At 45.5% G+C, this 135,216-nt stretch overlaps 2 protein-coding genes across 4 annotated transcripts; one reads left to right on the forward strand and one right to left on the reverse strand.

Annotated features, from left to right (window-relative positions):
* Positions 1-591: 591 nt before the first annotated feature.
* On the reverse strand, positions 592-112,946 carry LOC147888267 (uncharacterized). 3 transcript variants are annotated; one of them, XR_015543108.1, is made up of 13 exons: positions 112,732-112,946; positions 100,216-100,315; positions 58,137-58,245; positions 56,092-56,180; positions 54,034-54,090; positions 53,818-53,926; positions 53,631-53,732; positions 53,429-53,493; positions 44,747-44,850; positions 44,558-44,622; positions 25,509-25,563; positions 1,150-1,365; positions 592-919 (listed from the first exon to the last, which is right to left on the reverse strand). XR_015543108.1 is itself a non-coding variant. In XM_087393500.1 (12 exons), exons 1-12 carry the CDS (start codon positions 112,799-112,801, stop codon positions 1,230-1,232), a joined length of 933 nt encoding a protein of 310 aa, XP_087249626.1. In that variant the 5' UTR covers positions 112,802-112,946; the 3' UTR covers positions 975-1,229. The 3 variants fall into 3 exon arrangements, 2 of the variants coding, with proteins under 2 accessions (XP_087249626.1, XP_087249625.1); XM_087393500.1 differs by lacking the exon at positions 592-919 and having other exon boundaries at positions 975-1,237; XM_087393499.1 differs by lacking the exon at positions 592-919 and having other exon boundaries at positions 975-1,365.
* Positions 112,947-127,551: 14,605 nt separating this feature from the next.
* Positions 127,552-129,339, forward strand: LOC147888268 (putative GPI-anchored protein At3g06035). Its single transcript, XM_087393458.1, has 2 exons — positions 127,552-127,707; positions 128,606-129,339. Exons 1-2 carry the CDS (start codon positions 127,620-127,622, stop codon positions 129,115-129,117), a joined length of 600 nt encoding a protein of 199 aa, XP_087249584.1. The 5' UTR covers positions 127,552-127,619; the 3' UTR covers positions 129,118-129,339.
* The last annotated feature ends 5,877 nt before the right edge of the window (positions 129,340-135,216 follow it).

Raw genomic sequence — 135,216 nt, forward strand, 5'->3', positions numbered from 1 at the left:
GGTAGAAGAATTGTTCAAATAGATGTAGCTATCCCTTCGAATTGGGCCATAGGAGATGGAGGATACCATAGACCTATCAGATGGATCGAGGCTTTCTCAATATAGGTGTCCCACTAGAGGTCATAGGTCTCATGTGGCATAGAGGGGGGGGGTATGGTTTTCATAGTGTAGTCCAAGTGGCAGATTGGTTAGATCTCTTGAAGAGGATGTTGTTTTGGATGCATGCCTCCAGAGTATGCGGAGCAACGTTGTTATGCTTCCGGCTGGTAGATGGACCATTGTTCGGAGGATGTCCCCCTTTGTATTTGGAGGATGTCCCCCGGTATTTGGAGGTGTCCCGATAAAGCATCTTTATGGGACCCAGTTGAGTGGGAGTGTATTGTTACAGGCAATCATTCCAAGAGCCTTCTAGTCTTTGACTTTATAGTCAGCAATGCAGTGAATTTTTGTATTAGAGCCCAAGGATGGAGAGCCTCCAGATCTCATCATCGGGAGATCTTTCAAATCATTCTAGATGTACAGAGATCATTTTGGAGGAGGCTCTGGAAAACCCTCACAAACAAGAAGGATTTCTAGCCCCTGCATGTGTGAGTGTATGTATAAAATCATTTGAACAAACTTTGCAAACCATAAGAGGCTTGTGTTGGATCAATTAGAGAATGACAACGTGGCAACAATGAAAAAAACAAAAAATCAGATACATCTTCCCATAAGCTGGCTTGGAAAACTAGGTTTGACTCTTTTTAAGTCGTTTGAAAAAGAATAGAGCTATAGCACTAAGAAGACCAGGCTTTGTCTGCATTGCTCAAGGTATCAATGACATTCCAGCAGATAACATTTTTCTAAGAATGAACGTATGGTATCCCTTTCTTCACCATCATCCAAGCAACTAAATTGCCTTTAAAAGCTTAATTCAAATCTGAAAAATGACAACAAAACTATGAAAGAAAGGCCATAGATCCTAATAGCCTTTTTATTGAATCTATATTGAAGCCAAAACCGCATTGAATTTTTCATACTAGGACTTGTAACACTCATCTTCAAATTGGTCAGAATTCCCAATCTCTTGGAATTACAGTTTTACTTAAATCAATCGGCAAGAATGTCTATTGCATGGTCTCTATAGAGCAAAAGTACAAGGTGACGTACCCTTCAAAGTGGGAAAAACTTCTGCAGTTGGATGAAGATTTTACAATCTCCCTCATTATGGACATGGATTGGGATATTTCTCATGCACCTGATCAATTTCAGAGATAATAAGTGGAGATAAATCCAATCCTGAGGCATCAAGTATCTCTTGTAGCTGTGATGTCTTGGTTGCTCCAATAATGGCACTTTTGACAAGAGGATGTCTTAAGACAAAACCTGGAAGCAATGAAAGATACATCACTCACACATTCTGACATTTACACCTTATTTCAGTAAACCCTGCCTGTAGTATACCCAAACCTAAGCTTGACAAAATCATAATACTTTTTGCAGAAAGAATTATCAGAACAATTCATAGTAGATAATAACTCTTTTGTACACCCTCAAGTGGTTGATCACAAGCTTCTAAAGAAAGTGTAATAGCAGGAATAATTTAGAAGTGTATTCATTAAATTTTATATTTCTAAATATGTTTGTTCAACCCAAGCCCTTGTGTATGTCGTTGCAGTTCAAAATCATAAAAAATAGCTCACCAGCTGTCTAAGATCAGATAAGCAAACAGACTAATAATTGCCTCAGTTACCAATTTGACTGTGACTGGCAAGTATGCATAATCACACTAGTTGTCAAGTGGAAGTTGCACTAAAAAAAGTAAATGACAGGGCTTAAATCCAGCGTTTATTTAGGCACCTTCTCTTTCTGTGGATGGAGACTGGACAAGAGGGCAACTCCCCTGTAAGTTCTTAATTTATATGGAAGCACACTAAGTATCCCATGGTCATCTACACAAGCTCTAGAGGCAATGCCGACATGCCGACCATTATGAGTGAAACAGCTAAAAGATAAAAATGGTAGTCATCTAGAAGCCTTGGAATAGGGAATCTCCAGCATATGAAGCTCTGAAGGGACTTCGTTCTAACCCCATAAGATGGTAATTTACATAGTTTCCTCGCATTAGTCTTATTCTATGATGTAGATTGCAAGCAATCTTTGAATCAAGCTAGTGCAAGGAAGCCCTGTAAAGCACTAACGGAGGGCCGACCCAAGAATGACAGTGGAGGCCCAATCAAAGAATGATGGTTTCTGGAGTTGATTAACGGAGGTCCAACCCAAGAGCCACCATGGTTAGGTGGCCTGTTCTGGTTAGGCAGGCTCAAACTTACTGAGTCAGGACCTAAGGTGCAATCTAGAGGGTTGCCTGTACCACTAGTACACATCTCTGCCTATACGTCTCTCTGAGCACCAAAACATAGAGGTCACACCCAAACTCTGGTATAGGTTTTGGGGTGTGTGCCAATATCTTGGAATTGCCGGATAAATACCAACACAATCCATAAGGTTGCAAGACTCGATGTTATAAGTCCTCTTAAGTGCAACCTTGACAATATTGTGCACTACTTTGCACATTTAATGACACCTCCCAATGCACATGGAGTAATAACGTCAGGTCATGCCTTTATAGGAGGATGAAGTCTACCTAAACCTAACCCATTTTGATAGCTTTGCATCCCTAGGTCCCTGCATAAATTGTAAAGGATTTATTTTGACTACAATTTGATGCACTTGGCATTTTTCTCCAACAGAGTAATGAAGGTGTGATTCATAGGATGCTTTGGGCGAAACAACTCCAAGGGATGCCCAAAGAAGGTGAACAGATCCACCCTTGAAATAAGAAGTCAAATTGACCCTGGAATGGCCACTTACTATTTTTAGCCAGTGATAAATTTCTCATCAGAAAGTCTGTTTCAATAAAACAAAGGACTTAGTGGAAGTTCTTGAGAAGCACAACCGACCAACTATTCTAGCCATTGGCCATTAAATGAGCTAGCCGAGATTTTTGCACTAACAGGTCTTTCCTCTAGGACATATGAAGAGACATTTAGGCTACTCATGACTTGGGTGATGCATCAGATCTCAATTGTACCATTAATTTACTCTATTACTATTTTTAGTAAATAGAGTAATGTCAAGTCGGGGCATTTTAAAGATGAGGCTACCACTCGAGACATTTAGGCTTTTCATGACTTGGGTGATGCATTAGACCTCAATTGTACCATTAATTTACTCTATTATTATTTTTAGTAAATAGAGTAATGACCACAAGGCCCATGGGGCATGGAAAGAACCTTATGAATGAGGTCCTTGGGTGAACTGCAAGACTTACCCCACATTCACATACATGTGGGACAAGTGTATGGGGCCCTAGCTCCACCTCCTCTCCTATAAAAGAACCCCCCCTACAGCTCACTTCTCATCTTAGCTCCTACGTTGGAATTTGGCCTTCTCCCTGCTGCAGCGTTGCTGCCCCCTCTACTCCCACACAGCCACCTATGGTCACCTTTGTCAACTACCTCTCTCTTTATCTGCCATGTGACAAGCTAAGATTCCAACGTGGGGATACGTTTGTCTGTCTTCTAGGTTTTGCCTGAAGCTTTTTCTGAAGAGTTGTTGATTTTTGTAATTCAGCAAGGCATCAAGAGGTCTTCACCTACTCCAATTTGGTGGCACATTAATGGAGGAGTGCCAAAAACCAAGAATATGAAAGACTGACATAAGAGTTTCTTCATCTTTATTTTTAATTAAGTACAAGTTGTTTTGTGGTCATTTGTTTCAAATTCAAATAGAAGGTGGCCGTTCTCTTTTGACCCCAATTTAAAGTGCACTTGTTTGGATCATCATCTTTACAAATGTTGGTGCAGCACAATTAGCAGCAAGATGCATGCTAATTAACCTGTTGATCGTGCTCATGACATGAGTGCTTGGGATTCTACTTAAGAATGATGTTCACACATCATTAGAATGCAACTCTTCTATATTGCCACAATATCCAGCTCACAAATTATGCCACTCCCCGTGAGCTGCTGCCCCCCCCCCCTCTCCCTCTCTCAGCCAGCGCCCTCTCCCTCTCTCTCCCTCCCCCTCACCCTCGCTGCCCGCCCTCTCCCTTCCCTTGCTTCTCCTCCTCTCCGTCCCCTTCGCCAGCCCCCTCTCCCTCCTCCCTCCCTTCCTCCTCCCCGCTCTCCCTCTCCCCCCCTGCCAGCCCATCCGCCCCCTCCCTCTCCCTCCTCGCCCTCCCTCTCCCCACCCGCTGCCCTCCCTCCCCCACCCCCTCTCCCCCACCCGCTGCCCCCTCCCTCCACTGCCCCCTTTCTCCCCCATCCTCCCTCTCCCGCTGCCCCCCCGCCCCCTTCTCCTCCCCCGCCCCCCCCCTTTCCCCCCTGCCCCCTCTTTCCCCCTTCTCCTCCCTCCCCTCCCGCGCCCCGTCCCTCCCCCGCCCCTTCCCCCGCCCTTCCTCTAACCCCCCCGCCCCCTCCCTTCCTCTCCCCCGCCCACCTTCTCCCTCCCCGCCTTCAGCCCCCTTCCTCCCTCCTAACCCGCCCCCTCCCTCCCTCCTAACCCCCCCTCTTTTCCTCTCTGTCACCTACCCTCTCCTTCCCTGTCAGCCCTCTCCCTTCTATCCTATCTCAACTCCCCTCCGCTTCTCCTCTCCGTCCCTTCCCCTCTCTCCTACCCTCTCCTTTTCTCCTCCTTCCTACGCCCGTTTCAGGGCGTCCTGGGCAATAGTTTCTCAGACGGAGCTTTAACAGTGTTGGAATCGGCCTTTTCACTTCGATTGGCGCATGGATCCCCATTCAGCCAATCTTCGTCCACTTCCACCGGCCGCGAGAACCGTCATTTTTTCAGAAGACGAGTTGCAGCAACTCAAGAAAGATGTGGAATTAGAGGGAGCTCCATATCACTTTTCGCCCGCATCTTTGAGTCACATCCTTCCAGATCACATGCTAGAGACTGGATGTTGGCAGCGTTACTAGGAGATCTCGCCCCACACCTCAAGGATATTCGACTTCTGGGACGTGGATTCTTCCAAGTGATTTTCGACTCCCATGAGTCTACAACCCTTGTTCTCAAAGCTAATCCCTTGGCTTTGGGTTCGAGGAGGATTTTTCTTTTGCCCTACACCTTGGGCATCAATCCGATCGAGGAGGACAGTCAGGTCACATCACTGTTCATCAAGTTTCCTAGCCTTCCTCGGATTTACCATCGACTTCTTGCTACTATCGGAGCCACTTTCAGAGTGGTCACTGAGATCCCCTCCCTTCCTGGTATGCCTTCTTCCTCGGCAGAGGCAGTCAAAGCGGACGGGGTGCCTCGAGTTGGGGTCATTGTCTCTGACCCTAACATCTCAGATGACCACATCATGATTCAGCGTCAATATGGCTCTCTATTTCGTTAGAAAATCGAGATTGCAAGTAGAAAGGATCAGTGTAGGATTTGCAGGACCCTTGGGCAGTTTACTAGAGATTGCCCAAGGAAGAAAAAAAGGCCCAAGTCTTTTGGTGCGGCTCCTTCACGTACTACCTCGTCTGCACCTCCCCTGCGGCTTGTACCACGCACTCCAGGACTACCAGGAGCAGCAGGGTGCCCTGCTTCGCGCACCCCAGGATCACCAGGGGCAGTAGGGCGCCCAAATCCTACAGCACTCCCAGTACCACGTTGGAGAGCGGTCAGAGTGGCTCCTTTACCTCAAGAGAAGACCCTTGATCCGGTTCATATAGATGCCATCCAAACTCCAGAGGTGGATGCTGTTGCAGCCCCAGATACTACAGTTCCACATCAGGAGGGGACTTCAGATGCACCAGCCCCAGTCATTTTCGTTTCTGATCATGAGGGGGCTACCGATACTTCTCCCCCTCAAACTGTTCATGCCACAGCTAAGGGAGTGTTTGCACAGATGAGGACTACAGATCCTTCTTCAGCCAGCCACAGGCCTCCTCAGCTCCCAACTCCAGATCTGCTGATAGAGGCCTGGCAGGTCCTTCTCCTCCTTCCTCCACAAGTGCAGGTCTTCTTCGCACTCCTTGGCCAGACTTGCTTCTCAAGAACTCTTTTTCGACACTGGCTGATTTGGCGACTTTCATGGATGATGAGGAGTTTGTGCCCTCCACCTTAGGGGTCCTGGTCATTGGGATTCCTTTTGACAGGGCCTCCCCCTCAATAGGTGTAGGGATCCTTTCACCTGTTGAGTTTCCTGCCCTCAGCAGGAGTGTTTCGGCCAAGGGGAAGCTAGTCTCCTCTACTAGGTCGGGTAAGCCTTTCCACCCAGCATCCTCCTATCGATGAGGATAGTTAGCTGGAACATACAGGGCCTAAACGGAGTTCTACACTGTCGCCGTAGGCAGCTAATCCGGAATCAGCTTCATCCAGGTGTCATTGGAGGTGCTATTGATATCCTTTTTATCCAGGAACACAAGTTGGATGCCAGTGATTGCTCTAAGTCTGGCAAACTGCTTTCTGGTCATACTTTTTGGTCGCCTGCCTTGGGCACCAGGGAAGGCACTTCTATTTCAGTTTCGCAGTCGGTTCTCCCCTTGGTTGTTGGACATGGAGTCATTATTCCCTCTAGAGCTCAGTGGATCATTTTCTTGATTAGAGGGTGTAAGGTTGGTTTCCTTAACCTGTATGCCTCCAACATTAGAGGAGAACGTGTCTTTATGTGGAAGGATTTGCCCTCCTAGGCCCCCATTGTGGATTCATGGGTGATTGGAGGTGACTTTAACATGGTTGAGTTACCGTCAGACAAAAAAGGGGGGTAGAGAAGGAGGACTTCACTCTTTGGAGAGAGCAGCTTGGGATGCCTTCCTTTTTCACTACTGTGGCAGAGATACTTGGTTGGACAATGCCTTTCTTATTCAGCCACAGTCCCTCCTGTTCTCTTGGTCGAACAGGAGGCAGCAGATGCCTATTCATGCACGTATTGACAGATTCTATGTAGATGATTGGGCACTTGACAGAGGTGGATCGGTATGCATTGCTGCTAGGATTTTCACTTCAGACCACTTTCCTGTTGTGCTGGCTATCTCAGAGCCTCACTTGAGAGGCCGATCTGCTAGCATCAGGATTCCAGATGCCTTGTACACAGAGGAGGACCTTACAGAGGCAGCCCTGCAGATATGGGTTTGTCATGTCCAGGGTGGTCCAGCCATTGCCATCATAGGTAGCTGCCGCCCTTTCTGGTATTAGCGATTTCTACCTCTCAGTTGCTCGTACCAAGAGACGAGATATTCTCAGACGCAAGATTAGTGTTCGCCAACAGTTGGCAGCTTTGTAGAGGGAAGAACAGAAACGGCCTTCAGATGCTTGGATTCAAGAGCGCCTTGCTGCAACAAGGGCTCATCAGCAGGTATTGCTTGATTAGAGAGCAGAGTATGCCTTTCATGCACAGGAGTCCTTCTGGATTCAGATGGGTGGTAGAGTCAATAAACACTTTTTCTCTACTCTTGGCCCTAGACATAGTAGAGAGAGTGTATCCCAACTTATTGACTCACATGGGGTTTTACAGACAGCAGATCCTGATGATGTCTTGCACATAGCTTCAGATTTTTAATCCTGAGACACGGGATAGAGAGGATGCTAGACAGGTTATTTGGCAGAGCATCCCTTTGTTGGTGAAACCGGATATGCATGTTTTGCTTGATGCACCTTTCACCAACACAGAGTTCAGGACTGGACTTTCAGCCCTTCACAAGGGCAAGTGCCCAGGTTTGGATGGCCTTACCCCCTCTTTTTTCATTGCATTCTGGGATATGATTGGAGACTACATTACTTCAGCCTTGCAGGGTATTTGGGACTCTAGTGAGATGCCCGGGTCGCTTACAGAAGATCTCATCCACCTTATCCCGAAAGGAGGTTGCAGAAATCTAGTGTCCCAGTGGAGGCCCATCACACTTCTACGGACTTGTTACAAAATTCTGGCCAAGGCAATCAGCGTCCGATTGCAGCCCCTTCTCCCAGATCCTATTCATGACACTCAGACGGGATTTGTGCATGGCAGAAGCATTTTTTATAACATTTTCTCTTTCTGGGAAGCCTCAGAGTGGGCCATGCAGAGCGGCCAGAATCTAGCCATTCTACTTTTGGATTTTGAGAAAGCTTATGACAGAGTAGATTGGTGTTTTTTGGAGGGCACCTTTCCATGTTTTGGCTTTACTGATGCTTGGATCAGAGGTGTTTCCTCCTTGTACAGATCAGCAGCCCACAGCCACGTACTTATTGGTGGGGTAAGGTGTGAGAGATTTTAGATTTCCAGATTAGTCCGTCAGGGATGCCCCCTTGCTCCTTTCCTTTTTTTGTTCATGGCCGAAGCTATAGGTATCTATGTTAGATCTCAAGCTGACATCATTGGGCTGAGACTTCCCATTAGAAGGAAAGGAGAATTACTGGACAGTGAGTTGATAGATGACACAGCAGTTTACTTGGATGCCACTCCACAGACGCTCACTTCTTTCAGGATGGCATCGGATTTATTTTGCTTGGCGGCAGGGGCGCAGATAAAGTGGCATAAATCCAATGGCTTTTGAATCAGTGATGAGGACACTCCAGTTTGGGGGCTTGACATAGGATTCACTTGGGTTCAGAGGGGTGTGCTTGTCAGATAATTGGGCTGCCAGGTCGGCTTGGATATTTCTTCCACGCAGCAGTTTGCTCCTGTGTTGGAGAGCATCATGAGGAAGCTCCTTTTTTGGAGCTCAGCCAAGCTGGATCTTGCCTCTAGAGTTGTGGTGTGGTCAACTAGGTCCTCTTGGCCACGGCCTGGTTTGTTTGTTCTTGCTAGTGCTATTCTAGGGACTGCATCACTCAGCTCAGGAGACCGATCAGAAATTTTCTTTGGAGTGGGCTTGATGGCACAAGAGATACCTTAGCCAGGGTGGGTTGGGAGACCCTCATCCTCCCTACACAGGAAGGGAGTCTCAATATTATTGATCCAGATTTACAGTGCAGAGCTTTACTATGCAAGATGGTGGTGCGGGAACTTATGCCAGGGCAGGAACCGTGGAAGGCCTTTCTTATTAGCAACATACAGAGGTGCACACCTTATTCAGGAGGAGAGGATGAGCAGTATTAGGTGGATCTTCACCACACCACACCTCAGATCACCTTCATCCCCTCTCATGGTTGCCATTCTGAAAGCATGGGCCAGTTTCAGGAGCACTCTTCGGAGGATTCCTCCTTCCTCTCGTGAAGAGATTGATAGGCAACCCATCATGTGGAATGACAGTATTTTAGATGATCATGGCAGACCACTTGGTGCCTCATTCTACATGCAGTGGTCCAGGTGGGAGAGGGGACCTGCATCATCTTTGGGGTCTTGGAAAGCTTTCCGTAGGCTTCCAGAGGAGACCAAATCTTAGTTGACAGGACATCTCAGAGGGAGTGCAGGGAGGATCTTGCAGATTGAGGCAGCCCTTCCAGAGAAGTGGGTAGACACAGATGATATGCCACTCACTTGCTCCACTTGGGCAGGTACTTTTACAAGAGGCGGTGTTCCGCTTCAGGTTTTGGCCTTTCGAGATGCACAGGAGGATGCTTTAGTTTTTACTGTGCAAGATGGTGGCAGATTGCTCAGACCCACAGAGGACATCTTACTTGAGTCTGCTTTTTAGCCTATCAGGGTTGTAGGTCTTTTGGTGCAGGGATCAGATTCAGAGTGGTTCCTCGACCCAGACCCCCGGCTACTCTCCACCGGGTCTTGGAGGCTTTGGCTCCATGGGGGAGTTTCTCATTAGGTATTTGTAGTGGGACCCTGGAGAGTGGGAGTGGATTGACGCAGGGCACTGAGAGAAGAGCATCCCCTTCTTTCATTACAGGGTGAGTAATGCCAGGAGATTTCAGCTCAGTAGTAGAGGTTGGAGACGTTCTAGAGTTCCTCATTGGGAGGTGCTTCTAGAGGAGACTCTAGAAATCCCACAGGAATAGAAAGATCACTCTCTTCTTTACGCAATATGACCTGGTGTGTCACAATAGAAGCACTTCTTCGTCTACTTCCTCTTGGAAGTGTCCTCGTCATCATAGTCATCCTTCTTGGACTTGCCACCGTTAGGCTTTCCCTTTCCTTTGCGAGTGTAATCCGAGCCTAATCCTTTGCCAGCAACGCCTTGTCATCTTTCTCATTGTTATAGAGCTTCTCCCTAGCTTCTTCCTATAGCAGTAATGGATCCCAACTCCTCAAAAGTCAGAGGTTTGGTCCTCTATTTTGATGCCATAGTTGTAACAAAATTTTTAAAACTCCAAGGTAGCCTCTTTAGTACCATCAAGGCCAAATGGCATGAGTCCACCTTCTGACCAACCAATGCTAGTTGATCCCTCACCACCTTGACCTTTGTCAAGTGGTCATGTACCGAATCTCCCTCATCCATATCCAGGTTATAGAGCTGATGTTGAAGAAGCAAGATCTGAGATGTGTTGTCTGTCTTGTACCGATCCTTCAGAATGGTCCACGCCTCTATTGACGTGTCGGCCATCTAGATGTGAGGAAGCACAGAGTCTGTCGTAGTCTCTACGATGAATGCTGCCATCGTTGCCTCTCTGCTTCGGAGACTATTCAGCATTGGTTATGGGATTGCAGACAGGCGAGGATGATTTGGATGGGGGTAGCCAGGATTTTCAGTCACTTTGCCCACTCCCCATTCTTTATGACATGGGGCTCAGTGGCTTGGCTTTCTCTTACAGGGCCTCGGGTATTCTATGAGAGACTTGACTCCTCTCGGGCCATTTTGGTTTGACGTCATCAGATAAAGTCCTGTTCGTTGGATGTGGTACCATACCTTCCTTTTATAGATGTACATGCCTTTGTGGATACTTCTTGGGAGATTTTAGCGAGCATAGCATCTTGGCATATCTAGAGAGCCAGATGCACAGAGGCTATGGAGGGTACTCAGGTTCATCCCTCGCACACTTTGGGTAGTACAGACTCTGGACAGACACCGTACATACTTTGATGGCAATCTGGATGAGTATACAGGGAGACTCCCGTGCAGCCTCAGCTAGGAGGGCTTCTTTCTTCAGGGAATGGAAGGATTCTCCTTTCTTCTCTGAGACTCCTACAGGGTTGAGGTGGCACTTTCAGCCTCAGCCTTGGTTGTTTTCCACCTCACTTTGAGGGGGTTTTATTTATCCTCACGATTACATGATGTTGTATTTCCGCTCAGAGCTTGCTCTAGCGAGTTTCTTTCTTACTTAATAGAAGTCTCTTTTCTGCCCCCCCAAAAAAAAAAAAAGAAAAAAAAAGAAAAAGCCAGACTTCTGACTTTGCATATTATATTTACTACACCAAAACCAATTTGTTTCTGTCTCTTGGTTTGGGTATGGGAGCAATCTTACTATCATTCTATTTCAGGAACCCACCTACAACACCATGATTTATGCAAGTCCACGGAGAAATTACAACCTGAATCATGTGTTGATACCAAAATTTTGCTTCTCATATTGAAGGCTACAAAAAGTATAGCCAGCACACCTTTTTTTTCTTTCTCCATTGAGTTTGGATTTTCATGTGGTTTTTGCTCTAGGGAAAGGAAATCCCCAAGCCTAGCCAAATTACCATAGAAAGCTTGAATGTAATTATTAGGACAATACATTGAAGTTCTTCAGAGCTGGCTTATTAATTCTTTTGGTGAATAGATAGAACATACACTTTTGAAGGACCACTCATGTGTTAAATAAAATGTTTGCTCAAAGACATCTTTATGGCACCATTTCACTTTGACTGAGCAAAGAACCAACACAAGGTTCCAGAGGTACATTATATTTTACTCTCACATCCCCATGATGATCAGCTTGATATTCATGATGAAGGAAATGGCCACCTCAGCTGGGCCCAATAATCCCCCCTCCCGCCGCCTCATTCAAGGGGAAATCTACTAGGGTCCACATCAAAGTTTTGAAGGAAGCTATAGGATGGCTGGTCTTATCTTCTCACACTCACACACTCATGGATGATGTCACACAAGAAGGAATCAAATCTAGTCTAGACCCTTTTCTAGAATCAAAGGGTCAATTGACCTCACACACACTCAAAACACACAATCTTTTAAAATCGCATGCATCTGAGCCAGTTCCCACAATTTAGCTATGAAATAAACCAACATTTGTATGGTGGGACATGCACATTTTTCTTTTCTTTTTTTTTTTTCAAAAAAGAGACTCCTCCTATTAAGTAAAAGAAAAAACCCGCGAGAGCAAGCTCAAAGCAGAATACATCATGAAAACCCCCTCAAAATGAGGTGGAAAATTGTTGGAATATGAAGCCAAAGTGAGTCTAAAATGAGTATTCTAGGTGGTCTAGGTGTGGTTTTATAGTCTAGTGAGTCCTAGACATGCCACGTGTCATATTGGGAGATATCCCATAGACATTGTGACTTTCTAGAGTCTAGTGGCACACTATATAGTGTTGTACTTGTCTATTATCTATCATATCAGTCAACATCAAGCTCTTTGGTATCATGTGAGTACTTGTCCATAGCTTTCATTTTCTTTCCATTTCATTTCCATTATGCTTGTTATCTTTCCTTTCCATCCCAATGTTAGCTTGCTTCTCTCCCTACCACTATGATCTTTCATGTGGTATCAGAGCCATGTTCCTAGCCCTACACTCTCTTTCCCTTTCTCTTCCAAGAGGTTGAGATGAGAGAGGCCAATGAAGCTACGCTACCTCCTCCTCCTTGGAAGGCTGCCCTCTTCTCTCCTTCCTTGAGCTCTCTTCTCCACGCCATGATCTACCACCTCTTCTCCTTCCTTCAGCTACATCTTTCTGTGACCTGCGGACGATGTGACGCTTCTATCCGGATCTAGAAGCAAAATCACGGCTTTGTGTCTTCAGCAAAGTTGTAGATGACATTGAGTATTACAAATTTCTTTTTACATAATTGCAATCCGAGTTTTCTGTGAAAAGTTACAGCCCTTGCAAGAAGTGACGAAATTTGTTTCTACGCGCGAATTTTGTTCTGGAGCTCAATGATTTGACAGCCCAAGAATGATGCAGCCAGCTCAACGTGGAGCTGTCCATCCTCTTCATCATTGACCTCTGCTCCAGCTTGCCATTTGCTCCTACCCGACATTCTCTTGGAGCTGCTGCCCGCAAGTTGGTGCCCGTATTCTGCCCGTCATTCTCTTGGAGCTCCTGTCCACGCTGTCTCTATCTTCTCTGCCCATCACTTGATGTAAGCTCTTGACATTACATTGCGATGACTCCTTCACGTGACTACTCCAAACTTTGAAGACTTCCCGAGCTAGATGTGAGTTCTCCGATACTCCTCTGACACACTCCACTACACTGATCTCTCTGATTAGTGCATTACATCGAGCTATGTGGAATAAGATAGCTTTCCAAGGTTGTAACTACATTATAGCTGAGCTAACCAAATTGAATTATGGTGGATCGATGAGAGATTTGTAACTTTTGATACCCTTTGAGGCTCTATGTTAGTGTTGTCACCAAGATGTGTGGTAGCCCAAGTAGGTTGGATTTCCTTTGTTTTGGGTGGTTGCTTGCCTATTTCATTAATTTGGTCTTGTTTTCTAAATTGTTAAAAAAAATTCTTGTCTTGGCTACCCTTGATAGAAGTTAAACCAGGGTAGGTAGCCTGCACAATTAAATCTCCATTGGTGTGTTAGTTATTGGGAGAGTGAGTGGGGGAGGGAGAAAAACAACCCAAAGAAGAGAATCAAGTACTCACAGGCAAGGTCCAGCTTGCCTGAGCTCCAAAAAAGGAGCTTCCTCCTGATGCTCTCCAACACGGGAGCAAACTGCTGCATGGAGGAAATATCCAAGCCAACCTGGCAGCCCAAATATCTGACTGGCACACCCCTCTGAACCCAAGTGAAACCTATGTCAAGCCCCCAATCTGGAGTGTCCTCGTCACTGATCCAAAAGCCATTGGATTTATGCCAATTTATCTGCGCTCCCGCCGCCAAGAAAAATAAATCCAATGCTGTCCTGAAAGAAATGAGCGTCTGTGGTGTGGCATCCAAGTAAACTGCCGTGTCATCTGCCAACTCACTGTCAAGTAGCTCCTCTTTCCGTCTTATGGGAAGTCTCCGCCCAAAGATGTCAGCTTGAGATCTAATATAGATACTCATAGCTTCAGCCACGAACAAAAAAAGAAAAGGAGTGAGGGGGCATCCCTGACGAACTGATCTGGAAATTTGAAATCTCTCACCCCTTACCCCACCAATAAATACATGGCTGTGAGCTGATCTGTACAAAGAGGAAACACCTCTGATCCAAGCATCTGTAAAGCCAAAACGTAGAAGGGTGCCCTCCCAAAAACCCCAATCTACTATATCATAACCTTTCTCAAAATCCAAGAGTAGAATGGCTAGATTCTGGCCGCTCTGCATGGCCCACTCTGAAGCTTCCCAAAAGGAGAAAATGCTATAAAAATGTTTTTGCCATGTACAAATCTCGTCTGAGTGTCATGAATAAGATCTGGGAGAAGGGGCTGCAATCGGAGGCTGATTGCCTTGGCCAGAATCTTGTAACATGCCCCCAAAAGTGTGATAGGCCTCCACTAGGACACTAAATTTCTGCAACCTCCTTTCGGGATAAGGTGGATGAGACCCTCTGTAAGCAACCCGGGCATCTCGCCAGAATCCCAAATGCCCTGCAGGGCTGATGTAATGTAGTCTCCAATCATATCCCAAAATGCAATGAAGAAAGAAGGGGTGAGGCCATCCGAACCTGCGCACTTGCCCTTGTGCAGTGTTGAAAGTCCACACCTGAACTCTGTGTTGGTGAAAGGTGCATCAAGCAAAACATGCATATCCGGTTTCACCAACATAGGGATGCTCTCCAAATAACCTGTCTAGCATCCTCTCTATCTTGTGTGTCAGGATTTGCAGTAAGAAGGGCGGCCTAAAAATTTGAAGCTATGCACATGACGTCATCTGGATCTGTCTGTAAAACCCCATGTGAGTCAATAAGCTGGGATACACTTTCTCTACTATGTCTAGGGCCAAGAGTAGGGGCCAAGAGTAGAGAAAAAGTGTTTATTGACTCTGCCATTCATCTGAATCCTTAAGGACTCCCGTGCATGCAAGGCATACTCTGCTCTCTGATCAAGCCTCTGATCAAGCAATGTCTGCTGATGAGCCCTTGCTGCAGCAAGGCGCTCCTGAATCCAAGCATTTGAAGACCGTTTCTGCTCTTCCCTCTGCTAAGCTACCAACTACTGGCGAATACCAATCTCAAGTCTGAGAATATCTCGTCTCCTAGTACTAGCAACTGAGTGGTAAAAGTCGCTAATACCAGAAAGGGTAGCAGCTACATGTGATGGAGATGGCTGCCCACCCTGGACATGAGAAACCCATATCTGCAAGGCTGCCTCAGTAAGGTCCTCCTCTGTATACAAGGCATCTGGAATCCTGATGCTGCCAGACCGGCCTCTCATGTGAGGCTCTGAGATAGCCAGCACAACAAGAAAGTGGTCTGCAGTGGAAACCCCAGCAACAATGCATACCGATCCACCTCTGTCTAGTGCCCAATCATCTACATATAATCTGTCAATGTGTGCATGAATAGGCATCTGCTGCCTCCTGTTCGACCAAGAGAATGGGAGGGACTGTGGCTGAATAAGAAAGGCATCGTCCAACCAAGTTCTCTGCAACAGTAGTGAAAAGGAAGGCATCCCAAGCTGCTCTCTCCAAAGAGTGAAGTCCTCCTTCTCTACCCACTTTTTTGTCTGACAAGAGCTCAACCATGTTAAAGTCACCTCCAATCACCCATGAATCCGCAATGGGGGCCTAGGAGAGCAAATCCTTCCACATAATGACATGTTCCCTTCTAATGTTGGAGGCATACAGGTTAAGGAAACCAACCTCACCCCCTCCAATCAAGAGGATCATCCACTAAGCCCTAGAGGAGATCATGACTTCGTGTCCAACAACTAAGGGGAGAACCGACTGTGAAACTGAAATAGAAGTGCCTCCCCTATTGCCCAAGGCAGGCGACCAAAACGTATGGCCAGAAAGCAACTTGCCTGACTTGGCATAATCCCTAGAATCCAGTTTGTGCTCCTGAATAAATAAGACATCGATGGAATCCCCAGTAACACCTAGATGAAGCTGATCCCAGATCAGTTGTCTGCGGTGGCGATGTGGGATGCTACCTAGGCCCTGTATGTTCCAGCTAATAATCCTCATCAACGGAAGGATGTAGAATGAAACACCTTACCCGACCTAGTGGCGGAAATAAACCCCTCAACAGGGGAAGGCCTCCTGCTCAAGGAGCGAGGAATGGAACCAAGTGGCAGAAAATCAATAGGGGAAAGAACCTTGCCACTTGACGAAGAAGCTCACCAAAAGTAGAGGGCACAAACTCTTCCTCTGGGAAATCTGAAGCATCTGCCAAAGCTGAAAATGAGTTCCTCTGAATCAGGTCAAACACCGGAGTACGAAGGATCCCTTCTGAGGGAAGAGGATCAATAGTGTAAACCATCTCCTTCCCCCTATCCAAGGGAGGAAGTGAGGACTGCTCAAGATGACCCTGTGTCTGCATGGCTGCGGAGACCTCTCCTGCCTCAGGGAGAGTATCTGGCACCGAACCAGATAAAGGTGGACCCGCTGGGTCTAGGGGAGAAGCTGCAACCGAGGAGGAGGTCGAAGCTGAAGCGTCTCGGGCTGTGTGAGATGAGACTGGAGGGACAGCCTGAGCTAAAGTAGAGTCAACTAATGCATCCTCGTGAACTGAAGGTGGAATCTGCACATGAACCAGAACCCAATGGTATGCAGCAGGTGCCCCTGAAGGTTGTGAGGCACCAGAGGCAAAAGGCAGCAGTACCAAAGGAGCGCTCAGTCGAAGAGAAGCACTCTGGCGAGTAGGAGCTGTACCACCACCCTGAGGAGGACCACCCTATCGAGGCGAGGAGCAAGTACTAGACCTATACCACCCCCCTGTCGAGGCCGAGGAGCAGGTGTTGGACCTATACCGCCCCCCTGTTGAGGCCGTGGGACGGTAGCTGTACCACAGGGCTTCTTGGGACTTTTCTTCTTCCTGGGGCAATCCCTGGCAAAGTGTCCAATGGTCCTGCATATCCTGCACTGGTCCTGCCTGCCTACAATCTCTACTCTCTGGCGAAAAAAAGAACCATCCGGGCGCTGAAGCATAACATGGTCCATCGTGAGGTTAGGATCCTTACGGAGGACCCTAACTCTAGGTACCCCATCAGCCTTGGTTGCCTCTGCTGCAGTCAACGACAACCTAGGGAGGGGTGGGATCTCAGCAACCACGCTGAAATGCTCCCCAATAACAGAAAGAAGTCGATGGTAAACCTAGGGAAGCCCGGGAAATCTGATGAAGAGCGAAAAATTTCCTTGTCTGCCTCCACTAAGTCGAAACCAATATTGAAGGCGTCAAAGAAAATATTCATGTGTCCCAGGTGTAAAAACTCAGCTTTGAGCACGGTGCTCGCAACCTATGGAGTATCAAAGACAACCTCGAAAAAACCTCGTCCCAGAAGACGAACATCTAAAAGTCGTGGAGTGAGGTCTATGGGAAGAGCTGCAAGCATCCAGTCTCTAGCTTGGGATCTGGAAGGGTGAGACCCAAAGATGCTTGCGATAAACGTGGTACATCATTCAATCTCTACGTCCTTCTTGAGCTACTGCAAATCATCTTCTGAAAATGTAATAGTTTTCGCTGCCGGGGGAGGTGGAATAGGATTGACTGATGGAATATCCATTGCCAATCGAGGTGAGGAGGCCGATTCAAACACTTTTGAGGTTCCGTCCGCTCTAAAAAGCGCTACGGGAGAAGGAAAGAGGGGGGAGACAGGAAGCTAGGAAGGGGATGGGAAGAGGAAAGGGGTAGAGTAGAGGGCTAAGCCGGGGGGATAGGGAGCGGGGGAGAGGAGAGCGGGGTAGAGGAGAGGGCTGAGGTGGAGGGTAGGGAGCGGGGGAGAGGAGAGGGGGGTAGATGAGAGGGCTGAGGCGGAGGGTAGGGAGTGGGGGATAGGAGAGGGATGAGGCGGGGGGTAGGGAGCGGGGTAGAAGAGAGGGGGGTAGAGAAGAGCAAGGTAGAGGAGAGAGAGGAAGACACGGGGGGGGGGGGGGAGGGGGTGGGTAGGGAGCGGGGAAGAGAGGGCGCTGAGGCGTAGGGAAGGGAGCGGGGTAGAGGGCGGGGTAGAAGCGGAGGGAAGGGAGCGGGGTAGAGGGTGAGGTAGGGAGTGGGGTAGAAGGCGGGGGTAGGAAGTGGGGTAGAGGGTGAGGTAGGGAGCGGGGGTAGAGGGCGGGGGTAGGAAGCGGCTGAGAGGCAGGGAAGGGGAGCGGGCTGAGAGGGAGAGGAGAGAAGGGGGAGCGGGCTGAGAGGGGAGGGGGCAGGCTGAGAGGGAGAGGAGGAGCAGGGAGGGAGGGGCTGAGGGAGGGGTAGGGGCTGAGGGCGAGGGAGAGGGAGGGAGGGAGGGGCTGAGGGAGAGGGGGCAGCAAGGGAGCGGGGAGGAGCAGCTGTTTGTCAAGTTCACATTTTTGGTAACACAGTGTGCATAATTGTCAAGACATTGTGAATTGGAATGCTTATATCATATATGTATGTATGGCATGGTCGTGAAACTTTGCAAAGATCTTTCAATTACTAATTTCCTTATAATCACCCCTTGTTGAAGTTGGAACGAGGCATTGTTGCAGCCCAACTTTATAACATTCAAATGGATAGCTCTAAACATATTAGTGCTATGCATCTGCTTTACAGTTTTCCTCTTCCCAAAGAAGCAATAAAGATGTGAGAATATTTTACATGGACATACTATTAAGGAAATGCCAGGACTTCACTTGTCAAAATTATATACTCTATGCCTTTCCAGTGAAACAAGGGCCTTAAGCAGGCAGGTGCTTTGGGTATTCGAGCAAGTTCAACTTTCTCTCTCTTCTTCTTCTTCTTCTCTCTCTCCCCGCTCAGTCCCCCCTCCCTCACCCGCTCAGCCCCCTCTCCCTCCCGCTCAGCCCCCTCTCCCCTCACCGCTCAGCCCCCTCTCCCCTCACCCGCTCAGCCCCCTCTCCCCTCACCCGCTCAGCCCCCCCTCTCCCTCACCCGCTCAGCCCCCTCTCCCTCACCCGCCCAGCCCCCTCTCCCCTCACCGCTCAGCCCCCCCCCCCCTCCCTCACCCGCTCAGCCCCCTCCCTCACCCGCTCAGCCCCCCCTCTCCCCTCACCGCTCAGCCCCCTCTCCCTGCTCAGTCCCCCCTCCCTCACCCGCTCAGCCTCCCCCTCCCTCACCCGCTCAGCCTCTCCGCCTCAGCCCGCCCCTCACCCGCTCAGCCCCTCCCCCTCCGCCTCAGCCTCTCTCTCTCTCTCCGCCCCTCTGTCTCAGCGGGAAGGGGGTTTAAGGAAAGTCTTAAACTCTTCTTCCACCCCCCCCGTGTGAATAGACCTACAGCAAGTGTCCTTAAAGTGCAGGAAACAGAAAACAGAGCAGAAAAAGGAGCAAAAAGAGGCAGTTTTGAGAGCAGAGAATTCAGCAGCTCCACCATGGCCCTCAGAGGCAGTTTTGAGCAGAGAATTCAGCACTTCCAGGAGTAAGGAGATGCCACAAACAAGGAGCTCCACCATGGCCCTCCAAGGAGCAAAAGTAGAGAAAGATAAAAGCATAGGCAGCAGTACAAGAGCCGAAGAGGCAAGTTCTTCTTTACCCTTAACATCTCCTTCCCCACCACCTCCAACGACCTCCCTTGCCTCCACCCCAACCCTTTCCTACCCACCTACTTTACTCAATCCTCCTGTGGCTCCGACCCCATCTCCTTTACTTCCATCTCCCCCATCACTTCCGGTTACCTCCCTTGCCTCAATCCCAACCCTTTCCTACCCACCTCCTCTACTCAATCCTCCCCCTCCCCCTCCTTCAGCTTCACCTCCTCCTCTTGCTCCTGTTCATTCCTCCCTAGCCCTTTCCCTTGCTTATTCCTCCCCTCTCCTAGTCCCTACCCATCCTCTTCCTTCCTCTTCCTCCCCTCCCCTAGTCCCTACCCATCCTCTTCCTTCCTCTTCCTCCCCTTCCCTATTCCCTACCCAGCCTCTTCCCTCCTCTTCTTCCCCTCCCCTAGTCCCTACCCAGCTTCTTCCCACCTCTCCCCACCGACCCTCCCTTTCAGCCCCTTCCTCCCCTAGTGTAGGCTCTTCTTCCGTCCCTGACTCCCTACTTCCTTCTACCAGATCTCTCTCTTCAGGACCTCCATTTTCTGCACCCCTCCTTTACTCACCTTCTTACCCTCTTACCCCCTCATCCTTGCACCCCCTCTCCCCTTCACCCTCCACAGCGGAAGCAGTCCTGGCAGATAATCTGCGCTTGAGAGATTTAGTTATGCAGTGCATGGAGACTTGCAGACTTCAGGGCGCTGCGATTCAGTCTCTCACAGCACAGATACACACACTGACTGATCAGCTATCGACAGTTGAGAGTCATAGATCTGATCAGGACTCCCATATTCGCCAGCTTCATACCAGAGATATTGATCGGGACATCCAGTTACGGACACATGCTGAGCGCATAGTGCAGCTGGAGGCACGCATTCAGGAGCATGTTGTGGCATGCGATGATCGCCTCCAGCAGCTGCATGTAGCTCCTCCAGCTAGTGCAGCAGTTGAGGAGAGGTTGGCCACACTGCAGACAGAGGTACAGAAGACCTCAGAGTGGGTGGACGTTGTGCGTAGAGCCCCACAGGCCCAGCAGACCACAGTCTCTGAGACTATTGCCGAGAGTCAGCGGCGAGCTCAGAAGGCCCTCAACATCCGCATCCGCGGAGTTGAGCGATCAGATACGAGATCAGCCATGGATCAGGCGACAGACTTCATATCTGGGACACTCGGAGTTCAGGATCATGGCATAGTAGCTGCATATCGAGTGGGCCGGGATCCAGCACAGCACCAGCCACTTATCATCAGATTCAGAGATGCTGAGGCCCGTCTCGCAGTATTACAAAGGAGATCCAGATTGAGGGACCATCCACAGATTCACATGGATGAGGACCTTACAGCTCTTCAGTGGGAGGAGCATAGACGTCTCATTGCACAGAGGGATGTTGCCCGTCGTGAGGGCAAGTGGGCCGTGATCAGAGAGGGCAGACTTTTGATAGGAGCTATGCGATCTAGACCGGCTGGAGCCCACAGTTGACGACACGAGGCCTATGGGACACGTAGCCTGCCAGATAGCTTGAGTTTCGCAGTTTGGAACTGTAATGGTTCCCTCACAGCTCAGCCTGGCAACTTACGAGAGGCCTTTTTTGATCAGGACATCGTCTTCTTTACAGAGACCCATGAGAGCCCAGAGAGAGGCTTGCCACAGGTGACAGGGTATGCCTGGGAGTCTGTCTTTCGACAGCAGACTAGACGATCAGGAGGAGTCAGAGGATCTGGCGGTGTGGCAGTTCTTTATAGAGAGCATCTCAGATCGATACTCACAGTCATGAGGAGAGACCATCGGGCCAGATATCTTTGGGTACGGATCAGGAGACCCCCCTTGAGAGACTTGTTTATTGCAGTATGCTACTTTCCCCCGAGACAGTCTCGTTATGCCTCAGATGGACCAGGACAGTCACCTTTTGAGGATTTGTCAGCCGATGTATTGGAGTACTCACGCCGCGGAGAGGTCATCCTTTTAGGAGACTTCAACGCGAGGACATCAGACAGACAGGCAGAGATTTTGGACTTTGCTGAGGATCCAGTCTTAGTTCCAGCTGCCCCAGATGAGAGTTTTCCACGCTTATCTTCAGATAGAGGGGTAGAGGCGACAGATCAGGGACATCGCCTATTGGAGCTTCTCTCATCGCACGGCATGGTCATTTATAATGGACTTCGACAGTGGCCGCATTCATCCACAGCCACATGTTTTCCCTTCGCGGGTGGTGGTACGAGCGTCATTGATTACGTCTTGGGTCCCCCGACTTTAATCCCTTTTGTACATAACCTCACAGTCGACCCTTTTATGCCTTCAGCCGATCATGCACGTCTGCACTTTTTTCTTACCCAGATTCCTCATGCCCCCCCTTCTAGACATCATGAGCGTCAGCCATACTATGAGGTTCATTTTGACCACCAGTTTGATGATATTTATAGCCAGCACCTGAGTGGTCTTCTCCGTCCGCACCTTCTTGATGCCCTACCCTCCACATAGGATCGGTGGGACCTTGTACATACCTCCATCATCTCGGCAGCCCACAAGTCCTTCCCCGTCACTTGCCACACATCCAGTCCTCCACCAGTCGGTCTTGTGCCTTGTAATGGATGGTATGATGAGGAGTGTAAAGAACTCCGCAGGAAGCTTCGCCTTGAGACACAGGAGAAGTCTCCCCTCCTCATTGAGACCAAGAAGAGTTACAAGCGTTTGGTGCGACGCAAAAAGTGCCAATTTCTAGCCCGGAATGAGGAGGAGCTGAGAAGTTTACTTTTCAGCTGTGATTCCAAGGAATTCTGGAAGAAATTCCTTCGCTTGAAATCTCAAACTCCTCTTATAGACCCGCAGGTTTGGCTTGCCTATACTTCCACTTTATATGATATTCCAGACCAGCCACAGATCGACTTATCCCATGTGCCTAGACCCACCTCCTCTGCCTTATTCTCATCCAATAGTGTCCGAGCAGCAGCTCATCGTTTGAAGACTGGGAGAGCTAAGGACCATGATGGATTGCAAGCGGAGTATGTAATCCATGGGATTGATGCCTTAGCTACAGTCCTCTCCCGTCTTTTTAACGAGTCCATTTGTACAGGTCTTCCACCTAGTTGGCTAGAAAATACTATAGTACCCATACACAAGTCGGGGGATCCTTTGGAGGCGTCAAACTACAGGACCATTATGATTGGCCATGTCATGGCCAAGATTTATGCGACCATTCTAGAAAGACATATAAATGACCATGCCGAGGCGACAGGCATGAGAGCTAGAGGGCAGGCGCAGGATTTCATGCAGAGCACTCGACTCTAGATCATATCTTCACACTCAGGGCTTTGATTGAGGAGGCAAAGTCACGTAAGCAACGGCTCTATTGTTGCTTCGTGGACTTCAGAAAGGCATTTGACACTGTGCCGCGTTTCAGACTCTTCCAGCGACTTCGTGACTTGGGATTCAATGGGGAGATTCAATGGGCGATCATGGCCTTGTATGAGAGAGTCACAGGTAGAGTCAGGACACGGGCGGGGCTGTCGGGGGAAGTACGCAGTACGATAGGGGTGAAGCAGGGGTGTCCTTTGTCTCCGACACTCTTTGGTCTCTATATCGATGAGTTAGAGATGTACATACAGACGATGGGTGGTACAGGTTCTTTACTGGCAGGATCCACGATACCGATTCTCCTCTATGCAGATGACGTGGTTCTTATTTCTTCCTCCCAGCAGGGTTTACAGGCACATCTCCATGCACTCCACAGCTTTTGTCAGGACAGAGGGTTGTCTGTAAACCTTGGGAAGACCAAAGTCATGGTCTTCAACACGTCATACCAGGTTTATAGGAGAGGCGAGTTCTCTTTCACATTTGATGGGCAGGAGGTGGAGCTAGTCAGGGAGTATACATATTTGGGTGCCACATTTAGAGGTCCAGTCTTCACCATGACGCATGCAGCACGAGATAGGATCAGTAGAGGGTATGCCGCCTTGGCTCTTCTCGAGAGGCAGTGTGCACAGTCACATTTTCAGCATCCCGACACGAAGTCCTTACTTTTCGATACGCTGGTGAGACCTGCAGTCATGTATGCTAGCCCCTTTTGGGCAGGAGATCTCAGTGTTGCAGATTGGAGACGAGTAGAGAGGTTACAGATCATCATGTTCTCCAGATTGATCAGAGCGAAGCCCACGGTACCGCATCAGATTACGTTCGCAGAGTTCGGAGCTACACCCCTAGCGCTAGATGCAGCATTTCAGTCAGTTACATACTTGCATAGGATCAGGGCGCTCGGAGACTCAGCAGCAGGCAGAGCACGATTACCGTGGCTAGCACTGACATCCTCGCAGATGTTAGCGGAGAGAGGTCATACTTTTTGTTGGTACCACACACTCTCCACATGGCTCACCTCGCTGGGCTTGGATATGGATAGGCTGCCACCATTTCGATACAGCATAGATGCCCCTCGCCTCCCTCTCACTCGACATGAGCTCAGCCAGGTTATCAGGGCAGATTTGTTGCAGCTACACACGTTTCGCACTTGGGTTCATCCCACGGAGCTTCCTACGAAGATGGCCACATATCGTGACCATTTTCTCAGGATTTCAGAGGATGGCTTCATCATATCCCCAGGATATATTGGCGTTCATATGTCGCACTCACTTAGGATTGCCTTGGGCCAACTCAGGGTATCTTCCCACAGATTAGACGTTGAGGCCGGCAGGATGCGTCGTACAGCTACCGGACATAGACCCAGGCGAGAGACTAGGATATGCCCTTGTTGCACTATGGGGGAGGTGGAGACTGAGGAGCACTTTGTTTGCAGATGCCCTTTATATTATGAGATCCGTGGCAGATTTCACTGTTTATTTGGGCACGGATTTGGACCTCTCTCTCGGATTATGGAGTATGAGGATCAGTATTGCTTAGCGTTGTTCATCAGGGAGATCACCAGATACAGAGAGAGATTCCTCAGAGAGCACCGTCGCATCCCTGCCAGAGACCTGGTTATTCATGAGGAGCAGGACGAGGCGCAGGACCATGAGCACAGAGATAGCCCATCTTGCCAGAGAGCACCGATGGTTCCACCCCGAGGATGTACATATGACATGATCCGGCAGCACCGCAGGATGATCTTACACAGAGGCCGTACCCATCGCTTTATTTCTAGACGACGGAGGATGATGGCAGATTTTCGGAGGAGATTGCTCCATGGAGACTTGGCACCGCCAGCAGCCCATTTGACACTTGCCCAGATCTTCACACTCATGGCAGGAGGCATGGTCGATGGCCATGACTTCCATCATTTCTTTGGATCACAGACCCCTTAGGGAAGACGATGTTCCTCATATTTCATATTTTACATTTTGTATCTAGGCATTTTTGGTACTCTATTTCATTTCATTTTGTATCTAGGATTTTTGTAGCCATTTTTGGCATCTTAGCGGTATTATGATGAGGCCACCTAGTTGGCGCATCGTTGATGATGTATTTTCCTTTCGGATGATTTTGTGTCCCATAGGCCATGTATGGCCTTCCGTGGACCTTTAATAAAATTTCTTTCTTTCTTTCTCTCTCTCTCTCTCTCTCTCTCTCTCTCTCTCTCTCCTTCTTCTTCTTCTTCTTCTCTCTCATCTTCTTCTTCTTTCCTCTGGGCAGGCCACATGTATGAAATTCATTTGTCTCACATGATCGTCATTGCTATTTGATTCACCTCACTGGCTACGTTTCTTTCATTTTCAGCCGTATCATTTGTAATTATCCTTGGGATGTTTTGTTGATCACAGGAGCTCTTCCTATCTTTGCTTTATTGGTTGTACTTAATAGAAGTCTCTTTCTAAAAAAGAAAGAAGGATAACATTTACATGTGAATAAGTTTCATGAGGAAAGATACTGTGCACAACCTAGCATCCAACAACGTATGCCAGTGAGTTTGAATTGTGCATACCAATGGCAAGTGCCACAGGACTTATGTTGTGCTGCATAGCAATTTCTACATAAGCCTGCATCAAGTAACCAAAAAGAAAAATATTAAATAGCAGATGATCTGCTGCACATCCGCATACATCACTATAAAATCCATATTTAAAGCTATTATCCAACCAAAAACAAAAACAACATGAAAGTTAAATGATATGCAATCTCCTGATGATAGTCCAGTACAAAACATCATCCTAAATTGCTTTTTCCTTTGCCTCGATGACAAAAAAGATTATGGAAATGATGCTCATGCGGAGGCAATGATCAACATAAATTCAATGGAAAAGAATTAGGCATGCAAGCTTGAAGTTTGGATCTCCTAAATTGGTGGAAAGATTGGGCCACAGTGGAAAACTGCTACCAACAAATGGAAAGGACATTGGTGGAAGCAGAAGTAACCCAGGCATAATTGGCTAGAGGGAAATTAAGGCACCATGGTCTACGTGCTTGGAAGATTCCCCCTCAAGCAAGGAATTAGATGTGTCCAGGATTTGGATCACTCAGGGATCTTGGAACCATAGGAGGGTGAAGTAGAGATAAGAGCAAGATGAAGATATAAAGTGAACGGTGAGGAAAGGAGACTACCAGAGCCATAAAATCATTGAGAATAGGGAGCCATTAAGGAGGAAGTTGACCCATGAAGCAGAAAAGGCCAAGATCCTTGAATAGGATTTTTCCCATCGCACCACAAGAGAGGGGCCACAAGATCCATCCAGGAAGAAACCAGCCAGCCTAGAGATTACTAGGAGCTAGACCCCACGATGGCTAGCAGCTGGCTTTGCAGGCAAGGAAGGAGAACACTTTCCACCATGTGGGGAAATAGGAGAGACAAGGATGGGAAGCATCCCAAGACAACTAGACTCATGACTCTTCTTCGGCTCTTTCAGTTCAATAACATTTGGTTAGTCTAGCTCTTAGGATGATGTTCCAGGTTCTCCTTACAGACCTGCACATGCCTAGGTGAACACTTCTTGGGAGATTCTAGCGAGCACTTCAGCCTAGCATATTTGGAGATCCACATGTACAAAGGCATTGGATGGTCAACCCTTCACACACATTGGCCGGTATTTGGACAAATATTGTATACCCCTTGACGGCCATTTAGCTGAGCATGCAGGGGCAGGGTCTTCTCACTCGGTTTCTCCCAAGAAGACTATTTTCCTTAGGGAGTGGGGTGGCTCCTCGTTTTTCTCGGAGTCCTCCGTAGGGTTGAGATGGTACTTTCAGCCGCAAACTTCTAGCTCTCTTACATGAGCGTGATTTTGCCCTCTTAGGGTGTTTCATTTCTCATACTTTGCATGATGTATTTCTCCCATGAGCTTTGCTCTTGGAGTTTCTTTCCTACTTAAGAGAAGTATTTTATTTTATTTTTAAAGAATCTCTTCTCCTCCGTGCTTGCTAGACTCCCCGCCCCTCCTTCAACTTCATGTCCTCTACTCAGTCCCCAATCCTTCCACCTAAGCCTTCCTTATCCCATTCTACTGTCTATGTTGAGCTATTGGCTTCCCTTCCTTTCCAAGAACTGGCCAAATCAAATAATGAAATTCTTTTTTTTTAACAAGAAAGTGATATATTCCATTCAAAACGAATCATACAATAGGTGGGAGAGAAAGTACTCTATCCCTAGCCTCAACAATGTGGCAAAAAAGCCATGGTGGTGGTCTAAAATGCCACGACATCCCAAAAGGGGTCAAATGAAAAAATAATGAGCAGTCCCATGTCCTCATGAAGGATAAAAGTCTCCCACGAGCTGCCAAAGAGGTGCCTGTACACCGCTCCCACTGACTCCTAAGAGTGAAGATAATCTCCGCCCAAATGGAAGCAAGAATGTCAGCCTCCGTGCATAAATGACCCCCAAGGACAAAAGAACATCGCGAACACCATATCCGCCATAGGGTAATGCTAGAAATCACCTCCCAAGCTGAACCTGCAGGTGAAGTAGGCCTGGAATCCTGAGCTGATACTGGTACCAAAAGTAAGTCCTGCAGCTCCATGATGCTAACATCTGTGGGACCCCGTCTCTGGCGACACTGCATGAAGAAACCGTGGTCTCCTGGCTCTGACTCATAGAGGGCAAAGGCTCCAGATCCTCTCCCCCAAAGGGCAGCGCCCCATGTCATCAGAAAGGACTCGGATGTAACATATGAGAACAACCTGAAGATACCTGTCCATACCACTCTAGAGCTGGGGCAGCTCCATAAACAATGCTTACTAGATTCCTCTGCAAGCTGACAACGCATACACAAGGAGGGTCTACCCATCTCCTGAAGCCAAGTACCCACAGGTATACCCCTATGAATAGTGAGCCAAAGAAAGTAGGAGACTTTCCTGGCTCTATTGATGCCCCAAAAGTGAGTCCAGTAGCTCTGCAAGAGCTCTCCAGTAAGTCCCTGTGCGTGCCAATGCTGTGAGGCAGATGGTAGGTGATGAGAGTCTCTCTGCTGAAGCCTGTAACCTGCCCTCGTCGAGTACTAGAAAAAAGGAAGAGGACGAGCGTCTGCCACCGGAGCAGGCCACGCCCACTCACCTGGGTCCCAGTCGAGCTCCGCAAGAGGTCGACCCTAAAAAATCCAAAGTCTCCATCTAGGATCCTCTGCAATGGTCAACCTGGATGGATCTGTGGCCCATTCCTTACCCAGGCAGCCAATGACCCTGACTCTCTGCCAAAGGAGCTCCTGTCGATCCAGGGGCTGAGTGGGATACAATCTGTGAGAGGAATCCGTCTCAAAATAAGTAAATGGTGCCGGTCCTAAACGAACTCCAATGCATAGCCCAGACTCAGTAAAACAACCTGACCAAGTAGAGATGGGATGAACATAGTCTGGATCTATAAGCATATCCCTCCACCTCTGAGGAATAGCTCTCATGATCAGTAATCTGGTGGCAGCAATCTGTCCAAGTGGCCCGTGTCTATCTCTGATCACCTCCTCTGACATCTCCACACCTCCCCTAAACCAATCTCCGACTGTCACAACCCCCTGAGCATGCCATCTGGCCAAAGGAGTCCTAAGTTCTATACCAGGGGAAGATCCCTGATACCGAACCAGGGGGTTATGATATAGTGGCTGTCGGGCAATTTCCTCTCTGGAGGAGGGAACTGCTCTGATGAGGTGCTGTCGAAAATGATTCCATATCTGAATAAGCCTCTTCACTAGTGGTGAGGAAGGCTGAGAATGCTGGTCCGTCAGGAAGATCCAACTGACTCTACCTGCCCACTGGCCTGCTGCTCTGGGGATGCACTGGTGAATCCCATGCAGTAGGAATTGCTTCCACGGCTGATCTCCTGGAGTCAAACCTCTAACAAGAAGTTTGACTAAAAGGGCTCATCTCTGCATCTCAGGATCAAGAACTCCAAGTCCTCCCTGCAAGGCAGGTAAAATGATAGTATCCCATGAAACCCTGGCCCTAGTGTCCTCAGAACCATCACCACCACTCCACACGAAGTTCCGGAGCAATCTCCTCACCTGACGGATCGAGTCAGCATGAAAGCACCAACATGACGCAACGTACCACATAGTCGCTAGTAGAACCTAGTTGAGTACCAGCGCTCTTCCGGCCAAAGAGAGTCTAGCCGTTGGATGGACAAAAGTAGTAGAGCCTAACCCGCCTTCACAGCCACACTCATCCACGTTCAAAACACCCGAACAACACAATCACAAGACAAGAGGCATTCATTCAACATCCTTATCTCTACACTTCCGGACACAACTCAGACTCTGGTTACATTTCTTCGGGAAGCCACACAACTCTTTAAAAAAAACCAGAGGAATACACAGCCCAACACAAACTCCTACTGATTGAGTTCAAGCTCACAAAGCATACAAAGACATAATGCATCCAATCCCACAACTCATCGGACAACCATCCACAAGTTCCTTATGGACTAAAGGAAATCTGACATGCACTACGCTCCCGTATCATAGCTCGCCACCCTTGGAGATCTTGATATACTGCCTGGCAATGCCTCTCTGCCTTCAACCCACAACTAATGCAAGCCCATGCTCTCTTTACAACTCTCCTGGCACCTTCTTCATGCAATTCCATCAAGAAAAAGACGACCTCTTCCAAAATCCTACTAAGGTGTTCCTATAGTAGTCCTCTTCTTCTCTCAAAATTCAAAATCATGATCGAGGCTATGGCTTCTCTTGCTCTGACTGGTCCTTTTGCTTCTCAGAAACCCAAAGAGCTCATGCGTAGCTTCCTCCATTTAGAAACTTCATGGTACGCAATAGACACACCGGCTGAGTAACTCCCTGCCCATATACTTTGCATGCGCCATCACCTTGCCACCGATAGTTGGCTCCTCCATCAGCTCACGGTTCTCCACTTCAAACCCAAGCTTGTGTGCTCGTCCTCTCTCCCTCTTAGCGTATCGTTCTCTTAGTTATGTGTGTTCCCCAGCCAAGTCCGGAAACTCCACGTCAATGCAATCGTCAACCTCTTAATCCACCAAGATACTCTGTCTTTCGTAGTTGAGACGCCCATCTACAACCAGCAACTCACGGTCTCCTTGCGCCATCCTTCCCATGTTCTCAGCCAGCCAAGAAGCTTATGTGCCCACCATCGTCTTCTTCCTTCCAGCAGCTTTCTCTATCAATCAAGGTACTCCAGCGCCTTCTTCTGAGCTCGCAAAGTCCTCCTGCTTATACATGACCTCCGCTATCCTCCATGAATCACTAGACCTGCGTAGTCGTCAAGCTCCTTCGATTCCAAAAGCTCCCAGCCTGCGCTATCAACTACTCTTCCCGTAGGATCGACGAGCCATTGATGCTGCTCTTCTACACACAGAACACACAGAGCTCATGACCTCTCGTCGTTTTAGATTCCCTCAGCAAGAGCCACGGCCCCCTTAGCCAAAACACTTCCCGATCCATGCAGTTGCTATTCCCCCGCTTCCATTGTAGAGACCCCCCCTATCTCAGAAGCTCCCTGCTTCTCCTGTTCTCCAGCTTGTATATTGGCGACGCTTCTCCTCCAAGAGTCTCCCACCTTGCAATTGCGACCCCCTCGACGCTACGAGCCCCCCTCTCCTTGTAGCCTGCTACTTGCAGTCGCCACCTCGCCATCTAGAACCTCCTCGCCTCGTCCTCACGTAGCCACCTGCATGGATACTTTTTTGATTATAGCCACGTCAGCTTTTACTTTTTCACCACTCTCCCACTCTTTCCTTCAAATTATACCAAGGCAATTAGTGCCTATACTCCAACCTTAGGCACTCCACATATCCTGCTAACCAGCATGTAATACTCAGTTCCCCACAGACTATCACACAACTATGAAGAGTACATGTCATCCCACAACAAAACCCCGTCACACTGCTTTGGATTGCCTGTTGCAACCACACTGCACTTCATTATCTCCCAGAGTCCCTGTAGAAGTGTCTTCCATCTCAAGACAATATGTCATCAGTGTGGAGTCCATCATGAGGCTACCCAGAGCTCATTTCCACAACCAACTAGCTATATACATAGCTATGCACTCACCCAACAACATGCAACAAGTGAAAAATATTTTTCCATTTTTATCCACACATCTCTAGCAACCCCTTCTCTTCTGCTGTGACATTCATGTCCAGCAGCTAAAGAAAAAAACATCAGCAAACCACCTGGATCAAAAACAAAGCAAACTTGTGCTCTATGCCTCTGTCTTTTCTCCTCCCGGATCAAAAGGATAACTTTGAACCCTCCACTGCCAGATATGCATAATCCACCATCCTCCTGGATCAAATGGAATCAACAATACAGCAATTTGATGTAGCCACCAGCTCCTTCCATATAAGCCTCCAGGATCCCATATCTTATCTTGCCAAGATATTACACAACTCCACTGGCTATCAGCCGTCACACTTGTATCATGAGTCTTTCTCAGCTTTACATCAGCCACATCTTTTGAGGTTACAACCTCACACACAGATCTTACAGGCATTCTGTCCTCACTAACATCTGACTCATTCTCTTGGGCATGATAAGAAACACACATCTTATCATCAGCAACCACACATGCAAAATCCACAAGGGTATCATCAAGCAAAGCATCCAGCTGATCATCAATCACACTATCACTGCCATCTAGCTCAACATGCATACTGGTGTTTTCATTCTCTTTTGAAGAGATCAATGCTAACATATCATCCAGTGCATCATCAAGAACACAATCCATCTCATCCTCTGAATCACCATCATCTTGTAAACACTGAATCTTAACCTCATCATACTCATCACAATTTGCATGCACACAATCAACACTTGCTGTTTGTAGGTCTTTTACTTTATCAGTGATAGCCACATCAGTTTCATCACTGTCACACATGATTGAGCTCTCATCTTCACTACTAATTTCACACCTCTCTTCCTCATTTGCTGAACCTGAAATCTCAGCTTCTTCAGTATGCACAATCACAGTGTCAACCACAAACTGATTGCATTCAGCCATCATATGCACATCATCACCACACAACACTGGAGCATGATCATCATCTACACACACAGACTTAGCCTTAGCTGCCTTTAATGGGCTCTCAACCTCTCCGCCATCTATGGTAGCAACCCCTACTCTTGGGCTCTCTTCTACCACCTCACACAGAACTAGCTGAGCAACACCCTCCTCCATAGCAACTGACAAGCCTCCACTCATAAGTGTAATGATATCCAGCTCCCTTACATCATCAACTCTATATGCATCAGGTTCCTTCAACAGTGAAGACAACTGACTCTCTTCCTCTGATGAGATGCTCTCTTCCTCTGTCTCACTCAAAAAATCTATCTCTTCATCTGTGACTGTCTCCTCAAGTTCCTCTTCCAATTCCAGTCGACAGCTCATCACATAATTCGGTACTCTCCTTGCATCAGCTGAACTTCCTTCTCCTCCATCCATAGCATCTCCGCTGTTATTTTGACCTCTGCTTCTTCCTGCAATCTCCACCCAATTTAGGCTGAATGTTTTCATCAGTTCCACAGCTTCATGCAATTCCTTTCTCAGGGAATCATCCTGCATAGGAATAGACACCGGCTCTCTCTCTACATATGCCTTGATCATTTCTGGCCTACTGACCAGGTTTTTAGGCTCCTCTTGCATACCAAGTTGCCTCAGTCTCTTGACCTTCCACTCTTTCTCTCTAGCCACTCTGACTGCATCCTCAAAACTATCAATATTCTTCAGCTCCACCTTTAGACGGAGTGAAGGTTCTAGACCAGCCACAAACCGGTCTCTCTTTATCATCTGCGGGGGTATTTCAGGAATCAAAGCCTCACACCATAGACTCCACAGTCTACCAAACTCTATCAGATACTGATCTACATCCTGACTATCCTTTTGCTGAATTTTGCACAACTCCTTCCATACTTCATTAGGGCTCCTGGATTGTGCAAACCGTGCAAGAAAAGCTGCTCTCACCACTGTATACTCCGGATTTTGCTGTTGAGGATGAGTAGTCCTGAAGGTAGCCATCTGAGTCTGCAACCATGCCTTTGCATCTCCCTGCAAACAATAATTCAAGATCTGAAACAAAATCTGAGGGGTTGCCCTATCCTTCATCAGTGCTGTAAATTCCATCTTTTCCAAGAATTTCACTGCATTCTCATATGGCATCCCCCAAAACTCTGGAAAGTCCTCTGCCATCCTCACAATCTTTCAACTGTCACACACCCTCGCTTTCTCAACCGCAACAAAACTCGAAGGCAACAAAACAAACACACTACTGAAGAAGCTCACTTTGCATCCGAAGAGCATTCTTTTTCCTGCGGGCAAGCACTTTCAAAGCTCTCTGCACTCTGGCTCGGAGTCGGATCACACGTAGCTGGACTTCAATACATCTGTCCTTCCTGTGACCACATTTTCCACACCACTCACACTGTATCACTCTCATGTGTGGATTTCTCCCCATTGCTTGCAACACATCTCAGAATACCTGCTCCTCCAATCTTGTAAACTGAAGTGAACTCCTCCGTGGAGGCACCAAAACGTGGATGGACAAAAGTAGTAGAGCCTAACCCGCCTTCACAGCCACACTCATCCACGTTCAAAACACCCGAACAACACAATCACAAGACAAGAGGCATTCATTCAACATCCTTATCTCTACACTTCCGGACACAACTCAGACTCTGGTTACATTTCTTCGGGAAGCCACACAACTCTTTAAAAAAAACCAGAGGAATACACAGCCCAACACAAACTCCTACTGATTGAGTTCAAGCTCACAAAGCATACAAAGACATAATGCATCCAATCCCACAACTCATCGGACAACCATCCACAAGTTCCTTATGGACTAAAGGAAATCTGACATGCACTACGCTCCCGTATCATAGCTCGCCACCCTTGGAGATCTTGATATACTGCCTGGCAATGCCTCTCTGCCTTCAACCCACAACTAATGCAAGCCCATGCTCTCTTTACAACTCTCCTGGCACCTTCTTCATGCAATTCCATCAAGAAAAAGACGACCTCTTCCAAAATCCTACTAAGGTGTTCCTATAGTAGTCCTCTTCTTCTCTCAAAATTCAAAATCATGATCGAGGCTATGGCTTCTCTTGCTCTGACTGGTCCTTTTGCTTCTCAGAAACCCAAAGAGCTCATGCGTAGCTTCCTCCATTTAGAAACTTCATGGTACGCAATAGACACACCGGCTGAGTAACTCCCTGCCCATATACTTTGCATGCGCCATCACCTTGCCACCGATAGTTGGCTCCTCCATCAGCTCACGGTTCTCCACTTCAAACCCAAGCTTGTGTGCTCGTCCTCTCTCCCTCTTAGCGTATCGTTCTCTTAGTTATGTGTGTTCCCCAGCCAAGTCCGGAAACTCCACGTCAATGCAATCGTCAACCTCTTAATCCACCAAGATACTCTGTCTTTCGTAGTTGAGACGCCCATCTACAACCAGCAACTCACGGTCTCCTTGCGCCATCCTTCCCATGTTCTCAGCCAGCCAAGAAGCTTATGTGCCCACCATCGTCTTCTTCCTTCCAGCAGCTTTCTCTATCAATCAAGGTACTCCAGCGCCTTCTTCTGAGCTCGCAAAGTCCTCCTGCTTATACATGACCTCCGCTATCCTCCATGAATCACTAGACCTGCGTAGTCGTCAAGCTCCTTCGATTCCAAAAGCTCCCAGCCTGCGCTATCAACTACTCTTCCCGTAGGATCGACGAGCCATTGATGCTGCTCTTCTACACACAGAACACACAGAGCTCATGACCTCTCGTCGTTTTAGATTCCCTCAGCAAGAGCCACGGCCCCCTTAGCCAAAACACTTCCCGATCCATGCAGTTGCTATTCCCCCGCTTCCATTGTAGAGACCCCCCCTATCTCAGAAGCTCCCTGCTTCTCCTGTTCTCCAGCTTGTATATTGGCGACGCTTCTCCTCCAAGAGTCTCCCACCTTGCAATTGCGACCCCCTCGACGCTACGAGCCCCCCTCTCCTTGTAGCCTGCTACTTGCAGTCGCCACCTCGCCATCTAGAACCTCCTCGCCTCGTCCTCACGTAGCCACCTGCATGGATACTTTTTTGATTATAGCCACGTCAGCTTTTACTTTTTCACCACTCTCCCACTCTTTCCTTCAAATTATACCAAGGCAATTAGTGCCTATACTCCAACCTTAGGCACTCCACATATCCTGCTAACCAGCATGTAATACTCAGTTCCCCACAGACTATCACACAACTATGAAGAGTACATGTCATCCCACAACAAAACCCCGTCACACTGCTTTGGATTGCCTGTTGCAACCACACTGCACTTCATTATCTCCCAGAGTCCCTGTAGAAGTGTCTTCCATCTCAAGACAATATGTCATCAGTGTGGAGTCCATCATGAGGCTACCCAGAGCTCATTTCCACAACCAACTAGCTATATACATAGCTATGCACTCACCCAACAACATGCAACAAGTGAAAAATATTTTTCCATTTTTATCCACACACCGTACTCCAGTAGGCTAGCTTTCTCCAGATACTCTCAAGAACTAGGGCAAACTGTTGCGTCGGGGACACCTCAATGCCAACCTGGAAGCCTAGATATCTCGTGGAGGTGCCTCTGGGTTTCCATACAAAGCCTCTGTCTCCTCCCCATGCTGGTGTATCCTGCTGAGCTCCAGTCCAGATGCCTTTTCATTTGTTCCAATTGACAAGTCCCCCTGAGGCCAGGCAGAACTTGTCAATTGCATCCGCAGCAGTAGCAAGACTATATGCATCTCCTCTGACTGTCAGTGCCGTATCATTAGCAAACTCAGTGTCCAGAAGCTCCTGCTCCTACCGGATAGGTAGATGAAGGCCCAAAGTGCCATGACTGGTAGCCTGCATAAAGTATCCCATGCCTCCGCTACGAAAAGGAAAAGGTAAGGTGCAAGCGGGCATCCCTGTCGTACCGATCTGGATAGCTGAAAAGCCGGTCCTCTGCCTCCACAGACCACCATCCTGCTAGAAGAGTGAGAGTAAAGTGAGGAGACCCATAAAATCCATCTATCACTAAAGCCTAGCCTCCTCATAGTGCCCTCCAAGAAACCCCAGTCCACCCTGTCATAGGCCTTCTCAAAATCGAGAAGGAGAACTGCAATCTCCTGCTGACTCTCCTTCGCCCAGTGAGTGGCCTCCCAAAAAGTGAAGATATTGTCCAAGATACTCCTATCTTGGACAAATATTGTCTGAGTAGCTCTGATGATATCTGGCAGTATAGGCTTTAAACGAAGGGCCAAGGTCTTTGCTAGGATCTTATAGGCTGTCCCTAAAAGTGCAATGGGTCTCCAATTACGTAGGACTGTCTTGTCTCCCCCTTTCAGGATGAGACAAATCATACCTGTGCATAAAGTCTCGCCCAAAGATCCTGTATTAAGAGCCTCTGAAAAGGCAGAAAGTAGATGAGGCCCAATCGTATCCCAGAGAGCTCTAAAAAGAAGAGGCGACAGACCATCCTCCCCCGGGCATGTGTCTCTCGGCAGCTCATGTAACGCATCTGTGATCCCCATGAGTGATAGCGGGCTATCCAAAACATGACTCATCCTGTCTGAGACCATCTGGGGGACATGACTCCAAATCTCCTCTCTGGCTCTGATCATCTCCTCGGTGACTGGATCGGCAGTGCAAAGAGTGGAATAGAAATCAGAAGTGATCTCAACAAGATGATGAGGATCCGTTTGAAGATACCCGGCCTCATCCACAAGTCTGCGAAGGCTGTCCGAAGAGTATCTCTGACCCACTGCCCTAAAGAACTCTCTAGAGCATCTATCCCCCTTATGGATCCAGAAGGTCTGCTGGGAGTAAAACCTGAACTGGGCCCTCCTGCCCTGAATCTCCTCTAGTGTCTCCTGAGCCTCTGAAAGCTGTCCTCTGATGAAAAGAGAATGAGGAAAGCTCTGAATCAATCTCTGAAACCTGGATACCTCCGCTCTAGCGTTCCGATCTCTAATTCTGAGCTTTTCCTTCTCCTCTTTTGCCCTCAACTGGCAGGTCATGCTGACTCTAGCCAAAGCCCCTTCTACCCACATCAACCAGCCCTGATCCTCAGGAGTGTCCTTTGTCAACCAAGCCTCTCTCAACTGTTCCACGAACTCTGTGTCCTGAAAAACAAAGTCCGGAACTCTCACAAAGCCTGTGCTCTCCAATCGAGAGGTAGGTAGAATCTGTAATAGGACTGGAGCATGGTCAGATAAAACATAACCCGGGCGGATCCCAATCTATCCTCCTCTAGCCTGGCCCCAATGGCCAATATAAAACCTGTCAAGCCTAGCCAAAGAGAAGGAACCATGGCAAACCCCAGACCAAGAGAACTGAAGACTATCACCCAAGTGACGAAAGTCGTCCAATCGAGCTGCATCATGAAGTCCAACATGCAAAACAAAACTATCCCACTCCACTCTCTCCCTATCAGAAAGTCCACTCTCTGTCTGGCCCGACTTGTCTTCAGAGAATTCAACCATGTTGAAATCTCCTCCGACAATCCGGGTGTCTGCCTGAGGAAGGGACTCTCTGAGCTGTCTCCAAAATGCACGTCTACGGGCTGGATCCGTGGGAGTGTACACATTGAGAACACCAACTGTTGTGCTCTCAATCTGAAGAATAACATAGCAGGCCCTGCTCTCCACTAGTGTACCCTCTTGGGTGATCTCTGGGGCCCACCTGGCTGAAACTGAAATGCAGCCTCCACCCCTCGTACCATCCGCTGGGCTCCAATAAGTCCGGCTCTATCCTCTGAGTAAGGATCTGCATCTGTCAATCCTGTCCTGGGAGAGCTTATGCTCTTGGATAAGTACAATGTCTGGAGGGGACCCTGAGGAAATAAATCGAAGGGAGTCCCTAAGCAACTGCAATCTAGGAACTCCAGATCTACGACCATCTGCATCTTAAATAAATCTGCGGCCGTTCAGTCCTCTCACATTCCAAGAAATGATGGATAGCCTAGACATCGGATGGAAGTGATGGGATGCCAGTGGCAGCAGCACAAATGACGCTCTCTGACGGCACTATCCAAAGTCGATCTCTGATCAAGCTCCAAATCTGCCCCAACTCATGTAAAATGGCTCCATCCAATGGAATAATACTATGTCGCGAACTGAGGAGCTGAAAGTCAAACCAACCGGCACTCCTAGGCAAATCGAAGTCTCCCTGAACCTCAAAGAACAGAAACAGAAAGGCCCTGCCACCAAAGCCAGGTCGAAGAGTCCTAGGGCAAGAATGAATCTGCGAGCCGACAAAACGGTGAACCGATGAGAAATGAGTCATGCTCAAAAGCTATCTATCAATCTCGCTGTCGAGTAACTCAGCTAACCAGCTTTCGCTCCCCCGAGAACGAAAGCTGCCTGCGGAGAAACGAAGAATGTGCCCCTCTCTGGATAGAGTAACAAATCCCAAGTATTCCTCTACCTCCTCTGACCGTCGATAAAATACCAGGAGAAGTTCCAATCTAGTGAGGGAGTCTGTGGAGACCCCTCGAGCCAAAAAGGACCAAAACTCAACGGGCGGATCTCTATCAACCATCCTGGGGTCAGGTCTAGGAGTCAGAAGAGCTGAAAAAGGCTGAGCCGTCCTAACTCTACACCTGGAATAGGTGAGAGGGAGAGGAAGAATCTGCGACGAGGTGCCTGTACGCAAGGGTGACTGAAAATCTCGCTCAATCTCATCTGCTAGGATCTCCCAACCCTCACGCCTGTATGGGTACTGAGCGAAATCTGTGACCGTACTCGCAAAAGATCTAGATAAGCCAAGAGTGAAAAGCTGTGAGGACGAGGCTGTACTGGGAGGGGTGTCTGAGAGGACACTCCGCATAGCAACAAAAGGAGGTACTGTGCGACAGGAAAGAGAGAGAGGTCTCGAGGGAACCTCATACAGGCGCATGAGATCCTGGGACGGGCTCTGGCTCTGACCTGTGTCATGAAATACCTCTCTCTCACTGGACTGCTGTGAAGAGGCATCCATCACCGTGTCCGCAGCCTGAGCAGCCTCCTTCAGTTGGATAACTGTCTCAGAAACCAATATATGAACCTCCGGGGTAGAAGTGTCAAGAGTCATCAAATCTTGAGCTATTGTCTCCTGCACAGTGAGGCCCTGCCTGCAGATGGTCCTCTGCATCTCCCCTTTCCGGGGTCTCCTGCACGTGTGTCTCAACTCCCCGAGCTACCATCTCCTGCACAATGTCAAGACCTCTGCGGATGGTCCTCCGTATCTCCCCTTTCCGGGGTCTCCTGCACGTGTCTCAACTCCCTGAGCTACCATCTCCTGCACAGTGTCAAGACCTGCCTGCGGATGGTCCTCTGTATCTCCCCTTTCCGGGGTCTCCTGCACATGTGTCTGAACTCTCTGCCAACTGTGAGCTCGTACCTGGGGCTGCTCGTACTGCTGACTCTCCCTCTGTCTCCGTCTTCTCCGAGCTCTCTGTGCTGGAGGCATCTCCAAGTCCTCTGAGTTCAGTGGAGGCTCCCCCAAAAAAGTCTCCTCTCGCTTTGCTGAATGAGTTGAAGTAGGCTCAGAGACCCCTGGAGGCTGCACGTACTGCTGACTCTCCCTCTGTCTCCGTCTCCTCCGAGCTCTCCTTGAAATCTGTTCCACTGGAGGCACCTCCAAAACCTCTGAGTTCACTGGAGGCTCCCCCAAAGGAATCTCCTCTCGCTCTGCTGAATGAGTCGGAGCAGGCTCAGAGACCCCTAGAGGCTGAGCTGTAGGTTTTGGGTTACTCGGAGGATGAGATGTATCCGGAGTCTCTGATCGATGCCGACGACTAGGGCAATCCCTAATAAAGTGACCTCTCTTCCGACAGAAAAGACACTGATCAAGAAGACCCTCGTACAAAACCCTCTGCTGCATCTGGACCCCATCTCCAGTGGAGTACGAAATCAAAGTAGGCAAAGGTCGAGGAGGGGGGAAATCTGAAATGAGTCTGACCCTCGTAACACCTGTGCCAGTAAGTGACTGAGCATAGGAAAGTCTAGCACCTGAAGAGATGATTGTACCTGCCACACTAGCCATATGCTCCACAGCTCTGCGACAAGAGATGACCTCATCAGGAAGTCCAGGGAAAAGGATTCAAAAGGAGACCTGTCGCGATCCAGGAGAAGTAGAACTGAAGTGCTTCCGCCAAGGCCACAAATGGATGACTCTTCTCTGAAACTGAATCGGTGAGCTCATAAGTAATCTTTGAGCCTGCTCTGCAGACTGAAGGCCAAAAGAAAAGTACCCTCTGCCAAGCAAACTGAAAACCGTAACTGAGACACCCAAAGAAGCCATGCTTGTGTACACCCAGTCACGTAACCGTTGGCCTCTACCGGGTAGAAAGCCAATGACGTGTGTCGAACGAAAACCCTCCTCTGCTACCTCAATCATCTGCACAATGTCGGGAGGAAAAGAAACTGTGACTTCAATCTCCTCAGGTTCGGCGACGGGAGTGGCATTAGTGTCCTCCATTGTCTCAGCTTACGCTGTCCTGAAGGGAGGAGCTATCTCTGCTGAAAATACCCACCAAGAACTCGCAACCAACCACAAGTAAAACCCCAAAGAAACCTGTAAAAAGAATGCTTCGATCTTCAGCCTGCGTGAGATGCAAACAGGTCGCTCAGTGCTGAAGCAGACAGCTCCGCCAATGCGTGGAAACAGCCCAGGATCTCAGCTCCCTGGAACACGAGTCGAACAGTCCCGGAGAGGGCCCTGAAACTGCCTAACCTGAAGCAAGGGAGAGCGGGCAATCAGCAAGGGAGAGGGCCTGAAAGGTGGCCTGGCACTGCCAGGACAGCAGGCTGAAGATGGAGCGCGACCGAGGCAGCAGGGCGCAGGGCCAAGAGGTCTACACAGCCAAGGCAACAGGGCGCAAGGCTACCTCTGGCCTGTGCGCTGCCAAGAGGCCTGCGCAGCCTGGCAGCAAGAGAGCGAGAGGCTGCCAGGGGGCCTGCGCGACCAGACTGATTGGGAGCGAGGCTGCCAGGGAGCCTGCGCGGCCAGGCAGGTAGGGAGCGGGGCTGCCTGGGGGGTCTGCGCGACTAGTATGCTAGGGAGCGGCCAAGGGGGGGCCTGAGGGGCCAGGCGCTAGGGAACAAGGGCTGGGCGATGGCAATGGCAGGCAGCAGCAGCTAGGGAGCTCCTCCAACGATGTCGAATATATAATGAAATTCTTAAGCCATCTCCATTGGTTTGGGAACTCCATGCTTCTCCGAATCATTGTAACACACTTCTCTCTCTCGACTGCCTCCCTTCCGATACAGCATAGATGCCCCTCATCTCGAGTTGACTCGCCACGAGCTTAGCCAGGTCACGAGAGCAGACTTGCTGCAGCTTCATACGTATCGCACTTGGATTTATCCCACGCGGCTTCCGACGAAGATGGCCACATATCGTGACCACTTCCTTCGGATCTCAGATGATGGATTTGTCATTCCACCAGGCTATACAGGTATTCACATGTCCCACTCACTGAGGATTGCCCTTGGCCAACTTAGAGTCTCTTCGCATCAGCTCGAGATAGAGGCTGGTAGGATGCGACGCATGGAGGATGGACGGCGACCAGGCCGAGAGACCAGGATCTGCCCTTGTTGCACCATGGGAGAGGTGGAGTCAGAGGAGCACTTCATTTGCAGATGCCCGCTATATTATGAGCTCAGAGGTAGATTCCACTGTCTCTTCACGGATGGCTTTGGACCTCTCTCACGAGTGATGGACTACGAGGATCAGCATTGCCTAGCTCTTTATGTCAGGGAGGCCACTATGCTTCGACGAGACTACCTCACAGACCATCAGCACAGACCGGAGCGTGATAGAGCCCAGCCTGATAGAGATCAGGCACACGCTATACCAGAGGACAGAGACCAGGAGGAGCACGAGGAGGTTAGAGCTCACACAGGACACGAGGAGGTCAGAGCTCACACAGGACACATGCCTCCACCCTGTGGATGTACATATGAGATGGTTTGTAGACGCCGCAGGATCTTGTTACATAGGGGACGTACTCGTCGCTTCATCTCCAGACGATCCAGGATGATGGCAGCTTTTCGGAGGAGACTTACTCATGGAGATCTCACCCCACCAGCCGCTCACCTCACCTTTGCTCAGATTTGTACTCTCATAGCAGGAGGTAGAGTCGATGGACAGGATTTCCAGTATTATTTTGGTTCTCAGACTCCGTGACACCTGGACTTGTATCTTTGCATTGGCATATTGTACTCATCCCCCCATTTTGCACCCAGGGGCGGTTTCCTTGCATCTAGTTTACTTTGTATTTAGGCTCAGATTTGACATTATGTACTTTCACTTGCATTGTATTGCGTAGCACTTAGATGATATTCGACGATGCCTCTTCTTTGTGGCACGTTGATTTTGTGCTATCTTGTATGCAGAGTTCTTGATGTCCCATGGGCCCATTTTGGCCTTTAGTGGACAATAATACACTTTCTTTCTTTCTTTCTTTCTCTCTCTCTCTCTCTCTCTCTCTCTCTCTCTCTCTCCTATGTAGCTGCCCGGTTTACTATGAGATACGAGGGCAATATCACTGCCTTTATGAGGAGAGGACTGCCGCTCTCTCGGTTGATACACTTCCAGGACCAGGTCTGTGTAGGGTTGTACTTGATGGAGATGCACCAACACCGAGAGGCACTACTGAGACAGGCCAGAGCACTATCAGCACCGGACAGACTACAAGATACAGAGCCGGACCCAGCTCAAAGACAGGTTACAAACTTCTATGCCTTCGAGACGGCTCCTGGACACAGTGGAGTTGAGGATGAGGAGATTGTCGACATAAGAGCAGCCTGGATCAGCAGTCGGTCACACCAGACTCTTCGGACTGCTAGAGTGCACACCATTGAGGTTCGTCCCATCACAGCACTACTTGTAGGGGACCGCCAGAGCCAGAGACGCGAGGGATCACGATCGACATAGCCCGGCGGGTACTGAGATCGAGGCGACCACGGCCACCACCTAGACGCGAGATAGCCCGACAGTTACAGATACGCGACATCTTCATGGCCTAGTGGAAAGACCTGACCTGACTTGATCTGGACACTTGATCTGGAGCTGATATATCAAAAAAGAAATCAAACCTTTTGGCTAGGACTCCTATGATTGATGGGCTCATACTATAAAAATAGGTAGGGTAGAAAACAACAAATGGATTTTGATTTAAAAAGTAGCTTAATCATTGGGCTGTTAACTGTGTTTGTGGACGCAGGCTGCGCTTGAGGAACCAAGACTCTCATTTGTCTTATCAAAGAGAGAGAATTGGATTAGAAGGATAGGTTGTCCACACAAAGAAAGGGGCATCATGATGCAGGAGGTAACAAATCCAACGTTTCCTTTGGGTTGGATTAGAGGAAAAGAATACCCATGGCTATGTTGATCAGGGAACGTAAAGGGATGGACGACTTTGTACTTAGTGATATTCGGTTTATGATGTCATCCACGAGCTCGCAGAATTTAAGAACCCAGAGCCCTCAGGTGACTTCGGGGGGTTACTTACGATGATCAAGATGGTGAACTATACCAGCCCCTCCACAAGGGATGGCTGCTTTCGAATGTTGTCGTGGGCTTAAATAGCAGAAATTAAGGCCTTCAGACACATTTGACGGCAAAGTGATGAAGAAATGTATGCATGTTCCTTATCAGGACAGCTCACTATTGCTAAGAGACAGCTTCGTGATGAAGATAAAAGGGGACAAAAATGGGGGTGAATTAATGCATGCACAGGGTCAAATACCACCCACCAAGAAGTGCACCATAGGGCATGGCTTGAGTCTCCCTGCCAATACCATGTCCATGTTATTCATGTATGTAAAAACTGCCAGCATCTTTCTTTGATGTATCAAGTGAACCAGTGTGTAATCAGACTTCCCTACATTTGGTCATTCGGGTCCTAAGCTCACCACCTTTTGAGATCTGATTTTCTTTTATTTGTTAGGAACATCTAGCGTTGGAATGATTTAGTGAATTCCAGGCATAATTGCAAAGCCTTAATATATCTTAGGTCTTCAGAAGATAGTCACATCACGTTTCAAAGTTATGGTGATGTTCACATCAAAATGGTCAGTATGTCTCCACTTATAAATTGTGTTTGTTGAAAATCATAATTTTCAAAGCAGCTTGCCTGACCCCTTTTCTGAAATCCAGGTATATATTCTTTTCTCTCTTTTTCTCAGTAAGAAGTAATTTATTCCATTCAAAACAAATCATGCAGGAAGTGGGCAAGTGAGAACTCTATCCCTGCCCTCTACAATATAAATAAACATCCATGAGGGTGATCTATAATGCCATATCATACCAAGGGGAGTAAGAGTAACATGAAAAAACAAGGAATCCCAGGTCCTCATGAATGCTCTCAATCTCTCTTGAGGGCTAAAGAGGTCCCAGTGCATCTCTCTTATTAAATGAGATCAGACCAAATGGAAGCCAGTATATCAGCAGCGGTGGTGTGCCCACCAATGACCTGAGAACATATATTCTCATGCAAAACTGGATGTGTGCAGATTTCTAATCTTTTCAACAACCTTGTTGAATTCCAAACGATTATGATAATGCAGGAATAGCAGTTTAATTTGCCTATGCATGTCTATGACCTGAACGGCAGGTATGACATTAGCCTTTTTGAGATTATAGCGGCATTCTGCCTCTGCATATCGACCTGCAAAGAACAGCAGTACAAATGAAATAGCTGAAATGTAACCTGTACCGTGCATAAAATTATATATTGAGACTTGATGGAAAACCAATTACCCACAATTTTCCCATAATGCATTGCACTGTACCTCTGTAAAAGTTTAACCTTGCATTGCAGGGTCCTCCATCCATTGCAAGGTACTTTCCAGACAAAAGCCCCATGGCTAAAGGACTATATGCTAGTAAGGCCACGCTGCAGTCGTCCAAGATTTGAGTTCTGTTATTTACTCTTTTTCCAAATGTCTCTTCAAAAAATTAGCCTGATAAAAGAAGGAACTTTTCTTATCACTTCAAATGTCTCTTCAAACAATTAGCCTGATAAAAGAAGGAACTTGTCTTATCACTCTTAGAAGAACACTCTCTCTCAAATAAAATCGCAATAAAATGTGTTTCAGCGTGTCTGAAACTTTGAAATGTTTCATGCTTGGAACGTTTCATTGAAATATGTGAAACACGCTTTAAAAATCACCCCAATAACTATTCTTTTTCATCATTTCTGCTCACATCTGCCATGTGCTTGTCCCCCTCCCCGAATGAAAACACTTCTATTAAGTATGAAAGAAACCCCAAGAGCAAAGCTCATGGCAGAAATACATCATGCAAAGCATGAGAAACAAGAGGCCCTAAATTGGCAAATAGCGTGCTCATCAAATAGAGCTAGAAAAACACCAAGCTTGAGCCTAAAAGTGCCACCTCAACCCTGTTGTGGACTTTGAGAAAAACGAGGAGCCACTCCTTTCCCTGAGGAAAACTGTCCTCCTAGTAGGAAACTGACTCCTGCAAGCTCACCCAAATGGCCATCAAGGTATGTCAAAATACCAGCCAATGTGTGTGAAGGGTGGTCTGGGTGCCATCCAAAGCCTCTTTGCATGTAGATCTTCCAATATGCCAAGCTGAAATTGCTTGCCAACATCTCCCAAAAAATATCCACATTAAGGCATGTGAGGTCTATGAGGAGAGTGGGGAATATCATCTCGAGAGAATGACTCAGCTAAATGTCATCAAACTGAAAGAGCCAAAGAATTATCATAAATAAAAAACCCGAGGCCCCAAGGAGAGAGCCAAGCTACCGAGCCCCAAGTCATGAAGAAAGGAGAAGGAACGAAGGTGCTCAAGAGGTACAATCATATATAGGATAGTAGACACACACTAGAATACCAAAGTGTATATGGGATATCTCTCATTTTGACACATGCACTCACACATAAGACTCTACTAGAACTCCTCGTAGAACACACTAAAACACACTCAACTTCATGTTCTACCACCCCTCCATGAAGGAAAGGTGAGCGACTACTGGAATGGAACCAAGAACAGAACATGACAATGATGGACTACTAATCTGTGCACCCCAAGTAACTCAGAGGCTAAAGTTAAGCATCTTCAGAGGTTGATCCAAGCACTCTCATGGCTTGAGACTTAACATGACTCAAAGGCTCATGTCTTAGCATGGCTACATGACCAGTTCATAGGTCTAGAAATACACCAACATCTTGGAACTCGGTCAGGCCTGATAATAAAGAGACCCTATCAAAGACAATGCATGGCTCCCACAATACATGTACAGTGTTATTACACACTGACTTCTAACTACCTACAGGCAGATCACGGGAATAGCACCATATCTTTCCTCCCAGCCAACCTTGCTGAAGAACGAGAGCTGACAGAGAATTCGAGTCAGACAAAAATGCGTGAACAATTCATTCTCTTCTCTCTCTAGCTTCAACAAGCCCCATCTCCCTAGATGGATCTAGATGCCACATGTCATCATCACAGGGCCTTCCTAATGCAACATTTCACCCCTCTCTTGGGATGCTTTAATATCCTTTGCCCCTAGGCACATTCCTCGCATTAGGCCCTTAGCCTTAGATCCACCTAGTCTGGTGCTATCAACCCTCACCTAGGACCTTGACATTAATTCCCTCCCGATCATTTACATGAAGCGCAAACAAATAATTACAAACATAGATCCTTTAAGGGAAATGTCGACTGATTCTTCTGAGGTCATGCTACCTCGGCTAGAGCGTAACATTCCTTCCCTCTTCAGACATCAGCATCCTCGATGATAAAGTCTGGGAACACTCTCCGCAACTGGTATACGGATTCCCAGGTAGCTTCGGATAGAGGCTGACCATGCCATGCAACCAACACCGTGGGTATCTTCCGATTTCGTATTTGCATTGTTCCTCGGTCCAGGATTCTTGTTGGTTTGCACCTCGCATTATCCTCTATCTCCTGAAACAAAACCACACCTTCGATTAGTGAGTCACCTGTATGTAAAAATTTCTTTAAGCGCGAAACATGAAAAACCGGGTGCACCTTACACCCCTGTGGCAATTCTAATTTATAGGCTACCTTGCCTATTCTCTTTAGAATTAACCACGGCCCACAGTATCGAGGTGATAACTTAGCACACTCTCCTGAAGTTAACGACTTCGAGTGCGAAGGAATTCTGACTTTTTCTCCCTCCTTAAATACTCTTATAGACCGGTTTTCATCCGCATACACCTTGGCTCTATCCATATTAGCTCTTGCAAGTGCTAGCATCTCCCGCATCTGAACCACAAAGTTCGCAGCACTAGGCACTTTCTGAGGTACTCCAACTATAGTTGGATTTGCTGGTCTATAACCATAGTTCAGCTCAAATGGACTGAACCCGGTAGAGGAATGTTTTCTATCATTGTAGGCAAACTCTAACAATGGCAACCACTTGTCCCATGTATGTTGCCTCAATGATACATATGCCCTCAGCATATTCTCTAAAGTCTGGTTGACTCTTTCCGTCTGACCATCCGTCTCAGGATGATCCCCACTACTCATTCCCAACTCAATCCTTAGTGTCTCAAATATTGCTGTCCAAAATCGACCGGTAAATCTGACATCTCTATCTGACACTATGGATCTAGGCAATCCATGCAGACAAAATATATGTCTAATGAACAAATCCGCTACTTGCGGGGCACTAACAGACTCTCTAGTCGGAATGAAGTGAGCCATCTTGGTTAGACGATCAACCACCACAAGGATAGAATCATACCCTCCTTGTGTCGTAGGCAGCCCTACAATAAAGTCCATGGAAATGCTCTCCCACTTACTCAGTGGTATTTCCAAGGGCTGTAAAAGTCCGGGTGGCTTCACCCGCTCGGCCTTACTTACCTGACACGAGAAACACCGTGTCACATATTCATGAATATGCTTTTTCATCTTTGGCCAAAAGAAATCTCGCTTCACGAGATCATATGTCTTCTCGACCCCTGGATGTCCCGCACACGGGCTATCATGGCACTGTCGAATGACTCTCTGCCTAAGATCATTCTGACTAGGTACTACAACCTTGCCATTTCTTTCCAGCATACCATCCCTTATGGTATATCTTGCATAAGTTTGGCCTTTTCTGGATGCCAAGTCATCCTTTTCATTTTCCCCGGGTTTTAACACATGAGCTTTAGGCCATTAACTCTGGACAAACTCGTCCACCTTTTGAGTTTCTCTAATTTCGGTCATTAGAGCACTCTCTAATACCGTGAAACTCAGGTTGTGCATAATGCGAGACAACGCATCAGCAACCTTATTATCTTTTCCTCTTCGGTACCGAATCGTTAAATTAAACTCCTGCATGAGCTCTGCCTACCTAGCTTGGCGGCCCCTCGAGTCAGGCCGTTTACAAAAATGTTTCAAAGTATCATGATCCACATCTACATAAAACTTTGAACCATACAAATAATGCCTCCATGTTTTCAAAGCATGGATAACACAATACAACTCCAATTCATGAGTTGGCCAATTCCTTTGAGAGGGAGAAAGCTTCTTGCTTTCAAAGGCTACTGGCCTTCCCTCTTGAAGGAGAACTGCTCCCATCGCAATGCCACTTGCAACGGTTTCCAGGAACAACGGTTTCTGGGGATCAACTATTTTTAACACCGGTCCTGTGACCACAGCTCATTTTATGGTGTTAAAACTTTCTTGTTGATTCTGTCCCCATATAAAAGGTACTTTATCTGAGGTCAGATCAGTTAATGGCGATACTATTTCGGAATATCCTTTGATATGCCTTCTATAAAATTGGACAAACCCTAAGAATGATCGCAACGCGGTCAGACTCTGAGGGATTGGCCAAGTCAGTATTGCAGCCACTTTCTTCGGATCCATTTTTACCCCCTCTCGAGTAATTATGAATCCTAAATATTCAAGCCTAACCATACACAGTATAGTTTTCTTTTTATTTACATAAAGACTGGCTTTCCTCAAAGTATTGAACACTACTCTTAAGTGTTCACGATGCTCAGTAATACTTTTACTGAACACTAAAATATCGTTAATAAAATGTACTACAAACTTTCCGATATACGAACGTAGTAAATCGTTCATGAGCATGACGAATGTAGCCGGAGCATTGGTAGGTCCGAAGGGCATTACCAAAAACTCATAATGACCAAACCTGCTTCTGAAAGCGGTTTTATGCACATCCTCGGCTCTAATCCGGATCTGATGGTAGCCACACTTAAGATCTATCTTGCTGAAATCACGGCTCCATGTAATGCATCTAGCAAATCATCAATCCGAGCCATCAGATACCTATGCTTAACAGTGATATTATTCAATGCTCTGTAATCTATACAGAGAATCTATACAGAGGCGAAACGTATCATCCTTTTTCTTCTTTAATATCACTGGCGAAGCAAAAGGTGAGAAACTTGGTTGAATCTGCCCCAACTTGAGGTATTCTTCCAGTTGTCTACGCACCTTCGCCTCTTCAGTAAAACTCATTCTATAGGTTCCTCACATTAGGCCCTTAGCCTTAGATCCAAGTCTGGTGCTATCAATCCACACCTAGGACCTTGACATTAATTCCCTCCCGATCATTTACATGAAGCGCAAACAAATAATTACAAACATAGATCCTTTAAGGGAAATGTCGACTGATTCTTCTGAGGTCATGCTACCTCGGCTAGAGCGTAACAAGTGTCATCAAAATCCAAGTGATGAATATCGTCATCAGACAAACCCAAACCAATGATAGAAAGACCTTTGTCATTGAGAGTTTCCCACACTAGAATTTTCTTTTTATCAGATTCAGGTTTCTTGTCTTTGCCACTAACCACCTTCCACACACCTTTCTTCACAACAAGCAGAAGCCTTAGCTTGGTTTGCCAAGTTGGAAAGTTCTTACCTGAAAACTTTTCAATGACGATTCCTGCTTTGGAATACTCTCTGTCTGCTTCAAATGTTGCAGCAATACGGGCTGACGTGTGAGCTCGGAGCAAAGGCTAGAATAGTATGGGCTGTAGCAGCAGCTCAACTTGCAGTTGGGGCAGAAAATGGCCAGGAAAAGACATCGGACCAGCTGGAATAGCTTAGGCAGAAGCTCATGTTGCAGTCGAAGCAGATGGCGGCATTTTTTGAGGCGTGAATAGCAGCAGCAACAACACTCTTCAAGTAGGTCGTTTTTTCAAAAACAGGCTCCAAATGAGGTCGTTTTTAGGGCAACCAGTAGTAGAAATGTCTCCACAACAGTAAGCAACTATTTCCTTCACAAAAATGCCCCCAAAACAGCAAAAACGAGCTGTCTTTGAGCAAAAAGACGGGCTGCTTTTGAGCAAAAAACGAGCTATCTTTTCCTCTACAAAGACGCCCACTAATGCTCACAAGAATGGTGACCAAGTTGCTCCAAATCTAAGCACAAATCTGAAGCAAAATCGAGGCTGATGGCGCAACAAAATCCACAGCAGCTCCAACTCCATGAATCAGGTCCAATGTCCGGAAAAATCCGCAGCTCATGGAGACGCTAAGAGTGAAGAAAGAAGGGCTTCCTTTTAAGGGAAAAGAGGGAGAGGACCACATGAAGGAACATGGTGGAGAGGGAGAGGGGGAGAGAGAGGGTAGGCTAGGAAAGAAAGAAAGAAAGAAAGTGTATTATTGTCCACTAGAGGCCAAAATGGGCCCATGGGACATCAAGAACTCTGCATACAAGATAGCACAAAATCAACGTGCCCCAAAGAAGAGGCATCGTCGAATATCATCTAAGTGCTACGCAATATAGGGAGAGAGAAGATAATACTCAAAGTCACTAAGCCACTTCGGGCCCACTTCATCATGAAGGAGGCTTCTACCCCGAACAGCTCCGCACACTTCTGGAGGGGCCAGAAGTGTGCCTACTCCACCTTTGCCTCCAGCGGCAATCTGATAACTCCTGTCGCCAAGCCAAACACCGGCTCCTTGCGCATGAAGCTTAGCTGAAAGTTCACCTTCGCGCCATGGGCGTACCAAAGGTCAAGTCCCTGTGGCCCCATCTACTCGTCCATCATGAGTGTAATCTGATTTCCCAAAATAGCATCAAACACCTCCGAGGACCATTTCTCCAACCCTGTGGAGGCAAACGGAAATCTCCAAACGAGGTGTGTCCGAGATCCCACTGCACTGATCAAACCCCCCTTCCGGGGCTGAAGGACCATGAGCGTTACCTCCAATGGTAGAGGATCAGAGTCCGGAATCTCCAGATAGTTCCAGGGTCCTAACCTCCAGAAGTCCCGTGGTAAGGGACGCCCACGCTGGAGGTTGGGAGATGCTGACCAGGAGGACAAGCCTCGTCCCTCAGGTACCCTCCCTAGACAGACCTGCTGCTGCGATGAGGAAGCAGAAGGGGGCATCATTGTTCCCTTGCCTTCTGGCAGGGGTGTCGAAGCATAAGAACCTCCTGCTGAAGTGGAGGGGGGGGCGGCAATAGAGGGAGGGATAAGGACCGGGGGGGCAGGGGGAGGGGGACGGGTGGTGAGAGTAACCATAGAAGGGGGGGCTGAGGGGGGGGGGAGGGGGCCGGGGGAACCCTGGAGGGGGAGGGGGAAGTGAAGAGGAGGAGGGGGCTGGGGGGGGAGGGGGAGGGGGAGGAGGAGGAGGGATAAGGACGACATCAGGCCCCCCCTACTGATCGGGCTCGCCGGGGCTCTGGATCGGCTCCTCCGCGGTCCTCATCGAAATAGCGTCTGCGGCTTCTGCCATTGCCGCATTTGGAGCCCCTGGGGCTCGCTGCTGTTGCAAGGGTGGGTGCGGAGGATGAACCTCGGAAGCTGGAGGATTGGCTGAGTGGGTGGTGGCCCCTCCCGTCGGAGGAGGTGGCTCCTGCTGATCCAGGCCTCTCGGTCAATCCCATCCCTCTGTCTGCGATTGGCCCTCTGCCTACGGCACTTGCGGGCCTGCTTGCTTGGTTTCTTTTTCTTTTTTACCTGTGTCCAATCCCCTGCTGAGGGGGTAACCCATAGGGTCTAAGACTCTTGCTGCTCCTGCCTGAGAGGGCATTGAACTCGGGCCTGCTGACTCTGCCTACTCTGCAGAAGAGGGGGGGGAGGCGCACGAGGGAGGCCACGGGGGCAATCTCTGGCGAGGTGACCCATTTGTCTGCACCAAAGACACTAGCCTGGTAACCCGGAGATCTCCACCCTCTGGCAAAGCGTGCCCCCTTCTAGGGTCTCGAGAAGGATCAACTCTGGGAGGGACTCCAGGCTCTCAACCACCAGTCCGGATCCTGAGGACTCCATCATCTGCTAGAACGGAGGCGGCCGTCTCTTGCGGGGACTCAAGCACTGTGCCAACTGCCCGACCAATGGAAGGGAGGATGGCTCGATACTCCTTGGGGAGCCTTGGGAAGCAGAGTGTACTCGAAAACCGTGGAACATGGTGTGTCGTATCCATGTCCTCCACTATGAATCCATCATACCAAGGAAAAAGGTAGACAAGGTGCAGGCCAAGGAGTACGGGGCTCTGCTCCACAAGTGTTGAGGCGATGTTGGGGGAGCTCAGCTGGATGAGGAAAACGCCTCATCCATAGATGGTGACCTCCTGAATGTCGTCTCCCTCTAATGCCAAGCTCGCTTGGTCCACTCCCTCACCTGTCTCCATGTAGGCGTGAGGCCCACAATTCTGCCCACAAGTGCCTTGTCCTGGTGGGACTGAACTACCTGTTGTACCTGTTGCTTGTCAGCTGAGGAAAGAAGAACCTTAACGGCTGTGGGATTCGAGGGTGCTGCCATAGAGCCCCTCTGGCTAGACCAAGGGGCGCCACCAAGGTTTTTCTTTCGCCTTCACAAGCACAAGTGCTCCTGCTGCAGGGAGGGAAAAGAAAAAAGGGAAAAAGATTGTCAGAGGGAGAGGCAGAGACGAGGTGGGGCGAAAGAGGGGGCAAGGACAGAAGAGGAAGGAGGAGGGCAAGGAGGGCGGAAGAGGAAGGAGGGCGAGAAGGCGAGGGGGGAGAGGAGGGGAGGAGAGGCAAGAGGGCGGAGAGGGGGCGGAGAGGGGAGCATCTTCTTTTTTCCAGAGTGTTGTATGAGGTGGTAGGGTACTCAGACATACAGCTCAGGACAGGGACTGCCTGAGTGGTTCTCCTACTAATTCCAGTTTATTTTTTTAGTTTCGCGAATGGGACTGGCCCAAGTTGGGTCCCCATCCAGCCTTGTTTCACATCTGTTTTTTGCAATTGGTGCATATCTACATTTATGTTTTTCACTGAAAGAGTAATTAGGAATCATTTGAAAAGTGTTGCCTCTTGACACAGTTTGACAAAAATTCGAAGGACATGTTCTGCTATGCAATAATAAATTGAAAAAACCCATAATAAATTACCAAGAAAGTCGATCTCCTTGGCCAATAGTTAAACTGATGTCCAGTTGTACTCAAGTTTGCAGTTCCAGTTTCAAGAAGTAAAAGTTATTGTTATCCAAGAACAAGACTTGCATATGGCCTAAAAGATAACTAGATAAATCTAGATAGAGGTCACAAACCTCTTCTCATGGCAGCATTCGGCCAAGCCTGCATCAAATGTGCGGCACAAAAGATTGTATGCATTCTGTTTTCAAAAAAAAAAAAACTAGAATCTCAAATACACACATCTGCTTTTCAGAAAAGAGACAACGAGAGTTTCAGCAGAATTCATGTTCAAGGTTTACAAGGCTTTCAACCACAAAATGTAGACAAGTTCTTCACCTGTATAGAGATGACACGAGCAGATCCAGGAATTGTGTCAGCTAGGCGACAAAATTCCATCACACCGAATGGTGTTTCATTGCTAAGGCCAATATGCCTTATCTGCAAATATTACTGAGCATGTTCATAATGAGGCTACAAATTCCTTGATACATATGTGACCATTTTGACAAACAGCTTGACCAACCTTGCCAGAAGCAACGGCTGAACTTAAAGTCTCCAGTTGTTCCTCAATAGACACAGATGTATATTTGTGACAAGGGTTATAGTCGACCTCCCCAAACATAGGAACATAGCTATAAGACAGCACATTATAATAGTGAAAAGCAGATCACAATTTATCTTCGCCATGAATTGTCACAGGAAATTGCAAGAAACTCAAAAGCTGTGAAAATGAATATACCGGTCAGGCCAATGAATTTGATAAAGATCGATATAATCTGTCTGTAATCGCTGCAAGCTGCATTGAATAATGACTAGTTACCCTCAACCTTTCTTGAAGAATGTACAAGGATTCCAAGGTAGAAGAGTAAGACCTAAATATAACATATCACGAAGTTAGAATATAGCTCTTAAGTACAACCATGGCTGCAGTGCACATTATTGTATCAAATGTTTACCATACTTTTGTTGGGTCAGATATGTTACCCATGGCTCGTTAGTGAGTGAAACATGTTCAAGAAAATCCTTCCATTGGCTGCTTGTAGACGTGCAAACTTGTTGCCTTTGTTTATGCACAAATGTAAGCCTTGGTTTCTTTATCAGTACATCAAATATTTTGTCGACCAGCAAGATATTTGGATTGTAACAACATGTGTCAGACCTATCAAAAGATATACTTTGACAATGCTTTAAGGATCCAACATTAAGCACTCTTGATTATGATCTGAAGTTCTTACATCCACTGGCAATTGCAACCTACGAATAGAGATCATACAGCAAGGGTAATATTAGATGATCCTTTTTTATCCACAAAGAAGACTCCTATTAAGTATGCAAAAAGTCCCAAGAGCAGACTACCCAAGGCAAGAGTCCACATTGCAAAGCATAGAAATATCCAGAGAGGGTCAAGCCATAACCAAAAAGCCCGGTCAACATCCAAGGATGAGGCTGAAAAGTGCCATCTAAAACCTGCAGTGACATCCTGGAAGAAGGGATAGCCTCTCGACTCCTCGAGGAAAATAATCCCCCTGGAAAAAACAGCCCTGGAGGGCCCTTGCATACTTGACCAAACACCATCAAGTGTGTACAATGCCTGTCCAAATACTCACCATGGTGTGAGATGGGTGGACTTGGGAACCATAATTTTGTGCATTTGGATATCTAAATATGCCAGGATAAAATGCTCGCTATGATCTCCAAACAGGTGACCATTGGGGCATGTGCAAGTTTGTAGGTAGAGGAGGGAACACGTCCACAAAGCACAGCTCAACCAAATGACATCAAAATAAAAAAGACCAAGAGGAGCTATACATCTCATAAAACATCCGAGACCCACACAGAGAGAGCCATGCCATTAAGTCTCCATGAGAAGAGCCTCCCATTCTTCCACTACACTCTTAGCTAGGAGGTTCCAACTCAACGTTAGGGACTGGAAGCCCTCAAGCTTCTCACTGGGAGGAGTTTCATATCTCTACAAATTTGAAAAAAAAAAATTGGATAAGGCTTTGAAGGTCTCTCAGGAATAGAAAAATCACTATCTTCTTTTGGCTTCTATTCATGGAGGGATTATAGTAGATCAGTTGGAGGTCCAGGTTTCAGACTCCTTTTCTTGCTTGTGTTGCCTCTCTGTTGAGGATTCCATTTAACATTGCGGGATTGCAAGACTTTTGATTTTATTAGATTCATTCCTTCCCCTTTCTTCATCTGTCTATCAATCCACTCCCACTCCCCTGGGGCCCCAATGCAAGTATTTTTTGGGACACTCCAATAAAGCCAAACCCTCTAGGAGCCCAGAGGGATGGGATCTAGATAATCTTTTTTGCTTTGAGGGGGTACAATATCTGCAACTCTGGCCTAAATGATGTTCTAACGTCCAAGCCTTATTTATGCCATTGAGAAAATAATTAAAAGGAAAATTTTTATTCTTTTTCCATGCAATAAGTTGTATTTTCATTACTTCATGCAAATTGATTGCCACAAAACACATACAAGTCACTTTCCAACAGTGCCACAACCTGAAGTCATAAGAGTAAAGCAAATAATCATATTATTAGTGATATTAAAGATTCATTTCAAGTAGATAGGTGCCTTCACCTCTAAGCAATGAATCAAGCACAATGATTGAGACAAAAGCCACTCTTGTTTTGATCAAGATATGCAAGGTGGAAAATCTACAAAATGAATCAAGCACAAGTACTGCACCAAAATTAATGCTTTTATAATCAAGGTTTGGCATATGTTTGCATGTCAAAAAATCTATTTATTTTAAACAAAATTGTGGGAAGCTTCAGAAGTGTACCTTCCATCTAAGGCATTCATGATATTTTTGGCATCAACATAGAGTGGGCCACCTCGAATCCAAGTCATTTGCCCTGATGGTCCTGTCACCTTGATATAAGAAACACATATTCTTTAAGAACATGAACACAGTTCAACCACCTAAATACATTGATAACGTTAAAAGTATGTTGTGTAAATGAATGGAAAACTTTTGACATTCATTCCAAAACATGGTAAATTTTGTTTGACATAGCCAAAAAAGGGATATTTTATGTCCTGAGATAAGTCGAACTAAAATTTGAAGGTGTCTTCCCAATGTAGAGTATGTATGCCTTGCAGCTAGAACTATGACATGATCTTGATTAGTGTATAGTAATAAATAATGCATGTCCTACAAAAATAAGATAGAATATCCCATAATAAACCTTTTATAGAGGAAAGCGTGGTTTGTAGATGGATAGAGGGTATGCAAAATGACACAAAGCGGGCATGCAAAATGACACAAAAAAACTTTGGTACGCCTAATGCCAGAGTTATGGTCATGTCCTGTGAACAATCTTTCCCCATATAAAATCAGCATTACGCAAGGTTGAAGGAAAAAGGCTCCTCTCCAACATGATGTCGATACAGTGCTTGATAGATGCTAGAGAGAACATACAAACCCGCTCATGTTGTCCTTCAGTAATTGCAAGCCAATAGACTATCGTCTCACCTTTTTCCCAAAGAAAACATTAGTTTCTTGACTCTAAACTCAATACGTACAACAACCCCCAGGTCTTGGGAGAGCCAAAATAAGTGTGAAAATCTAGCCACTTTTCCAATATTTCACCTATTGTTCTTTGTGTCAAGGAACGCCTTGGTAAATCCAAGGCAGATCAGTTCTAGAACAAGGGCAACAAGCCGAATTAACAATCTGATCTTACCATATTGCAACTTTAAAATTTATGCAAGTTTAGCTACGCTAAAGCAAAAATTCTAGTTGACTATAATGGGTATCAAAAAACTAGGCACAAGAAGCTGCCCTTGACTAGTAAAGCCTATCAAATGCCAACATAGTCAATGACCAATTACCAAAAACGATTTACTATTTACAGCTTTCCTAAGCAACTAATAATTTGTTGAATCTTTCAACCAATCTTAAAACATCGATTCTTGAATTTAAAACCCTAATTCATTGAAATTAAACTATGAGAAAACAATCAAGAAATGGAATACTACCTTAATAAGAGATTTGAATGTGTTCTTCTTCTATAGTAGGCTATTGTAAGCACAATAGAATGTCATGTACACAGCAACAATAAGATATATGTATACATGACTTTGTAAATTACTAAAGCAAGATTCCTTACGCATGCATATTATAGTCCTCACTGTTGAAATCCAATTTTGGTATGTCATATATGCAGGCAACGCTCTAGAAGAACGATATAGGTAGAGTATTAGAGAATGCATATTTTTGTCTTGAATGTTATCGGGAAACTTTTGTAGACACATGTTGTATGCGTAAGTTATGATATAGAAGTGAATTATGGATATAATGTTGCCTTGCTTGCTATAGTATAGGCCTAAATTTTGGTTTCCTGGTAAAAGCTCTTTTGTAGAGATTTTCAGTTGCAGAAATCAGGGATTTAGAAAAGTTCTTTTCTTCTTGAAAAAGACTTCTATTAAGTATGAAAGAAACGGTTGAGAAGAAACTCAAAGCATAGATACACCATGCGGTATTGTGCACAAAGACCTTAATGCTAAAAGGTTTTTAGAATTAAAGCTTTCAATTGAAAGACAATCTTATGCTTTCACAATGATAATCCAAGAGCTAATAGTTTAATGACATTTAGATAGATAAAACCACATTACAGTTCATCATCAAACTAAGATGACATTTACAAGATGCTATTTTTTGGGGAGGGGGGCAAAAAAGAAGATGACAGAGATTTCAAAGAATAGCTTTTGGGTAATTTCTAAAATATAAGTTTCCAAGCTATGATGGTTTCCTTATTAAAAAAAGTCAAACTTCTCCATAATATTATCTTTTATGCCACAGATTTTATTGAAACAACATCCAACCTTTGTTGCTAAAACCACTTTATCCCGTGAGGTTCTTGATTCTTTGAGCCACCGGCCGACATACTCTTCAGATTTTCCCTGAGTTATCGTATGCTGTGGAACTGGATACCTGAATGGAAAATACCGTTGTGAGTCTTCACCGTGCTCAATGACTTGTAACATCTCCAACGATCAAACCAAAACAGAGAAACTCTAAGGATTTTAAAAAGAGATAGAAAGCTACCATTATGAACAACTTTGAGGGTTCGAAAGCCAAGACTGTAAGCAAAAAATCTGAATTCTCATTATGGACAACAAGCTCAAAGGAGAAAGGAAAGAATGAAATACATTTTTGTACACAAAAGACCAAGGGTCTATGATGACACAATTACAAACCAGCGACAAGGTTACATCACAAGGGTCTACCTAAAGTAAGGACTAAGCAAGCATATCAAAAACCAATCATATGAAGGCATGCAAGACCTAGAGTCAGTTTCTCTGTGATAGTAAACAATACCCTTATCTCAAGGTGAGCAAGTTATTTTTCCAAAACATTTATCCAAACATGGGCATCCTGTAGCATTCCACCCACTCAGATTGTTCGTCATCTTGGTTACCCTTTGGGGTGGGGTCTCACTCATCGTACCAAACTAATTGGGTGATGGTCAAGTTTTGCAAAAAGCTAGAATATTGGAAATTAGCAACCTGGCCTTTGCATGTTCGGCTTCGGATAGTACAGTCCATCCTTGTGGCAGATATTCAATTTTACTTGCCTTTGATCATGTTCACCAAGGCACATCTTGCTTCTTTCATGTCTGCCATTATGGAAATCTTTTGGCGTTCCAAACATGGCAGAAAAAGTATCAGACTGCTTTCAGTGCATCAACTTTGTTCTCCTAAGATGCATGGTGGTTTGAACATCATGAATATCCAGGTGCACATCCTTGCTTACAAGGGAAAAATGTTGCTGCAATTTCTGCAAGGTGATCAGCCTTGGGCTCTTATAATTAGATCTCTAGTTACACATATCAGTATTGCTGCCTTTGGCCACTAGTAAAACAATTACCGGGATTTCTTATTTGGTCGCATTGATGGCACTTTGCCTGGCTGCCCTTTGGTCTCCAGTTTGCTTCTTGATTGGAAGCACGCCCTCTCTCATCTGGAATGGAATGGTCGACAATCTTTGCTGGGGAATTCTTTGCGAGCTGAAAGCAATCACTAGTCAATAGTTTTTTAGTCTCCACTGGCTTTACAGGAACCTCGTCGTTCCTATTTTGTTTCTTTTAAGGACATCACTTGTATTGCTGATGTTATTCAGGATGATGGCTCTATACTACCTTTTTCTCTGGCAGCTACACGGTATGGCTTGGGCTCTCATTATCGTGCTTTGTGGCAACAAATTGCTTATATACTTTCGCCTTCCTCTGGAACTTCAGGACAGGTTAGAGGATTGGACTTTGACTTCACCAGGGTCCTCTTCTCGCCCTTTGAGGCTATCTCATATTATGGTGCATGCATTGTATAAAATCCTTTTGCCTCAACCTTGGGTTTCAGAGAAAGGTAATTCTATTTGGTGAATGCATCGCACAGCCAAGTGGTGGAGAAAGAGATTAAAGCAGCTTTGGGCTTACAAAACTCCTCTTTGGCAACAGGTTTTCTTCTGGCGAGTGCTTCTAGGCATTTTGCCATCTGGACAAATGTTGGCCCATAGACACATTGCTCCTACTCATTGCCACAGATGCTTGAGTCCTCAGGAGACTGTGCCTCATTTATTCTGGTTTTGTTCATGTTCTCATGAGTTCATTGATCATCTTCACCAGCGCCTGCGAGCCACATTACCGACTACTTTTTTTGGGAAGTTTTTCTGGCTCTTTGGTTTTCATCCACCCAGACCAGAGTTTCATCTTTTCTTTGTTTGGGTTCGCTATTGGGCACTCTGGACTTTATGGACAGACAGGACTGTAAAGTCTTTGGTGATCCCATATTTTCCTTGTTTGGATTTTTTAAGCGTTCTCTGCATTGATTGCTTGCAGATGCACTGCATAGATCATGATGTATATTTAGCATACACTGAGATTTTCAGTTGATGTACTTTTCGCTGCCTCGTTTTCAGGTTGCTACTCTTATAATATAATCAATCAAAAGTTTTCACTATAAAAATTAAAGTGTGTGCCCGCACTCATGATTGGGAGAGTTGTGGAAGAAATAGAGTTGGGAGACGTCCATAGGCTGTGTGCTCTCTCTCGGTTGCTACGTGTTTGGAAATTGTGATTCCCTGAGAAGGGCAGGCATTGAGAAGACTTGATGCTTTCAGCAAGAGATATGAGGATGGGTTGTTTCTAACCTATAACTTCCCACGCTTGGGTTGTTGATGTGATTGGCTGTGTGGGGAAGAGTGGGCTGGTTAGGGAAAGAATTCGCTCTAGGATCTCAAGGATGAGATTCCTACCCTAGAGACCTAGATGTGCTGCAGTTGAGAAGTAGAGGAAAGAGAGGGTGTTCATAAGCCTAGAGCAAGGCTTGTCTAGGAGATTCGGGCATCAAAGATAGGGGCGTTATGATTGGGGCAGGCGCTTGGCTTTGGGAAGGAGTGTATGGCCTGATTTTAGAGTGTTTTGGCTATTTTTGGCTGGCTGGAGAAAAGCGGGATCAGATCTATTAAAAGCGAGACTGTTTTTGGTCAAAAAAGAAGGTCGCTTTTTTGTTTTTCTCTAGCGAGGAAAGCACTTGCTCTAAATCAAGCACCCACCCTAAATTCGCCTAGCTTTTGATGGCCCTTCCTGGCTATTTTTATACCCGGGATTCCTCTCTCATTCACTTTAGCACTTCAGCGCATGAAGGCAAATTTCCCACCCTCTTTCCGTCTGAGATCAGCCTATCCGATTCCGTCATCTTTCTTGCTGTCCTCTACCCACCTGCTTCCTTGATTCCACGCAGCACAAGATTCTCTTTTGCTAGTGTGAAGAGCACGTGTTTGGACGCAGCGGTTTTTCTTCTAGTCCCTTGCGAGATATTTTCCAGCCATGGAAGGATATCAAAGTAACGAGACACCTACGTTGGATTATTGTTTTATCGAGATGGAGGACGAGGCTACATCGGAGATTATTCCTCGTAGACCTCATGACCTACTACAAGAGATGGATTCCTTGATGGATGAACTCTCGGCAGCTCTTCACTACTATAAAACCCCTCAGTACCAAAAATATATTGAAGAAGGCTTGTGTTGTTCTAAATATAGACAGCTTGTTTTAGAGTCGTTATACCGCTTCCAAGTTATTGAGAAGCGATGAAGAGGTTGAAATCCTTAGTTTTGACCGACACCCAATTATTTTTGGCTCGACTAGATCTTTTGAACCACTTTGGTTATACAAAGTGGTGCACCCATCCCATAAGTACTTGTTCGGATAAGGTGGTTCTGAGTGCTCAGGCCTAGGTGCACCTAAATGTGTAAGAATGCCAAGGGCCAAATGTTTTAATTGTGCCCCAAGAGAGGGGTAAATGGTGTACCAAGCTAAAGGGCTAAAATGATGACATGTGGCAAGAGGGAAGCATCTAGGGATTTGTGGGCTTGTGGATAGGCATGAAGAGAATGAATTATGTATTGTGTGTGCATGCAATCCATGAGATAGGCTGGGAGGATAATCTGGATGCCATCGCCTGTGATTGTGAGCTTGAATCAACGGGAAGAAGTTTCTTGAGTTTTTCTGCCCGTGCCCGTGATACAAGAAAAGAAGGCAGAGATTTGTATGTAATGTGTCATTTGGTATCAGAGCGCTCAGGCTGGACGATGGGATTCATACGAGTTGCGTATGAAGGGAGCGCAGTGTGTATTGGGCGTGTGACGGCGAGCGACGCATGCTATTAGGTGGTCACGGGTTTAGCTGTCTCGTCCATTGGCATCATGCAAGGATTACGGGTGGTTACCTTTAGGACGACGATACAGCCAAGTTGCTGGTTATCTGGGTAGTGTGGATGAACGGCGCAGCTGTTGGACGTCATCGTAGGTTCATACCTGGTATCACGCAAAGGAATTCGGGACCAAGACTCCAGGATATTGCAGGGACGTACGGTTCACGTAGGAATCTCGGAAGACAGGCATGAAGCAGTCTTGAACACTCGTTGATCTGCAACTAGTTTAGAAGGATATTCCGAAATAGTGTCGCCATTGATTGATCTGACCTCAGATAAAGTACCTTTTATATGGGGACAGAATCAACAGGAAAGTTTTAACACCATAAAACAAGCTGTGGTCTCAGGACCGGTGTTAAAAATAGTTGATCCCCAGAAACCGTTGTTCCTACCTAAATGTGTAAGAATGCCAAGGGGCAAATGTTTTAATTGTGCCCCAAGAGAGGGGTAAATGGTGTACCAAGCTAAAGGTCTAAAATGATGACATGTGGCAGGAGGGAACCATCTAGGGATTTGTGGGCTTGTGGATAGGCATGAAGAGAATGAATTACGTATTGTGTGTGCATGCAATCCATGAGATAGGCTGGGAGGATAATCTGGATGCCATCGCCTGTGATTGTGAGCTTGAATCGACGGGAAGAAGTTTCTTGAGTTTTTTCTGCCCGTGCCCGTGATACGAGAAAAGAAGGCAGAGATTTGTATGTAATGTGTCATGCCCCCTCCCCCGCTCCCTCTCAGCCCTGCTCCCCTGCTCCCTCTCTGCCTGCCCCCTCACTTCTCAGCCCTGCTCCCCCTCCCCCACTCCCTCTCAGCCCGCTCCCTCTCAGCCCGCCCCCTCCCCCACTCCCTCTCAGCCCGCCCCCTCACCTTCAGCCCTGCTCCCCCTCCCCCGCTTCCTCTCAGCCCTGCTCCCCCTCCCCCACTCCCTCTCAGCCCGCCCCCTCACCTCTCAGCCCACTCCCCTCTCCCCCGCCTCTACCCTTCCCCCCGCCTCCTCCCTCCCTCTACCCTTCTTTTGCCTATACCCCCTCCCCCCACCTCTACCCCTTCCCCTCACCTCTACCCCTCCCTCACCTCTACCCTTCCCCTCTACCCGCTCCCTGCCCCCGCCTCTACCCCCCATCTCTACTTCCCTCTCCTCTACCTCCTTCTTCCCTCTCCCGTCAGCTGCCCCCTCCCCTCTCAGCTCGCTTCCCCTTCCTCTCTTCCCCACTCACTCTACCCTGCTCCCTCCCCCAGCTTCTGCCTCAATCCTCCTTCTACCCCGCTTCCTACCCCTGCCTTTTTTCCTTCTTCCTGTCTTCTCCCTCTTCCTTCTCCCGCAGCATTTTTTTGGAGCGGAAGGAGCCCCAAAAATGTTAGAGTTGGCCTCCTCACCTCGATTGGCGATGGATATTCCGTCAGCCAATCCTACTCCACCTCCACCGGCCGTGAAAACTATTTCTTTTTCTAAAAACGAGTTGCAGCAGCTCAAGAAGGACGTAGAGATTGAATGCTCTACCACGTTGCTAGCATGCATCTTTGGATCTCACCCTTCTAGATCCCAAGCCAGAGATTGGATGCTTGTGGCTCTCCCCCCAGACCTCACTCCACGATTGTTAGATGTTCGTCTTCTGGGACGAGGTTTTTTCCAGGTTGTTTTTGACACTCCAGAGGCTGCAAGCACTGTGCGTTTTTACACCTGGGACACAAGAAGATCTTCTTTGATGCCTTTGATATTGGTTTCGACTCAGTGGAGGCTAATAAGGAAATCTTTTCTCTCTTCATCAGATTTCTCGGGCTTCCTTAGGTTTACCATCGACTTCTTTCTGTTATTGGGGAGCATTTTGGTGCGGTTGCTGAGATCCCACCCCTCCCTGGGTTGCCATTGACTGCAGCAGAGGCAACCAAGGCTGATGGGGTACCTAGAGTTAGGGTCCTCTGTAAGGATCCTAACCTCACGTTGGACCATGTTATGATCCAGCGCCCGGATGGTTCCTTTTTTCGCCAGAGAGTAGAGATTACACGCAGGCAGGACCAGTGCAGGATATGCAAGACCATTGGACACTTTGCCAGGGATTGCCCCAGGAAGAAGAAAAGGACCAAGAAGCCCTCTGGTACAACTACCGCCCCACGGTCTCAACAGGGGGGTGGTACAAGTCCAGCACTTGCTCCTCGGCCTCGACAGGGGGGTGGTACAGGTCCTGCACCTGCTCCTCGACCTCCGCATGGTGGTCCTCCTAAGGATGGTGGTGGTACAGGTCCAGCACCTGCTCCTCGGCCTCGAGGGGGGGGTGGTACACCTGCTCCTCGACCTCCACATGGCGGTCCTCCTCAGGATGGTGGTTTAGCTCCTACTCGCCAGAGTGCTCCTCCACGGAGCACTCCTTTGATACCGCCACCTTCTACCTCAGTTGCCTCGCGACCTTCTACCTCAGGTGCACCCGACGCATTCTAGTGGGTTCCGGTTCGTGTGCAGATTCCTCCTTCTGTTCACGAGGGTACACTTGTGGACTTTGCTTCACCTCGGGCGGTCCCTCCAGTCTCACCTCGCACAGTCCGAGACGCTAAAGCTTCGACCTCCTCCCCGGTTGCAGATTCTCCTCTAGAACCAGCGGTGCCAGACACTCTCCTTGAGGCAGTAGAGGTCTCCGTGGCTGGGCAGACACAGGATCGAGAGCAGTCCTCACTTCCTCCCTTGGATAGGGGGAAGGGGATGGTTTACACTATTGATCCTCTTCCCTCAGAAGGGATCCTTCGCACTCCGGTGTTTGGCTTGCTTCATAGTAACTCATTTTCAGCCCTAGCAGACACTTCAAATTTCCCAGAGGAGGAGTTTGTGCCCTCTACTTTTGGTGAGCCAGTGATTGGGTTTCTTGTTGACAGGACTTCTTCTTCAGGCGGCAGGGTTCTTTCCCCTATTGATGTTCCGCCACTTGGTTCCGTTCCTCACTCCTCGAGCAAGAGGTCTTCCCCTGTTGAGGGGTTTGTTTCCGCCACTAAGGTGTTGCACTCTACATCCTCCCATCGATGAGGATTATTAGTTGGAACATACGGGGCCTAGGTGGCATCCCACATCGCCGCCGTAGACAGCTGATCCGGGATCAGCTTCATCCAGGTGTTATTGGGGGTTCCATTGATATCTTATTTATTCAGGAGCACAACCTGGATTCTAGAGATTGTGCCAAGTCATGCAAGTTGCTTTCTGGCCATACTTTTTGGTCGCCTGCCTTGGGCACCAGGGGGGGCACTTCTATTTCAGTTTCACAGTCGGTTCTCCCCTTGGTTGTTGGACACGGAGTCATTATTTCCTCTAGAGCTCAATGGATTATTCTCTTGATTGGAGGGCGTAAGGTTGGCTTCCTTAACCTATATGCCTCCAACATTAGAGGGGAACGTGTCATTATGTGGAAGGATTTGCTCTCCTGGGCCCCCATTGCAGATTCATGGGTGATTGGAGGTGACTTTAACATGGTTAAGTTACCGTCAGACAAAAAAGGGGGTAGAGAAGGAGGACTTAACTCTTTGGAGAGAGCATCTTGGGAAGCCTTCCTTTTTCACTACTGTGGCAGAGATACTTGGTTGGATGATACCTTTATTATTCAGCCACAATTCCTCATGTTCTCTTGGTCGAACAGGAGGCAACAGATGCCTAGTCATGCACGCATTGACAGATTCTATGTAGATGATTGGGCACTAGACAGAGGTGGATCGGTATGCATTGCTGTTGGAGTTTCCACTTCAGACCACTTTCCTGTTGTGCTGGCTATCTCAGAGCCTCACTTGAGAGGCTGGTCTGCCAACATCAGGATTCCAGATTCCTTGTACACGGAGGAGGACCTTACAGAGGCAGCCCTGCAGATATGGGTTTCTCATGTCTAGGGTGGGCAGCCATTGCCATCACAGGTAGTTGCTGCCCTTTCTGGTATTAGCGACTTCTACCTCTCAATTGCTTGTACTAGGAGACGAGATATTCTCAGACCTGAGATTGGTGTTCGCCAGCAGTTGGCAGCTTTGTAGAGGGAAGAGCAGAAACGGCCTTCAGATGCTTGGATTCAGGAGCGCCTTGCTGCAGCAAGGGCTCATCAGCAGGTATTGCTTGATCAGAGAGGAGAGTATGCCTTTCATGCACGGTAGTCCTTCTGGATTCAGATGGGTGGCAGAGTGAATAAACACTTTTTCTCTACTCTTGGCCCTAGACATAGTAGAGAGAGTGTATCCCAGCTTATTGACTCACATGGGGTTTTACAGACAGATCCTTCTTACTGCTGATTTTTATGCCACCCTTCTTACTGCTGATCCTGAGACACGGGATAGAAAGGATGCTAGACAGGTTATTTGGCAGAGCATCCCTTTGTTGGTGAAACTGGATATGCATGTTTTGCTTGATGCACCTTTCACCAACACAGAGTTCAAGACTGCACTTTCAGCCCTTCACAAGGGCAAGTGCCCATGTTCGGATGGCCTTACCCCATCTTTTTTCATTGCATTTTGGGATATGATTGGAGACTACATTACTTCAGCCTTGCAGGGCATTTGGGACTCTGGTGAGATGCCCGAGTCGCTTACAGACGGTCTCATCCACCTTATCCCGAAAGGAGGTTGCAGAAATCTAGTGTCCCAGTGGAGGCCTATCACACTTCTGGGGACTTGTTACAAGATTCTGGCCAAGGCAATCAGCCTCCGATTGCAGCCCCTTCTCCCAGATCTTATTCATGACACTCAGACGGGATTTGTGCATGGCAGAAGCATTTTTGATAACATTTTCTCTTTCTGGGAAGCATCAGAGTGGACCATGCAGAGCGGCCAGGGTCTAGCCATTCTACTTTTGGATTTTGAGAAAGCTTATGACAGAGTAGATTGGGGTTTTTTGGAGGGCACCCTTCTACGTTTTGGCTTTACTGATGCTTGGATCAAAGGTGTTTCCTCTTTGTACAGATCAGCCCACAGCCACGTACTTATTGGTGGGATAAGGGGTGAGAGATTTCAGATTTCCAGATCAGTCCGTCAGGGATGCCCCCTTGCTCCTTTTCTTTTTTTGTTCGTGGCCCAAGCTATGAGTATCTATGTTAGATCTCAAGCTGACATCTTTGAGCTGAGACTTCCCATTAGAAGGGAAGAGGAGTTACTTGACAGCGAGTTGGCAAATGACACAGCAGTTTACTTGCATGCCACTCCACAGACGCTCTCTTCTTTCAGGACAGCATTGGATTTATTTTGCTTGGCGGCGGGGGCGCAGAGAAATTGGCACAAATCCAATGGCTTTTGGATCAGTGATGAGGACACTCCAGTTTGGGGGCTTGACATAGGATTCACTTGGGTTCAGAGGGGTGTGCCTGTCAGGTATTTGGGCTGCCAGGTCGGCTTGGATATTTCTTCCACGCAGCAGTTTGCTCCCGTTTTGGAGAGCATTAGGAGGAAGCTCCTTTTTTGGAGTTCAGCCAAGCTGGATCTTGCCTCTAGAGTTGTGGTGGTCAACCAGGTTCTCTTGGCCACAGCCTGGTTTGTTTGTTCTTGCTGGTGCCGTTCTAGGGACTGCATCTCTCGGCTCAAGAGACCGATCAGAAATTTTCTTTGGAGTGGGCTTGATGGCACAGCAGATGCATTAGCCAGGGTGGCTTGGGAGACCCTCATCCTCCCTACATAAGAAGGGGGTCTCACTATTATTGATCCATATTTACAGTGCAGAGCTTTACTATGCAAGATGGTGGTGCAAGGACTTATGCCAGGGCAGGATCCGTGGAAGGCCTTTCTTATTAGTAGCATACAGAGGTGCACACCTTCTTTAGGAGGAGACTGGATGAGCAGTATTAGGTGGATCTCACCACAGCACACCTTAGATCACCTTCGTCCCCTCTCATGGTTGCCATTCTGAAAGCATGGGCCAGTTTCAGGAGCACTCTTCGAAGGATTCCTCCTTGCTCTCGTGAAGAGATTGATAGGCAACCCATCGTGTGGAATGACAGTATTTTAGATGATCATGGCAAACCACTTGGTGCCTCATTCTACATGCAGTGGTCCAGGTGGGAGAGGGGACCTGCATCATCTTTGGGGTCTTGGAAAGCTTTCCGCAGGCTTCCAGAGGAGACCAAATCTCAATTGACAGAACATCTCAGAGGGAGTGCAGGGAGGATCTTGCAGATTGAGGCAGCCCTTCCAAAGGATTGGGTAGACACAGATGATATGCCACTCACTTGCTCCACTTGGGCAGGTACTTTTACGAGAGGCGGTGTTCCGCTTGAGGTTTTGGCCTTTCGAGATGTACAGGAGGATGCTTTAGTTTTTAGTGTACAGGATGGTGGCAGATTGCTCACGTCCACAGAGGACATCTTGCTGGAGTCTGCTTTCAGCCTATCAGGGTTGTAGGTCTTTTGGTGCAGGGATCAAATTCAGAGTGGTTCCTCGACCCATACCCCCGGCTACTCTCCACCGGGTCTTGGAGGCTTTGGCTCTACGGGGGAGTTCCCATTAGGTATTTGCAGTGGGACCCTGGAGAGTGGGAGTGGATTGACGTAGGGCATTGAGAGAAGAGCATCCCCTTCTTTCGTTACACGGTCAATAATGCCAGGAGATTCCAACTCAGTAGTAGAGGTTGAAGACCTTCCAGAGTTCCTCTTTGGGAGACATTTGATATCATTGCAGATCTGCAGAGGTGCTTCTAGAGGAGACTCTGGAAATCCCACAGGAATAGAAAGATCACTCTCTTCTTTTGGCTCTCTATCCATGGTGGGATTGCAGTGAACCTTTGGAGATCCAGGTTCGGAGCCGACCCTACTTGCCCTCGTTGCCTCTCTGCTTTGGAGACTATTCAGCATGGTTTATGGGATTGCAGACATGCGAGGTTTATTTGGATGGGGGTAGCTAGGATTTTCAGTCACTTTGCCCACTCCCCATTCTTTATGACATGGGGCTCAGTGGCTTGGCTTTCTCTTACAGGGCCTCAGGTATTCTATGAGAGACTTGACTCCTCTCGGACCATTTTGGTTCGACGTCATCAGATTGAGTCCTGTTCGTTGGATGTGGTACCACACCTTCCTTTCACAGCTGTACATGCATCTGTGGATACTTCTTGGGAGATTCTAGCGAACATAGCATCCTGGCATATCTGTAGGGCCAGATGCACAGAGGCTTTGGAGAATACTCACGTTCATCCCTCGCACACTCTGGCTAGTATCTGGACAGACATCGTACATACTTTGATGGCCGTATCAATGAGTATGCAAGGAGACTCTTGTGTAGACTCAGCTAGGAGGGCTTCTTTCTTCAGGGAATGGAAAGATTCTCCTTTCTTCTCTGAGACTCCTACAGGGTTGAGGTGGCACTTTCAGCCTCAACCTTGGTTGTTTTGCACCTCACTTTGAGGGGGTTTTATTTATCCTCATGATTTCATGATGTATTCCACTTTGAGCTTGCTCTCACGGGTTTTTTCTCTTACTTAATAGAAGTCTCTTTCTTGAAAAAAAAAAAAAAAAAAGACCAGGTTTTGCTTAATTTGGTTTTGATTTGTAACTAGTGGCATCTATTATTTGATGGCTTTATACTTTTCTTACATATATCTTAAAGTTTTTTAGATATATGGTACATTGATGGTGCCTGAGTATTTGTTACATGTTAGACTGGATTTAACAAAGGCAATTGGATTTCCCTTTCTCGAATCTTGGTGCATAGATTCCTGTTTGGTTTCTATTTGAAATTTTGATCTCGATGTGATTGTGAGTTATGACGTTTCTTCGAGTTATCGTTTGGACATTTGAAGGTTCTTATTGATTAGACTAAGATGAGTCTTGTTGGATACCTTCTTTGAATCATGTCCAAAGATGGGGTCATTCTGATTCTCACTCTTTTAGCCTGAGGTCATGGATAGTCAGGATTCAAGAGTTGTTAGGGATGCTACCTACTGGGTTTACTTCTTTGGCCTATTGGTTGGGGTGTTGTAACACAAGGAGGTAATATAATCACATTACGAAAAAAATTGAGAACAAATTTGCCACCCTGACTCAATCTGGGATCATCTGAGTTGAAGAGGGATTGGCTACCCTGATTCACTCATATTGTCCACTAAGTTTTTTACTTGCAGTATACTTTGGTGGTAAGGGACACTTAGGTATGTTACATTTAAGATTCTCTGATGTGGTGGTATAATCCAGCGTGAAACAATACCCAAGGACCTCTAGGGTGAAGTACAAGTAGGCTGAATTGAATTGAGGGCAACCTGATTAGATTTTTTACGAGGGCTGACTAAGATTCTTTACCCTGAGAGAAGCCATGTATCTTTTGCATTCAACCCTAGAGCTCCATAGTCTAGACTCGATCTCAGGGAGGGTCCACATCTCTTTTGATGATGGTCTGTCAGTGCCTTGTTTGGAACTTGGTGTTCCTAGATAAGAGATCATAAGAACTGGATGATCCTGTGAAAGGAGCGGTTTATTGTGCACAAGTTTATACAGGATATCCGATAGTGGATCTTGTTTTAAGAGATCTCGGATTGTCTATTTCCGTAGTCTTTGGATCACAAAGGATGTTACTCCTATGATGATTGACCATATACATGTCTAGAACAGTATCATTAACTGGATCTAGCCAGCTGAATTTTTACTGATTATCCTCGTGTAGGGGCATTCCGAGGATAGATCAAGGGACCATATCTTTGGTCATAATTTTTCCTATTGATACTTCCATGAAGATTCTTCCATTATGAGTTATGAACTGATACCTAATTGTTCTGCGATGGAAAGTATGTCATGTATTTCAACCCAAGAATTTGAATTACAAGGGTATTCTGTTGAGGGATTTTTCGAATACTAAGTAATTCAAGAAATTAGGGCTGATAGAAATTGCAACCAAGGAATTGACCTTGAGGAGCTCAATTGATGGGGTTGTTTGAACAATGATTCCTTGATCTTAACCTAAGATTTTTGAGTTCAAGGGTGTTCAGCATGATGAATCTTTTTTCGCAAATTCCCAGTTAGAACTCAATAGATAAGGTTGATAGAATCGTTAACCTTCAGGTACGGATTTTACCATCCTTGTGTACGGATATGTCAACGGAACTAACCCTGTGGATTCAAGAGTTACTTGATTTCTCGAGGAGAATACTCAACGATACGTAACCTTGTTTAGATTGAGAGATTTACTTCCTTGGGTTGGTTATCAAAGATTGTGGCTTTGGCCTTAGATTCTCTTTGATTTGAATCTCATGGAAGTATAGCACACTCAAACTGATAGTCAGAGTATAGTTATTGGCATTCACTCATCTTCATAGAGAGTTTTCTAGAGGAAGGGGAGTATGTCATGTGCATGGTGTACCTAGGGTTGGATAGCAGGTGAACGTGGGTTACGGGATAGCATAGGGCTGGATGGCTATTTTTAGCCAAGATTGCTATATATAGAGATTGATTCATATATAGTGCTCACTTTATATGGAGGGAGCTATTCATAGCATTGTGCTATCTATAGCGGGTTTCCTTCTATATAGAGGGAGGGCTAGTGCTATTGTGTAGTTCAGTTGAGCGCTCCTCAACTGATGGATGGGGCATGGACCTAGGCCGGGACTCTAGCCATCTACATGGCAGATCATAGGTGGTGTATCGAAGGTCATCTGGACGGGCGCAGGTGGTATGGGACACTTGGGTTAGATACGGGCCTATGGATGAGTCGAGCTATAGCCCACGTGCTCGGGGATGGTCAAGAGGATCGAGGTGCTTGCGCTATGATTCTGGTTGGATTGAGGACGAGATTCTAGGTCAGTGATAGGGTCAAATCTTACGGGGTCGTGTTAGCAAACACAAGAACACACCAAACGTGAGGAAACTGAGCAGGCTGCTCACCACCCAACCATGACATCTACGGGATACAATCCCGAATCAGGAGATGTCCCCTTCGAGCCACAAGCTGAGCTATTGGCACGAACTCCCAACCAGACCCTTACCAGACGCGTCCATGACTCAATCCAAGATTAGACCTAGCACTTGGGAACGAGACTTGCTCCCATCGGCTCTCCGAGAACTGAACCTCTGGGGCCCTTATATACACTCGGGCCCAATGCGCCAAAAATAGCGAAGATCTCTAACTAGTTCGTACCCTTGCCACTCAACCCGAGAATCAAGCCTGCCTAGCCCTAAGCCTCCCCAGGCTACCTGAGCTAGTCTTGTGTACCTAGTACACCTCGGATACCAATCCGTGCACATGACATACTTCCCCTCCTCTAAGAACTCACTCCTGAGTTTGCTAAAAAACCTGGGAATGTCCTCTGAAGGTTCTGTAATGTCTCCCATGTCGCATCCTCCTCAACATGATCCTTCCACTTGATCTTGTATTCCGTGATAGTTTCATTACGAATCTGTCTTTCATGAAATTCAAGAATACTCTCAGGCTCGTGTGGAATAAAAGTCAAATCTGTAACTTCTATTATTTCTTGAGGAGAAACAAGTTGATCATCCGCACCCAGTAACTCTTTCAGTCTACTAACATGAATAATGGATGTACTTTAACATTAGGAGGCAATTCTAGTTTAGGGGGGATAACTTCGGAACCAAATCAATACTTAGGCTCTTGGATTCCTTGGGAATAGGTCTGGCATCCAAGTAAACTGCTGTGTCATCTGCCAACTCACTGTCAAGTAGCTCCTCTTCCCTTCTAAAAGTCTCAACCCAAAGATGTCATCTTGAGATCTAACATAGATACTCATAGCTTCAGCCACGAACAAAAAAAGAAAAGGAGCAAGGGAGAGCATCCTTGACACACTGATCTCGAAATCTAAAATCTCTCACCCCTTACCCCACCAATAAGTACCTGGCTGTGGGCTGATCTGTACAAGAGGAAGCACCTCTAATCCAAGCATCAATAAAGCCAAAACGTAGAAGGGTGCTCTCCAAAAAACCCCAGTCTACTCTGTCATAAGCTCTCTCAAAATCCAAGAGTAGAATGGCTAGATTCTGGCCGCTCTGCATGACCCACTCTGAAGCTTCCCAAAAATAGAAAATGCTATAAAAAATGCTTCTGCCATGCCCGTCTGAGTGTCATGAATAAGATCTGGGAGAAGGGGCTGCAATCGGAGGCTGATTGCCTTGGCTAGAATCTTGTAACATGTCCCCAAAAGTGTGATAAGCCTCCACTGGGACACTAAATTTCTGCTACCTCCTTCGGGATAAGGTGGATGAGACCCTCCGTGAGCAACCCATGCATCTCGCCAGAGTCCCAAATGCCCTGCAGGGCTGATGTAATGTAGTCTCCAATCATATCCCAAAATGCAATGAAAAAAGAAGGGGTGAGGCCATCCGAACCTAGGCACTTGCCCTTGTGAAGGGCTGAAAGTGCAGTCATGAACTCTGTGTTGGTGAAAGGTGCATCAAGCAAAACATGCATATCCGGTTTCACCAACAAAGGGATGCTCTGTCAAATAACCTGTCTAGCATCCTCTCTATCCTGTGTATTAGGATCTGCAGTAAAAAGGGCGGCATAAAAATATGAAGCTATGCGCATGACATCATGTGAATCTGTCTGTAAAACCCCATGTGAGTCAACAAGCTGGGATACACTCTCTCTACTATGTCTAGGGCCAAGAGTAGAGAAAAAGTGTTTATTGACTCTGCCACCCATCTGAATCCAGAAGGACTCCCGTGCATGTGAAAGGCATACTCTGCTCTCTAATCAAGCAATATCTGTTGATGAGCCCTTACTGCAGCAAGGCGCTCCTGATTCCAAGCATCTGAAGGCCGTTTCTGCTCTTCCCTCTGCAAAGCTGCCAACTACTGGCGAACACCAATCTCACGTCTGAGAATATCTCGTCTCCTAGTACAAGCAACAGGGGGGTAGAAGTCGCTAATACCAAAAAGGGCAGCAGCTACATGTGATGGAGATGGCTGCCTGCCCTGGACATGAGAAACCCTTATTTGCAGGGCTGCCTCTGTAAGGTTCTCCTCTGTGTACAAGGAATCTGGAATCCTGACGTTGGCAGACCGGCCTCTCAAGTGAGGCTCTGAGATAGCCATCACAACGGGAAAGTGGTCTGAAGTGGAAACTCCAACAGCAATGCATACTGATCCACCTCTGTCTAGTGCCCAATCATCTACATAGAATCTGTCAATGCGTGCATGAATAGGCATTTGCTGCCTCCTGTTCGACCAAGAGAACAGGAGGGACTGTGGCTGAATAAGAAAGGCATCGTCCAACCAAGTATCTCTTCCACAGTGGTGAAAAAGGAAGGCTTCCCAAGCTGCTCTCTCCAAAGAGTAAAGTCCTCCTTCTCTACCCCCTTTTTTATCTGACGGTAACTCAACCATGTTAAAGTCACCTCCAATCACCCATGAATCCGCGATGGGGGCCCAGGAGAGCAAATCCTTCCACATAATGACACGTTCCCCTCTAATGTTGGAGGCATACAGGTTAAGGAAACCAACCTTACGCCCTCCAATCAAGAGAATAATCCACTAAGCTCTAGAGGGAATAATGACTCTGTGTCCAACAACCAAGGGGAGAACCGATTGCGAAACTGAAATAGAAGCACCCCCCCTGGTGCCCAAGGCAGGCGACTAAAAAGTATGGCCAAAAAGCAACTTGCATGACTTGGCACAATCTCTAGAATCCAGTTTGTGCTCCTGAATAAATAAGATATCAATGGACCCAGTAATACCTGGATGAAGCTGATCCCGGATCAGCTGTTTGCGGCGGCGATGTGGGATGCCACCTAGGCCCTGTATATTCCAGCTAGCAATCCTCATCGATGAGAGGATGTAGAGTGAAACACCTTACCCGACCTAGTGGCAGAAACAAACCCCTCAACGAGGAAAGACCTCCTACTCGAGGAGCGAGGAATGGAACCAAGTGGCGGAAAATCCATAGGGGAAAGAACCCTGCCGCCTGAAGAAGAAGCCCTGTCAATAGGAAACCCGATCACTGGCTCACCAAAAGTAGAGGGCACAAACTCCTCCTCTGGGAAATCTGAAGCATCTGCCAGAGCTAAAAATGAGTTCCTGTGAATCAGGCCAGATACCAGAGTGTGAAGGATCCCTTCTGAGGGAAGAGGATCAATAGTGTAAACCATACCCTTTCCCCTATCCAAGGGAGGAAGTGAGGACTACTCTCGATCCTATGTCTGCACGGCCGCGGAGACCTCTATTGCCTCAAGGAGAGTGTCTAGTACCGCTGGTTCCAAGGGAAAAGCTATCCGCACCAACAAGGAATATAAATGAGGATAAGCCATGCAAGTTGAGTGAGTGAGTGAGTGCATGCATGCATGCATGCCTCTGTGCGTGCGTGTGTGTGTGTGTGAGAAGGTGCGAGAGAGAGAGATGAGCCTCGCCAGCATCCTGTACAGACTCCCCGCCTGTCCGTACATCTGTACGGTTGTCGTACGTTCACCGTACGGACGTACGGTCTGACCCGCCTCTTCCCTGCGTAGCCCCGAGTAACTCTGCCTCTGTTTTCATCGCCTTGCCGTACCTTTTCTAAAACCCCTTCCAGACGTCCGTACATTTCCATCCTTTTCCGTAAAGCTTGGTTTCCCCATGCCCCGTTAGCATCCCCGCCCAGTTTTCTTCCTCCGTACAGCTTCTGCGCCCTATCAGCACCCCCGTACCGCTCAGCTTCTTCCGTACAGCCCCCTCCGTTCATCCGTACAGACCGTACAACATGTACTAATTGCCCTGTACTATTTCCGTACTTTTTGCCTGTACAAACCCTGCTGTACAGTTCTGGTTTTTCCTGCAACCTCATCAATCTTGCCCTGTTTACCTCCATGGAAGACCAGCTCAAAAGTTATTCCCAGAAGGACTTGACCCGGGACTCCAAAAGACAGCAAGTTGATTTCTCTACCGCAGCCTCTGTAGATGCTCACTATGTTTTTGACATGCTCAAAGATGAATTTCACCACAGCCGGAAGGAGTGGGCCAAACCTCCCCTGGCCCTTAAGTATAAGCTGAAGCTGCCCTCATTGGTCGCTCCTCTCCGAAAGTTCTCTCAGCAAGCAGTTATCATTTTCTTCCCAAGGAAGTTACCTTCAGCAAATGATGTGGCTCAGTGGGTTCAGGCTTTGTTGGGAGGTTGCTTTGTTGAAGGAGTATACTTTGTTTCTCGAGGTTTTTATGAAGTGCACTTTTTGGATGCCTCATATCGTCAGCAAATATTGGAGATGTCACCTCTATTCTACGGCAGACAAATAGTGCATGTCATGCCATGGTCGCCAAATAAGGATTATCATGGTCTCATTCGACATCACTGCCCTGTATGGGTTGAGGTCGTGGATTTTCCCGATTATATGAGGGCTGAGTTACCAAGTCTGGCAGCTACTTTGGGGCAAGTTGTATGCCCACCCCGTCCTTCGGGTAATCGAAATCGATTTTGTGTTCTTTGGGATACAGATCACCCAACCCCTCCTTCCATTGCGGTAGAGGTGGAGGATGTTCCCTTGGGCGAAAAATATTTTGACTTGAAATGGGGAGTATTTGCAGGTGCATGCTTCACATGTCATAAGTTTGGCCACCTAGCCTCACAGTGTCCTGCAGTCCTGCATCAACTCCCACCTACAGCTATTGCTCCAGAAAATACTTCCCCTCCAACTTATGGTCCGAGGCCTAAGGCTATGCCTAGCAAATCGGGTGATGTGGCATCTAAATCTGTCCCTCCCAAAGAAAATGTGGTTCAGATTTCAGCCAAGCAAAAGGATAAAGGAAAGGGCAAAATTTCAGAATCTCATGCCTCTCCCCAGGGTGCCTGGCAGCAACCCAAAAAGGTATTTGCGCTCAAGCCACGACCATTACAATCTCGCCATTGGGATGCCTCTACTTCCACCCCTGGTCAGGCCTCTACCCCTGCTGATAGCCTCACTTCTCAACTGTGGGTTGATGTACTAAAGAGGGGCATCCCTGTATGTGACAATGATGAGGATTATAAAGCTAATGATCCAGGAGGCCAGGTGGATGTTGATGTCATGGCTGAGGCCTAACAGCTTATACCTTTACTATGCTTTTTGGTTCGGCTGTACATACCTTCTATGTCTACTTCAATTACTTGCATTACATACAATGTTCAAGGTCTTTGCAATGTCAATAAGTGGAGACTTTTTTGGCACTATGTACATAGAATGCACCCTGATGTAATTTCTTTACAACAACCAACACTTCTTGGCTGGCCAGCAAGGCCACTTTGCTGGTTATGATATCTTTTATGCTGGTACAATGCATTTTTCGGGGGTCTGCATGCTGCTGAAACATGATATGCAGCCCACGATTACTTACAATGACCCCCAGGGTCGATGGATGGTGATCAGATGCACCTGTAATGCTGATCTTTATGAAATAGCATCTGTTTATGCCTCTCAAACTTCTGCGACAAGAGCTCGAATGTGGGCCTCCCTCAAACAATATCCATGGCTGTCCAATGCCTTTTTGTGTGGAGACTTTAATAACTCGCCTACCATCCAAGATAACACCACTCATCGTTCTCACATGATCCCCACTGAGCTTCGACATTGGGAGGATATGCTTTCTTTCTTGCATGCAGAAGATTTATGGCTCTCAACAAGGGATAGAGATATGGGTTATACATACCATCACAATGCCTTTACTCATTATTGGGCTCAACTTGACAGATGGTATTTGTTGAATGCTCAGCAGTATGCTAGTTTTACATGTACACTACGGGTTGATCATTCCCTCTTGCTATCTGATCACTTTCCAGTATGCTTGACATTATCTATAGCACGTTTGACAGATGATATGCCCTTTTTTTGGTCGTCGCCTACTCCATGTTAATAGTGCTTATTTGCTTCATCAACAATTTCAGAACATGGTGAGAGTGGCTGTCCGCCCCCTCCTCTTACATGCTCAGGAGGACATGGATTTTGCTTGGATCAGTCTTGCTCATCGTTTGCAGGCTGTTATTCAAGATTATGGACGGAGTTACATGGGAAACCTCAGGCTTAAGCTGAAATGGGCTCAATCTCACAAGCAACAAATGGATGTAATCAGCTCTTATAGGCAGCTCACCTCCTCTGAGCAGGATTCTTGTGCTTATGCGGTTCATATCATCCATCAAAATGATCTTCGCAAATTAAAGAAGTGGCAAATCCGAGCTCGCATGAAACCCCTTTTGGATAAAGGCTGCCCCTCCAAAGCTTTCTTTAAAAGCCTGCATGCGGATAGGCGAAAGGAGGATATTTGCAGGATCAGGCAAGCTGATGGCACCTGGACCACTTCCAAATCAGAATTGGAATCACAATGCTCTAGTCATTTCCAGCATCTCTTTTCACCTCAGCCTGATCATTCGATGCAAGTGAATGCAGCTAGGTCTCAATTTCTTATGCATGTTCAGCCTATATTGTCTCGGGAACAGGCTCATGCATTGGAGCAGCCCTTTATGCTTAATGAACTGGATGATGCTTTGAGTCATTTACGTAAAGGCAGCTCTCCTGGTTGGGATGGATTGACTGTTGAATTTTTCCGTGCATTTTGGGGTGATCTCAAAAACACTCTTCTTCTTATGATCAATCATGCTTGGGCAGAACAATCTCTTCCTCCCTCTTGGAAACATGGCCTTGTCAAATTGATCCCCAAAAAAAGGTTGTATGAGACAATGGCTGATTGGCGGCCCATAACTCTTATGTCAGTCATTTACAAACTCATTGCCAAAATGATTGTTCTCAGGGTTCGATTTATCTTGCAAGCAGGACTTCATCCCAGGCAGTATGGGTTTGTTCCCAGAAGGCAGATTACTGACAATATTTCCAATGCTTTGCTTGCAATTGAGTATGCCAAATATTCCAAACAAGATGTTCTCATTCTGCAAGTGGACATTGCGAAAGCATTTGATACTGGCCATTGGGATTTTATTTCTCAGACTATGCATAAATTGGGATTTGGCCCTCGGCTGGTCCATATTATTTATTGGTTCTATTCTCATGCCACTGCGCAGTGTTTGCTTGGTGGTGGGTTGTCAAGAACCTAGACTATGACCCGCTCAGTGAGACAGGGTTGCCCTCTTAGTTCGCTACTGTATGCCATTGCTACTCATCCGTTATTGTTGCATATGGACCATCTTGCACATACAGGGCAACTTCATGGCTTGCAAATTCCAGGAGCACAGCCATTTCTTGCACAGGCATATGCTGATGATTCATATTTCATGCCCAGGAATTCTCAAAGTGACCTCTCTCATTTGATGCAGACTCTGAATGATTTTGGCATAGCTGCTGGACTGCATATTAACTTTCAGAAGTCGAATCTTCTAGCACTGAAAGAAGCTGATTGGCATGCACTTCTCTGGCCAGGCCACATTATTTCTTCCCATACTATTGTGAGGCATTTAGGGTATCCCATTGGCTGGAATATTACCCCTCAACAACAGCTTAAATGGATGCTTCAAAAGATTAACAAGAAGCTGGAATACTGGCATTTGTCCACTTGGCCTCTACATGTTCGACTTCGGATAGTGCAGTCCATCATTATGGCATATGTGCAATTTTATTTGCCTCTTCTTCCCTGGTCTTTTAAACACTTGGCTTCCTATATGTCCCAGGCTATGGAGATATTTTGGAAAAGCAAATCTCACAAAAAGGCTTTGCGATTACTTCCCATGCAGTCTGTTTGTTCGACTCATGGGGGACTGAATATTCTCAATCTTCAGTTTCATATGTTAGCAAGAAAGAGCACTATGATTGCTGATTTTTTTCAGCAAAAACAGCCATGGGCTATTATGCTAGCAGCTATGTGTGGAAACATGACATCCCATGCATATGGGCATTGGATCACAGATCACTGGGAAGCAGTCATGACCACATTTCAAGGGAAAATTCCTGATTGTCCTGTTTCTACTGCTTTTATTCATGATTGGAAGAGAATTCTCTCTTATGCTAAATGGTCAGGTGCTTCTTCCCATCATGGTAATTCTCTTCGCTTGGAAAGTATCCATTGGAGCAAGGTGTTTGAATCGCCTCTTGCTTTACAGGCACCTATTAAAGCATATAATCTTATGAAATTGGGCATAAGAATTATCGGAGATGTTGTGGACCAACAAGGTTATGTGCTTTCATTTCCACAAGCTTGCAAGACATTCCCCTTGGGTCTGCATCATAGACCCATTTGGAGAACACTTACAATTATGTTGCAGCCATTTGTTCCTGTTCCTCCACTGTTTGTACAGGACAGATTACTGGACTAGAATCTGACTTCCTCATCTCCCGCTACCTGTTCACTTTCAATGCATAATCTGGCTTCCTCGATAGTCTACAGATTTCTTCTTCCACCGCCATGGATTGATAAGCATGCCAACACTCTTTGGAATTTGGATAGGCCTTTATCTTGGTGGCAATCACAATAAATATCTTGTTATTTATGCTATAAAAATACTAAAAAGATATTGCCATATGATATAAATGTGTTAATAAGTAATTATCTATGCATAGTATTATTACATTGAGAGTGATTATGAGGGATGTTTCTTAAAAGAATCAACACTTTTTTAGGTAATAACAGGGGTACAAAGGGATGTCTCTAAATAAGAAATTTATGTTGTGTGAAAATGAATGAGTGACTAGTCTGTATATTTTTATGATAAAGGGATCTAGTTCTAGTGAAAGTAAAAGTGTAAAAACCATATTTTCTAAAGAAATACATTTTTTTAAATCTCTTGAAAAACACGCTCGGATAAACCTGCTCATAGGTTTTTGCTCGTAAAATTGACTTATCCTCAGCCCGCTACCCCTTCCCCTCCTCTCCCTCTCAGCCTGCCCCCTCCCCTCTCAGCCCGCTCCCCCTTCCCTGCTCCCCCGCTCCCTCTACCCCGCTCCCTACCCCCACTCCCTGCCTCAGCCCTCCCTCTTTACCCCGCTCCCTACCCCCTATCTCTACACCCCTCTCCTCTACGCGGTCCCTACCCCTCGCCTCTAGCAAAACAAAGCTCATGGTAAGACCTTTGCGACAACACTGCTTCAATATCTGGATCACCTCTTGGACACTGACCAGTTGCACGGTTTGGAGATTCTTGGCAGTCACAGCATGATTGCTCAGGCGTATGCTGATGATTCATTCTTTACTCCAAAAAATACTCGGGCTGATCTGTCCATGATTATGCATGCTCTTTCCATATATGGATTGGCTGCTGGCCTTCGGGTAAATTTTCAGAAATCAAAATTGCTGCCGTTACATGCACAGGAATGGCACAACCTTCTGTGGCCTGGGGAAATTGTCCCCGCTTCTCAATTCATTCGACATCTTGGTTATCCTCTAGGCTGGGGACTCACCCGTTCACAACAAACTGATTGGGTGCTAGTAAAGTTAAGGGCAAAACTTGAATATTGGAAGCTTGCAACTTGGCCATTACATGTTCATTTGCGAATTACACAATCCATTTTGATAGCATACATACAATTTTATCTGCATCTCACTATGTTCACTAAGGCAGATCTGGTTTCATTTATGTCAGCTATCATGGAAATTTTCTGGCATTCAAAACATGGCAAGAAAAGTCTCAGATTACTCTCTATGCATCGTCTTTGTTCTCCAAAGATGCACGGGGGTCTGAACATTCTCAATATTCAAATGCATTTACTTGCTCACAGAGGGAAAATGATGATACAGTTTATGCAAGGAGATCAGCCTTGGGCTTTCATGATCCGCTCTCTCTTATTACATCTTCATACATCGGCCTTTGGGAATTGGCAGCTTACCCAGTGGGATTTTATATTTGGCTCTATCCAAGGCAAGATCAGAGGATGCCCTTTTGTCTCTCGTATGTTCTTGATTGGAAACACATTCTATCCCACTTGGAATGGCATGGCAGGGACTCTCTCTCGGGCAACTCTTTGAGGGTAGAGAATATTTTTTGGTCTAAAGTATTCCACCCTCCTTTGGCCATACAAGAACCCCGATGTTCTTATTTTCTCTCCTTCAAAGGCATTTCATCTATGGCGGATGTACTTCAGGATGATGGCACAATTTTATCTTTTTCTATGGCTGCTCGCAAATATGGCTTGGGAGCTCATTATCTTCCTTTATGGCATAAAATTTCAGCAATGCTCCAACCATACTTGCCGGTACCTCATTTGGAACTTCAGAATCGGCTTGAGGATTGGATTTTACGCCCTCCTTCCTTATATGCCCATCCTTTGAAGCTCTCACATATCACAGTGTCATCACTGTATAAAGTGTTATTACCTCCACCTTGGATTTCCCATAGAGCAAATACTGTTTGGCATATGGATCGTCCAATGAAGTGGTTGAGAAAAAGGCTGCGTCTCCTTTGGCATTACAAAGTCCCTCTTCGACAACAGCTTTTCCTATGGCGAGTTCTCCTTGGCATTTTTCCATCCGGACAGTTACTCGCACACAGGCATATTGCTTCAGCTGTTTGTCATAGATGCCAGCACTCTACTGAATCAGTGCTTCACATTTTTTAGTTCTGTCCAAATACTTCTGATCTCATTGCTCTCATCAGACAGAGGCTTCGATAGCGATTTCAACTGTTACTTTTGGCAGATTTTTTTGGTTGTTTGGTTTTCATCGGCAGAGACAGGGTTTTGATTTATTTTTTGTATGGGTGCGCTATTGGTTCAAACGTTCTCTGCAACAATCATTCTACGATTGTCTTCAGACTCATTTGATTGATCAGGATGTGTATACAGCTTATACTGAGATCTTTAGTTGAGTAGTAGCTACTTCGTTCTTGAAGTAACTATGAATGTAATTATTCTACAGCAATAAAAGATTTCTTCCCACAAAAAAAGTGTGTGCACGTGTGTGTGTGTGTGTGTATTGTCAGCGATGGAGACCTCCTCCTCTGCCCTGCCAGCCTCGTCTTCCTCCCTGTTTCCGTCCGTACAGTCACCCTCGACGTCCCTGCTGCCTACCTTGCCTTCCGTACAGCTGTCGTCAGCTGTACGGCCTTCCCTACAATTTTCGTGCAGCCTGCTGCCCCCCGTACAGTTCCCGTGCTCCCTGCACCTCCCCGTACGGCCCTTCGTGCATGCTGTATGGCCATCCGTACAGGCTGTAAGGTCGATCGTATAGGCTGTACGGTCGACCGTACAGGATGTACAGTCAACTGCGCACTCCTTCCTTCTCTTTTGTTTTCTCTGCCTCAGCGCCTCCTTCTGCCTCTGCTCCTCCTACTCGTGTTTTTCTTCGACAGAAGCATGGTGGTTTGTCTGCCTCACCTTTGATCAAATCGGCAAAGCTGGATGTTTTCGATGGCCCTTCTTCTTCCCTCCAGCTGGATCTTCTTCGCCAATTGTGCTCTGCCTCTGTCGCAGAAGTTCCTTTATCGAGTTTCCCGCTTGTTTGTTCCTTGGATTCTGCCCTTTTGGTCTCTGGTCTTCGATAGGGCAATTTGGAGTCTGCCTCTATTTCATGGGCAAGGTTTTATCTTCAGCTCAACTTCGTCATTGGGCTGATGTTGCAGTGGGTCTGGATTGTATTTCTTCCTTTGTCTTTCTGGGCAAAGGATTTTACTATGCCCACTGCTCTTCGACTGAGGTGGTAGAGCGCCTTGTCAGTCATGCTGGTATTCCTGGGGCTGGTTTCTTCGCTTATGTCATGCCTTGGGATCGACTTTTCGATCCTTCTGCAACCCTTCTGACTCACTGTCCGGTTTGGATTACTCTCAAAGCGCTGCCTGTGCCTCTTCTTCAGCATCTTCCAACTCTTGCAGCTTTTTTGGGAAGGTGAGACAGGAGTTCTTGCAAGCCTCCCGTGATGTTCGTCTTTGCATTTTGTGGGATATGACCCAGCCCGTGCCATCTACTCTGGATCTTGATTTGGGATTTGGCCATCCGATGCGCATCAGGCTCCATTTTGCATCTTTTCCCACTGCATGTTATCGGTGCCGACACGTTGGTCATTTTGCACGTGCTTGCCCTTCTACATCCAGGCCCATTTCTCCTGCTCCTTCTTCAGTTGTCAAGGTTACTCTCCCTTCTCCTCTGGTTTCTGCTATGGCTTCTTTGGCGAAGCCCTCTACTGCTCCGAAGCACTACTAGAGGAAGGTTGATAAATCACAAGCAAATCTTCCTCTTGCTGAAGAAGCTCAGGATTGCACCCTTGTTGAGCACCATCAGTTTCCTTCTCAGGATATGGATGTACCCCTTGCACAGGGTATTTTACAGGATGATATGCATGCTCTCTCTCACGATGCTGCCCCTGCTCTTACTCAGATTCTCTGCCTTTGATGCCTGTGCCAGAGTTTTCTTCTATCCGGGATGCAGAAGTACCTTTTTTACTGGAATCTTTTCATCCCATGTTACAACAGGTTTTTGACCCTCTGATTCAAAAATTTCGGGTACCAGCCTATATCAAGAAGAATCACAAGGGCAAAAAACGGCTTGTTTTTATTGATGGTGTGGTTTCATCCCTGCATCAGTTTTTACAGAGCACCAATTTGAAGCTAGAGGATGCCGTGTTTGATCCTCCTCCAGCTTGATATGTCACTTTTTACTTGGCTACCTCATGACTTTTGCTCTGAGGTTTTACTTGTAAAAACCTTTTTCTTGTACTTATTGGTGGGTTTTTACCTCTTTTGAGGTTTCCCACACATAAATATAAAGATTTCACTAAAAAAAAATGTGTGTGCTGCATCTCCTTTGGCATTATAAAGTCCCTCTTTGGCAATAGGTTTTCCTCTGGCGAGTCCTACTTGGCATTTTTCCATCTGGGCAGTTACTTGCGCATAGACATATTGCCCCGGCTGTTTGCCACCGATGTCTACATTCTGTTGAATCTGTGCCTCACATTTTCTGGCACAGTCCACATACTTGTAATTTCCTCGCTCTCGTTCGTCAAATACTTCGAGCGAGATTTCCTATTGTTACTTTTCGCAGGTTCTTCTGGTTATTTGGTTTTCATCCAGCTAGACACGGTTTTTTTGTTTGGGTGCGCTACTGGGCACTTTGGACTCTATGGATGGACAGAAATCATAGAGTCTTTGGTGATCCTACTTTTTTATCTTTTGTTTTTTTCAAACGATCTTTGCGGCAATCGTTTTATGATTTCTTTCATACTCATTTGATTGACCATGATGTATATATGGCTTATACTGAGATTTTCGGTTGAGTAGTAGTTACTCCGCTTTTGGAGTACCTATGAATGTAATTATTTCATAGCAATAAATTATTTTTCTCACAAAAAAAATGTGTGTGTGTGTGTGTGTGTGTGTTTGTGACAGTAGAGTTTTATTTGCAGTATTAGGATACCATTTCACCTGCATTGCTATATGTGGTTAATCATGCATGGGAAACTCACCAGATGCCAGCAAGTTGGAAAATAGGGTTGGTTAAGCTTTTACCCAAGAAATAGTTATGTGAGTCATTTGCTGATTGGTGATCCATTACTCTTATGCCTGTGGTCTATAAATTGGTTGCGAAGATGGATTACCTCAAAGGCCATCTCCATGATGGATTGCATCCTGCTCAGTATGGCTTCATTCCCCTTAGACATGTCACAGACAATATTGCCAATGCATATGTGGGGATTGAATATGCAAAATACTCTCAGCAAGATGTTCTCTTAGTGCAGGTATATTTTGCTAAAGCCTTTGATACTATGCAATAAAATTCCATCTCACAAACTATGAAATCCCTGGAATTTGGGGAGAAAATGCAACATCTTATTTACTGGCTATAGCAAGATAGCACAACTGCTAGCATATTGGCAGGAGATATTACTGATCAGTGGACTCTTTTTTGTTCGCTACGGCAAGGCTATCCTCTCAATGCTTTATTTTACGCCATTGCTACTCATCCTATGCTTCGATATATGGATCACTTGCTAGCTACAGGAGCTTTGCATGGTTTGGAGATACATGGTAGCAAGCCATTGATTGCACATGCATATGCTGATGATTCTTTTTTCTTGCCCCAGAACACAGAGAGGGATCTCTCGTGCCTCATGCATGCTCTATCTTTATATGGCCTGGTTGCTGGTCTGCATGTGAACTTTCAGAAATAAAAAATTCTCCCTCTCCATGACAAAGCTTGGCATCATAATTTATGGCCGAGGGACATACTTTCACCCACCCAGCTTGTACGCCATCTTGGCTATCCATTGGGATGGACAGTCACTCGTCGTCGTCAATAGATGGACTGGGTCCTTGATATCCTTAAAAAGAAGCTAAAATAATGGAAGTTGGCCAATTGGCCTTTACATGTCCGAAATCGCATTGTTCAATCCATACTGGTGGCATACATCTAGTTTTATTTTCCCTTGATGAAGTTTACCAAGAAGGACATTGCTTTCATTATGTCCAATATTACAGAGATTTTCTGGAAGTCCCACTATCGCCGCAAAGCCCTCAGGCCTCTTTTAGTAGACCACCTTTGCTCTCCTAAAATGCATGGGGGACTGAATATCCTCAATATACACATGCATATTCTGCCTCACAAAGGGAAACTGATGCTGCAGTTTATGCAAGGTGATCAGCCATGGATCTGTATGATAAGGCATTTGATTTTGCACTTATTTTCCTATGTTTTTGGTCGCTGGCATGGGACTTTCTATTTGGCCACATTGAAGGCAAAGTAATGGGATGTTCATTTGTTATGTGCTTACTTTCTGATTGGAAGCATATAGTTTCCCACCTTAAATGGAATGGGAGAGATACTCTTGCAGCAAACTCCTTGTGTGCTGAGAACATTCATTGGTCCAAGGTGTTCTCACCTCCTTTGGCTTTGCAGGAATCTTGTCGTTCTTACTTTCTTTGCTCTAAAGGAATTTTGCAAGTGAATGATGTGATTGATCCTACTAGTATGGTCATCTCTTTTCCAGCAGAGCAGTAATACAATATGCTTTGGGATAGCACTATAGACCATTATGGCATTTACTATCACAGAAGCTCCGAAATTTTCAGCCAATTCCATGTCGAGGTTGGTGATTGCCTCAAAGATTGGGTTCTTTGTTCAGATAATTATGTTTGCCGTGGGCTATTACTAGATGACATCACAATTGCATCTATGTACAAGGTTTTGCTGCCTCCTCCTTGGGTTTCTTCTCATGCTAATTGTATATGGTCTATGGCACGCACCCCTTGATGGTGGCGGAAAAGATTGCAGCATACTTGGGATTCAAAACTCCCTCTTCGGCAAAAATTCTTTTTATGGCGAGTTTTGATTGGGGTTCTTCCCTTTGGACAGCTCCTAGCTCATCATCACATTGCACCTGCCATGTGTAGACGATGTCTGTCCTTGAGGGAGTCTATGCCTCACCTCTTTTGGCATTGCCCTGACTCATAGGATTTCTTGCTTCTGTTGCAACAATGGCTTCGGGCTCGTTTTCCCAGTGCATCTTTTGAAAAACATTTTTGTTGTTTGGCTTTCATTCGGATAGGCAGGGTTTTGATCTTCTTTTTTACTAGGTTCGTTATTGGGCTTGATGGACCCTATGAAAGAACCACAACCATTGGGTCTTTGTTGATCCTGCTCTTCCTAAGTATCAGTTCTTCCGAGCATCTCTACGAAAATCGTTTTATGATTGTCTACTTGCGCGGGATTTAGATTATATTGCTTTCTTGTCATATAATGATATCTTTGATCCTTGTAACTAGAGGTCCCCCCTTTCGGGACTGATTATTGCAATATAATCTTTAATGGATTTCACCCACCCCAAAAAAAAAAAGTGTGTGTTTGGCTTTTTGGAATTCAACAATGCAACTAGGGGTTTGATTTGTTCTTCACTTGGGTTCGTTACTAGGCACTCGACTCTATAAGCATGCTTCAAGACATGGACCACCTCATAGCCATAGATACTTTGCTGGTTTAGATATTCATGGAAGAAAGCCCATGATTGTGCAAGCTTATGCTGATGATTCCTTGTTTACTTCTAAGAATACTGAGAAAGATCTTTCGCAACTCATGTGGGCTTAATCATTGTATGGGTTGGCTATTGGTCTACAAGTGAATTTCAAAAAATCTAGTATCTCTCATGGCCATAGATTGGGAAGGGTGAACCTAGGAATTCCCCTCCCATCGCCCCCGTACATCTGGCCCTCCAAATATGCCAAGCTGCAATGCTAGCGAGAATCTCCCATGATGTGTCTACTGAAGCATGAGCAGCTCTGAAAGGAGTGAAGAGAACATCCTAGAGAGAACATGATTCCACAGGGTGTCTTCATATCCTCGCTTGTCTGTATTCCCAAAGGCAGTGTTGAACTGACTCAACAACTGCGTGGCGTCGAGGACAAGTAGGGTCAGCCCCAAACCTGGATCTCCATAGGTTCACTACAATCCCTCCATGCATAGCAAGCTACAATGACATGCCAAAGGCTGGCATTATGTTTTGTGCCCTAGTAAAATTGTTTTGCCTAGTCAACTTGTTCGCCCTTTGGGTTATCCTTTTGTCACTCGTTGCCTGCAAACGGATTGGGTACTCACACAGCTCAAAAAGAAGTTGCAATATTGGAAGTTAGTTACTTGGCCATGCATGTCTGACTTCATATCACTCTATCAATTTTAGTTGCATATATATCGTTCTATTTACCTTGATGATGTTTGGCAAGAAAGATATTGCATGCTTCATTCTGGCGGTCCAAGCATGGCCATAAGAGCCTTAGATTACTCTCCATGCAGCATTTTTTCACCAAGATTGCATGGTGGTTTACATATCCTCAATATCCATATACACAATTTGGCACATAAGGGGAAAATGATGCTGGAATTTCTGCAAGGTGATCAGCCTTGGGCTGCTATGATGCATCACTTGCTCTCACATATGACTACTTATGCTTTTGGCCATTGGCATCCCACTCAATGGGATTTTCTTTTGGGTTATATTGATGGCGGAGTTGAGGGTTCCCCCTTTGTTTCCTGAATGTTTTCGGACTCCAAGGAAATATTCTCTCATCTTAAATGGCATAGTCATGACTCTCTTGCTGGAATTCTATGTGTGCTGAGAGTTTGCATTGGTCAAAGGAGTTTGCTCATCCATTGGCTTTGTAGGAGCTCAGATGCTTGTATTTCATCGATCGTAGAGGGATTCAGTTTGTTGGAGATCTGCTACATGCTGATGGTACTATGCTATCTTTTCCTGCCCTTCCTTTCCTCAGCTTCAACAAGGAGATTTTTGATTCAGCTTTTGGTGACTGGTGAGGCCTTTCCCGTACTTTGGCTGGAAATTCCTTCAGTCAAAGGTGTGGTTGCTCTTTTCCGTTTTCCTCTTCCTCTTCTGCTTCTTTCCCTTTTTGCAGTGGTGGCTCCTTGCCTTATCTTGGAGAGGAAGTTTCTTGGCGGTGACCCTTGTCTGGCCAGAGGGGCTCTCATGGCAGCACCCTCGAATCCCACTGCCATATTAAGGTCCTTCTCTCCCCGGAAGAGAAGCAACAGGTGCAACATGCAGTTCAATCATTGCAAGACAAAGCAATGATAGGAAGGATCGTTGGCCTCACGCCTACAAGGCGAAAGGTGTGTGACTAGATCCAGGTGAGCTTGGCACTGGAGGGTGATCACAGTCGGGAGGTCACCATCGACGGAAGGGGCACTTGGTGTATCTTTTCCCATGGTACCATGGACTCACTTTAGAGGATATGGACACGACACATCACGTCCCCCGCTTTCCAAGGCTCTCGAGAGAGTAGGACCACCTCTTGCATAGAGGAGGAGCTGGGGTGGAGGAGGCAACGGAGGAGGGGCTGCTGTGACAGAAGGGGGAGGCGGAGGGGGAGGGGGTGGGTTGGGGGAGAGGGGCGGGCAAGTGGTGATGGATGCTACAGCGGGAGGTGGGGGCAGAGGGGACGGAGGCTACAAGGGAGGGTGAGGGGTGGGACGGGGGGGGAGGATGGCTCTCCAAAAAAGAGGCTGCCCGGGAGAGGGCTTGGTAGTAGCAGTGATATGTTTGCCCCCAAAACGCATCCGATCTACTGGACGCTTCAGCAATGCACTGATAGGTTTGGGGTAGATGGTGCCGGTGGTAGAGAGAAGCACTTGGGAATAGTCCATTTTCATTATCTGTGGTAGGGACCCTTGGAGAGAGGCATCTAGGCCTCCAGTCTTAGCTTCTCCTTTGAGTAGTGGTGCCATGATGTACTTCTCGAGCGACTAGACATGTTTTACATGGGGGACTAGGCGATACACAGGGGAGGAGCCAGTGGTATTCTGGTAGGCATGACGGTGTTCGAGTAATCTTGCAGCTAGAGCAGCCCTGACGAGGGCTTCCCTAGAAGGGGATCTACATTCCTAATTCTTTGCTACAGGAGCAGGAAATGCAAGAGGTGATGGCAAAGATTTGGAGTTTGTCAATTGGTGACCCATATGTAGGATGGGCATCGAGGACAGCAAAGGTGATCTAGAGGAACAGTGAGGAGTTGTTTTTCCAGGCTTTGAGCCGCTGCCGCCTTCTTCAGGCACGCGAGCTTGTGTTGGGGTGGGACTTGGCCTCTATTGAGTGGCTCAAAGAGGGGGACCTTGGGTCACAGTGGCTAGCTAATAGGTACAAGTGTGCACGGCCGGACCTTCAGGACATGGAGACACGGTAGGCAAAGTTCTCATGCCATTCCTCTAGATTCCATTGGGTGTAGCAGGGGGATAGGATGACTAGGTAGTTCTTCCAATCCACAAGACCTAGATCAGCGGAGACACACTTGGAGAGATTGAGAGACTCAGATGATCACATGCACTCGGACAGATTGAGAGACTCAGACAATCGCATGCTCAGACCCTCCAGAGATTCTTGAGCTGACTACAGAGTTTATTCTAGGCTGAGGAGGAGTCTCCCCAAGTGATTGCAGCTACGGAGAGAGTTTGGGATCATGTTCCGTCAGTAGTATCCATGAGCATGAGCCAATATCTTGAGGTGCCTTTCACTGATCAGGAGCTTTCAGAGGCTCTCAAGGAATTCCCTTGCAGAAGTGCCAAGGAGAGGATGGTTTGACACCGACCTTCTTCGGTTGCTTCTGGATATACATTTGCACTCCCCTTCGTGTAACTTTTCAAGAGATTTTTTATGCTTCCTCACTCCATGAGTTGCAGGTGGATTTGTTTGATCCCGAAAGGGGGAGACAGAGCTGACCTTCAACAATGGAGGCCAATCACCCTGTTGGACACAACCTACAAGATCTTGACCAAGGTTTTGAGTCTGCGATTGCGGCCTCATGTTGTAGACATCATCTATGGCACCCAGACACGGTTTGTTCAAGAACGTAGTATCTTGGAAAAAATATTTACCTTTTGGGAAGCTATCGACTAGGCTCGGAGCTGCAACCTCTCACTATTCTTCTCTTGGACTTTGAGAAGGCATATGATAGGGTGGAGTGGCCCTTCCTAGAGGGCACTATGCAACAGTTAGACTTTTCAGACAGGTGGATTAGAGAGGTTTCTGGCCTCTATGCTAGTAGCTCTTGTCAGATGCTTGGTGGCCATACAGGAGAGGCCTTCTCTCTCTTGCCCCCCTCACCCGTTTCCTCTTTTAGCTCGTAGCGGAGGCTTTAAGCTACTTCTTGCGTTCACAGGCCGGGGGTCTGATAGCGATGAGGCTCCCAATTCGGCAGGAGGAGCTGGTGGATTCAAAGTTTGCAAACGAAACAACACTTTATGTGGAGGGTTCCGTAGTAGCGAGCCTTCAGGCGGTCAGGAAGGCTCTAGCCACCTATCGTGCGGCATCTGGAGCTAAGATCAACTAGGCCAAATCAGTTGGCCTCCTTACAATAACTCAGAAGGTCCAGGAGGTATGAGATTGGGGGGCGACCCTACATAGCCTCTTGTTGGTGCTTTCGCAGGCGGCGCTTTATGAGGCAGCCTAGGTGCCTGGTGTGCAACTTCCTTTTCAGGTTTTGATGGCACTCAGAACACTCGAGCCAGAGTGGCATGGCAGACTATGATTTTGCCCACAGGCACAGGGAGGTCTTGTCATTATTGATCAAGAGATGCAGAGCAGAGCCCTCTTGGGCAAGCTGGTGGTACGGGGACTAACTCCAGGCCATGAGCCCTGGAAGCTATTGTTACAGCGTGGGTTCCTCAGGGACACTCCTTGGATAGGTGGTCAGTGGAAGACGTCCTACAGATGGATTTTATCAGTGGCTCCTCTCACGGGAAAGGGCTCTCCCTTGATGAGAAGCCTTTTAGGGGTCTGGAAGCGCTTGTCTCCAAGTCTTATTCGGGCCAGCCCCTTTTGTGGTGAGGAGTTCAATAGACAACATCTTTTGTGGCATCCGGAGGTATGGGATCTAGAAGGATGCGTGCTTGGTCAACGGACACATATTGGTTGGGCATAGTGGGATAGCGGCTGTGCAAGACCTTTTGGGACGTGGAGGCAGCTCCCTATGGATGAGGAGGACAGCGAGAGCAGGCACTTACTCATCTGCGAGGTGCATGTGCCAGGGTGGCAGAGATAGATGCAACGATACCAGCAGATTCGTGGTGGGAGGGGTTGAGCACCACATGGACTCTCCATTGTTGGTCAGGGTAGTTTTCTAGGACTGGAGTGCCTCTTAGGGTATAGCTTCTCAATTAGACAGTGGTTTCCTTTTGGCACATGTACTACATGGTAGGTGAGGTAGGCCTGCTGACAGTAGAGCTTGACAGAGACCGTTGGGATGAGGTTGGACTTGCCTGGCACTGGATTAGAATTGTAGGCCGCTTGGGCAAGACCTGGACTATCGACTCGGACTCAGTTCTTTCAGAGCAGGAGGGACCACACTGGAGACTTTATTTGGGGGAGGGTTGTCCTCTTAGGGATATTTAGTGGGATCCAAGGGAGTGGTTTTGGCCCGCCGCTCCATTAGGGCTCTTAGACAGAGTGGAGGAGGTGCCTTTCTTCTCCTACACGACACGTATTGGCCGCCCTCTGTAGCTAGAGGCAGCAACTGGACCCCATCAAAGGAGCGTCATTGGGTAGAGCAGGAGGTCCCTAGACAGGTCATCTCCCGTTCCTGGTCGAAACTCGGGAGTAGCTTGCAATCTTAAAAGATCTCATGCTTCCTTTGGATGGTAGCTCATGGAGGCTTGCCCATCAGCCCTTGGTTGGAGTAGATGCAGGTGGATGACATATGCCACTATTGTACGGACCAACTGATGGAGACGATCCCTCACTGTCTTTGGGGCTGCCCTGTAACACAACAGAGTTGGTCAATATCTTTGAGGATAGTGGCCTGCACTCATCATGGAGCGAGACTTCACCTAGGGGGGCCATGTGGTTCACAGAGGGAGGGCATGCGTTTTCGATACATCCCACCGCTCCAACCTTCCGGATTCAGGGTTGGCCAAGATCAAGGCACATGAGGTGGTGCCTTAGCCGTGTTTGCTCAACGCCTTCGCTAGAGGATAGCGTGGCGGAGATAGTCGCCAGCATCACTACCTAGCATATCTAGGTTGCCCGTTATAGTTGGATGATGGGAGACAACAGACTACTCTAGCGGCCACTCTGCTTGCCATTTGCCAGGACATCATCCAAACCCTTTGTGCCACTTAGAAGCAAGGGACTCTCGGTTCTAGAGCGATTGCTGGGCGAAAGCGTTTCTGCGAGGATTGACCTATAAGCATTTTCTATATCCTCACTGCACTAGGTATTCGGTATAGCCCGCCACCTTGGTTGTTAGCCCTTGTTCCAGAGATTCCCTAGGCTGTATGCTGGGTTCTCAGGAAATAGGTTGGCCCTTTTATGGCGATAACCAGCTCTTTCTATTTTATCAATGTCAACACCGTCTTTTGGTTTTGCTGATTTTGTATGGTTTTTTCAAGCATAAATAGAAGTTCCTTTTCTCTTGAAAAGAAGAAGAAAGGAAACTCCGGAAAAATGGGATCACCAAAGACTATGAGTTCTGTATTTCCATCACCAATAAGGAACCCAAGTGAAAAAACGATCAAACCTTGCCTCTGTGGATGGATCCTAAATAACTAGAAGTGCTTGCCAAAAAAATCACCAAGAAACCGAGCTCTGAGACGTTGCTGGAGAAAGTAGAAAAAGTCACGAGTCTCATGATAGTGCCAATAGAGATGAGACAAAGATTCCCTTGGAGCCAGACATCTATGATAGATTGCAGGAGCAATGTGTTTGTATGCGAGGATTCGGCCAAATGGAATAGTTGCAAGCATCACTAGCCACAAGAAAACCTGTTGATGAAGATGCAGTTCGCAGCTCCAAATCAGCCTCAATCTTTTCTGCCACCACTTTGCATTACCATCCATAGACCATTCTGGTTGGCTCGATCTACAATCCAAGGTGGAGGCATCAAAATATCACGGTAAATTCTGAAAATACTGCTGTAAGTCTTCATCAAACTGCCAAGTAGCGTCGGAGTCGTCCAGATCTCGAGCATTCATGACTGGCTGAGTAAAGATATACTTTAAAGAGTGATGGTCTGTCTTGACCACAGAGTCGGCTCCCATGAGATAATGTTTCCAAGAGCAATAAGCATGTACAATGGCAAGAAACTCCTTATCATAAACCGGATATCAGGTTTGGATATCAGAATGTTTATGGCTGTCAAAAGCAATAACTCTGCCTTCTTGCATCAAGACTGCTCCTGTAGCGATGTCGGAAGCGTTGGTCATGACCTCAAACGGAAGGTTTGGGTCAGCAATAGCCATAACTGGTGTGATAGTGAGTGCTTGCTTGAGTTGTTGGAAACTATACTCTGTTTCGGGAAGCCATTGAAAAACTGCTGTGCTTTTCAATAATTCGGACATAGGAGCTGCAATTTCGGAAAACTGATAGACCTTTGTATGGTAGAAGTTTGCCAATCCGAGAAAAGAGCGGACATCATGAACATTCTTAGGAGTAGGCCAGTTTCGGATTACCTCGACCTTCTTGAGATCCACAGAGATGCCTTGAGCGGAAATAACATGTCCCAAATATTCGAGTTGGGTCTTGAAGAACTCACTCTTCTCAATGTTGATGTAGAGAGAATTTGCATGGAGAACTTCAAAAACTTGGTGAAGATGTTGTTTGTGCCCATGTAGGGATCTGCTGAAAACGAGGATGTCATCGAGGTAAACGATGACGAACTTATCGAGGAAAGGCCTAAAGATGTCGTTCATTAATGTCATGAATGTGGCCGGGGCATTGTTTAACCCAAAAGACATGACCAAACATTCATAGTGTCCATACTTTGTTCGAAAAGCTGTCTTGTACTCATTGCCTTCTCGTATGCGAATTTGATGATAACCTGAACGAAGATCAATCTTTGAGAATTGTGTTGCGTGTAGAAGTTGATCGAAGAGGTCATCGATGCGAGGCAATGGATACTTGTTTTTTATAGTGAGTTTGTTGAGGGCTCGGTAGTCGATGCAGAGGCGCATTGACTTATTCTTTTTTTCACAAGTAGTACAGGAGATCCGACAGGGCTGCGACTGGGCCGAATGTGACCTTTGTCGAGTAGTTCGGTGACCTGTCTTTGGATTTCTTCATTTTGAGTGTAAGAAACCCGATAAGGAGGTTTCGACGGTGGATTACTGCCTGGAATAAGTTCGATTGGGTGATCCACTGGTCGTCGAGGTGGTAACTGCTTTGGCAATTCCTGTGGAAAAATATCCAGGTAAGGCTGGAAAAAAGGTTGGTTGAGGTATTTAGGAGGATCCTTTGTTGGTGTCTCCTCGACTGCCGTAACCAATAGAAGTGAAGTCTTTACGTGACGTTTACGAACCCACTTCTTTACTTGTAGGGCAAAGGCAACTGGGGTTGAAGGAGAGTCCCTAGAACCAGTTAGCTCAATAAGTTTTCCCTGGTGGACAAACCGGATAGTATGGCTGCGAAAACTGATTGATGGATCATAGTCGTAGAGCCACTGTTGTCCAAGTATGACATCGTACCGAGAAAGAGGCATGATGTCGAAGTTCAACTTGTCCGTATAATGTTGGATGCGAAAAGACAAGTTTTTGATCCTGGTGTTGCACAAGAAAGTCGTTCCATTTGCAAGTTCAATTTGATAGTCAATGAGACTAGGACTGGTGGTCAACCGAAGTTTGTCGACCATAGAACTGGCTAGGAAGTTATGAGAGCAGCCACTGTCGATGAGGATAGTGACCGTTGTTCCACGAATCGATCCTTGAACACAAAGTACTTGAGTGGCCAGGGAAGGTTCGGGGTTGCTGGCAAGGCTCAGGTGGATGGTATTCACCATTCGAACAGCTTTGCCTTTCTTGTCTTGTGCTGGGGTAGCATCTTCTGTTTGGGAAGTGCTAGGTTCCATATTGGAATTTTGCTTTGGTCGCTTAGGACAATCGAACCATCTATGGTCACCTGTACAGATGGTACAAAGTCCTTTTGTGCTGGAGCTGTTCTGCTTGTCAGTGGCCGCACCTTTATGTTGGGGATGTCGGTAATGACTTTGAGAAGAAGAAGAAGCGCGATCCTTGGAGGAGTGCTTCTGTTGGAATCCAGCAAATGATTTCTGAGGCTTTCGGGGATCTTGAGACTGTCGTTGACCTTGATTACCGAAGTTTTTTCGAAACCTGGTGTTATCTTGAGGGCGAGCACCTTTGGCCAGAGGAGAGTTCTGTGTGCGATTAGCACTCTGCTTCCCTGTGTTTTGGAAATCTATAATGCGCTCTGCGTAAGCAATAGCGCCATCTGTGGTGGTGATGTTTGCTTTAAGGACATCAATGCGTAACGAGGGATTTAGGCCTGAGATGAAAGCATGAAGGCGATCATCCTCAGTTAAACCATCAATCTCCAGCACCAATGTGGTGAACTGAGAGATGTAGGAAGACAGGGAGCCTGTTTGCTCCAACTGTCGGAGTTTTGAACGTGCTTGAAAGTCCGCATTAGCAGGTATGAACTGCTTACGGAGCACGTGTTCAAAACGTTCCCATGTTAACACACTTTTGCCATCCTTTAAGCGTCTTTGCCACCATAGAAAAGCTATATCCTTGAGGAGGGAGGCTGCCAAGGCGATCTTTTTGCCTTCAGTGAGGTCAACAGTATCAAAATACATGCGCATTTTTGCGAGCCATTGGTCAACTGTTCAACGATTGCGTTGACCAGTGTAGGCTTCCGGAAGTTTGATGTCAAGTCTTTTAGTTTTGGAAGCTTGAAGTAAACGGTAGAGGGCACGTAGTTCAGTGTTTTCTACCTCTGGTGGGAATGAATCCGCATAGTCGTCTGGTTGCATCACGTCATCCTCTATATGTGTAGTACTTTGAGAATCTTAAAGTTGTTGACCTTTCTGGACCAAGTCGGAAATGCTGTCCTGAAGCTGGGAAATTTGAAGTTGCAATAGCGATTCGCCTTGTACGTTGACTTCAAGGGTCTTTTTTGGACTTGATTCTTTGATCTCTGGAGAGGCTTCACGCGAGCGTTGCGACATATCGGAGATCCCTGTGAGAAAAGCCCGAACTTGCGCTCTAGTTTGTACCATTCCTGGAAGAAGATTCGGGCTGCTCCCTGAGGTTGCTCATGTTGGAGGGGGCAGGCGAGGCAGGATGGAACCACCAGTGGAAGTCTGGTAAAGGAGGTCCTGTCTGAGGTAACACTAGTGATGCCGAAAGTGGTGTTACTGCTCGTGAGAGGACAGGAGTAGGTTGCAGAGTCCATGGATCTGAGAAAGGATAAGGAGCTGCTGTCGGAAGTGGAGGATATCCAGGAGAAGGAGTGCCTTCAGAGTGTAAATACTGTCTTGGAGAAGGTACAACCTGTAGAGGAGGATATCTGGGAGCTGAAGGAGGTGGAGAGTACCCTGGAGATGCCGAAGGTGAGGGGTAAAATTCTCTCCAAAGATGGACAGCAAACTCTTGAGGGATATCGGGTTCTGGATATCTTCGTGTCTCGTGGAACACAACCTGTACTGTGCTGAGGAAATAATGTAACTGAGGTGCCTCACGCAGAAGATATAGGATGTGGTCCAAATCACTAGGAGGGCACGTGACACAGATGACCCAAGATGCAAAAGCTCCGAAATGGGCTGGTTGTGCAATCTGAACACGATATTGTGTGGTAGATGATGCCTGAGGTGTCCTTGAAATGCCGGGTGAATTACCAAGGGTTTCCATGCTTTAAGGGAGATTCTTTCATTTGCTGTAGTTTGTTAATGACAAGAGAATCCTTAAAAGCAGATTGGAAAGACTCCACCTGGCAATAATTTAATTTGCCAAATTGTTGCGTAGAAGAAGGCTGCAAATCGCTGTCCGGAGATCCATGTTGCAGTGGTTTGCGAGGAGCGGATCGAGGCTTGTCTGGTCCGGGTTATTAACAGGCTGTCTTCATTGTGAGAGGAGGCTGCAACTGGTGCTGATTTGGCAGGAAAAGATGGCAAAAAACAAGGGGGGGGGCTGCAAGCTGTCAATGGCGAAAAACTGGTTGCAGTTCCCAGGGCTAGACTTCGCAGATAAGGCAGGGCTGTCACGGATTTCACGCTGCAGGCTGGCAGGGAAATAGCAGGTAACCAGGGCCGCAATGGCGATGCAAGGCTGCGCAGTTAGGCTGGCTTGGCTGGCAAAGCAAATGACTGCGCAGGGAGGGCCTGCGTGCTGGTGAGGCAAATGACTGCGCAGGGGGCTGGCGTGCTGGCGAGGCTAGGGCTGCGCAGGAATGCTGGCGTGCTGGCGAGGCTAGGGCTGCGCAGGGGCTTGCGTGCAGATCCGTACCGTCCACGGGCTGAGGCGGCGGCTGCTGCAGCGAGATCTGTACGGTGCAGGCCGTACGGAATAAGAAGGTGCGCCTCTTTTCGTTGGGGCTGCCTAAAATGGTTAGTTGCCCAAAAATTAATTTGGGGGTTTAGTTAACCCTAGGGCAGCTAGGGTAAACCTAAGGGCCTATAGGGGCTGGGTTTATTTATTTTTTTCCTTTTTACCCCTCTAGGTACCCTTTTATAGGTGCTTGGTGCCTAAAAGGTGTGCCTATTCGAAGGGGTGTGACCCTTGGAATAGGTGCACCTTTTCATGAAGGGGTGTGTCCCTGTTTTTAAAAGGGGTGTCCCTACATGAATAGGTGTGTCCTTTTGTCCACGATGGGGTGTGTCCCTTGAGTGAGGAGTCGAGACTCTTCATCAAAAGGTGTGTCCGATGGTGGAAAAGGTGCATCCCTTGGTTTTGGGACAGGCCAAGCACCTGAAAAGACACGATTTTTGTCGTGTCCATTCACATCAACTCGTGATGTGTGGGAGATGGAGAGGCCATAGATGACTTTAGGCAGGGTTGGCGCTAAAAATTTTTACACTCATCCTCTCCATCTCTTCCATGCACAATGTGCACGGATATCCTTCTAGCGGAAAAGATGTATCAGATCGGCGCTAGAAGGTGGGAGGCATTTCCTACAGACAGGAGCGAATTTTGCTCTGATACCACTGTAAGAAATCCTAGATTTACTATATTTAGAAATGTGCTAAGGAACAGAAAGGAGACTGAAATAGCAGAGAACAAGGAATAATTGTATTGCTTGAATGTCTGTAGGGTAGATGTAGTTGTCATCCATACAATTGGGCCTCTCTTATATAGAGAGTGAAGAGTCACACATGAAAAGGTGTGTACTCCAAAGGGTATGTGCATGAAGAGGTGTGTACCCCTTGTGAAGGGTGTGACCCTTGATGAGAGGGTACATTACAATAGAAATGTCTCTTCAATAGGATGTCTCTTGTGAAGGGTTGTGCCTCATTAGGAAGTGTCCCGTCAAAAGGGCAAGTGTCCCGTCGAAAGGGCATACCCTTCCACAAGTGTCCATTCATCAAACCATCCATAAGTCTGGAAATAGAGAAAGGAATACGTCACAGATCGTGACATGAGGGAGGGCTGAAGGTGAAGGCAACTAAGCTAGTAAGGAAACGGTAGGAGGAGCGATGGGGAGCAGTGTCTCTTCAACCAATAATTTGACATTCAGAGGACACATATATCAGAATGTAACAGCTCCAGGATATCTTGAACCCTTCTTTGGGAGCTTTACATGTTCAAATAGCCAAACCTTTCATGCCCCAGAAATTTTTTCCTGCTTAATTGAGAGATGTAGGCCTTGAAGTCAGGCATAGATGATGTTAGTTTATAAAGGCCTTTTCCATCTCAAAAAGGCATCTTCCATAAGTCAGTTTAAGTAAGAATGTCAGCGGTATTATCAAAAGCCATTGCTTCAAAATGTAAGATTACAAAAACAGTCGAGCAATAGATAGATAGGAAAAAAAAGGGCTGACAGATTAAAGCTAATTCCGCTGGGCAACTGAACCCGTTAACCTGGGCTTTTTTGTTAAAAAACAAGGAAGTCTCCAAGTACTTGACATTGTTACTATTGGCAATATTCACTCTGCAGGGCAACCCACACAAACAGTTCTTCAACACTAGGACTTGACTGTTAAGCTAGCTGTGAAACTTAAAAAAAAAGGATCTAACATTTCAGCAGTGTCAATAAAGTTGATTCCGAAATCACTAGCCATGTTCAGCTGTCTAACAGCATCTGCATAAGAATTTTGCTCCCCAAAAGTCATGGTACCTATACACAAGTTTACAGAGTCAGGTTCCTTGAAGTATGCCTCCTTGAATAAAAGAAATCATTAAAACTGCCTCCTTGAATAAAAGAAATCATTAAAACTGTTTAAATATTGCAAAGACATCTCAAGATTCAAAAAACCTCAGTCTGCCCACAAATACAATCCTACTTCTTGAAGAAATGGCTATCGGACTTTTCAGTCTTTGACTGCTCATGGAAACTTTAGGTCATGTAATTATAAAATAGGGGGTGATAATTGAGATGTCTTTAAGCTTTTTTTACTTTTTTTTTAAAGTTCTTCCTCTTCTTCCAACACTATCATCTCCCATTTGACTGCTAGTTCGATAGTAGCCCCTAGATCTACCATCTCTTTAATTTTTCATTTCCTACAAAGAGCCGATGTGAGACCATTAATGAAACTCTTGTTGACCAGGGGTTTAGTCAACTCATCTTTTTGGAGTGACCCAACAACTCTGTGGCTTGATCTGTATAGCTCTCAACCCGCTCATTTGAATTTTGCTTTAGTTGTTAAACTGCATTCAGGGTCATCTAATAGCTTTTTTCTTTACTAACTTAGCACACATGGATTCAAGGCTTTACCCGAGAAACGAAAATGCCATTGATGAAAACTTAAAAAAAACTCCCCTAGAAAGGGTACAAAGACAAGAGAAGATGAGATTTCTCCTGGCTGGTGCTATATGGGGTGATCCCTCATACAACAGGCTGAGTAAAGAGCCACTCAGGTGGTGGCCTATAATGACATACAATATACCTCTCTCAAAATGTAAGGAAGGGCCCAATTCCCAAGTACTAAGAAAGGCCTCTCCTTCACCTCATGCAGTCAGAGTCCTCTGCAATATGTCCCATCTATCTCGGAGTGCATATGCACAATGTCCTGCTAGATACAAGTGGGTCTCATGGACAGAAGTACTATGTTAATCAATGGTCTGTCTGCATCTCCTGGCTGTCCATATACGGCGCAATGATGTTGGCACACTAAATTCCCATCTGTGGCCGTGATCAGGAGTCGTCTCTATCAACATGGAGTCTGTGGTTTGCATAGGTGTGATCTGCTGTCCTATGAGGCCTATAAATGCTCCCCTAAAAATCCTCATAGCCAAAAGGTAGTCTTCTGTGTCGGGACATTTCCGAGTCTGCACAGGGTTTTGTGTGAAAGGGGTTTTAGGTTTGTTACTTGTGTGAGTTTGAAGGGTCACTTGATCTTTGGGATTGGATTCGATTTTATTGTGTGACATCATCAGTGAGGTATGTATGTGGGGGAAGACAAGGCATTCTTGACCTATAAAATGAGGCTTGTACTTTGCTATCAACTTCAATCAAACTCAAGCTTTTTGTCTCAACCCTGTCTCCATTTTGCAACTCTCTTCCTCTTTCCATGTAAATTTAACATTGTCCATCACCCAGTCAATGTAGAGATCGTAGGCAGGTAGGATCAGTGTCTAATATGTAGGACCTTTGGGCATTTCGCTAACGATTTCCCAAGGAAGAAGGAAAGGCCCAAGAAGTCTTTTGGTGCAGATCGTCCTCATCTTCGTCATAGTGTTTCTCTGACACCTCCCGCATGTCCGCACCTACTAGGCGTCTTGTACCTGTTTCCCTGCATGGGTTCAGGAGGCTCCCTCTCTTGCCCGGACCCTACTCTAGTCGAGGCTAGTGATATTCCAGTTTTGGTCTGGCTAGTGATACCCCTGTTGGAGGTCAGCATCTCCTGATGTACTATGGTTAGGTTAGGGCCTTTGTTCTGGGTGTGCCTGCCCCCCGTGAGGTTAGCATAGTGTAGAGTAGGGCAGATCTGCCTATGGGGTGGTGGCTCGGGGCCCGATGGGCATGTGGGCAGGCTGCTATGATGATGCACTGTTGCGAGGTGTTCCCAAGAGGGTACAGGCCAGAGATACGGCTCTGTTTCAGGCTGCGTTGTAGCTTGCTTGCTGTGGGGGCCCCTTATATTTAGCGATGGAGCATCACTCAACGGATTTCTCCAATTGTTCCAGTGGCACACCCAGCTCCCTAGAGATCAAGTTACATCTAGGAGCTGAGAGGAAGCCTTGGAGGTCAGCATGTCTTGATGTACCATGGTTAGGTTAGGGCATGAGTGAGGGCCTTTGTTGTGGGTGTGCCCGCCCCCCATGAGGTTAGCATAGTGTAGAGTAGGGCACATCTACCTATGGGGAGGTGGACAGGGACCCGATGGGTATGTGGGCAGGTTGCTATGATGGTGCATTGTTGCAAGGTGTTCCTAGGAGGGTACAGGCCAGATACTGCTCTGTTTAGGGTTCTGTTGTGGCCTACTTGCTGCCGCGTGGCAGCCCATGTGGAGGCGCATTGTGTTGGCCAGTGTGGGGGGACCTGTGTGGCCACTCTTTGGTGCTACAGCCCACCCCTAAGGGGGTTAGCCCCCTATATGGCTGTGTGGCAGCCCTTGATAGGGCTAAAGGAGTCGGCCCCTAGGCGTAGTCAACAGGCCTATTTGAGGTAGGGGATCAGCCCCTTATAGGGCTGTGTGTCAGCCCCTATATGCAAAAGGGGGGTCGGTCCTAGGAGTGGTAAGTTGGCCCACATTAGGCCTGTTCGTCGGCTTGTTAGACCAGCCGACTGGGGGGGTGGAGTGCCTATTTATAGGCCCCCTCCCTCACTCGTTGAGCATTTCATTTTGCAATAATTTTCCCCAGCAACTTAGGGGTTTTTCCTAGGATCCCTTGTAGTCTCTTTTCTCTCTCTCTCTCTCCTTTCAGTTCTGTGTGTGTGTGTGTGTGTGTTTTCTCTCTTTCTCTCTCCTTTTTTGTTCAGTTCTGTTGCACTTCTCATAGCCCTTGACCGAGTTCAAGTTGCAGCCAATGATTTTGCTGACCTATCTTTGGTCAAGGATAGGGATAATGTCCCTTAGATAATTATTTAGACCCCAGCCTCCCAGTATGCCCCTTCCACGTCAATCCTACGGACACCATTCATTAATTTGGAGAGCTAGAGTTTGTGCCCCTACCTTTGGCGACACGGCTCTTGGCTATTCTATTGATAGAGTGTCATCTTCCACAGATTGAGGGTTCTTTCCCCTGTGGATTTCCCTCCTCTCCACTACTCCAAGTGACTTCCTACATAGGAGAGAGGTGTTTCCACCAATAGGCCGGGTAAGGTTTTCCAGCCTACTTCCTCCCGCCAATGAAGATTATTAGCAGGAACATTCACGACCTTGGTGGTATACCTCATCGCCACCGAAGGACTTCACTCATAATCAGCTTCATCAAGGTGTCAATGGACGATCTATTGACATTCGGTTTACTCAAGAACACAAGTTGGATGCTAGAGATTGTGCAAAGTCAGGTAGACCGCTTCCCGGTCATACCTTTTGGTTTCCTGCTTGCACACTAAGGAAGGAACCTACATTTCAATCTCATATTCCTTTCTTCCCCTTGTAATTGGACATGGCATCATCACACTCTCTAGAACAAAGTGGATCATACTTTTGATTGGGGGACATAAGGTTGGTCTTCTCAATCTTTATGCCCCTAATAATAGAGGGGATCGTGTCGTTTTCTAGAAGGGACATCACTCTTAGGTCCTCTTTGCAGACTAATGGATTATTGGAGGTGACTTCAACATGGTGGAGTTGCCCTTGAACAAAAAGGAGGGAAGAGAAGATGGCATTCACTTGATAGAGAGAGTAGCTTGGGATGCCTTTCTTTTCCGGTTAAGTGACAAAGATGCTTGGATAGCTGATGATTTTCCCATTCAATGACAGATATGCTTGGACAGATGATGATTTTCACACTGTGCCTCATTCGCTCTAGGTCTCATTGTCAAACAAGAGATCGTAGATGCCCATCCATTCGCACATAGATAGATTTTATGTTGATGAATAGACATTACACAGAGGTGGCTTGGTATACATTGCACTAGGGGTTCCACCGCGAATCACTTTAGAGGGTGGTTATGATCATTTTTTTGCTTCATGTGAGATGCCGCTTGAAACAAGACTTCTACTACAGGCTGCTCATAGTAACTAGTTTAGAAAAACTGAGAAAGGAAATAGCAAGAACAGTAAAAATAGAGGTACAAGAGAGAGAGAGTTCACTCTTACTAAGAAGAGGGCATGGGACATGACAACTCCCATGGTGTTGGCAGCTGATGCTAGATTTAGTCCTTCTTGCATGTAAGCTGATGCTTGAAAGTACCTTCATGTAACATATGGATTGAATTGCATAGGTTTGATATATTAATTCCCTATGCTTTGAATTGTGGACAAGGCCCCTATCGTGTTCATGTTTGCTGTAGTCTCCTTGTGAAAACTCTCAAGTGATGAGTCCTATGATGAGTGCTTAGAAGTCAAATATCATATTTAACAATCATAAAATGGACCTAAAGTGTGAATGCCTTGCAAGTACAAATGAGCCCCCCTTTATAGGTCTAGGAAAGTGGGCAGCACCTAATTGTATATGGGATAATACAACAAGGCTAGCACGTGGCAAACCCTCATGAAAGCCTAATATCACTGCTGAATGTACAAAAAAATACTGAAGTATTGACAATTAGCGAAACTGTTTTATAGACTAACAAGGCCCATTAGTTAACTGACTACTAAACTAGAACTCACTAATGTTACAATCCCCTCCTACTTAAAGAATTTTGTCCCCAAAATAAACAAAAATGATACAACTGAGTGGAAGAAAGTATTTATAGGTACTGCATCCAAACATGGGCAGAAGGGGCTCCAATTCAACTCAGCAGATACGGAAAGTCCTGCACAATGCTCTCAGGCTGCCATGATGAATCCTCTGGTAACCTCTTCCATTTAATGTAGTACTCCATCAAAACTTTATTTCTGAGGATTTTGTCTCTGTAACCCAATATATTTTCTGGTATGTACTCTATCTGTCCCGATTCATCCATGGGAGTCAATTCTACAATAACTAGAATATTTGCTCCCACGTGCTTTTTAAGCAAGGACACATGGAATACATTATGGATCTTGGTGGAGGGAGGCACGTCCAACTGATAGGGAAAGTCCTACACAATGCTCTCAGGCTGCCATGATAAATCTTCTCTGGTAACCCCTTCCATTTAATGTAGTACTCCATCAAAACTTTATTTCGTCTCTGTAACCCAATCTCTCTTCTGGTATGTACTCTATCTGTCCCAATTCATCCATGGGGGCAATTCTGTAATAACTAGAATATCTGCTCCCACATGCTTTCTAAGCAAGGACACATGGAATACATTATAAATCTTGGCAGAGGGAGGCAGGTCCAACTGATAGGCTGAGTCCCCAACTCTCTTAAGAATTTTGTAAGGGCCATAGAATCTGTGAGCTAGCTTGGTTACCTTTCAATGAGGCATACCTATGCTTATGCAACTTGAGATACACCCAATCTCCTTCTTGAAACTTACATCTCTTCTCTTCAGATCTGCATACTTTTTCATCCTAGATTGTGCCCTGCGTAAATTTACCTTAGCCAACTGTAGTATTGCTTGCATTCTCTCCAACTCCTCTTAAGCATGTTCATTATGAAATCTGATCTTTGAGTGTAGAAGGTAGCTACACCTGGCATCCATATAAAGCTTCAAATGGGAACACATCCCAATGGAAGTAAGCCTTGTCAATTTATGACAGAATTCTGCCAAACACAACCACTTATCCCACGACTTTTGTGTCTCAAAACATAAATGCCTCAAATGTTCTTCCAGCCACTTAATGACCCTCTCAATTTGCCCATCAGATTGGGGATGGTAAAATGTACTTGGGGCCAACTTGTTGGTACCCATTTGAAAGAACAACTTTTTCCAAAATCCACTCATGAATTTAGCATTTCTATTTCTTGAGGGAGGCCATGCAGCCTAAATATACGTTCTATGAATTGACTGGCTACTTGAGAAGAGGTATAAGTGGTTTTAGTTGGCATAAAATGGGATGCTTTTGTCAGCCTATCCATAACCACCATGATGTTGTTCCACCCCTTTTCTGTAGTAGGCAAACCAGTGATAAAATCCATGCCAATATGAGTCCAATTGCCCTCTGGAATGGGTAGGGTATGTAACAAACCTGCTAGGTAAGCATTATCAATCCTGTTTTGCTGACAGAGCACACAACTCTTTACATAATTCAGCACATTTTTCCACAACCCTTGCCAATAGAGCTCTATTAACCTTCTCATAAGTCTTCCCCAAGCCAATGTGCCATGCCATGGGAGAACTATGCATTTCTGCCAGGATTAGACTTTTAAAGAGGAATGTGGGACTAAATAAACTATGTTTAAGTATCATAAGACTCCATTCCTCTAGGCATGCTGTGGGTAATCCATGCAATGTGGATCTTGTAGGCCATAAAGATGGCAGCAATCTCACAATACCCCATATACTCTTCCTGAATATCATGAATACAATCCTTGTTAACAGTGGAGACTGCATAGCATTGACAAGACCACAGTCTTAGATAAAGCATCAGCTACCCATTTTCTTTCCCTCTGTTATATTCAATATCAAAATCATACCCTTGCTCAAACTCCAGCCACCTTCTTTGTCTAGGACTAGGGGTACTCTTGGGATAAGAATATCTCAATGACCTATGGTCTGACCTTACCTTGAATTGACTACCATACAAGTAATGATGCCATTTCTTGATAGCATGTATGATAGCAAGCATCTCCTTATCTTCTGGAGCTGGAGCTGTCCTTCCAGCAGTGCATCTTGTGGAGCATGGCAGAGGTGCAGAGCCAACTCATAGCATCACCTGAGGAGCACGGTAGTGGAGCAGTCCTTCCACTCCCTTGTGCTCCCTATTCACCTGGCTGTTGGCTGTGTGTTCCGAGCTCTCGAGCAGTCCGTTGTAGCGGTGTTTTCTCCAGAGGTCACTTGCAGTTCTCTTGTGCTCTCTCTCTCTCTCTCTCTCTCTCGATCTAGAGGTGCCAAGCATCTGCACACGGATCTAGAGGTGCCAAGCATATAGTAGGAGAGCTTTTTGGTAAGATCAGAGGACCACTCTCGTCCTTTCTCCTCCTACTACTCAGGTGCATAGAGTGTAGCCTTGAGTTGTTGTATCTTGGTCATTTTGGGCCAAGTAATAGAAGGGTTGTTGTGACATAGTCTCTCTCTCTCTCTCTCTCTGCCCTTGTTGCACCATGGGAGAGGTGGAGTCAGAGGAGCACTTCATTTGCAGATGCCCGCTATATTATAAGCTCAGAGGTAGATTCCACTGTCTCTTCACGGATGGCTTTGGACCTCTCTCACGAGTGATGGACTACGAGGATCAGCATTGCCTAGCTCTTTATGTCAGGGAGGCCACTATGCTTCGACGAGACTACCTCAGAGACCATCAGCACAGACCGGAGCGTGATAGAGCCCAGCCTGATAGAGCTCAGGCACACGCTATACCAGAGGACAGAGACCAGGAGGAGCACGAAGAGGTCAGAGCTCACACAGGACACATGCCTCCACCCTGTGGATGTACATATGAGATGGTTTGTAGACGCCGTAGGATCTTGTTACATAGGGGACGTACTCGTCGCTTCATCTCCAGACGATCCAGGATGATGGCAGCTTTTCGGAGGAGACTTACTCATGGAGATCTCGCCCCACCAGCCGCTCACCTCACCTTTGCTCAGATTTGTACTCTCATAGCAGGAGGCAGAGTCGATGGACAGGATTTCCAGTATTATTTTGGTTCTCAGACTCCGTGACACCTGGACTCTTGTATCTTTGCATTGGCATATTGTACTCATCCCCCCATTTTGCACCCAGGGGCGGTTTCCTTGCATCTAGTTTACTTTGTATTTAGGCTCAAATTTGACATTATGTACTTTCACTTGCATTGTATTGCGTAGCACTTAGATGATATTCGACGATGCCTCTTCTTTGTGGCACGTTGATTTTGTGCTATCTTGTATGCAGAGTTCTTGATGTCCCATGGGCCCATTTTGGCCTTTAGTGGACAATAATACACTTTCTTTCTTTCTTTCTTTCTCTCTCTCTCTCTCTCTCCCTCCATAACCCCGTTGTACAGCTCTCCGTAACCCCTCCATACAGCTCGCCATACAACTCCGCAATCCTTTTGTACAGCTCGTCGTACAGTCCCCAAACCCCCCGTACAACTCGTCGTACAGCCCTGTACAGTTCTCCATACCCTTTCCGTACATCCCGTACCAGTCCATCGTACCAGCCCATACTTTCTCGCAACAAGCTCCTAGGGTCTCTAACCCCGAGTTGGGCTAAACCCCTAGCCCAACTCGGGGGTTAGGTTCAGCTAAGGAGTTCTAAAGAAATAGCCAATATGGAATGGCCTACCCTCTCCTCCAAATCCCCCTCAACCCACCCCATCAACCTCAACTATCAGGACTCAGTACTCTACAATTGCAACCATGACCCCCTCTCCGTATACACGCAATTACCAGCAAGAAGGGTCCAAACGACCTATCATTGGACAACATGAATAGATTTATTATTTGCAGCAAGCAGTTAGAGAGTTAAGGCTTGAGCTGGCAGAAGTAAAAGCTTGACTTCAGTAATTGCTGAGGTTGTGAACTCATGTAAGAATTATCCTCCTACTCCTCAACTAGTCTCTACAGTCAAAGATATGGTCCATACTGAAGTACAATCAATCAAGAAAGAAGTGATTGAGGAGTTTGACACAAAGGCAAACAAGACTGATATCCAAGAAGAGATCAAAGAACACGAAGCCAGACGCGATAATGCATTGAAGATTAGAGTGGGGGGGCTCCCTAAAGGATTGTTCAAAGATGATGACTTTCAATGAGACTTTAACACATGTCAAAGCAGCCATGGAAGGTTGATGATGATGATGATGATGACGGGGCAACTAATATCTGGCACTCCAAAGGACATGCTATTCTTACACTTAAGTCGCGAGATTTAAGGATCAAACTTCTTCGACAATCTTACAAGTTGAAAGGGACCAAGATATGGATAGCTGAGGAACTTACACGAGCTCAAATGAAGAACAAGGCAACCGAATTAGCTAAAGTCAGGGCTGCTAGGAAGGATGGAAAATGGGCAGGGCATAGCACTAATCAAAGAGTTTAAATCCAAATCAAAAGACTCTCAGTCTTAAATTGATGTATGGCTTATTACTTTTTTAGACTATGATGTAGGTATTCTAAATAATTGAGGTTGCTTTTGCACTCCCTGGGAGCTGCCATGTGCCTTCCCTAAAGCAGATGTACTAGATGGTTTTTTGCTGTCCCATAGACCTGTTGGTCTCCCGTGGACATTAATAGACTTTCTTTCCCATAGACCTCTTGGTCTCCCGTGGACATTAATAGACTTTCTTTCTTTCTTTCTTTCTTTCTTTCTCATAAGCAATTAGCCCATGACCTTCTTTGACAACAGCTCCTATGCCTTTACCCCTTCCATCCGCCTCTATTAGAAATGGCTTTGAAAAACCGGGGTAGGCCATGATACAAGGGTTCTCTCATCTTAATTGAGTGACTGTGGAAGGGATTGGCACCTGCTTAATCACTTGTACCATAGAAGGATTCACTGAAATACCCTTAGGAGTAATAACATGGCCTAGGTACTCCACCTTTTGCACCATAAAGGAACAATTAGAAGGTGAATTTACAAAGCTGTGCATACTACCACTATCCACAAGAATGTAGGCCTCTCTGCCCATTACCTTCCCCTTATCCCGAAAGTGGTAGGATTGCTTACACCATTAAAAGCATTTGCAGATATTTTTTAGTCAAAGAATTCTAAAGATGGTAGGATGTCTGCTTACCCACTGCTGTAAATGGACTATGTGCCAGCTGTGAAGAACAAGATAGTAAATTCCAAGTTCTAGAATCTACAGCCATTCATAGATCTCAAGTTCGCAATGGTTATTACCACTGGGATTGAATACTTAACTCTCATCACCCACCTCAACCACAATCATGAAAATCTTCTGGAGTTTCTGTTAAGGTTCATACTTATTTTGCCATGGGCTGATTTAGCTTTGCATACCATATTGTAATCCACTCCTTATTTCTCACCACATCTAAAACAAAGACCTCTCTTTTTCCTCTCATCCATAAGAGATTGAGACAAATAGTCCACAGTGGCTGCTTTTTGGAAATTCCCAATACCAATGGATTTGTCCTTGCAATACTTTGGTTCAAACATTTTTGATAGCTGCATAGCTTCTTCAAAGGTCTTAGGTCTAGGTGCCATCACATCAGAAGCAATAGCCATGGATAAACTTAATCATCCTTTGTTTTTTGTCAACTCCCCTAACAAGCAAAGATAGCTTCCAAGATTGCTTGATTGGACCATGATTTACCAACTCATACCATTTTAAACATATATTAGTCAACCACAAGAGGTCATTGAAGGTCTTACCCCACTGTTAATTTCCTGAAGTTGATGCCTCCACCATGTGTGAGCATAATCCTCTAAATGTAATACTGCAAATTGGATTTTGGCAGCATCAGCTCTGGGACTCAGTTTAAGGTAGTCCTCCAACTTACTCAACCACTCCTCCAGCTCATTTGGTGAAGTTCCCTCACCTTTAAACTTCTGCACAATTATTTCATCCTGCACAACTCTTTCCCCTCTGAATATCACTGTAGATAGCACAAATTGGGTGAAAGTCATGGCTGACCTAACATTAGGGCGAATTGATTCGATGCCATTAATTGTTAAGATTGAAACTGATCCCTCTTGAGAGGGATGCTTGGTACATCCTAGAAGAGGTTGGCACACCATAAGGGCCTGTACCTTCAGCTTGGCTATAATCTGAACCACGAGAAATGGTGGTGGTCCAAATAGGGTTAGGCTTACACGGTTGTTGGAATTTTGACCTCCTTACTTCTGCCATAAATTCCCTTTTTCCTGAAATCATTCCAGTGTGACCTAGATCAATAGGCCTCATAGGCTGCTTATTCCTAACAATCTCCTTTCCTTTAGGCTCAACCCTGCTCCTTACTAAATTCACATCACTTCTAATATTTCCCAACTGAGTAAAGGCATTGTCAAACTTAGCATTGCAATCTAGGACTGAATTGAAGTGACTAAATTGCCCAGTTATCTTCTGTTGTTGATCCAAGAGCTGCTGCATCAATTTACGCTGCTTCTCCATCATTTGTTCCTGCTACTGCAACATTCTTGTCATAAAGCCTTCAAAATTAGGCTTAATGTTAAGATAGGGTGACCTGGAAGGTGATTGACTCTGAAGTCTTGGAGATGGCCTCCTAGATTTAAATGAACGGACAGTCTCAATTGGTTCATGGTCACTCAATCCAACATTTTCAAGAGGCTCAACCACCAAATTCACATCTTATTTTGTCAAACCCATTTCCTAAACTGCTTCATAACCCATTTTTGGTTGCAGACCCACATGCATCTTAGAAATTGGAGCCATTAAAAACAACTATGTCCCAAATTTCCTGAGCTTTAGATCAAATTTCCCCAATGTCCATGCAAATCTGTGCGAAAGGCTACTAGAGGGAATATAACACCATAGAATAGCTCCGAATTTGTAGATTATAGCCGAACACTCCAGATTCCAGGCTTTGCCTAGTTTCGCAGGTCATTGTTTAAGAGAACAACTTGAAATTTCCTACGTGGTTAGGCAATACTTATGTAGAGGAGGAACTAAAGAGCCAATGAGGGATATAAATTCATAAAAGTGCACCTAGACTGCAAGAAATGCCAGAATACTTGTTGGTAGATTGTTGTCCCGCACTGGCTATTGTAGCTGATTTTTCAAATTACTCGGCAGCTAAAAATCAGGTCTCTATCAAACTTAATCAGCTGCGTCCCGAGTGCTCCATGTGCACTCAGGCTGATGCACAATGGAGTTTCAAATCTGTAAATCGCATTGTTGAGTTCTAGTCAGTTGAATTTGCTCATAACTCCCTCATATAAATTCTGTTTTCCACCAAACTTTAGCAACACCTAGAGGCTAAGGCAACCAAGACAAGCCAAATAAGAAGTAATTCGGTGCATTCAAACAGAAGATTGTTGACTAACTGTCATTTTCCCTTGTGTCAGACATAGGGCTGCAATGTGGGGCCAAACCCTAATTTTGCGATTCCAACACATAGGGAGAATGAGGGAGTCAAGAGCTATCCATGTTGAGAACATGAATTCCATTTCATTTGCTTAATTGTAGAAAGGAACTTATGCTAACCATAAATGCATCCAAAGCAAATGCCTCTACCACTGTACAAAGCAACATTCCATCCATTTAGAAATGCAAAATTGGCTGGCACTAAATTGAATGTTTGATCAATTTACATTCGCAATTTTGGCTATTGTACGGTGTTATGAGTTCTTGGGAACGTGGAATAATACTCTTTGCTCAATTTTCCCGCCCTACATCCGAGTCATTACACTCGGGAAGTCACTGCTTGTGCCGCTAACGAATATAAACGAGAACAAAAATGATATGAACACATGCAAAGTTATCAAACTACCAAGGCAAAGTCTTGAGACATCTAATCCAGGAGCGAGGTTGGTGTAGGGTACTTTCATCGACAGCAACATCTTCGATGGTTCTCTCTTTACGCAACCCTCTGCATTATTTTCTATTGGATGATTTAGAGGAAATAATATTTTCCAGTCTCATGATTTCAAAAATCGTAAGAGAAAGTCCAGTTGACAGAAGAGCTTCACTATATGCTTCGTCTGCCGTAGTGAAAGTCAAGTGAAATAAACAATCATACTAAGCTGTTTATTATTATTATTATTAAATTGATCATATTTGTTTACCAAACTAAATTTAGTGACTTTAGGGCCTTAGCAATTAGGCTATGTTAGTGAGCGTAACTAACTAGCTCTATTAAGTTAAACTTAACCTTACAATGAAAATTACATTCCCATTGGTAACACATTATGTTATGCACTAAGTGGTCTTAAATAAAACTTTCAGGTATTTTTTATACAAAATGTTATATCTCACCGATCCAAAGTTCTTTAAAGTTAAGGTTACAATGGATTCTTCTTTTCAAGCCCTTTCAAACAAGTACCGATGTTGTATAGTTTCGAGTTGATCTTGACCATAACAAGAATCTTGCTTTAAGTATCATTCCAATGCTCACCCTTAAGTTAACCATACATTCCAACTTCTTTCTCTTCTTAAAAGTCCTTAAAGTACCTATTTTGAAGGGGTTAAATTTACATTAACGGGCAGTTAGGAGATTTACCTTAACTACATTCTAAAAGTGCTAATGGGAATGCACACTAATGTGGACACTCCGTTAAGAGCCTTAACTATTGCTTCCTAACTGGTAATGGGAATAGGCCCTTAGATAGATAACAATTTGCCTCCAATACACACCTCAAAATTGTAATGTACCTTATTGGCCCAATTGAAGAGGTAAATTAATTTAGAATTTTACATAATATAATCGGATTAATATCACATGTTACAAATGTGTGCTATTCTCTAGAAACACGTACATGAAAGGGGAGCAACTTTACGCCAATACATATTATGTAAGGACTCGTGTGTATAAATTTTTAGTTCTAGGTTTCATTGTAAGATAACAATTTTAGATTCCTTAAGCTAATGGGGGAGTTAAAGAGGATGAGAATGTTAACCTTTAGTGCATTTGAGCAAAAACTTAGGTCAAGGTAAAAGCTACATTTAATAGAAATGAGTGGACTAAAGGGAAGCATGAAAATTCCAAAGAGTCTAATAGAGTGAAGATGAAACTTAGAAGGAGGGGTGAAAGATTAAGAGGCTTAAGAGATAAGGGCAAGAGTGGGAGGTGAAATTTTGAAGAGATAGAGGTGAATAATAATGATAAAAGTTATAAAAACGCATGCAAAAGGTGAAGGTATGATTTTGACAAAGAGGATCGACAACCAAGCTAAATTCTAAACAATATGCAGTGAAGAATAAGATTGAAACTAGTGAAATACATACTATGGCACACATTGCCATAGTCTCGAGTTAACCATTATTGTAACAAACAAAGTCATTACAACATTCACAACTTGACATAAGACACTCCACATCGATAAGTCCTTGTCTCATATTATTTGCATAAATTGATCATATATAGCTAAAGTATCAATTTGTCATATGTTGTGTAGAATTTGATCTATAATGGATCCATTGATTGGATGCATGCTTTGTCACTTTCTTTCTCTACTAAATCCTTATCTATCCACAAGAACGAGCTTGATGAAAAAATAGTCAAGCATTTATTGCTACCAGTGAGGGTGAAGTTTTCAAACTACTAGACAACATTTAAAAGAAAGAGTTCAAATTTGAATAAAGAAAATTTTATTTTGTTATTATAGATGGGCAAAACAATGAGGAGTTAGCCTCAAATGAAGAGGATTTTTGCACAGTATAAGCTTAGGCCTTATGATAAGCATCAAATGTTCGGGTCCCAAAAAACCTTATATTGAACCCAAAAGCTTCCAAAGGGGAATTTAATAACCATAGATGATCCCAAGATTTTGAAATTTGAGAGGATAGGAGGGAGAGCATCGGGGAGTGATGAGCTTGCTCTTGAGTGATCTCTAGCCTGCATTTTGTCATTTGCATCTGTGCATGCATGGAGAAGCCCGTCTGGCAGGTTTCCCCATGATGGTCTAAGGAGGAGACAGTGTGAGGAGTCGTCATCTCTAGACCTCTCCATGGGATCCTCAATGAATAACGGGTTAATTAAAGTTGGTGACATGGTCTGTTAACCTTTGTCAGAGTCTGTGCGAGAGGCTAGAGTGAAGGCAGGTTGGGGGTGGAAGAGAAGGAACCACAGAGAGCTGATCCACAATATGGATCTACAAAACTTGAGAAACCCTCGTATGCATAATTGCTGGCAAGAAATCTTCAAAGCAGGTTCTCTAAGCTTTCCCATGAAGAAGCTTGGAATCTGTTGTAAGTAGATGTGGCTCGAAGGGAAGCTCATGCCACAAAGCAAGCTTTGTGTGAATCAAGTGTCAAAGTGGTTTGTAGGCTGGGAGTTCGACCCTATCAAGTGGGAGCTAGAGAACTGGCTAATGGATGTTCTGTACAGGTCATGTCCCAGCCTTTATAAAGTGGTAGGAATTTTTGGCATTGAAGTGGGGAGTCCCGTCGGAGGGCTTTGAAGCAAGGTTTCAGGGTAAAGGTTTTTTTCTTGTTAGATGCGTTTTAGATGAGTTTAGGAATTATATATTTGGGAAGCTCTTTATGTTTGATGGTGCTGTTGTCCTAGTGTTTCCATGGAGCCCGAGTTTCAATATTGAGGAATTTATGTATCAAGAGTGTCCGGTGTGGGTTGATTTCCCAATGATGCCTTCATGGTTGGGTATGAGCTGATGCAGTGGCAAATGCCTAGGGAAAAGTTTTGGTGGTTCTACAATCTGCCCATAGAGCTTTTAGTACCAAGAGAGCCTGTATTCTTTGGGACAGGTGTCAAGATACTCCTAGCTATGTTCAAGTGTAGCTATCTCACGCATAAGGTGGTTTTTGGGCCATTCCTGGATTATTGCTATCTATGCAGAAAAACGGGACACTATGCAAGAAATTGTCCTACTAGGGAGGAGAACACTTGATTGGCCTGTAATGATGATAAGGATGCCCCTGCAAAGGCAAATGATCGGGGAGTCAAGGAATCGAGCCTTAAGGCTGATGCACCCACGAAAAGATGTGGCACTTGTGAAACGGGATGCGTCATTTTTATGAGCAAAAAGCTATGAGTAGGTTTATTCGAGCATGTTTTTCAAGAGATTTAAAATTTTATCTTTCTTTAGGAAACATGGTTTTTACACTTTTATATTCGCTAGAACTAGATCCCTTTATCATAAAAATATACATACTAGCCACTCATTCATTTTTACATAACATAATTTTTCTTATTCATAGACATCCCTTTGTACCCCTGTTATTACCTTTAAAAACTATTGAAAAATAATTCCTTTAAGAAACATCCCTCATAATCACTCTCGATGTAATAATATTATACACATATAATTACTTATTAAACACGTTTATATCAATATGACAAAAGTTTTCTTATGTTTTTATAACATAAATAACAAGATATTTATGGATATGTTTCTAAAGAATTTTAAATTACTAGAAATATTGGGCTTATATATCACTCTCATAAAATAAATGTAATATTTAATACTATATATGCAAGACTTTTCAAAATGTAAATCCATAAATGTGCTCAAATGGGGTTTTCTAAACAATTTGAGTGGTTGAATGACTATATTTGGACACTGGATGTGAAAGTTATGTCACTTTTAAAAGTGTTGTCCAAGGTAGTTTCACTAGCAAAACTACCTTGGAAGACCTACTGCAAAGGGGTTTCATTGGTGAAACTACCTTGATGGCTTGCTTCAATGAGGTTTCTTTGGAGAAACCCTTTCATGAAGATAGGTTGAGAGAGGGTTTTCATTGTCACTCCCTATTAAGTAAAAGTTGTAAGAACGATCACAAGGGAATTTTCTTAGAGAAGTCTACTCTACATGTGGGTTTCTTCAAAAGACATCCCATTATGATACTCTCCATTCCCAAAGATTCATGTAACTATTTGTGTATTAAATAGGCATTGCTATAATACTTTGCATATTACTAAGTGTGACTATGTTTTCTTCTGATCTATTTTCGCCATATTTTTACATACTTGGAAGCTTTTTTTTTCCTTCGCTCGAACACTCGAAAGATTTTTCTTGGAAAATAGTCGTCCCTTGCGAAACTTCAGGGGACACAGTAGAAAGAAGGTACACCTTTGAATTTTTGTCAAGGAGCACCTGTCTTGGATCGCAAATTGAATGTGCATGCGAATAAGACTTCACATGACATGCATGTGTGTGAGAAGTTGAGTCATGCTAATTGAGATGGCAAAAAGGCTATATCGTTGTGCCAATGGTGAAGTTGAAAAGGGATTGTGAGCAGACAACTAAGGGTGATTGGAAGACAATCAGAGAAAGGGCAAAGTCATTTCATGCTCTAGCATGCAGATGGAAGGGACAGAGGTCCAGAAGGAGCTCATGTAGCCTCTGATTCTACCAGTGGAAGAAGATAACGAGCTCAAATTTTAGGGCTCACAGACTTGATCACTTCTATGTGTCAAAGGAAGCATGGTGGATGTGCGCCCCTATGGATGGTGGTTGGATGTCCCATGGGGGTGTGTCTGATAATTTGCCTACCAAATGATTTTTTCCATTTCTGGGAAATATCGGGAGGTCTCTTAACATCCCTGAAAAATTTGACCAGATCTGGTGAAGTCGCCTAAGTATTGTGAGGAGATAAGTCGTATATGGTGTGTTGCTACACTGGGAGTGCAAGACCCATGTGATGATGACTGATAGGATAGAGAGATCTGGGTAGTGTTGATGTGTTCAAAAGCCTGGGAGGCTTGTCTTAATGCAAAAAGGAAAGCTGCCACTCAGCAGTTGAATATAGTGTGGCATTCAATCAAAAAGGTAGTTGATGAGTCTCATTCAGATGCCATTCTGTCAACCTTGTTGGTAGAAGCAAAGGAATACATAAAGAAATGGAGTTTGATAGAGAGAGAAAGTTCATACCATGAGCATAAAAACATGGTTGACTTTGGGGAACCGTCCCTCGAAGTTCTTCTTCCAAGCACTGAAAATAAGGAGGCTCAAGAAACTATAGATAGAGCTGTGGATGCTGACGGTAAGCTAGAAATAGAATTCTCACCCTTAGCAAACATTTTTAAGCGAGAGCTCTATTCTATAGTGGGAGAACTGGGTTGCAGTGATGCCTTGTGGGAATCCCAGGTAGATGAATATGCAAGGGCTTGAGCCTAGAGTTTCGAATGTGCAAAGAGTCTCTTTGGGTAGAAAGCTCACATTGGATCAATTCAAAGAATCCCGTGATTGTCTAAGGAAAGAAAAGGCCCTTGGACCTGATGGGTTCACGTTATAACTTTACTCAGCTTTCTAGAAACTTATTAAATTTGATTATGCTACAATGGAGAGGGGGTCTTTCACAAGATGTGAAAGTAGGTTGATGAAATTGTTTCCTTAGAAGCAGGATCAGTTAAGAGTTGGGGATTGGAGGACCATAATGATTCTTAATACATCATATAAGATTGTTGCTCAGCCAGTGGCTAGTTTGGTTTATTTAGTATAAGATTGCTACCCTTGCTATGAGCACACTTATACTTGCATGTGCATTACCTCTAATGCATGTATTATTTGCACGAATTGTAGCTATGGGCTCTCTTGTAATTGTTTGTAGTTCGCTTATAGGTTCTTTGGTTCTTAGCCAAATAAGATGACTCTATTTATAATATGTCAAATTTCCCTTTCTTAGAGTTTAGGTAGTCTTTTGGAAACATTATCCCTTTCTTTCATTTATCCTTAATCTATTTCCCATTTATGAGAAATTTTCAAGAAGGTAGATTACAAATAAACTTGGTTTAAATCTCTCCACCCTAAAATCATATACAAAGATTTACCTAAAACTTGGTTCCTATTAGGAAGCTTGGTTGTCACATTTTGTTGATTCCTTTGTTTGGAGTTTGGATATCTTGTTTTCTCTGTTTTGTCGAGTTTCGATTCTGAGCAAATTTGTTTTAGATTTTAGGTTTGCTTTTTCACAGCTTTGGATTCAATAAACTTTGTGTGGAAAATGTTATGGTTCTAATTTCACTTATTTTGGTTTCAGGTTTTAGATCTACTTGTTTCAGGCTTCGGATTCACTTAGTTTGGGTTTCGGGTCAGGTGCTGGGTCCACTTATTTCAAGTTCAAAATCTTAAAATTTCAAGTTAAATGCACTTGATGTGGGTTTAAATTATGGATTTCAAATTCACTTATGTACTTTAATATGTTGATATATCCAATGATACTTTATCAATATGTTGCGTGTCATATCCAAAACTTATTTTCTCCCTGGAATCACTCTTGGCATCAATAACACGTGGAAGGGTCATTAACACCTATAATTGCCATGCACACGGGTCTAATTGTGGCTTATGTTATGTAGGTAACAAACCCCTCTTTGGATTTGTATTGGGATTTTGAATCTTATAATGGAGTCCTTTGTAATATAACAATGGAATACATTTCTTTTTATGCAAAATCTTCAATACCTCTTTATTATTTATAATTGCTATCATGAGTACTATATTCTTTACAAGCTCATAAATACTGTCCTTTTTCATGGTACCAATTGGATCTATCAATGGGACAAGTATTTAGTCACTTAACATTGTCAAGGGGTGTGTTTGTATATGATACAAACACACACACATAGACATATATATACATACATATATGTATACATCTCTCTCTCTCTCTCTCTATACACACACACACACACACACGTTTGTGCACATGCACACACATGCATGCATACATTCGTACATATATGCATATACATATACATATACACATACACATATGCATACACATACACATACACATACACATACACACATACACATACACATACACACATACACATACATATACATATACATACACATATATACATATACACATACACATACACATACACACATACACATACATATATATATACATACACATACACACATACGCGTACATATACATATACATATACAAATACGTATGTATGTATAACATACATACATACATAAATATACATATATATATGTATACATATACATATGGATCTACGTGTATGCATAAGTATACGTATATATGTACACACATACATGTATGTGTGTGTGTGTGTGCATGCATGGATGCATATATGAATGTATGTGTACATAAATGTATCTCTCTCTCTCTCTCTCTCTCTCTCTTAACACACAACACATACACACTTTTTTTTGGTGGTCACACGCATACTCACACCCACACCCACAGACACACACACACACACACATGCATATATGTATATAAGTATATGTATGTATATAAGTATATGTATATGTAAGTATGTATATGTATATAAGTATATGTATGTATGTTTGTAGTATGTATATACATATTTATACATACATACGTTCATACATACATGTGTGTGCACGTGCGTGCATACGTGCAGACACACACCTCGACCTTGTCCTTTGTAATAAATGCAAAAACCACACACATGATACACTCAAAAGAAGAAAGCTATTATTATTATTTTACCTTCTTTTCTCAAAGACACATACACACACATACGTTTAGGTATTCTCCTTGAATTCTTTTGTCCTTCCCTTCCTTGTTGACACAACAACTACATATAAGCAAGAATTAAAAAGTTTCTAATTTTATCTTTTGTGAATATATGTGTGTGTGCGTGTGTGCGTGTGTATGTGTGTGTGTGTGTATTTATTTATTTATATATTTATATATACTTACACATATCTACACAAATATACCTTAAAATTCTTTCTTATACAAATTTCTAAAAGTACAAAGCACACACTCACAAGAAGAAAGAATCCTTGTTACATCATATCCTACAGGTCACCCTTAGCTAGTTGCAAAGAGGGGGACATTAGTTGTGTTATTTTCCTTTAAAACAAACGCAAAATGTCTCGGTCACACAACTTGATAGAAAACTCTTAAGTGAAACGAGAGAAGATTGACCTGATGCTTCCAAATAGAGAAACAAGGAACAATAGGACCAACCTACTGAACTACTAATGAACTAAAATAGGAGAGCTAAACCTAAGCTATGATACCATGTTAAAAGCACCGATTGACCTATCCCAATCATGAGAAGACTACCTAAATGGAAACCTAGTCTATAATAATGATAACACTAATCTAAGGTGGATGCAACCTAAGTGCACACATGATGAGGAGCTAAACTACGTAGGCATAAACTTAAGTTCAACTAGGTTACAAGATTGAGACTTGTACTCATAAAGAGATTTGAGAGCTTGTATTAAATTATGGCATGAAAATGACCTCCCTTTTGTTAGAATGTGCGTAGTTATGAGTGCATGAAGGTGCAAGTATCAACAAGGGAGAGTGCTAAATAGAACCTCACCTAGGAGTGACATGTGGCAAATACACAAAGGGATTAATTCCACATATGAAGTGGGTATACCAATGTCAAGGTATATGAGCCCTAGACGGGGAACCTCCAATACCTCAGATCCTTTTAAGCAGATGAGGCCTCTTGGAGTGGTTTAGTGGATAAGGGCTGGGGCACCCTCAATAAACGACTCCACCAGTGAGCTAGGTTGTGGTGGAACACAGTATTCAAGGATGCTTACAAATTGTGCACATAGTGTGATGTCTACCAAAGAACAAGAAGACTCTTGCCCCACCACCATATGCCTCTACATCCAAGCTCACCATGAGAGGCCATTCAAAAGTGGTTTGGATTTTATGGGACCATTCAAGTTGCTCATCAAACAAGAAATAAGTATATAATAGTAGCAAACGAATTATTCTACCAATTGGGCATAGCCCAAGGTGCTAAGATGTAACTCAGCTCCGAGTCCACTTAGAGAAAAAACAAATATTAAACAACATACTAGAGCCGTCATGAATAGCAAAAAGGGGACAAATCTATGCTTAAGTGTGGCAATATATGAACCCTCGAGCATAGAACATATGCAAAATGAGGAATTCTAGGACAACAAAACTTAAGGTGATCATAGATCTCTCTAAAAACCACCATCTCTTGCTATTGTTTCTCGATCAAGTTTGATTCTTGCCCTAGGACAAGCCCCCTTCAAAAGTCTTCCACCTCACCCCATTGATGGGATGTTGACCAGTGACGACATTTTTGAGTAGAAATGGACTAAACGAATCCGTGCAACTGCCATGGGATGTGCATTTCATGGTAGAAGAGGCTAAAGAGAATGGTAGAAGAGGCTAAAGAGATCTTGAGCACTTATGATGATGGAGATACTTATTTGATTGTAGATGGATGGTAAGAAGTTTCACATCAGCAAAACCTCACCAAAAAAGTATCCTAGCTCCCCCACAGAGATACGAAGCACCTATTTTTGATTAACTATTAGTGCAATAGATCATCATCATTGCAAGGATACCACATTGGATGCACCATTGATGATTTGATGTAGCTTTTTTCCTTAGATTTTTGCAGATTGGGTCACCCAATCTACACGAAGTTCATCACACCACTTTGAGAGTGTGGACATGGGCAAACCCACTCAAATTGGGCCATTAAGCCTAGAAGCCCAAGAAAGAGCACGATACCTATTTTGAGAGCGTCAAGCGAATTGCAAAGACCCACAATGTGGTGGCCCCTAAGAGCTCCAAGAGTCACTAAGGATGTCCCCACCTGCAATTCAAGCTCCACGAGGGAGACTTCATTTAAGGAAAGCTCGCTATGGATGCAATATCACATTGCTATATTAGTTTCCATCGTCACAATCGCTAGCTCTTTACATCGGTCCATCTTTGGATATGCCCATGGCTGCCTCAGATTCTTGCCCTAGATTGTGCCTATGAAGAAATGACAAGGACAAGCCCCCTCCAAAATTCTTCCACCTCACCCCATTGACGGGATGTTGACCAGTGAGGCACTTTTGAGTGGCAATGGACTAACTAGATCCGTGCAACTTCCATGGGATGTGCTTTCATGGTACAAGGAGACTTCATTATTCAGGAAAAGCTCCACAAAGGAGACTTCATTTATGCCATGGATGCAATATCACAATTGCTATATTAGTTTCCATTGTCATCACTAGCTCTCTACATCACTAGCTGGTCCATCTTTGGCTATCCTTCAAGCTCCCACCCATGGCTGCCTCAAATTCTTGCCCTACCCCCTCCACAATTCTTCCACCTCACCCGATTGATGGGATGTTGAACAATGAGGCACTTTTGAGTAGAAATGGACCAAATAAATTAGTGCAACTGCCATGGGGGGAGGTACATTTCATGGTAGAAGAGGCTAAAGAGCGCTTGAGCACTTCTGATGATGGAGATACTTATTTTATTGTAGATGACAAGAAGTTTCACATCTGCTAAACCTCACCAAAGAGGAATCCTAGCTCCCCACACAGACATGCAACACCTCTTGCCCATTGACTAGCAGTGTAATGACATACTTCACCTCAAGAAGATCCTCATCATCTCACAAGGATACCACATTGGCCACACCATTGATGACTTGATGCATCATTTTTCTTTAGATTTTTGTCACATTATATAGGCCGGCCTAAAGAAGAGCACAAACAACATCTTGTGGGCATTTGTGGCCAAGACAGTCATAGGAAAATCCAATAAAAATGTTGATTGGGTCACCCAATTCTACATGAAATTCATCACACCACTTTGAGAGGGTGTAGATGGGCAAATCCACTCAAATTGGGCCATTGAGCCTAGAATCCCAAGAAAGAGCACGGTGACTATTTTGAGAGTGTCAAGCGAATTGCAAAGCCAAGCAAAGTAGTGGCCTCTAAGAGCGCCAAGAGTCACTAAGGATGTCCCCACCTACAATTGTTCCGCAAAGGAGACTTCATTCAAGAAAAACACCCCATTAGTAAGGACCCCTCCATCCCCCAATAGGCCAACTGTGTCTTCAATAGATGATTGATGATGAGCTAGTAGTCTCCCTCAAGCACAACCTCTTTCTTCTTGAAGAACAATTTGACTAACCACCTGGAGCCTTCGACATTGCATACCTCTTTTGTTGGGCCATGATGTAGACTAAGTAGTATGACAAACCACCCAAAAGGATGCCCATTTAGGTTGCACATTTCCATGAAGCAAAGGCAAACTTCATAAAACAATGATTCGAGGCATGAATCATCGAATTGGCTAGAGATCTCAATGCCCTCCAAGAAGAGTACAAGGCCCACCAAGCATAGCAGGATAATTTTCACCCCAACAACACTAAGCCTGCAAGTCCCAATGGAAAGATATCAAGATGATGACATTGGCAAAGCAACAAGAGCTCAAGTGTAAGGAAAAGTAGCCCAATGACAAGCACCAGAGGCTGAGGTAGTTGTTATTGAACCAAGTACAAGCCCGCACCCTTGAAACCAAACCAATACCGAAGTCGACTACTTAGCAATCATGATCGAAGTGAGGGGCATACTAAATGTGGAGCAATACTAGGACAAGGGCATAGAGGGCGCCTAAAGGCTAGCTAAGATTCAAGATTAGGGCACTTGACCATTCTTCCTCCTAGACAAGCGCCCTTCAAAGATCCCTCAATGTTGAGACTTGAAAGACCCAGAGGAATAAATTGTTTCACAAGGCCATTGGTCCAAAACGTCTATGCTAGTCACTTCCACTCACTAAGCAACCATAGAGAAGATGATCCACACCTCCACTAGCTCTAAATAGTAGGTATCCTACACCCTCTTGGCTTTGGTAGCATATGGGTCGACGGATACAATAATCCTATTGGACACTGACTTTGAGTCTCCTCAAGTAGTAGCCCCAGCTATACAGGAACGTGCACACAACTCTCCCTGCCATCAGCCCAACCACTAGAAGTCTGCCAACACTTACCCCATAGAGGCCCCACCAGCTCACAGGGCAGAGCCCCTCCCCTTACCCTTAAATATTTTGATTCCAAAAGCCATCGTGCTCTCTTGCATGAAGCTCCAAGCCATCCTAACTCATGAAAGATTGCTAATGCACCACATGAAGGTCCCCTCAATGCCACTTATGAGATGGACTTGGACCAAGGGACTCCAAAAACCAACTCGGACCATCCCTTTTTCCTCCTTGCCAGTCAAGAAGTTGAGAATGATGTGTAACTCGATGCCACCATGATGACCAATCTATGGGCACAGTTCTAGGCCCCCAAGTTTTGCTTCCTATTTGGTACCTTTCAAAACCCTAAGATGCCTTCGAGATTTAGACCAAAAGGACTCAATCTAATTTAAAGTCCACTGGCAGGTGAGTGTTAACCGTTGGTACTCACATGTAAGAAACTTGCACATGGGAAAAGATGTGGTTGAGTTGATAGGCAAGTGACGCTTAAATGTGGTTGAGGTGATAGGTAAGTGGTGCATGAATTGGCGCATGCAAGGAGTGGTGCATGAAAGAAGTGTGCAAGAAGTGGCGTGAACAGGAAGTGGTGCATAGAAGAGTACAAGGATGACTGATCATGACTAACGTGGCGGAGGAACCCAATACACAAGCAAATCCATATGAGGGAAAAGTGCCACTCAAGAGGGGGATAAAATATAAGAGCTCACATGAAGACAAAGAGACGATGCTCAATGAGAAAGGGGGGAGGCAACACAATAGACAAGAAAATGGAAAAGGCTTTGATGATTATATTGGACAAGAAAAGAGTCCCTAGAGAGTGTTTTTGAGTGTGTTGTACTCTGCATGTTATTGCACCTGAAAGAGTCAGGCTTTCACACATAATACGAGAGGTTGCACACTTTCATATAGCTTGGCTACTTGTAATATATCAGGCCAATATCCCTTCCTGGTAATAGAACTTGGCAATTCTTATATTTGATCATGTTTACTCTTCTACTTTATAGTATTCATTAGTGATTAGGTCCTTCATATGCATGTACTCCATGTTGTAGCAACCCGTTACTATGTTGATACATGGTTCCAAGTCAAAATGATCATCAACCAAAAGGAAGTATGGTGAGTGTTGAGGCAAAGAATCATGGCCCCAATTCTAGAATGTAAGAGCCATGTAAGAGAATGTGCAAGTGACTATCCTGAGAGCTTATTGTGAGCAACTTTTGCATGAAATGAGTGCCAAAAGTTGATCGCGAGGCCATATAGTTGGGCATTTGGAGTAAGACAACATAACCACCTTCTTCAAGAGTTTCCTTACTTCTTTCAACACAACTTAAAGACAAGATTTTGTGAACCTAGGTCAAGACCCATGGTTAATGGGACAACCACATATGTTTTAGTGACCATTTTGAGGCAAGGAGTGACTCCAAGAGATGTGGCCCTTCTCCCCCAAGTCTACCCCACTAGGCCATAAAAAGATGCATCCAAGATCATGGAATGTATGTTCTAGTGACCATTTCAAGGCAAGGAATGACTAAGAAGAGAATTCCTCCCTCTCCCCCAACTTAAGCTTGAAAATATCTTCTCTCTATATCTATCTATCTATCTATTTATTTACACATATATGTGTGGGGTTGGTGGGGGCGTCATTGTAACCAATCAATGATATTGTAACTCATAAGCAATACATCTATAGGGCAAGGCAGGCACCTCGTGTTAGGGCTATGGATACCCTCCCCCCCCCTCGCGACATTGGAAGTCATCAAAACCACCATACAAGGATGATATGTACTCCATAAGGCCCCAAGGATGTGTGAAAAATATAATGGCACTAACAAGGATGATATGTACTCCATAAGGCCCCAAGGATGTGTAAAAAGTATAATGGCACTAACAAGCCACCAACCTTGTGATTATATAAATTAAATAACCAATTCAAAATCCATACAATAATATTTATATATTTGTTTTGAAAAGGACTAGCAACTAGCCTCTTGGGTGAAAAGGAGGGGAGCCCACAACTATCCCATCCATAAGCCGGGGCCTTGAGAGCTCCCTTCCATCCATACATGCTACAAATAAGTGAAAAAACCTTTCTTCACACATAAACAAAGGCATGTGGAGGTAGCTTGTATTCTAAGAAAAACAATGTTTGCTCAACTAAAGAAAGCAAGAAAGCATGAATGCTCGGGGGCACTCCCTCTTTGTTTCATATGGACAAATGGGGGGAGGGGGGGGAGAGAGAGAGAGAGTTCAACTAAAAGGAGTTTGATTTATTAAAAAAACCCAAAAAACATGTGGAGAATCCCAAGTCAACATCCAAGTCTCCCTTATAGTAAAGAGGTTCACTAGAAATAGAAAGACAGTGAAAAACATGAAAATCCTCAAAATTGTCATTCAAGTCGCCCCATAGTACTCGTTTATGGAGGAAGTGCTAACAAAGCCAACCCTTTGCTCCAAGTGGCTCTAAATGTATGAATCATTCAAGCTAAAGCCAAAATATGTAAGATTAAGGCCCTCAAGCAAACTCCAAAGTAGCACCATAGCTTGTGTGTATCAATGTGTAAAGAAAATAATGAAGGCTAAGAGGTGCCTCGTTGTCACTATGGCTAGAAGCACATGTAAACACAAAGGTCCTCCCATACACACGGGGTCCCTTTTGGCACTTCAAATCTGATGGGCCCTCTGCTCACTTCAGCATAGGCCACATGGTGTTGGTGATTCAGCTGGTCATAAAGTGTCGAGGTCGGCCCATATTGAATTTGGACCGTTCGATTGACGAACTTTCACATAGTGCCCTCATGGTAACCCGGTTTAACCCATCCTCAAGTTAACTTTTGCAACAGCGTAGCGAACCTTATGGGGAGGATCTAATCTTACCATGGTGGCATCGAGGGTTAACCGACATGATCTAAGAGCAGCTTCAAGCTTGATACTCTCTTTTGTCTTGCGAAGCAGGTCTTCCAAGTTCCGGGCGCCATGTCCTCCCTTCCCCTTCTCCTTCCCCTTCCCTTGTTGCTGCTGCTGCTGCTTTCTTCCCACTTCCTCGTCTCCATCGCACAGGACGGTCAGTTGTTTGCTCACCTTTTCTCACCTCGTCTCTCCTTTGTGAGCTCGTCGTCCTTACATTCTTTCTTGCGCCCATTCTTCTTGTTGGACTCGCATTCTTCGTCCGTCGAGTGCAAGCTTTTCCGCCAATTTTCCATGTTTAGAAGATTCTTGATTATTAGAAGTATGTTGGAGACTTACCCATCTTCTTTGTCACTTCTCACGCAAGCCATGCTGGGAAGCGCATCTTCTTCGGTGATAGATGCAAATGACGACTAATCCTAGTGTAGTTGTCTCTGATCACAAATGCGAGGGGAATCGACAGATCTGACAGAAGCCATGCCGAATCCCATTGTACGAAGTTCAGATTAGCTTGAATGTGGGTCTCCTGAACTGCTAGAGTGTAGAGCCACTTAACCCGCCCCTGTTGCACTGCTGTAGCTTGGATATGGTGTGGAAATGCCAGATCCACAGGCATTTTTAGGATGTAGGAGTTTACTGGGTCTTCAAAGACGGTATGTTCCCAGATCGAAGCCCATTCTTACAGAATTGCACTCATTCGTTCTTCCTGTTGTGGTTTAACTGCTAGTCCCTTAACTAGCTCACTAAGAACAGATGTGTTCCACCTGCATGCTTAGGAATGGAGAGAAATTCGATGAATCACGGTAGTTCCGTCCTGCCCAACCATGAGAAGATCAGCACACTCGTAGGAGCCTTGGAGCGCAGGGCTGCAAAGTTAATCTAGCCGAGAATTAATCTAGTCTGTTGGGAGTCTAGCATTGCTCCTCTGCCGTTGACAGTGGGTTGCATGGTGGTCTCTTCTTTCAACTTCCACCCTCCCGAGTTCTATGTTTGTAGATACTTCGGCCCCAGTCCGCTTGAGGTATCAAACCTAACGTTGTGGGCTTTTTTGGCAGACACTACACAGCTGCTGAATGCCATTAATCAGTACAGGATTCATTCGGTCGGCATTCCAGCTCTGGCCAACAATCCGGGTGCAACGTGCTTGGCGGGACAGGTACTGACAGAGTATGAAAACACGGCTTGCACTAACTCGACAGGGCTTGATACAGTTCCCGGGCAGGAACCAAACTATCCAAATTTTCCAGATTGGCTCAGCAAGTGCAACATACCCTTAGACAGTGCTAAGGATGGACAGATTCTTCCAGACTGTGTTCCAGGTGCCCCCTCCAATGGAGCAATTATAGCAGCGATGAATTACACCCAGTCCTCTGGTGGTATATACATCAACGAGACCACGTATACATCGGCTGGAGCTGCCTCTGGCAATGGGTGGTTTGTGCTGGTTCTGGGAACTAATTCTTCTACGGGAGATTACATGCAAACCAGTGGAGCTTCCTCATCGCCTGCGTCGCTGATCGTGCTCCTCTGTTTCATCTTGGGGTCTTTATTTGCGCCCACATGGTGATGCGCTCGAGAGGCATGGTGTTGCTTGTGTATGTTTTCGTTGCACCCACAGATATTTTTTTTCGATAATGACTGTATTATGCCGGTCTTCTTCTCACGGAGTGCCGCAGTATTCATTGTTTCTATTTGCTTCACGGCCACAAGAACATTCTCAAGAGTCATTCTGAGACGTCATTTGTCTATGACATACCCACAGCGTTCCATAATTGACTCTTTAAATCAAGTTTCTAGTCGTGCGTTGCGGTCACTGGTTTGAACTTTCAATGCGTGCATCATTCATGTATCCTTAGGGCCTTATGTCATGGAAGGGAAATAGCTTGGTTTGAACTTTGAATGAGTGCATCTTTCATGTAGAGTCATTCTGAGACGTATCCTTAGGACCTTATGTCATGGAAGGGAAATAGCTTGGTTTGAACTTTGAATGAGTGCATCTTTCATGTATCCTTAGGGCCTTATGTCATGGAAGGGAAATACATGAGAAATAGCTATTTTTGTTATGCTGTGCATTTGCACAAGGCGAAATAGAGGGAAAATACGGGGGAAATAAGGTGGGACCATGGGAAATAGCACTCCATGCTCTAGACCTCAATAGACCTCAAGGTGATATTTCCCGCACTTATGAGAACCATCGATGTGATATTTCCTTTATAACATGTCTCATTTTTCTTTGGATCCAAAATAGTCATCATTATTTCCCTCCTTTTTTCCCTCCATGACATAAGTCCCTTAGTGGTTTAACAACATGATCACACAAAACATTCTCGTAGTTTGAAAGTCCATTTTTTGCATGATGCTTTGCGTTTAGAGATCCATGTTCTAGTTTTGCTTTGTTTTGATGACTAAGGCCCTCATATGCTAAGTTCTCATAGGTCACATTGGTTAGGACATGCAATAGCGTTGTTAACGAGGATTGCTTTATAACAACAAGATGAATGACATTCATGTGGCTTGTCGTGTTGGAATGATAGTTGGGGCGTGCTAAATATGTGTTGCTATGCATGTGAGCCAATGGTTTGACCAATGAGTGTAGTTTGTACCTATGATGTTGACTAATTTGATGGAGTTTGTCCAAATGTGGTCGATGTGTGAACCATTTATTGTTGTTGGTGTGCTTATTAGTTATGTCATTTCATATTTGGAGATGGTCTAGTAGGACACAAAGCACGCTCTCAAAGTGAACTTCAAGGAAGGGGCACTCGTTGGAGAGGACAACGTTGACATGTGGACCAGTTACTTAGACAGACACCTCACCTCCCTCATGGATCAAGATATGACCATGAAGGCATGCATTCTTTTACGATCTCCTCCGCCTAATTGTACGTGTAGTAATATGGTCTCATAGGGTCTCGACTAACTCGGATGCCTCTTTAGCTCAAGCATTGGTATTGTGTAAATTTTTCGTTCAAGTTATTGAATTGTAGTACCCCAAATACCTGTGATAGCACATATGCAAGTCACGTATAGAAGAGTAGTACAATGCATGCAAGTGCATGCTCACACAAACCAAAGAGTATAGACCTTTCTACCATAACTAAGTTCAAAAAATTGGGTGATAAATGCATCTCTAAGCTTGTCTTGCTTGCTTCCCATGCCCATACTAAATTGGCCAAATAAGTCACTACATCTTACAAGATGAATAGTACATTCTGGTGTACTAGATAGATTCGGCCCCTCAAAGAGCCCAAGACATGAACACCTTGACACGAAGATCGGTGATACAATATTACACATGCCAAGGGCCACACCAAGCCAGTGAGTGCCCTTACAAAGCACCGGCTAACCAGTTGGTATCTTGATTTAAGTATTAAAGGCCTCACTTCCTAAGGTGCTTCCCTATAAGGGGACCAACCGTTATCCTTAGCATCCCCTTCCAACATAAATTCTTCATTGTGCTCGGTTTGTGGGGTGGAAGACCTCTTCAAGGACTACCAAATGAGGAAAGCCCCAAGAGCGACCCCAGATCCTAAGAGAAGCATTAACCTACTGAATATCAAGAGGGGCCAGATCTCTTTGGTATCATCGAATGTGATCGCTAGGGCCTAGGCTAGGGCCATGAGCAAGGAACTTAGAAAATAGGCTCATAGGGATTAAGTAGCTTTGGCCTATTCTAAGGACAAATTCTATTCGAGTGCGATTGAAGTGGGCAACGGTTGGATAAAGGTCTCATCTAGAGTGGTTTCGATGAGGATACAACCACTATATCTACTTCCACATCATTTGAACAAACCTGATCAATGCTAGACCTTGCCAACCCTTGGTCACTTACTAAGGGAGCATAGTCTGTTTCCTCCTGTTCACTAGGGGGTTCCTCAATAATAACCTAGTTCATGGAGGTGATCCGAGGTGGTGGGGGCTAAGGACCTAAGATGGGTGGTGGCAATGGGAGGTTTTGAGCCCTAGATGGCCCTTGATTGGTTGGGAGGGCTCCCTGTATGGCTAGTTGACCTTGATTATACTAGTTTGGCAATGCGGACAGGGTCAAAGGTTGTCTTTGTTGATATATCGGCTGGGGGTTCACCTTAGTGTATCAGAATTGGGAGGTTTCATGATCCCCATCTGGCACAATGGGAACAAGAGAATGCCGGCCGCACACTAAGACAGGGGCACTCATTCATGGGATGGTTGCATGTGCATAACCCACACCATACAACGACCTCACACCCATGAAGGAGGTTATGACAGGTGGAAGGCTAGTGACTTGGCCCTTCTAAGTGGAAGGATTGTTCACTCGGGTTTGGAGCAAAAAAGTTTAAGTTGAGGTCCAACAGCAAAGTGAAGTTTCAAAATTTCAAAGGCAAAGATGATGAAGACCCCTACAGTCACTTGTAGAGTTTTCTATGTGTCTGTCACATCAATGGTGCAACATCTATGAAGAGTATATGGATTATTTTCCATGTACCTTAACCAAAAATTCTCAAAGGTGGTTCAATCAGTTCTTGATTGAGTATTTCCATGATTGGTATGCAATGTCTGAAGCATTCTTGCAAAGGTTTCAACAAGAGATCAACAAGGAAGATGTGAGTGTGGGGGTTAAAGGCCATTGTGCCTTAACCCCAGTTATGTACAATACTCAAACACATATATAAATAAATGACAAAGAAGATTAGGGTGTTTTGCACCCACCAAGCCTTGTGTGGCTCTCTCTTCCTTTTTCCATTCCGCTTCCGTTGTTGGGATCTCTCAAGAACGCGGGTGTTCTAGCTGAGCCCAGGTGTGAACCTAGAGCCTGAAGTCTGCTGCTGCTACTGCAGCTCTGTGGGAGGAAGAAGAACCTCTGTTGGGTGACTTTACTTGCATCCTAGTGTGCAAAGAACTTGCAGAAACCTTTGGAAAGTTCTCTGAGTGGTTTTGGAGGAAAAAAAGAATGATTCCCTTGTTCCTTTTGACAATTGATTGAGAGTCCATAATGATTTGTAGAGGTAACCATTGCCTACTTTTGGTGTCCATTCACTTCGGGAGTTTGAAAACCCCTCATTCTTGAATTTGGGATCATTTCATTGGATTTTTGACTCACTGCCTCTACTTCAACATTTTTCTATCAGGGTGTTAGAACTCAAGTTTGAAGCAACCATTCGCAGATCTGTCAGTTCTGGTGGACTCAAGAGGTCCTAAAACTTATGCGTTTCTCATCATTTGAACTCCGATTGTGTTTACAAATAGGTCTATTTGCAAAAACGTTTTTTGGTCCATGTGTTGGACTCGGTGATTGGGACCACGGTTTCCAAAACCGTCTGTTCCATTGCATTCCATACACCCAAAAACCCCTACCTATTAGATCTTGCATGATTCCGTGGAGATTTGAAGAAGTTCCGTCTCTCTCAGATGCTGAGTCGTCTGTTTCTCTGTCAAAAATCCATTCAAAGGTCCAAATCTTTGATTTTTTTATTATAGGTCAATTGCAAGGGTTGACTTCCCGTTTCCCATTCATCCGTTTGGATTTTAGACTTCCAGCAGAAGAGAGATATTTGTAGCTTTTCTTGCTAAGTCCGATTATGTAGTGACATCCATGTTTTGAGGCATCTCAAGTCCTATTTTCAGTAGCAGTCATTGCCATGGGGCCATGATTTTTGGGACATACCTTATGCAGATCACTTTGGTTGTAGTCTGAGCAGTGTGCGCTCATTTATGGTTTGTATTGGGTTGTAGTGGATGCTTTACATGCCATTTGGATGCATTGTGATCCTTGTTGGATGTGCTAATAGGCCCAAATTGCCTTATGGGATGCTTTATTGATGGGCGTTTAGCACGTAGATGCTATTTTATGCTGAGGGACAGCTTTGACACATTGTAGGTGATGCACTCATAGCGCTATGCTCTCTTGGATGAGACATTATTAATGCATATACCTTTGGATGTTGTTTATGCTTAAGCATTTGACTCTTATTAGAATTGGGTTTGCTGTTGTTTTGTCATTGTTGGTTGACATTTTCCTTTGTGCCAGATGTGCTCACATGGATGCATAGTATATGCATATGAGTCAGATGCACGTTGATGCTTTGAGCCTTGAGTTTTGGTGACATTATCCTCCATTAAGGAAGACATATTTAAGTGCACTTGGTATTTGGTGTGATTTCTCTCTTGGAGGTACTAGCATTTGGGATTTTGCTTTATTTGCATCATGGCATCCTCTTCCATGTCTGAAAAGGAGTTTTTCAGCATTAAAAAGTTTGATGGGACAAACTTTTATTTGTGGAAAGAACAGATAAGGGATGTGCTTATCAAAATAAGTAGATTAAACCCTTGGCAGGGATTGAAGCTAAGCTTGCAGATATGTCTAAGGATGATTGGAATGAGTTGGATGCATTAGCAAAGTCTATTGTTAGACTTCATCTTGCAGAGTCAGTTTATTTCACAGTTGTAGATGAGAAGACTATAGAAGATTTGTGGAAGAAATTATGTTCCACTTATGAGAAGGAAACTATCTCTAATAAAGTTAACCTCATGAGAAGGAAATTATCTCTGATAAAGTTTACCTCATGAAGAGGTTGTCTGAGCGCTGCAATTGAAGAAGGAATGGGTCTCCATTGCTTCTCACTTGAATGAATTCAATATTGTTTTCACCCAGCTTCAGGTTCAAAAGATGAATTTCAATGCGGAGACTAAGGCAATATTCCTCTTATGTTCATTGCCATCCTTATGGGATACCTTTCGTACAACTATCACAGTAACTCTACACTTTGTGTAGTACTAAATTTTGATGATGTTGTGGGTAGCTTGTCGACCAAGGAGATTAGACGGGAGTCTACAAATGGATACAAGTAGGATGTAGCCTTAAATGTGCAAAGGGTAGCAGATCACAGTTCAAGGGGAAGTCCCAAGAAAGAGGGAAGTCTCGTAGCAAATCTAGGGCACGAAACATTGAGTGTTACCAATGTGGCAAGAAGGGCCACATGAAAAAGGATTGCTACAAGCTAAAAAGAGAGAAAAAGGATAAGAAAAAGAATGCAGATTAGGGTGCAAATAAGAAGGAAAAGAGTCCCAGGGAGAACAAAGGAAAAATGAAGATTGAGGAAATTAATGCAATCACTGATAATAGTGACAATGACATTCTCTTCATGTCTAGTCTACCTGCAGATTTGCTTACCACTTTAGATGATGCATATTCCCAGGATTGGATTTTGGATTCTGGTGCTTCATTCCATGGTACTCCCCATAGGGAATGGTTCTCTACTTATATGAAAGTGGAAAGACAGGTTGTGTGCATCTTGTAAAGGTCTTTCGTTGTACCAGAATATCCTTTTCAACAGCTCTGACAATGTCTTGGTCATTGTCTAAGTCTTCCTCATCTGGAAGAGGTCATCTCATCATCTCTACTGTGTTGAGATATGGTGCCATGTGCACATAGATTAAAGGCTAAGGTATGGTATAGGAAAGAATCAAAGTAGCCACCCTAGGATGTGGACTACATGATGTGAGGATGTGGATTGAGGATATCCACAAGGAGAGAAGTGGACTAGAGGATCCCACAGATGTTGACTATTCAAAGGGAACTCTCTCTATATAAGAGGCCTATCATGTATTGTTGATATAGCACATTTGGAATAGATTGAGTGTTTCATACTTCCTGTCTCTCTCCCCATGGCTTTCTGTATTTGGTTTG

Source organism: Dipteris shenzhenensis, chromosome 22, assembly GCF_047967505.1.
Source record: "Dipteris shenzhenensis isolate YYH24624 ecotype China chromosome 22, Dip_SZ_1.0, whole genome shotgun sequence".
Lineage (NCBI taxonomy): Eukaryota > Viridiplantae > Streptophyta > Polypodiopsida > Gleicheniales > Dipteridaceae > Dipteris > Dipteris shenzhenensis.

Bases quoted from the DNA above. Each gene is read 5' to 3' on its own strand.
- LOC147888268 (XM_087393458.1), top strand. From the start codon at position 127,620: ATGTCCTCCCTTCCCCTTCTCCTTCCCCTTCCCTTGTTGCTGCTGCTG. The intron at 127,708-128,605 runs GTCAGTTGTTTG...CTTTTTTGGCAG, and splicing joins CGTCTCCATCGCACAGGACG to ACACTACACAGCTGCTGAAT.
- LOC147888267 (XM_087393499.1), bottom strand. From the start codon at position 112,801: ATGTTGCTGTCGATGAAAGTACCCTACACCAACCTCGCTCCTGGATTA. The intron at 100,316-112,731 runs GTAGTTTGATAA...ACTTGTGTATAG, and splicing joins TGTCTCAAGACTTTGCCTTG to GTACCATGACTTTTGGGGAG. The intron at 53,494-53,630 runs GTGAAGAACTTG...TTTTGAAAACAG, and splicing joins CTCGTGTCATCTCTATACAG to AATGCATACAATCTTTTGTG.